The sequence below is a fragment of the Capra hircus genome, chromosome 7, assembly GCF_001704415.2.
Source record: "Capra hircus breed San Clemente chromosome 7, ASM170441v1, whole genome shotgun sequence".
NCBI classification, from domain to species: domain Eukaryota; kingdom Metazoa; phylum Chordata; class Mammalia; order Artiodactyla; family Bovidae; genus Capra; species Capra hircus.
The window spans coordinates 92,418,179-92,554,337 of NC_030814.1; the positions used below are offsets into that span (position 1 = coordinate 92,418,179).

Genomic DNA, 136,159 nt, shown 5'->3' on the forward strand with positions numbered 1-136,159 from the left:
AGGGCTGAAAAATGGTGACATTCCAATTCTGCCTTTAAAGGAAGAGGAATTTTTGTTTATATACTGTTTTTAAACACACAAACAAAGTACATAAACAGTTTATGGTGGTTGTGGTGGTTTAGTCGCCAAGTTGTGTCCGACTCTTGCGATCCCACGGACCTGTCAGGCTCTTCTGTCCATGGGATTCTCCAGGCAAGAATGCTGGAGTGGGTTGCCATTTCCTTCTCCAGGGGATCATCCCGACCCAGGAATCGAACCCGGGCCTCCTGCATTGCAGACAGATGATTTACCAACTGAGCTATCAGGGAAGGCCAACACAGTTTATATACTGTTTTAAACTGGAAGCCAGCCTGTTTGTATGAGGATGGGGGGTGGGGGGTGGGATTCGGGATGGGAGGCTCCTCGCCTTGACCTTTGACTGAAACCCGTAAGTCCACAAACCTGGTCCCACCCCATAACCACAGCCTTAATGTCACTCCCCTAACTCCTACAGCTCAGCTTGACTGGACTCTAACCTTAACTTCATAGCCTTGGCCCAGTCCTTCTCTCACCCTTGACCTCTGACCCCCGGGCCGACCTAGCCTTTGACACCACCGCTCCGCCCCGCCCTCTGGAAGACGGACCTGAGGCACAACTAGTAGTCTGAGTCTCTGTGGTCGAAAGGGCCCAATAGCGCCGGAGAGCAGGCAGATTCTGGGAAGAGCCAATAGCTTGAGAGGACGAGCCGAATAACAACCAGTAACCTTGAGCGAGAGGCGGGACTCTGAGGAAGGCCAATTGCTGGAGGGACTCAGTGCAGTCACAGCCAATGACCTTGGGGAGGGGGGCGTGGCCCTGACCCCCCCCCCTTCCAAGACCCGGCTCCGGGGCTATGGCCGGAGGTGGGCAGGTGGTACTGCGAACGGTCTCCCAGCAGGGCTGGGTGCGGGGCTCGGGCGCAGCCGTGCTGAGCCGCCTACAAGACGCGGCCGTGGTGAGGCCCGGCTTCCTGAGCGCGGCCGAGGAGGAGACACTGAGCCGCGAGCTGGAACCCGAGCTGCGCCGCCGCAGATACGAATACGACCACTGGGATGCGGTGAGGCTGGCAGCGCTGGGGGCGGAGCCACAGGGGCGTGGCTTGGGACGTTAGAGGCCGGGCGGGGTGGAGCGCCTGGTGGGCGGGGCTACATCTGGGGCGGGGCCTGGGAATGGGGGCGCTGTCTTGATGCTTCGGGTCTTGGGGTCTGGAAGAGCGCTTTGGAGATGTGGGCGGGGCCATAACGAGGCAGAACGAAGGGTGTTTGGGGGACAGGACCAAAGTTAGGGATGGAAACGGGTGTGGAGCGAGATGAGGGAGGGTCACGGGTTGAGGGGGGGAGTCAGGGGACCTGGTGAATCAAGTTGTGAATATGGGAACCAGGCCAACGTTAGGGACGCAATGTGGGACTGAACTGGACCCTGATGGTGGGTAGAAAGGACTAAGGCTAGACCCAGATCTGGCAGGGGTTGGGATTTGAGAAAACATCATGGGGTAGATAGGATCAAAGTTGAAAGTTGCGGGTGGGGTCAAGTGTCATGCTGGAAAAACCAGGCCTTTCCTTTGCACTTCCACCACCCTCCCCACCAATCCCTCCCCAGCGCTGGGCAATGCCTCAGTTTCCCTGTTCCCCACCCCTGGAAGCTTCCAGGCTTGACCTGAGCGCTCTGGGCAGGCCATCCACGGCTTCCGAGAGACAGAGAAGTCGCGCTGGTCAGAGGCAAGCCGGGCCATCCTGCGGCGTGTGCAGGCAGCCGCCTTTGGACCTGGCCAGACCCTCCTCTCCTCAGTGCACGTGCTGGACCTAGAACCTCAGGGCTACATCAAGCCACACGTGGACAGCATCAAGGTGGGCAGAGAGCAGTGGCTTGGAGCTCCCAGCTGGGGGAGAGCTGGCCAGGCCAAAACCCACCCTCTGCCATGTCCCCTCTTCCAGTTCTGCGGATCCACCATTGCCGGCCTGTCCCTGTTGTCTCCTAGCGTCATGCGACTGGTGCACACCCAGGAGCCAGGGGAGTGGCTGGAACTCTTGCTGGAGCCGGGCTCCCTCTACATCCTTAGGTATTGGCAGCCAAGGAGCCCGCACTGCACCAGTAACTCACAAGACACCCACTCAACGTTTGGAACACCTTCTGTCGTTCAGCCCTGACGGCAGACTCTACCCCTAGGGCTGGTCTGCCTGGAACTAGGGCCACCCTCACCAGCCACATCCTCTGTTTTCTCCTGCAGGGGCTCGGCTCGTTATGACTTCTCCCACGAGATCCTTCGGGATGAAGAGTCCTTTTTTGGGGAGCGTCGGATTCCCCGGGGCCGACGCATCTCGGTGATTTGCCGCTCCCTCCCTGAAGGGATGGGGCCGGGGGAGCCTGGGCAGCCGCCCCCAGCCTGCTGAGCTCCTGGACCATTACCCCAAGCTGTTCAGGACACCGTGTTTGTGAATAAAGTTGTGAATAATGCTGGAGAATGGACAAGCTGGCCTCCTGTTGCCAGCTGTTTCCAGGAAGGCCAGGATCTGCTTGGGAAGCCCAGGACCACACCTGCCTCCCCCCACCTCCCCCTCCCCCGACCAGGAGCATTCCCAGCTGAACACACAGTCACAAGGCTAGAGGAGCAGTTTCCTTTATTGAGCCCCTTGCTGGTGGCCCCAGCCCACCTTCCCCTCTCTTCGCCTCAGCCTCTGGGCCTCCAGTAAATAAGTCAGCTGAGCTCCTCCAGCGGCTGCAGGGCCCCGGGCCGGCCATCCTTAGCCACCGCAGCCACAGGCCGCCGCCGAGAGCTGGGGCAGCCGCTGCCAGCGGTGGCGGTCATCGAGAAAGGTCACGTCGGTGTAGCGGGTGGGCCGGCAGCAGGGTCCTCCATGGGCTCGGCCCTGGCCCCGCAGTCGGGCCAGCGTCAGGCCGTGTTGGGTGCGGGCTCCACGGGAACAACTGCCGGCGCAGTAGCGGAAGATGACCGTCTCCTCCGACGTGTAGCCCAGGCCCAGCTCGGCCACGGGCAAGGACAGGCTCCACAGCTGGCACGGGCTGGTCAGGGCTCGGCGCAGGCGGGCCCCTGTGGGGACAAGGGGCAGCTGACAGCAGGCAGAGTCTGGGCAGAAAGGAGTTGGGGAGCACGCAGGGTTCCAGGAGTCCTTACCCAGCTGTGGCCTCTGGGTCTCTCTGTCCACCGCTGGCTCGGATGAGAGCTCTCTCTCCGCCACCAGGGCCTCCCAGGCCCCCTGGCTCCCACCAAGGTCCAAGTGGAGGATCAGGAGAAGGAGAGAGCCTAGCAAGACTCTTCCTGTGGCCATGGTGACGGGCAGGTCCTGAGGATGCGGATGCCCGGCACCCTCAATTTATCCCCCCTCTGCCCGAGCTGGGGAATTAACCTCATCGCTTCCGGCCGCTGCTCGTTGCGATGGTTCCAACGTCGCACACCTCAGGCCCAGGCAGCCCCGCTCCTCTGCCCCACACCCCATCCTTCCAAGAGTTAAGGGCGCACACCCCCTCACACACGTATCCTATCCAGACATTCCACAGACCCATTTCCAACACCCCCTCCACCCCCTGATTTACGAGTGCTGTGTCGGCAGCCAGGGCCGAGCTCAGGGAGGGCAACTCGGGGTCCCCACCCCACCTGCTGTCTGGAGGGAGGGTTGGGGGGCCCCACGGGTCTCCCAGTGGGGGTCCTCCCCTCTCGGGCAGGGTGCTGGGGCCCAGTAGCCCCCACATTGTGCACCAGGTAGAGCGGATGTGCATGCAGGGAAGAGGTGGGTGAACTGACGGGGAATCCATCATGGCTCCTGCCTGGAGGATTAAGACATCATGCCCTGCCTCCGGGTCTGGCCCAGGCAGTATCAAAACAGGAAAAGGGAGAGGCCTGGGGACTGCCAAGAGCTGGGACACCAGGGGCAAGAAACACCCTGCAGGGACTCCTGTCTCTGGAAGGCCAACCTGAGTCCCCTGGGACCCCAGCCCTACCTGGGGTTGGAGGGCATCAAAGCAGGAGGGGAGGTTAAGCCCCGCCCTGGTTCCAGTAATCTCTCAGCCCTTCATCACCCTGGGGAAGCAAGCCTCCATCCTCAGCCATGAAATGGGGTAACAGAGTCCCTCCCACATGAGGTCCTGAGGACAGACAGAAGACATATTTAGTGTGTAGCAGGGTGGCTGGTACCGAGCAGTTAAGAGCCTCTTAGACGCTTCCCTGGTGGCTCAGATGGAAAAAAATTCACCTGCAATGGAGGAGACTCGGGTCTCAATCCCTGGGTTGGGAGGATCCCCTGGAGAAGGAAATGACAACCTACTCCAGTATTCTTGCCTGGAGAATCCCATGGACAGATGAGGCCGGTGGGCTATACAGTCCATGGGGTTGCAAAGAGTTGGACATGACTGAGAGACTAAGCACGCACAAAGTGCTCGAGGCAAAGGAAATGAGAGCATCTTTTTTATTTTCAATTAAAAAAATTTAGGCCATGTCCTATGTAATGCAAGATCCTGAACAAGGGATCCAACTTGTGTCTCTGCATTGTGAGTCCAGAGCCTTAACCACTGGACCACCAGGGAGGTCCTGAAATACAAGCAACTTGTGTAGGTTTGACACGGTGCCTGAACTCAATGCAGGCAAGACCAGATTAAAACTCAGGTGAAACTGCTTCTAAGATTGGCAAATGTCAGAGTCTGCTTACCCGTGGCTGGGGGCTTGTAATGGGCACGCCTGTTGGTAGCAGTATAAACCAGTGGCAGTTGAACACTGGCTACAGAAACTACCAATCCCATCCCTTTGATCCAGGACATGTGCTTCAGGAACTCATCCATTTCAGGTGAGCCAAGATGCAAGCTCAGGGCTTTTCACTGCCCTTTGTATCAAGAAGTAGGAAAGGACCGCAGCATCACCCACGGGGGACTGCTTCAGTGATTTTGGTGTGCTTTTTTCTTCTCAACTGCTTGAGACTACCTTCAGATGGGAGGTGTGGGTGGCAGGACTGTCACTTATACAAAGTCACCCAGAATTAAGAGACACAGATGGGGTTTGAACCCCAAGTCCTGCTGAATGCAAGGCTCCTGATCTGAACCACTGGGGCATGTAGACTGGTGTGGTGGGGCAGGCCTCAGACCTCAGTCCACGTGGCAGGCAGAGCAGGGGTGAAATTGTCAGGGTAAGGGGCAGGCACTTCCTTCACAAAAGTCCTGGCGGAAGGATGGGAAGGAGGTTGGAACGAAGTGGGACATTCCTGGGAATTAGCCGGACATCTCAGGCATTCTGACTTGGCAGCCAAGGGCCTGTAGAACTGGGTGGGGAGGTTTTCCACCTGCCATCTCCAGCATCCTGCCACCAGCCAGATCACTCAAACAGGGGTTTCAACGTTGTTCCTGCTGCCAAGTTCCATTTCCAGCAACGTGACTCTCCATGAACTCAAAGAACCCTCTTGCTTACAGAATGCCTAGCCATACTTGATAAAATAAACGCCTTACCAACTTGTGAGACTCTAAAGGGAAGCTCCAGAAACCCCACTGGGAAGTTGAAAAGTAGTGTCCAGATGCCAAGACCACTAACAGGGGATTGGGATTTTGTGGCCATTTGGGACAGAATCAAGAGCTGAGAATCTTAGAATGACACACCTGGGGCGTGTGTGCATGCTAAATTGCTTCAGTCATTTCCGACTCTTTGCAACCCTAGGGACTGTAGCCCGCCAAGCTCTTCTCTCCATGAGATTCTCTAAGCAAGAGTACTAGAGTGGGTTGCCGTGTCCTTGTCCAGGGGCCTTTCCAACCCAGGGATCAAACCCGGGTCTCTTATGTTTCCTGCATTGGCAGGCAGGTTCTGTACCACTAGCACCACCTAAAAACCACTTTTGGGGTACCTGGTGGCCACATGCAAAAACCCTCTGGAAGAACTTGCCTGGGACTTCCCTGGTGGTCCAGTGGCTAAGGCTCCATGCTCCCAATGCAGGGGGCCCAGGGTTCGATTCCTGGTCAGGGAACTAGTTCCCACATGCTGCAACTAAGACTCAGAACGGTCAAATAAATAAATAAAAACAAATATTATTAAAAAAAAAAAAAAAGAACTTGCCTCCAAAGCAGGCCTGCCAGGAGCCCCAGAGACAGAGCCTGGAACTAGGAACGAGTCCCCTATCCCAGGTCACAAACACGATCATAAAGAGGCGTCTGAAAACAACAGGATGCCCGTCTGCTTCAGGTACTAGGTGAGTGTGATGGAGACTGTAAGACAAGGATGTTTAAACTAACAATGGAAAAGAAGGCATCAAAAACAGAAGGGGCCATACACTCAAAATAGACCTACTGATCTGAAAGAGAAACATACTTTGCAGAACTGAAAGACAGTGACACTAAGTACTTATGGGTTTGTGCATGTGTGCTCAATCATGTCCGACTCTGCCACCCCATGGACTGTAGCCCCACCAGGCTCCTCTATTCATGGGATTTCCCAGACAAGAATACTGGAGTTGGGTGCTACTGCCTCCAGGGGAACTTCTTTACCCAGGGATTGAACCTGCTCCCCTGCACAGGCAGAGCAGATTCTTCACCGCTGAGCCACCTGAGAAGCCCTAATTTTAATGGGTTCAGGAGGTGGATAAGCCACAGCTGAAGAGAGAACCAGCCAAGTAAGTGAAAGACAGAGCTGAAAGAAATCAGCCAGCAGCTCCATGGAGGACGCTGAGGGGCTAAGGAGAGGGTTAAGTCCTAAGAGGTGTCTACAGGCGGCGGGACGAGAGGCAGCGAGTGTGGGTATGAAGACCCTGAGGATTGTGGAAAATAGAGCATGTTTATTGGGGGGAGCGTCACTCCTTGAGGGAGAAATGCATCTTGTCGTTGGTATGAAGACCCTGAGGATTGTGGAAAATAGAGCATGTTTATTGGGGGGGCGTCACTCTTTGAGGGAGAAATGCATCTTGTCGTTGATCATCTTGCGCTCAGGGTTCAGGCGCTTCAGGATCTGAGCCAGCACATTCACTGTCTGCTCGCTGCTCAGCCCCGTCTTCTTGGTCTGGAACTTCTTCAGCAGGTCCTTGGTGGTCATGGGCTTCCGTGTCAGGTAGCGGCGCACGGCATCTTCAGTCACTTGAACGTCACTGGAGGTGGGGAGCTGGGTGTCAGCGGGCGTCCTCTGTCCCTGAGCCCCCTGACCCCCACCCCCCACCGGCCCCTGATGTGCTCTCCCACTTACCCACTGCTGGGGGTTGACTTCCCAGACTGGGGCTGAGGAGTGGATTTCCCGGACAAGCTCTGGGGCCCGGTGTCCAGTCGCAGCCGCTTGGCTGCCGGCGTTTCGCTGGTGCGCTTCCCTGTGGGAGGTGGCGGTGGGACTGAGACCAGGTCTGGGAGGCTGGACCACTGGGTAGGGGGGTGGGAGGACAGTGCTGGGATCATGTGTGCAAGGGGCTCAGAGGATGCGGAACAGGAAGACCAGGATGGGGTCAACAGCGGGGTAGGGTAGGCAGGGTGGGATGGCGGGGTACTACTCACCCTGCTCCAGCTTGCTGGCGGCTGCCCGGAGGGTGGAAGAAGTACTGCCTGCCTCAGTGCTGGGCGTGCCTGGCCGGCTGTTACCCCTGGAACTGCCCCCTGATGGCTTCCGCTCCCTTTTGGGGGGCGTCTTCTTCTTCTGTGGAGATCGCAACTGAGAACATGTCAGGAGAGGGGCCCCCCACCGTCCTCCCTGGCCAGCCCTGCCTCGGCTGGGCCTTACCGCCATGAAGAGTGCTGAGGAGGCTTCACTGTCGATGTCACTCTCCTCCGAGCTGTCGGACTCCTCGCTGCTGTCTGCAAGGGACCAGAGGAGGGGACGTCAGGACCGGAGACCCCTGAGCCAGCTCTCAGCCCTGTCCCAGATCAGGGCCTCAGAGGGACCAACCCACCTTTCCTCCGCTTCTTCTCCTGCGGCGTGGGCGCCTTCTTCTCCTCCTCCTCCTCCTTGTCCTCCTCAGGCGGCTTTTCCTCCTCACTCTCTTCGCTGCTCTCACTCTGCTCATCCACGCCCTTGGGGCCCTCCTCCTGCTGCGTGGGCTTGGGCTTGCCTTCCAGCTCATCCTGGGAGCTGCTGTAAGACAGAGAGCGGGCAGAGGGTGAGTGAGCGCGTCTGCAGGCCGGCCCAGGGTCTCACACCCGCCTCCCGCCTGCCTCACCTGGAACCATCGGACATATAGTCCACCTCCTGGCCCTCGAAGTCCCCGTCATCACTGTCCTCAAAGGCCTCATCATCTGAGCCCTTCTTCTTCTTCTTCTTCCGGCCCCCCTTGCTGGGCAGTGCCTTCTTCTTGGCCTTGGGGGCTCTGCCACCTGGGGAGGGACAGACAAGGTGAGGGGCTCAGATGGGCATGCATCGTGTTGTGTGTATCTAATGATGCCTGGACATCTCAGGGGCTGTGGTGATGCCAGGAACGGCCCTAATTCCTCCAAGAGGCAGAGAGCTGGCCCAGGGTTGTACCAATCACCCACCACCAAGCAAGCAATCCCAACTTCACACCCCTAGACAACCCCTTTCTCTAACTCACACTCAGGGCCGCCATCGCTGCCCTAAATCACCTGGGCCAGCCAGCCACCGGGCAACCAGAGACCACCCCTTGGCCCAGAGGCTGCTGGCACGACTCAAACTGGCCAGTCTTAAGGCCATTCCCATGGAAATCCCAGGCGAGCCCATGGCTGAGAAAGACCTTCCCGGGGCCTCCTAACCAGCCCTGGTGCTTCCCCCAGCGGCCAAGCTCCTGGGGGGATCCAGGGGTCTGCAAGTAACCAAGCAATCCTTTCAGGGGCATTCACTTTTCTGAGTCATCACACAAGACCTGAATTAATTTCAACTGCGGCCCCAGCTGCCCAGGGCTGGCTACATCTGCCTCACCCTCCTCGCCACTGGCCTCGCTGTCATCCGACGACATCTCCAGGTCGTCCTCCAGGTCGTGGATGCGCAGCTCGCTGGCCTTCTTGCGGCTGCGCTTCTCCTTCTCCTCATCCTCCTCGTCCTGGTCCTGGTCTTTCAGCCGCCGCTGCTGCATGATGCTGAAGTGGTTCAGGACCTTGTTTCTCCTGTGGGGCGGGGGGCAGTGTTACAGCAGGGGCTGGCAGCGGGCCTGGCTCCGGGGACCCCCTCTGGGAGTGGGCCTCATCCACTGGTGCCTCCCTGCACTTCCACCAGGTGTGCCCCGAAGGGAGAGCCACTGACACAACTTAGGTGATGAGAGGGACGACCTGACCCCACACATGGGGACACAAGCACGTGGCAGAAAGACCCTGAGAGCACACAGGGAGAGCTGGCCCTCCTTTGGTTCCCTGTCTGCCCAGAGTCCCTCAGGAGAATGTCTCGTGTGATGCTGACGCCCTAGCACCGGATCCAACTCCCCACTTCTCCAGTCCCTCTCCCCGCTGTCTCCAGTCCATCTGCCCCCTGGACTGGGTGCTCCCGAGCAGTGGAGAGATCTGGCTTGCTCACCGCTGAGTCCCCAGCTCCCAGCCAGGCACAATGTCGGGGGGTTGCAGCCCTTTTCTAGGCGTGGCCCCATCACTCACCTCTCCCACTCCTCCTCAGCCTCCTCGGCCGTGAGCGTGCGGTGCTTGGCCAGCGGCGTGAAGTTATACCAGTTGTGGACAGGGAAGGCCTCGAAAGCCCCATCAGGGCACTGGGTGAAGATGTAGTAGGAGGTGTTTTCTGTCACGCCGCCCTTCTTTATGCCCTTGAACCTGCAGGGAGTTCAAGGTCACAGTCTGTGTGGGGAAGAAGGACCAGTGCCACCTCCAGACAACACCCCCTGCATCCCTCTCTCCAGGGCCACCTGGGTTCTCCCAGCAAAACCTGAGGCTGGAAGGCTGGCCCTGCCTGAGCCTGGATTCCCACATCTGGAAAAGGGGGGCTTCCTGCCCTCACAGAGCAGATTTAGGGCTCCTGTGCACTATACACGACATGGTCCTTTCTGGAAGGACCTGTTAGATGGGCCGTAAAGAGCACAGCGCTCTAGTGTCAGACCCCTCTGGATTCCCCTCCGGAATCTTCCTTGAACCACTGCCAGCCCAGCTCCCTCCGGGCCTCCATCCTTCCCCTTCTGCCCCACCATGTGCAGGCAGTCTTACAGAGTGCCCCTTCCCCACCTACAGCCTTCATGCTGCCCAGGGCCCCAGCCTACCCACAGTCCCGCTGTGCCCTGGCACTCTCAGCCCTCTCAGTCCACCCACTCTGCCACTGTCGTGTGCTGTGACAGTCCCTGGGGCTCGATGTTTCACGCCTTCGTGCTGGCTGCTCAACCGGAGTGCCCTTCATTTCCCTTAATCTCTGTCTCCCCCACGGTTCCCAACCCTCAGCTCTGGGCAGTCCTTGGCTGGGCGCAGGAGGACGGCAGGCCGGGATTCCTGCATCCCTAGCACACACTCGAGCATCCCCTTGGCTCATCTTCCCCAAGAAAACCCCTTCACGGGTGGATGAGCTGTCACCCCCAGCTGCAGGACCTAGAAGTTCGGCCGAGGGTACCGGGGAGTGGCGGGAGGGGCACTTACTTTCGGCCTGATTTACCGTTGACCCGCAGCAGCCACGGCTGGTCCTCCGGCCGGAACTCCTTGAGGACAATGCCGTACTTCTTCCTCCGCGCCTCCTCCCGGAGCTTGCGGTTGAACTCGCTGCCGGCGCCTGACTCCGGCATCTCCTCCTCTTGGTAAATCTTCTTGTTGCTCAGGTCTCGTTCCAGCCGGGCCTGGGAGACGGAAGGCGAGACTTCTCATCAGGCAGCCTGCTCCCCATCCAACAACACACCTTCCTCCCCGCAGGCTGAGCGGTGGACCCTCAGAGCCAACTTCCCGCTTGGCGAAAAGGGGCTCTGTGAATGTGGGCGAAGGGATCTGTCTAAAGCCCGCTGCGATGTCTGTTTTTGCAGCTTTTTGAAAGTTTGAAGTTATTTCCAAATGAAAAATTAAAAAAAAAAAAAAAAAGACACCCCAGAGTCCAATAACTTCTCGTAACCTGTTTGCTGCAAACCCCAACACAGGCTCACCTGGTCCAGAGCCTTCACCTCCGCCCTGTTCTCCCTTCACTTGCCCTCGACCCCACAGTGGACAAATCTCTTTACAGACTGTTTGTAACCCTTTAATAGCCTCTGCTATGGATGAATGTTTGCGTGCCTCCAAAATGCATTCTTTTTGGCTGTGATCTTGGACTTCTGGAATCTTAGTTCCCCTACCAGGGATGGAACCTAGGCCCCCCTCAGTGAATGGGCCAGAGTCCTAACCGCTGTATCTACAGGGAATTCGCCCCAAATGCATATAACCTAATTTCCGGTGTGATGGTATTTGGGGGCGGGGCCTCTGATAGATGATGATTAGGTTGTGAGGCTGCAGCCTATTAGGAGTGGGATAAGTGCCCTCTTTAACAAAGGATTCCAGAGTGCTGTGTACCCAGGTGAGAGTACAGTGCAAACGCACCAGCTATGAACCAGGACACCAGATCTGCTGGCGCCGTGATCTTGGACTTCCAGCCTCCAGAACTGTGGGAAATAAATGTCTGTTGTTTACAAACCACCCAGTCTCTGGAATTCTGCTAGAGCAGCCTGCAACTAAAACAGTTTCTAAAGACCGCTCTGGAGTCTCCAACAATAGGGGCTCTGAGTCACCTCTAGGAGGCAGCCCCCTCCTCTCTTGCCCAGATAGATCTCGACCAGGAATGCCCATCAGTGGGCACAAATTTCAGGAGAAAGCCTCCTGCAAGGCCACACATATCTTGTCCTCAGGGGTGCCCAGAGGCTCAGCCTGGGCCTTAGTTATCATTTATCTGCACGTGGAGAGAGGGGAGGATCCTAAGCCTCCGTTACTATCACAACCAAGCAACTATTACATCAAATCCAGGGTCAGGTTTTCTCACACCCTCAGAACTCGGACTTACCTGATTCCAAGTAGTGAGGTTGACTTTATCGGCTGCATTGAAAGCCATGATATTGTATTTTTTGGTGGTATTTCTGGTATGGGCAAAAAGAGGCAGTGCTCAGTTAATCATTCATTAATTCAGTAAACCCTCCCAGGCTCAGTTCTTTGTGCTGGGCAACACTGGGGACCCATGAAAAAAAACCCAGAGATCAGTTAGGGACAAATATTTCTGGGAACCCAAGATGGGATAATTGGGAACTCAGCCCTGGGCAGGGGGGTGGACAGGCAGGGACTGCCTCCTGAAGGAGGAAAATACTATAACGGAATTTCGCAGGATCAAAAAGAATCCACCCAGTAGAGTCACTGTTGCCATTCCTGGCTGAGGGAATCCTAGGCAGGCAGGCTGCGTGTTACTGTATATTAATGTACTTATTCATTCACTCTATTAAAAAAACAGTGATGCCCCAGAGGCCTCGGCTCAACCCCAGCCCTGGAAGAAGAATCAGACACTCCTGGAGCCTCGAGATTTTAATCCTTTTCTGGAGGGAGAGGGGGTTGGTAGGGTCAGGGACTTACTTGGGAACTCGGACGACATACTCAGTGACATTCTGGCTGCTGGGGCCCTGAGGGGAGAGAAAGCAGGACAGTGAGTGAGAGGCTACAGAGGCCACCTCCGGGACCGCAGCCGAACCGCCTGGCCGCACACTTACGAGGGCCGCCATGGGCGATGGGCGATTGACCCGGGTCCGATCAGAACCTTTCTTTACGCCTCCCTCCGGGTGCGCGTCCCTCGGAGGCCGCCCTCGAGGTGTCGGGTCTCCGGCCCGGGATACAACCGATCCTGGGGAAAGCTATCCGGAGGCGGCACTGGGTCGGCGATTGGCTTGAGACCGCTTGTGCCAAGTCTGCGCCTGCGCAGCCGCCTAAACCGGAATCGAAATCCTCCCTCAGGCCTAGGGGAAGCAACCTACTCCCAGCTGAAGGTAGCGCCTTCTGTATCTAGCGCTCTGGCGGCCCGCAGTTTGTATAGCACGATAATCCTATCAGGCCGATAACCTCATCACGCGGATAACCCAATCAGGTGACGTGGAGACGCCCCCAGTGACATTACATCTCAGGACCGCGGGGTATCTTGGGAAGGAAGGGAGGAAACCCGCCACCCTCGCGGCCTGTCGGGCCATTTGCGCATGCGCTACTTTACTGCGGAAGTGAGTCCGGGGAGGTCGCGTTACCACAGCAACCGAGGCCTCCATGGCAGCCGACTGCTGCGGCTCTACCTGAGCCTCTTTGGGGTTCATTTCTCCCCACAGCCCCAGGGGGTAGCCCTGTCATCTCGCCAAATAAACGGGCCAGGGGCCCTTGTGACGTTGAACCGAACCAGGAGAGGTCAGGGCCTGTGTAGGGGATGGAGCGCGCTCACCCCACGGGCCTCAGGCGGGTTGGGTTTGTGCAAGTCCAAACTGCCCCAAATAGGCAGGCCCCTGAGGCCCCAGAAGAAGGGAAACATCGCGGGGGTGGCTGGCTTACTCGGGAGAAGGGAAGGAGGTTATGGAGGGCGGGAGAATGCAGGTAACCCCTCCTCAAGTCCAGGTGTGCACATGCCCTTCCTCCCGCCCCCCTACCTTATTGTAGCACAACTGCGCATGCTCAGGGTCAGGTATTCAGTGATCCACGTTAGCACCTGCTGGGCTTCCCTTGTGGCTCAGCTGGTAAGGAATCCACCTGCAATGCGGGAGACCTGGGTTTGATCCTTGGGTTGGAAAGATCCCCTGGAGAAGTGAAAGGCTACCCACTCCAGTATTCTGGCCTGGAGAATTCCATGGGTCACAAAGAGTCGGACACGACTGACTGACTGACTGACTGACTTTCACTTTTAGCACCTGCTGCGCTGGATTCTGGGAAGTCCGTGGGGAATGTAGGAAGCCAGCACTATAAACTACAGGTCTCCATAGATGTGTCTGATAGTTATGGACATTTATCTATTCCTCACTTGCTACGATTATGTCAGAAGCTATGCCAAGTACTAGAAATACGGGGACAAGGAAGACAGACAGATTCTGTGCTCTTGTAGTACATAGTCTGACCGGGGAGACAAACAAGAACAAGTAAACGGGCAGATTCATTACTGATAGTGGCCATTCCTGGAGGAAATGGAATTCTTTTTGTGGGGTGGTGGGGAATTAGGGTTTTGAGACTGGGAACAATGGGGTGGGAGGCTCTTTAGACAGAGAGTAGCTGAAGGGTGAGCTGCAACCTGAAGGGACTGCAGTATGGACTTCCAGCAGGGGTGGGGGTGGGCGAGGAGCAACAGGGAGGTGATGAGTACAAGGGTCTGAAAGGAGGCCAACTGGGCTGAAACAGTAAAGAAAGGGGAGGATGGTATCGGATGAGACTGGAGGGGTGGACAAGTCCCTGTCCGTCTCGGAGCCTCAGTTTCCTCAACTGTAAAAAGGGGTGATTCTTCGAGGAGAGGCTGCGCACAAAGGGCCTGACCTGCTTGGGTTCACTCATCCACATGACCTATAGCAGTATTAATGGGTGCCGTGCCTGGATATATCACTGGGTGTGGACACACACCCCCAGATATCACCCTAGGGCAGAAATAGATCTGCCAGCAGACATGTGTCCAGCGTCACCCATTGTAACTGTGGACACAATCCCCTCAGCACCAACTGACCCCTACAGGCACCAACCGCTCTCCCCTGTCCCTCTTCCTCAGGCACGCAGACATCCTCAAGTCCCCCTGATCGTCTTTGTGATGGGCGGTCCAGGCTGCGGAAAAGGGACACAGTGCAAATACATGGCAACCAAGTATGGCTTCTGCCACATGGGGCTGGGCCAGCTGCTGCAGCAGGAGGCCCAATGGGGCACCCGGTGGGGCCGGAAGATCCATGACCTCATGCTGCAGGAGATCCTGGTGCCAACAGTGAGAGCTCCCAGGCACGGCAGCAGAGGGATGAGGGGGCCCATTGGGAGGGGCTTCCCAGGAGGATGTAGGAGCTGAGGGGCCTCTTGAGGGCAGGGGACACTGGCTACTGCTTTGTCAACTGAGCCTCTGTGTCCTCAACTGTAAAATGGGAGAGGAGCTGGACCCTCAACAGAAGGCTGGGGTGTGGGGTGAATGACTTCGTTCCTATAAAGGGCTTGGCAGAGTGCCTGGCCCTTAAAACACACTTAGTGAACTTTGTTTATTGTTTGTCATTAAGTTGTGTCAGACTCTTTAGGATTTTATCCTTTCAGGCTCCTCTGTCCTTGGGATTTACCAGGCAGCCCACCAGAGTGGGTTGCCATTTCCTCCTCCAGGGGATCTTCGTAACCCAGGGATCAAACCCACATTTCCTACATTGGCACTGGGATTCTTTACTGCTGAGCCACCTGGGAAGCTCTCAGTAAACTTAGCTAGTATTTATTCACTTTGTGACCTTGGGTATGTTGTCAGTGGCCCCTTCTGCCCCCAGTTCCTCACAATAAGATGGAGGTCATCCCAGTTCCTCATGATAGTCATGAGCAAAGGAGCCCAACAAGCCTGGCATGGGGCAGACGCTCCCCACCCCAGCAGATGGTAGCTGAGCCCCATTCTCAAAAGTGCCCCCAAAGACCCCAGCTCATCAGAGCTGACTCAGGATCCAGGGCACCCACCAAATGTTCCCCCGAATTCACCAGAACTTGCCTAGGTGACCTCATAAGTGAGAGGCCCCCAGGCACTGAATGCAGCCGCCCCTTCCCTCCCCAGAAAGTCATCCTTGATGTGATCAGCATCCACATGCTGTCCTGCCCAGAGAGCCAGGGCTTCCTCCTTGACAGCTTCCCCCAGGAGCTGAGGCAGGCCAAGGAGTTTGAGTGTTTTGTGAGTGACCCAAGAGGGTATGAAACCAGGCCTCATCCACACCTTGGATGGAGAAGCCAGGCGAGAGGAGCTGATGACAGGGAAATGGAGTTTTGTGTTAATTAGGGGATGGTAGGGAGGTGGTTGGAAGTGTCTAGACCCCCAGGTGAGCTCTTCAAGGGTGAGGACAAAGTCATTTTAACATCTTCCTACACAGTCAATCCTTTTCCTGGTGGTTCAGACAGTAAAGAATCTGCCTGCAGGAGACCTGGGTTCAATCCCTGGGGCAGGAAGATTCCCCTGGAGAAGGGAATGGCTACCCACTCCAGTATGTTTGCCTGGAGAATTCTATGGACAGAGGAGCCTGACAGGCTATAGTCCATGGGATGGCAGAGTCAGACACGACTGAGTGACTAACACTTGCACTTTCCATACAGTCCCTGGCGACTGGTAGACAAGCTATTTGCCCACTGAGTGGCAGGTGGGCTTAGCATCACCTCTGGGTCGTAAAGATGGACTGTAGCTCCCCACTTATCCATTTATTCAAACTCCTGTGCCCAAAATAGTTCTTGAGGACAAGCTAAGTCCTCTGGACTTCACCAGACACATGGGACAGGGACCAGCAGTATCTTCCATGCAAAATACAACAGAATTTCTGGTAGCGACAAGTGCAGTGAAGAACAGAAAACAGAATGACATCACGGAGAGGTTGTTGATCAGTCTCTAAGTCATATCCCACTGTTTGCGACCCCAGGGACCGCAGCACACCAGGCAGGAAAAGAGAAACTGTGGCAGGCTAGGGGCCTCCAGGCTTTCCTGGGACTTGCTGGGCTTGCTGAATGCGGTAGAAACGCATTCAGGTGCCAGGCGTGGGGAAGGAATCAGACAAAGGTCGCAGGGGGCTGGCCCTCACCCCCCGCTCCCCCATCCTGCCCTCTGTATGCACCTCTACTGAAGCAGTTTTGTCCGGATCGTTGTGATGAAGGTAAAAGGCAAATAGTGGGTCCCTCTCCAGGCCTGGGAGCTTGAAGGGCAAAGGCCGAGCTAATGAATGACTCTAGCCAGCACCTGGCTTAGGGTAGACGCCCAGTCACTCACGCCAGCTGGATGGTCTCCACAGGTGGTTGAAAAGCATCAGGACAGAGGCTGCAAAACCCCCAGGGCCTCGGGTCCCACGTGATCCACTGACATGTTCAGTTTGGACTATTCACCGTTTCACACATTTTTTTAAAATTCGTGGCCAACCTTCAAAAATCCAGAGATGCCACATGAAAACTCCCGGCTCCTCCTGAAAAAAACGCCTGACTTGGCAACACGGGAGCCTGCTGGTCCCCATGGCAACTGCAGCCTGAAGTCCTCCGAAGCTTTTCACCAGCCCAGCACTGTTCTCCACACTCTGCACAGATGAACTCTGATCTTCCGGAACGTTCCATGCACCCTGCTTTTTCACAGAGGGATCAGGGAGCTAGCCTGGGTCACACCATTCAGGCAGCCAAGGCAGGACCAGGGCTCCGGTTTTAACACGTGGACGGGATGTGCTCCCTCTGTTCCCTGCCAGCCCCCTACACCCACCAGCTCCCTCTTTTTTACGGAGGCCCCTTTAGCATCCTGCTCATGTGGTAGCTTCACGCTAAGAAGCACAGCACACGTGCTTTTCTCTGGTACCCGTGTGGCTCTAAGAAGTGAGAAAATGAAAATAAACAGGGTCTTAGCTCCCTGACCAGAGACTGAATCTGTGTCCTCAGCAGTGAAAGCTTGGAGTCCTAACCACTGGGCCACCGGGGAATTTCCAAGAGTGGGCTTTCTTTTTTTTGTTTTTAAACATATTTATTTATTTTGGCTGCACCAGGCCTTGGTTGTGGTATTCAGGATCTTTAGTTGTGGCATGTAGAACTCTGAGGTGTGGCATGTGGGATCTAGTTCCCTGACCAGGGATGGAACCTAGGTCCCCTGCATAGGGAGTGCTGAGGCTTAGCCGCTGGACCACCAGGGAAGTCCCAAGAGTGGGTTTTCTTTACAGAGAATTTTGATCTCTGTGAGCCATCTGACCCCTGCCTTAGGGTCTATCTAGGGTCTGCGTTAAAAGGCCACCCAGCTTAGACCTCCAGCCCTGATCCTACCGGGCTTTTGAACCTGTTCAGGCCACTCTGGCTGGTGTGAGTTGGAGCAGTGAGTCTGGCTTGAGGCTGAAGCTCCACAAGAACATGATGCCCAGGAATTCTTCCCTTTATTCTTCCTGCTTTGTGTGCTGTTGGGGGGACAAAGGTGCTGAAATTCACAGGAAGCCAGAGCTAGACACTGCCTCGGCATTCCTAGAAGACCAGAATCCCTATTTTACAGACAGGAAAACTGAGGCCCAAGCAGGGAACATTCTCTGAGGTTGGCCCCTACTCTGTGGGTAGCAGTGGGCTGGCCTGGTTCACGTGCTGGCCTTGGAGCCTTTGAGACCAGGGCTGAGGTCACACTCAGCTGCTGTCTCCACGTGTCCACTCTGGGTCAACACTCCCAGCCTGTTTCCTTGTCTGTGCACAGAAATACCACCAGCATCTCCTCACTGCTAGTGAGGCTGATGCAGGGAAACTGTCACGTCTGTTTCTGAGTTGACTGCAGTCATGTCTGCCCCCATCCTGAGAACACACGCTCTGGGGAACCGAGAGGTCCTTAGCCGTTTGTCTCGAACTTGGCCTGGCTCATGGCAAGAAGCAACTGTTTGCTATTGCGGTTGTTGCTTTTGTTGTTTTTTACTTTTTTGGCCACATTCTGTAGCATGTGGGATCTTAGTTCCCCCACAAGGGATTGAACCTGTGCCCCCTGGAGGTGGGAACGCAGAGTCTTAACTATTGGACCGCCAGAGAAGTCCCCAAGCAGCGTCTGTTGATGAGCACACAGGAAGCCCCCAGGAAGCACTAGGCTTGAGGGCCCGTGGGCCAGACCAGACCAGACACCAGCAGCCCTGACTATGCATCAGGTCAGGTTGTACAGGAGATCCATGAACAGTCTCCCCAAGATGCCCAGGGACAGAAGGCCCAGTTATGGAGCCTCATGTTTCTCCCTAAGGATCACCTATACTGTAAGACCAATGATTTGGGGAAGTTCACAAAAGAATGTTTCATTATTCATTTTTTGGCCTTGAGGCATGTGGAAATCTTAGTTCCCCAACCAGGGATCAAACCCATGCCCTCTCCATTGGAAGCACGGAGTCTTAACCACTGGACCACCAGGGAAGTTCCAGAAGTAGGTTTTATAATGATGACATGTGTTTTCAAACTTTTTCCTAAGTATAGCCTCACAGGAAGCTGCCGAGATGGTGGAGAGGTCCTGCCGGACCCTTCATCTGGCTCCGAGGAAGGGCCACATCTCCTGCAATGCGTGCCCAACATCAGAACCAGGCCGTCAGCCCTGGCTTGTATTTGTTTTCACAGTCGCCTCCATGGCAAGTGACATCCGCTTTCCATTTCCCAAACTGCTACCATTACCTTTCTTTTTTTTTTTTCAAAAAAAAAAAAAAAAAGGTAGAAAAGGGAAGTGGATAGAATTCAAAGTCTTCAATAATAGCACAGGCAGTGACACGTGGGCTCAAGTCAGTCAATGAACGTTTTTTGAAATGCATTTATTCATTTATGGCAGTGCTAGGTCTTCGTCGTGGCAAGCGGGCTTTTTCTCCAGCTGCAGACAGTGGGGGCTACTCTTTGTTGCGGTACTCGCTTTTATTGTTTCAGATCTCAGGTTCTAGGGCTTCAGTAGCTGCAGCTCCCAGGATTCATTGCTCCTCTGCATTTGAGATCTCCCTGCTCAGGGATGGAACTCATGCCCCTTGCATTGGCAGGCAGATTCTTTACTGTCTGAGCCACTAGGGAAGCTGGAGGACATCCTTCATTCTTGAAAATTAAAAAAAAAAAAAAAAATTTTTTTTTTTGTTTTGCTGTGCTGGGTCTTAGTGGCAGCACGTGGGATCTTCAATCTTCCTTGCAGGAGGCGGGATTTTTTGTTGTGGCTACAGAACTCTTAGTTGAAGCATGTGAGATCTAGTTCCCCAACCCAGGCCTCCTGCACTGAGAGTGGAGTTTTAGTCACTGGACCACTAGGCAAGTTCCTGTTCTTTTCTTTTTAATCCATGAATATTTTAGTACATATTTCCTAAAAAGTGAAAGCCTTTGTAAAATTGTATCATGCTTCCATTATTACACCTTAATATCCTCCCTGTCGTGAAATAACCAATCATTAGGGAAATTCCTGTGAACACTTCAAAATCTTTTTCTTTTCATGTCTTGTCTTAATCGGGATTGAAGTAAGGTTGGCCCACTGTGATCGGTTGCTTTGTCTCGGTCCTAACTCAATATGACCGGTGTCCTTTTAAAAAGAGGAGGTTTACACAGGCACAGAATGGCTACTGAGGACACAAGGAGAAAACAAGCCAAGGAGAGAGGCTTCCGAAGGACTCCATCCTGCCAGCACCTCAGTCTCAGATTTCTAGTCTCCAGGACTGTGAAGTGGAATTTCTTTTTTTAAAAAAATATTTTTGGCTGCTCTGGATCTTGGTTACTGTGAGTGTGTTTTTCTCTAGTTGTGGTGTGCAGGCTTCTCCTTGCTGTGCCTTCTCTTGTTGCAGAGCACCAGCTCTAGCAACTGAAGCATGCGGGCTTCAGTAGTTGAGTCGCCCAGGCTCTAGAGAACAAGCTCAGTCTTGGTGGTGAACAGGCTCAACTGTTCCGCAGCACGTGGATCTGAATTCCCGGACCAGGGATCGAACCCCTCGTCCCTTGCCTTGACAAACAGATTCTCAACCACTGGACCACCAGGGAAGTCTCTAAGAAATGGAATTTCTGTGGCTGGAGTCATCCAACTGTGGTACTTGCTGTGACAGCCCTCACAAATTTCAGATAGAGGGTCAATCAGGGGCTGCTGTAACACACCCCCGCCGGCCCCTTCTCTTACAGATTCATTCATTGCTGATCGGAATCAGTAACTTCATACTCCAAAAAGATGTGAAATGTGTAACTTTCATTTGTTTCCCCCACATCAATTAGCTGACATTCTTCCCTTAAAGAAGGAATGTCTTTCCTCAGCGAGGACTGTTTGAAATATATTGGTTCTTTGCCAGACAGGTGGGACACGAGCTCATCTTCTCCCTTCCAAGAGCCCATTTTCAGACTGAGGTGTTGAGGGTGTCCTAGCTGCCTCCAGTGGTGACAGTGAGGTTCATTATTTTGTCTTCCTGTGTTTTGTTCTCTTGCATCCTTACCATCTTAGTTGCTGCTGCTGCTAAGTTGTTTCAGTGTCTGACTGTGCGACCCCATAAGACGGCGGCCCACCAGGCTCCCCTGTCCCTGGGATTCTCCAGGCAAGGAACACTGGAGTGGGTTGTCATGTCCTTCTCCAATGCATGAAAGTGAAAAGCGAAAGTGAAGTCGCTCAGTCGTGTCCGACTCTTAGCGACCCCATGGACTGCAGCCTGCCCATGGGATTCTCCAGGCAACAGTACTGGAGTGGGTTGCCAGTGCCTTCTCCGGACCATCTCAGTAAAATAAGTGAATTTAAAGTATTTAAAGTAAGTCTTCTTTTATTTAAATTTATTGGCATCTAATTGATTTACAACATTGTGTTGGTTTCAGGTATACAGAAACATGATTTGCTTGTATATATACTCATTCTTTTTCAGATTCTTTTCTGACATACATAGATTATTAGAGAATATTGAGTAGAGTTCTCTTTGCTGTACTGTAGGTCCTTGTTGCTTATCTGTCTTGTATACAATACTGTGTATACGTTCATCCCAAGCTCCCGATTTATCCTTCCCCTCCTCCCCACATGTCCCCTTTGGAAACCATAAGTTTGTTTTCAATATCTGTAAGTCTGCTTCTGTTTTGTAAATATGTTCGTTTGTGCCATTTTGAAAACTAGGTTTCACATATGACTGATACCATATGACATTTGTCTTTGACTTACTTCACTCATATGATTATCTCTAGGTCCTTCTATGTCACTGCAAGTGGCATGATTTCATTCTTTTTCCAAATTTATTTTTTGGCCACACTGCATGGTATGTGTGATTTTAGTTCCCTAGCCAGGGATCTAACCTGGGTCCCCTGCATTGGGTGTGCAGAGTCTTAGCCACTGGACCACTAGGGAAGTCACTATTTCTTTCATTTTTTATGGCTGAGTAATATTCCATTGTGTATATGGACCATATCTTCTTTGTCCATTCATTTATAGATGGATATTTAGGTTGCTTCCTAAATATCCATGTCTTGGTTATTGTGAATAGGGCTGCTGTGAACACAGGGGTGTATGTATCTTTGAATCATGCTTTTCTCCAGATACATGCCCAGGAATGGGATTGCTGGGTCTTACGGTAGCTCTGTTTCTAGGTTTTTGAGGACCTACCTACCGTTCTCCATAGTAGCCTGCACCACACTCCCAACGACAGTGTAGCAGTTTCCATTTTCTCTCCAGCCTCTCCAGCATTTTCTGTCTGTGGACTTTTTGATGATGGCCGTAGTCGGTCTTCTTTTTTGTGATTCAGTGTGTCTCATTCGGGGCCTAGGAGTTCCCTCACGCTGCACAGTGTCCTCCAGGACATAGCTCCAGTTCACACTCATCTTCTCACTTTCTTTCTGTGCAAGACTTCCCACCCCCCAGCTTTCCCATTTCTGGCCCAGCCCTGGAATCAGCCATTTCTCCTGGAGGCCCCTGGGCAGTGGTGTTCCATCTGGGGCCCAGGGGCACTCGTTGCTACAGATGCTCATCGTTTCCAGGCCTCTCCAGCAGACAGGGCCAGGAAACACATACTTTTGATAGAAAAAAAATATATATATATATATATGTGTGTGTGTATATATATATATATATATGTGTGTGTATATATATATATATATATATCACAAGTTCATACTGTTGTTTCCAGCTCACACTTAACATCACAGTGTTTTACGTTTCTCTTTTCCCTAAAACATCTGCTTCCTAAAACCACTGATATTCTCATTTGCATTATTAAATTAGATGCAAAATAGTTTCCAAATAAGTAGCATACCAATGTTAACTACTGAGAATTAAACTGCCATAGAAAGTTTAAGACTTCTTTGCAGCTATGGCTTTCCTTGGGCTTTCTTGGTGGCTCAGATGGTAAAGAATCTGCCTGCCAATGCAAGAGACTGGGGTTCAATCCCTGGGTCAGGAAGATTCCCTAGAGAAGGCAATGCAAACCCACTCCAGTATGCAGTCCCTAGAGTCACAATAGTCAGACACAACTGAGCAACTAACACTTTCTGGTTTTCCTTATAATAGCTCTCCCTGTGGACGGACCACAAAAACACCGGGTCCCTAGCGATAATTATTTTCTCCCTGCATTTGCAGCATGATATTGACACAGGGTTCATTCATTTCAGCTTGGCTTTCAACATTCAGGGATTGCTTTTTTAAATTAAAATTTTGCATATGCAGCATACTTAATGATTCCAAAGTCACATAAAAAAGTAGAGTCACCCCTGCCCCCAACTATGCCCTCCCCTCCCTAGAGGCAACCATTTTCATGAAGTTTTGGATTGTCCTTTCTGATGTTTCTTTTTGCAAATATAATATAGGTGTGTGTGTGTGTGTCCCTCCTCATAAAAACTAGCATTCCATATACACCAGGCTTCATTTTTCATCTAACTTTACAGTATACTGAGATTTTATATCAGTGTCAAGAAGTCTTCCTCAGACTTCCCCACTGGTCCAGTGGCTAACACTGTGCTCAGGGGGCTCTGGAATGCACAATAGTTGTGGCTCAATAGTTGTGGCGCATGGGCTTAGCTGCTCTGAGACATGTGGGATCTTCTTGGACCAGGGATTGAACCCATGTCCCCTGCATTGGCAGGCAGGTTCTTATCCACTGTACCATCAGGGAAGTCCCTCTTAGTGGTTTTAAATGGGCATTTCTCTTACGATGGATGAAGCTGGGCATCTTTTCTAAAGTTTTGGGCCAGTTTCTTTCCTTCTTCAGTACAGCCTATATCTTTTGCTCATGTTTTCCCATCCTAGAGGACTGTTGGTCTGTTTTTCTTCTTGAATTCTGGGAACTCTTTATATATTAGCTGTTTGTAATATAGGTTGCAAAATTCCTCCCCGCCGCCTCTCCCCACCGTTTGTCAATTATTTTTTTACTTTATTGTGCCTTTGTTTTTTTTGGCTGTGCTGTGATGCCCAACCTGTAGGATCTTAGTTCTCTGACCAGTGATGCAACTGGGGCCCTGACAGTGAAAGCACTGAGCCCTAACCACTCAACTGCCAGGGTGTTCCTTATTGTGACTTTATACATTTATTTGGCTGTGCCTGGCTGCAGCATACAAACTCTTAGTTGTGACCTGTGGGATATCGTTCCCTGCCCAGGGATCGAACCTGGGCCCCCCTGCATTGGGAGGGTGGAGTCTTAGCCACCAGACCACCAGGGAAGTCCCAAGAGTGGGCAGTTTTATCTTATTTCCAACTTTACTCAGAATGAAAGTTTCCATTAAATAAGATGCTGGCTTAGGATGTTTAATCAATTCCTTTTTTTAAATTAAATCAGGAATGTGTGAATTTTGTCAATTAAATTGCTATTTCTCTGTTTAAAAGGATTCTCAGATGACTTTTTCTTTAGTTAAGATAGTAACACAATAAATTGTACTGAATCGTCCTTGCTTTCTTAGAATGAATCCCACTGGGCTGTGGAGTTTTTTTGTTGTTATTTTGTTTTTTAATGTGCTGACAGGTTCTATTTCAAAAGGAAATTCTGGAAGAACTAGGAGGTGGGGTTCAGGGATTGGACCAGAGATTGAACCCATGTCCCCTGCATTGGCAGGCAGGTTCTTCTCCATTATACCATCAGGGAAGTCCCTCTTAGTGATTCGAAATGGGCATTTCTGTTGCAATGAATGAAGCTGGATGGCCTTGGAGATCCTGGGAGGTCTCCCTGGAGTTAGGAGGGGACAACTCTTGTATTTTCCCCAGTCAAGTGGTTGCGTGAGAGGAAAGCAATGTAAAACTGCTTAAATCCATCTTAAAGGGAACATGTGTGTGTGCTTAGTTGCTCAGTCATGTTCAACTCTTTGCAACCCTATAGACTATAGCCCAACAGGCTCCTCTCTCTGTCCATAGGGTTCTCTAGGCAAGAATACTGGAGTGGGTTGCCATTCCCTTCCCCAGGAGATCTTCATGACCCAGGGATGGAACCCAGTTCTCCTGCATTGCAGGTGGATTGTTAACCATCTGAGCCACCAGGGAAGCCCTTTAAAAGGAATATTTCAATCCAAATACCCATCAACGAGGAACCAGGTAAGTAAACTGTGACACACATCCATACAACAGAATGGGCTTCCCTGGCAGCTTGGAGTTAAAAGAATCCGCCTGCAATGCAGGAGACTCAGGTTCCATCCCTGGCTGGGGAAGACCCCTTGGAGGAGGAAATGGCAACTCATTCCAGTATTCTTGCCTGGAGAATCCCATGAATAGACCGGGCTACAGTCCATGGGGTCGCCAGAGAGTTCGACACAACTGAGTGACTAAATGAAGCAACAATAGAACAGAATAATATCTAGTGATTAAATAATCAGTACCTTTCTTGTGTGTCAAATACACAACCATCTCCAGCTTACTAAGTGAATAAAATCAAGGGCAAATCAGTGTCTTTACCATGTATATAAAAAAGCAGGGAAAATAACATCAGAACCAAATTTGCTTGGTATATGCCCAAAGAGTTCCAGAAGGAGACACAAGAAACAGATTAACTTGATTGTGTCCAGGGAGGGTGAAACTGGGTGCTTGGGGGCAGCAAGGAGACTCTTCACCCTTTCCCACTGGTCTTGTTTGGCTTATGAGCTCTGCCAACGTCCTACCTGTCCAAAACACAAACACATAGAAGAAAAACTAGGAACGACAAGAGTGAAACAGACCCAGGGGGCCTGGTTTTTTACTGGGGCAGCACCACCCTTGATCCTTGATCTTGGGGCAGGGGTGGGTACAGGAGGCCACCTCACTCAGCCTCTTCCTTACCCAGCCCCCTTTCGGGGATGCCCAGGTGGGCTGGGCCCCCAACGTCAACGTCGTCATCGTTCGATGGTGACGATGATGCAGAGAGCCCTAAGCCAGGGCCAAGTGGAACGCTGAGCAGATGACTGTGAGGCAGCCTTCAGCCAGCACCTGGAGATGTACTACACCCTATATGAACCTGTCCTGACCTTCTACCCGAAGAACGTGCTCCCAGCCTAAGTACCATCCCCCCATCCCAATCCCAGGCCCCACCAGGGGACCAAGTCCAGCTGAAACAGAGCAGGGGTTGCACTGTTACCTGGGTCCCAGACTCCTCTGGGCCTGCCTGGGTCTCCCCGAGCACATACACTGGGGGGGTGGGGGTGGGGGTTCAATCTCTTCCATTAGGCAGAATGGGTGCAGCTGTGTGGATTACGAGATGCTGCTGCAGGTCTGAACAGAATGGCTCCAAAACCACATTAAGTATGTTTTAGAACATGGTGGAGGTAGTTTAGTTGCTCATTCACGTCCAGCTCTTTGCAACCCCATAGACTGTAGCCCACCAGGCTCCTCTGTCCATGGGGTTCTCTAGGCAAGAATACTGGAGTGGGTTGCCATTTTCTTCTCTGTGGGATGTTACAAAATTTAGGATCATGGCAAGCGGTCAAGCACAGCTCAGCTCCAGTGCAGCTGTGGGTCCTCAAGGTGTAGAAAGCAGGAATAGCTTTGTTTCCGTTTGGATTTTTGGCTGTGCTGGGTCTTCGCTGCGGTACACAGGCTTTCTCTACTTGTGGCACGTGGACTTCTCGTTGCAGAGCTCAGGCGGAGAGCGGACTCGGTAGTTGTGGCGTGTGGGCTTAGTTGCATTATGGTTTGTGAGATCTTAGTTCCCAGACCAGGGATCGAAACTGTGTCCCCTGCATTGGAAGCTGGATTCTTAACCACTGGATCATCAGGGATGTCCCCCAAAGTAGGGATCTCTTAACTCTTGAAGTGACCCATGCAGTTCCTATATACTGCTATGGAGGTAAGAGAACTTTGGTGTCATTCCTGGTCCCCTCCCACAACCAAAGGTAAAATCCAAAGTGAGAGGAAGGAGCCTGGAGCACCACGGGTGGGGTGGGAAGGCAGTGAGCCAGCCTGGCACAATCCCCATCCCGTGGGTTGTCCCAGGGGACAGCGCCCCCGTGCAGTCTGTGCGGCCGACTGAGTGCCCAGCGGTAATGCGTGGTCTATCTAACCCAGTTCCCCCTCCCCTCATCCGTGTGGCCCTGGGGCTGCATCGATCAGTCCTGCCCTAGCAACTGGAAGGGGAACCCGTTCTTCCCTGGTGGTGTGTGGGAGAAGAGGTGGGGAGGCCATGACCTCGCTCTACTCTGAACTGACCCCCTCTGCTACCCCTTGTCTACATCTTGGCCAAAGTTCCAGAAAACATTTTTGCCAAGTGCTCCTGTCATTGAAAGCCTGCAGCGAGTCGGGAGAGGGCCAGGAGCCCTGACATGCCCCTCACCCGAGGTCAGAGCAGGTGCACTGCCTGAGGTGAGATGCTGGTGAGGGGAGCCTTGGGTTCCAATCTAAACTGAGGCTGTAACCCCAGGGTGACAGCCTTCTCCCTTTCCTGGGCCCACAAATGTCTGACTGGGGGCCACTCCCACAGGGGTAGGTCCCTAAGGAGCCTCGCGTGGGAGGTCAACAGGGCCGCAAACAGCCCCACACCATGACACCTGTTTTCCCCTGCTGGAATTCGACCATACCTCCCAGAACTCTCCCATCAAAGTACGCCTCTAGATGACCCTGGGCCAGACAGCTCAAGGAGTCCTCCACAACCGCTCTCTCATCTCCCGTCCTCATCCTGAGGCTGCCAACCCCTGGGACAGATGTCCTTCCCTGGGACAGGCCAGGTTTCCACCTCAGGGCTCACCAGCCAAACAGGCCACAGCAAAGACCAGATCACACAAAGCCAGGTGTGGGTTTGCTCCAGCAGTGGCAGGCCGTATCCATGGGAACACCTGTCCCCAGGGACCCTCCTGAGTGCCCTGCTCCCCAAGTTCCCAGTGGGACAAATGCTGGGGATGAATGAGTGGGGGACTGCACTGCTGGGGCTCTGCCTGCTTCTCCCTTCCTTCAAGACCAGACTTCAGGCAAAGTTTTTTGGGGCCCCCATCCACCTCTCATTGGCCAAGCCTTATTCCTCTTCAATTTGTTTCCTCTAGAAACACAACTGCGGCCGGCACGCAGTTTTAGACAAAAAGCACTTTATTTAACCAAAAAATGGGGGGGGGGGGGTAGGGGTGGTGAGAGTTAGGAAAGCACAATGCGCCTGCAGAAAACTATCATCTCTTAGAATTGTTCTTTTTTTAAAATAAAAAAAAATAAAGGAAAAAACCCAATACAACACAAAGCTTATAATTTCCAATCACCATTATCAGGCTTTTACAACATCTATAAAGAACAAACATCTGCTTCAAAACTCTATGGGGGGGGGGCGGGGGGAGAGAGAGAGAGAGACAGAGAGAGAGAGACGGCACCCGGCAGACTTGGGGAGGTTTTGTTACCATTTATTTGTGAAGTTAAAAACGAGCGATAAAAAGTAAAAACTGCCATACAATTTTTTGTTTTGTTCAATTGTTTTCAGTTTCCATGTCCTCTTGAACAAATGAAACACAACAGACCAGTCCTGGGGGCAGGGGGCAGGGGGCAGGAGGGGCAGCGCAGCGGGTGAGGGGGAGCGGAGCTGGGTGGAAGAGGAGCGAGAGGAGGAGCAGACAGGCTGAGGGAGGGGCTGCCTGGCACAGGGTGGAGGATGGGCTTTCCTAAACATCAATACCTGGTCCAAGGAATGTTCCAGCTCTAACTAAAAAGAAATAGCAAGAGTGACTTTGTTTCCTTTTTTAAAAGTTTATTTTAAAAACATGAAAAGGGCCAAGGGTGGTCGCAGGGAGTGAATGAATTGCTTTCTCCTGAAAGAGGCAGTTTCAGGAAGGCTGGGGCAGGGTGGGGGACGATAGAGATTTTTATATATATATATATATAATTTTATAAGTTTTGTTTTGCTTTTTAGTTTTTAACTTTTTTTTTTGCAGAGATTTAGTTCTCGCTATCTTCTCTGGCTGGCTCAAGATGAAGGATCCCAATTTTGAAAGAAAAAAAGCATATGAGACACACAGAATGAGCAAGAGAGCGAGAGCCTGGCACTGCCTGTGCCATGACCCCCAAGCCACTCACAGGGAGGGCTCCCCTGGCACCCCCCTTGGCAGCCATCGCTCTCTCGACAAACAAACAGAAAAAAACAAACGAAAAAAAGCCCCCAAACAGAACAAAATGGAAAAAAAATAATAAAAGATTTTCACAGATGAAGAAGTTCACATTCATTCGATTCATTGAGCCTGCGGAGAGGGAAGAGATAGGAATTGGTCACTACGGGGCGGGGAGGGGGACGGGGCGCGGGAGACTGGGGGAAAGTGGCAAGGAGGGGGCCAGGAAGCCCCTCTCCCGAGCCTGTGGCAAGCGCAGGCTGGAAGGATGTGTTTGTAGCTGTCTAGTCAGTGCTCTAGGACTGGCTTCAGTCAGACTGGCTCTGAGATGGAGGAGAGTGACACAGGAAGAAGCAGGGGCCGCACAGAGAGAGCAAGAGAGCGAGAGAGAAGCACTGAGGGCTGGGGAGGGGGGAGGCGGGAGAGGGGTGCCCTGTGTCTTCAGAAGGCAGGCGGGCGGGCAGCTCCCGGCGCATCACGACATGACAACCAGAGATCACGGTGTCCCCACAACACCCCTGTGAGGTAGGTTGGAAGGTGGCAGCGATCGTCATGCCCACTTCACAGACAAGACTGGGACACGAGGCGGGCGCAGGCGCGAGAGCAGAGGCCGAGCCTGGGCGTGGCGGGCGGGCCCTGCGGCCGGGCCCCTTGGCGCCGCCCCCGGCCCCCAGAGCTGTGGCCGGGCCCCACGGGGCAGCTGGCAGCACACACAGTCACTTGGACACGCGGGGAGAGATCGTGGGTTTAAAAATAAAAGAATCAAAAGAACAAAAACCATGAGAGTAATGCAGAGAGGGGCAAAAATATCCGTTTTCTTCCCAAGTGGCCAGATTGTGAGTGAGCGAGTCAGCAGCCGGGACGGCGACCTCCGGCTGAGCGGATGGCCTACCCCCCACCCCCAGGACTACCCACCAGTTCAACAGTTCCTCCTTTTATCTGCTGCGCGCTCTCCCCCAGCATCACGACAGCGTTACACAGGAACAAGCAGGCCGGCGGAGAGGCCTCTTCTTTAACCTCTGGACCCAGCGCACACTTCCCCCAGCTCGTGGGGGCTCCCGGAGACCTCTGGCCACACGGCCCCCGCTGCAGGCATCAAGGACACACCCCGCAGGGGAAGGGGTTTCCGGCGCTACCCACTAAGGCAGGATGGACGGTGGCCGGGGGTTGGAAGGAGAAAGGAGGAGGAGGAGGGTGGCAATTCCCACTTGCCTGCTGCTGTCCCTGCTGTGTGGGCGGAGGCTGGGGGCCGCCGGGACCTGGAGTCTGTCCGTAGTAAGCGGCTTGCTGTCTGTAATATTCAGCCCAGGCAGCACTGTAGTCTGGCTGGGAACCCGGGGGTGCTCCTGGACCCCCTCCGGTGGCCACTTGAGCTGTGGGGGAGCAGAGGGTGGGTGAGCAGACCAGGAGGCCAGCACACCTGGTCCCACCCCTGTGGCCTGCCAGCTCACCCTGCTTCTTGTAGTACTCTTCCCAGGCCTTCGTGTAGTCCTGCTGCGGGGGGGCTCCAGGCTGCTGGGGCTGCTGGCCTGTGGGGGCAGGCCCTGAGGTCAGAGGACAGGCGGGGATGTGGCCACCCACTCGCCCACCCCTCCCTGGTTGACCGGAGCTCCTGTGGCGGCTCACGCACTCACCGATCTTTTTGTAATACTCTTCCCAGGCCTTAGTGTAGTCCGACTGACCAGCAGGTGGAGGCTGAGGGGGCTCACCCTGGGTGGGTGGGGCCGCGGGGGCTGGTGCCGGGCCGGGCACAGGGCCTGGGGGCTGCTGGTAGTAGTGTGAGTAGTAGGCGGCCCAGGCGGCGTTGGGGTCGGCTGCGGCGGCTGCGGCTTTATCTGTAGGCAGAGGGTGTGCAGGCTAAGCATTGGCCAGGAAACCGGCCCCTCCCCTCTACCCTGCTCAGATCCTTATACTCACTTGGGTCATGAGGAGCAGGCGGCTGCCACTGAGGGTAGGTGTTGCCCCAGCCCTGGGGTGGGTACTGGTGAGGAGGGGGGCCTCCAGCACTGAGGGTGAAAACAAGGGACACATGAGCCAGGTTACCCCAGGGTCCTTGCAGAGCACGGCCATAGCCTGGAAAGGGGCCCAGAGCACCCCTTACGTGCAACTGCAGATTCCTGGCCCAGGTAAAGGCGTTAGACAACTGATGCAAGGGATATAGGCCACGTGGACTCAAGGCTGTGACAATCCCCCACCACACCACACAGGATTACAGGATCTACACGTGGAGTGGAGACCTAGAGCAACACCCACAGCATCTTTTAAAAATGTCTCTAAAACAAGGGTTGGCCAGAGTTGTCTGGCACCTCTGCAAGGTGGAATGGCCTTCTCCGAGGTGAGGAACACGGACACAGGGCCTGCCGGCCTCCTTGCCAACACTGTGACCCCCACATCCCAGGAGTCCGCAGGAATACTCACTGAGGGGGAGCCCCCGGTGGGCCCTGATTGAAGGGCCCAGGGTTGAAGGGCCCCATGGGGCCGGCAGGGCCTGGTCCCCCAGGGCCTGGTCCGACTGGGCAGAGGGGACCCTGGAGGAATGAAAAGTGGACGAGATCAGTGGAATAGGAGGAGGAGCTGGGCCCAGGTACCCAGAACCCCCCTTGAGCTGAATCCACCTCGATCTTCTCTTCAATGAGCTGTTTGGCATGGTCGATCTGCTGGGGCGAGCCCCGGATGATGAACAGCTTGAAGTTGGGGTCTCCGTTGGGTGGCAGCTGCCGAGATATCTCTACAAAGGCGCCTGTCTGCTGGTTTATGGCTTTCACATTCTCACCACCTGCAGAAGCCATGGGCAGTGAGCTGAGGGCAGGAGGAAAGCAGGGGGACGGGTGGGGCCTGTGGAGGAGCCACTCACCTCGGCCGATGACCAGCCCGCACTTGTGGGTGGGGATGGAGAAGGTCATCTCCCCGCCTGGAGGGCCCCAGTTGCCTTGGCCCCTGCCTCGACCTCGGCCTCCTGGGGGCATGCCAGGACCCCCTGGAGGACCTGGGGGACCGCTCTGCAGGGCAGGGAAGAGATGGGACAGTTAATGCAGACAGCCAGCCTGCCCTCCCACTCGAGCCCACCCACTCAGCACACCTGACACCACCCACCCTGAGGCTCTGGAGGAGGTCGTTGATAATCCGCGCGGCGTGCTCACACCGGTCTGGGGGTCCCATGATGTGTGCTATCTTCTCAGGACCCGTCCCATCGTCTGAGCCAGCACAGGAGAACAAAAAACAGTTACAAGAGACGCACTATTCCGAACCAATGTTGCCTCTTCATGGCGGTCGCTGGCCCGAGCCATGCCTGGAACATGTCAAAGTGCTGCTGGCCGCCTTACATGTGTTCAGGAGCAGATGAGGATCCCTCCTGCACTTGGTGCCCCCAGAACTAACAGATGCACTTGGCAGAACCAAGAACTGACAACAAATCTCTCAAAAAGCACGGGGGAATCTGTCCTCCCCAAAAACCACTGGGACTGGGCAGAAGCCCACAGCTAGGGCCTCAAGAGCTAACCTCACCTAGGGGCCCAGGTGGCCTGTCAGGAGAGCCCTTGAGAGGGGAGAGGGAGAGACGGCTTGACAGGAGAGGAACACACACTCCTCTTCAACTTGGGAAGCCTGCCTGTCATTCACCTTCTTACAGGGCTGCTCCCGAGTGGGGACAAGGCATGTCCCGTTGGTCTAGGAGTAATGAGGCACCACAGACACTAACTCCATTGCCAAGCTGCCCGCCTTGGACCCCAAGAGTGAGTCTCAGCAGATCCCAGCTAGCCCCTGACCTTGTTTAAACTGTATCCGAACACCAGCGTCATTCTGGATCTTCTTGATCATCTCCCCACTCCGGCCGATGACCACACCCACAGAATGCCTGGGTACTGGCACCTGAGGGCGGGCGAGACGAAGGAGGATCAGCTGGGCTTTGTCACTGTCTGCAGTCCCCCTACTGACCACAAGCCAGCCGCCACCCCTGCCACTCCATCCACCCAAGAGGCCCGCACTCACATCGATGCCCCCGCCGATCCGGGACCCATACTCGTTCCGGTCTCCAAAGCCACCCTGGTCACGCTCCCGTAGAATGTCCATCACCATTTCGCAGGCTTGCTGTGAACATACAAAGTGTGGTGCTTGCACGAACACTGCTGCCCCACTGCACGCCCCAGGGTCACAGGCCAGAGCTAAGGACCAACACAAGGCTGCCAGGATCTCTACCCACTGCCCTAAGAGGCGGACATGGTGAGCACCCCGGCTTTCTGGACTGAGGCCAGTTGAGGCCACCTGCTCATATACAGACGGCTGGGAGTGAGCTCAACAGAGAATGAGTCCAGGACTGACCTCAGAGCCAGTGCTCTAGAAAATCTCTCTACTTGCATCCAAATCTCCAGCCTACCCGCTGCCCTCTCTCTGCTCCCCAGAACCACTCCCTCGGCCCTGGGGCACCCACCTGCACTTTGTAAGGGTCTCCGATGATCCGCAGCGGTTTATCCACATTCGTGTTCTGGGAGCCATCCTGGATTAAAATCATCTTCACTCCAGCCCGTTCCTGTACAACCAGAGTGGCGTTAGTGCTAAACTCTCCAAGGACTTCCTGGGGCATGGGGAGGCGGGTCACACCTGGTCCAAAAGGATGAAGGGCTCTGGCTCGGTGGCGGGGGGCAGTGGCGTGCACAGGCACAGCCACGGGAAGGAGGCTGTCCTGGGACGGGAGGAGCCTGCACCCTCACCTGCAGCTGCTTGATGGTCTCCCCGCCTTTGCCAATGACCAGGCCGGCCTTGCCCGCGGGGATCATGATCTCCTGCACTGTGCCGTTCTGGCCCCCGTTGGCGTTGTCGTGGAACTGGCCCGGGGGGCCCCCACGGCCCCGGGAGACAATGTCATCCAGCATCATCTTTGCTTTCCTGGAAAGGGAAAACACAGGTGTTCTCTGAATGCTTGCCTGGAGGCTCAGCCCTGCTCCCAGGAAAGGGGGTTCCAATCCCCTCTCTGGGTCTGACAGAGGGACCACCCCAGAGCTGGGGCTATTCTGGGCCAGGTTCCCCAGATCTCAGGAGGCTCACTATATCAGGCAGCCCCCCAGTGCAGGCAGGGCATGAGGAACATGGTGTGGGAGTCACCCTAAACTTCAAAGGGATCCAGAGGGCTTCGCCCACCCACTTTGTCATAAGAGGCCCAGCCAGAGACTTACTGCACAGACTCCGGAGCTCCTGTCAATGACACGCTGCGTTCAGGTAGGCCACCGCTGTCTGGAGAGAGGAGCGGAGAGAGGATCAGCACTTTTTTGAGTCAACGTCTTGGGCAGACAACCAGAAGGACCTTCCATGGAGATGAGATTTCCAGGAACAATCGACAGCTACTTCTGCCACTGTACAGCACCCTGACAAATCAATTTACCTCCCCAAACACTTGAGGGTGCTTTATGCACGGCCAAGATGAGGAAGCTTGACATCTAGCAAAGGAGGCAAACCTTTTAGTGTGATAACATGGAAGAAGAAGCAGATTCCAAAAGATCCCAACTGGGCCCCTTCCATCACCACCCACGTGAGCACCTTCCAGTCAATGTACTGCGTGTCAGGCAGGGCGAGCATTCAGAAACCCCTGCAAATCAGGTACCTGCCAAGGTGCAGGCGGGACTGGATTTAAGCAAAGGCCTGACCTCAAGCCGGTCCTTCCTAAGAGCTCCCCTGCCTCACACTTTCCCACAAGGTGTTGTAGCTCAGGTGGCAACACAGTCAGAGTGGGATGTGGGGTGCAGCTCCCTATACTGGATTCTAGCCTTCCCCGCTCATGGAAAGCGGAGGGAGACAAGACTTGCAGCTACACCTTGAGGCGCTGTGCAAAGGCGGCACACAGAACATGCTCAGTAACACCAGCCCGCTTCACCTCCATCCAATCGCAGCTTTCGGGATCATGAGAGAAAGCGCCAAGAGCCCCAGCACAGCCACCCATCCCCACCCAGCTCTAGCGCTCCTACCTGGAGAGATCTGGACTTTGCAGCCTGAGTCCTGCTGGATTTTGTTAATCTGTTCACCTCCTCTGCCTATGACTGGGTGGAGAAAAAGAAGAAGAGCAGAGATGGATGGGGGGAGGCTGGCGCTGAGAGCCCCCCTGCCCAGAGAATGGATGAGAGAGTAAGCACAAAACAGCTCCTTCAAAATAAAAGAAAAAAATAATAAAAACGAAAAACAAACAAAAATCGCACAACACATCAGGTTCCTTCGGTTCTCCTGTGGCCTCTGATTCTGCTCAGCCCCTTCTGGTGCCCCTCACCAGATCTCTGAGCTGGGTGGGGGGGCTGCCCAGGCAATCACTCCCCATTCCACTCACCCTTTCCTGCACCTGCCCTAGAGCCTGGGCCTGGGTCAGAGGAACAGGGAGAGGAGAAGGCATCAGAAGGAAAAAAAAATATGAACAGACTTATCTTTGGGATTTCCAACCACAAAAGAAACTACATATATAAATATGTATCTCCACCATATGTAATGAGGGGAAAAAACAATCACTGGCTCCTTCAGACCACAGGTCTCAGGGTTGGCAGGAGCTCTCCTGAGAGACTGCCCTGGAGGACACGGGGCAGGGGTTAATGGGCACCACGGGATCACAGCAGTTCACACTCACTTAGTCCCACCATGCCGTCTGGGACCCTGTATTCTTCTGTCATTGAAGTCCTACAAAGAGAAACAATGAGAGTCAGCCTCAAGTCACGAAGAAGCAGAGAGGATGGAAGAGCCAGAGAGCTTCCTGGAAAAAAACACCCTCAAAACCAGAAGCCCTGCCTCCTGCAACATGGGGACCAAGCCCCCACAGGCCTAAGCAGAGTCTGACAAGTGCATGGGGGCTCCCTCACCCCACAGCAGACCACCCAACCTCTCGGGGGCCCCGTTTCCCACTCTGGGCCACAAGAGGCTTAGCCTGGAGTAGCATGACCCACTGGACCAGTGCTGCCCACCGACTCAGGGCAAGAGAGCGAGAACCTGGGACACTTTCACAGCAATCTGACAGTGTCATCCAATACCTATAGATTCTAACTTAAAAAAATCAGTTTTGTATCTTTTTCACTTCATTCTTCTAGTGAGTGGTTTTTACTGCATTTCCCAAAATTTTAGCTAATAGTAAAAAAAAAAAAAAAAAAAAAAGAACATGGTCCTTCAGAAAGAATGCTCTAGGGTAAAAAGGTAGGCAAGGAACACACCCCCACCCCAGCTCTCAGGGAACAAGAATCCGCAGAAGCAGGTGAGAGGTCAGGGCCAGTCCCCAGGCTTTTCCAGGAGGAAGGATGGCAGGGCTTCCAAGAATCCCCATCCAACAAAGGGAACAAAGGTGCACAAAGAACCCCTTCCCCATTACAGCTAACAGCCACAGCCCTACGCTCCCTATGGCCCCACAGACAGCAAGCAGGAAAGACAAACGAAGCTCCTTCTGCCTTTCAGTCTTCTCCTTGGTTGACCAGAAAGTAAGACAAAGCCCTGTACAACCAGGCACCCAGACAAAGCCCTCCCTCCAGTTAGCAAGAAAGGCCAGAGACAACGAGGAAACAACTTGCTCTCCAACCCACCACTTACCTGGGGGGAGGATGAATGGGTCCGAGTTGAGAACTCATGGCTGAAAAGAGAAAACCCAAAGGACAGGTTGGCCCAGCTCCTCTCTAGGACCCCAAACACCACACCCTGGGCACACTTGCCATGCAAGGGACCACAAGCTACATCCCAGTGCCTCCGAGCCTCCCTGAGTGAGCACAACAGGGCCACCTCACAACAGCCATGCTCAGAGGTGGCTGCTTCACGATCCAGGCTCTGGGGTCTCATGGGCCCTGGAGGGACACCAAGAGCCTCCATAAAGGAGAGGTGCTGTCTGCTCAGTACTTCCAGCTCCCCTCTGGAGAGTACTTCCTGCTAAAATCTCTTAAGATCCTGAAGCAGCCTCTGCCAGTGTCACCCAGTGGACTTACAGTCTCCCTGGGAAGCCAGCTTCTTGCTCTCTGGTTGATCTGTGAAAAGAAAGAGGATGTCAGATGCAGTGCCTACCCACCCACAGCTGCCTCAAATCTGATGCTGGTGCCACATGTCCCGGCAAACAAGCCTCCTGCCCCCCACTCTCAACATCAGACGCAACACAGGAGAATAAGAGACCTCATCTTACTACCAGCACTCAGGGATAAAGAGCCCTTTATAACAGGGGGAAAATGATGGTGACCCCAGTCCTTCCAGCTTAGATCCAAATCAGCCTTGGGGAAGTTAGGCTGATCAGTGAGTTGATAGTTTAGGCTGCGTGCCTCCAGGTCAGCCACACTGCACTGACATGGGGCCTTAAGAGAAGCCTAGCTTAGCAGAAGGGGAGGAACAATCTTGAAAACTTATGACCGGGACCTGGTCACAATCAATCTGCCCTCCTCTCAGCCACCTGATACTTCAGGACAGCAGCCCAGACAAAAAGAACGAACAAAGCTGGAATTGCTGAGGTTTTAAAACACCAAATGGCAGCGGGCTCCCCCCACTTAGAACCACATTCCAACAAAGGCACTTCACTCTCTGCCCCCAGCCCTTCCAGCAAGGCAGGTAGTTACCTCCATCTTCTAACTGCCTCTTTTGGCCCCCAAAACCAAAATCAGGAGTGCTGTTATTCACTGTGGTAGCTGCGTCGCCTCCAATCTTGGCTGCGATCTAGAAGTGAAGTTGCAAGCAGAGAAGAATTACCACCCAAAGCCAGCCTCTGTGGTGCTCAGGTCAACCTTTCACCTCTTTGGTTCATGAATCCCCAACAGGTCTTGCTGTCTGGCCTGGGAGTGGCATTCCCTGGATTTAGGGACGAGCCTGTTGGTTAAGGCTTCCCTGATGGCTCAGCTGGTAAAGAATCTGCCTGCAATGTGGGAGACCTGGGTTCGATTCCGGGGTTGGGAAGATCCCCTGGAAAAGGGAATGGCTACCCACTCCAGTATTCTGGCCTGAACAACTTCATGGACTCTACAGCCCATGGGGTCGCAAAGAGTAGGACACTATTGGGCGACTTTCACTGTTGGTTAAGACATTTCTAGGAGTTCCAGGAATTTCAAAGCAGCTCCCTTTCTCTATCAAATTTGTGCCTAAACTGTTCATGGCCAGAGAATAACCCACACTGACTTGTTCTAGGGATGAAAGGAGCAAAGTTCAGGTGCCCTCTACCAGGGAGAACTTCCAGACACTTCCTTGCCCAAACACCTGGGCCTCTGGGATGCTCAAGAGCACACCCTCAAAAATTTTTCCATTTGTTGAACAAATCTTCGGGAAGTTTGCTTTAAGGCACCTGAAACCCTCATCTAGACCAAAACAAAAGGCCCTTTTCCGAACACGTGTTACATTTTGGACACACAAACACTGAATAAACCCCAACCCAATAAATTTAAAACCAGATTATGCTGGTAGGATTACTACAAGTTTTCCAAAGAGATACAAACCATGAGCTGAGGATCTATATTTTAACCTAAAACTTAAAAAAAAAACTTGAAGCCTAAGCTCTTGGGATGCCCAGATGGGGTCTTATCCAATCAAACAGAGAGCACCACCTCCCCTTGTTTTAGCTGCCTCTCAATTAAGCCAGTAAAGGTGGAGAAGTGAGGGGTCAATCATATCAACTGCACCTAAGAACTCTATCGCATGCCTAGGGTGAAAGCCACAGACCACACTGGGAGGGGATCAGGGCGTTCCCCTAATGGGACCTCCCTGTGCTGGAGGCTTTGGGGGCAATTCTGACTGAGAAAGCACTCGATGGCCTGAGCCCGGTCAGTTTCCTTTTGAAAGGGCGGCAAAGTCCTTGCTTTCTGTGGGCCTCTTCCCCTCAGGCCGTGGGGCGCCAGGGTGGTCACACATCAGCATGTGAAACCTCCATGCAGTCATCACGCCCCAGAACACAGCGGTGGGACCCTTCCCTTCTTTCCCCAAAAGAGAAATAGGGTGCTTGCAAATGACCTGAAGCATCAGAGTCAGTCCCTAGGCCTACCCTCCCCATTTCAACGAAACGCTCGGCCACCGCCTGGCAGCCACAGGGTCCCCTTTCTACTTTCCAGGTTCAAGAGGAAGAACTTTTCTAATCCCCTAAAGTCCCTTCTTCCTGGGGACCAGGCAGAAAAGGGACTAAGTTGGGAGCAAAGAAGGCTCTTTGCCCTGATGGGGAGATGGGAGCAGAGAAAGACCTTCCCGGGAAGGCGGAACCCCTGCTTCTACGAGTAGAGTGTCCTAAAGGGTGGGAACCCCAAAGTGAGCCCCCGCGCTGCAGGGGACCCTGCACACTCTGGGGCCGCTTTTGGGTGACCCCTCCCAGACGACCCTTCACCCCTGTAGGGGGTCACTCCCGGGGGGAGTGCCCCACTCCAGGCTTCTGGGGAGGCCCAGGCCCCCGCCTACCGCGCCACGTGACCCCGTGGCGGCCCCGGCCCCCCCTTGCGACCCCGCGCGCGCGCACGTGACCCCGCCCCCTCCCCCGCCCGCCCGCGCGCCCCTCGGGCCCGCGGCCTCCTCACCTGGCGGGCCCGCTGCACGGCGTCTGCGAAGGCGTCCTTGCGGATACCCGGGCCGCCCCCGCCGGGTGGCTGCGAGGGGCCACCGGCCGACCCTCCGCCCGGGCCGCCGCCGCCGGGACCGCCGCCGCCCCGGTCCCCCGCGCCCGGCGGGCCCGGTGGCGGGCCTCCCCCGGCGCCCCCGGCTCCTCCGGACCCCCCACCCCCGCCGGCGGGTGGCGGCGGCCCGGGCGGGGGTCCTCCCGTGCTGTAGTCCGACATGGCGCGGCGGGGCCGGGCCTGACGCGGAGGCTGAAGCTGAGGAGGAGGCGGCGGCAGCGGCGGCTCAACGCGGGAACAAGGCCTCGCTCCACACGGCCGCGGAGCACTCTGGGAAGCCAGCGGCTGGGAAGACGATGCGGGGGGGGGGAGGGGGGCGGAGAGGGACGCCCCCTCCGGTCGCCGGCTTGACGGACGGCGCCGCCAGGCCAATGGGAGGTGGTCGCCCCTCCCGGGACACCAATCACAGGCTGTGGAGGCGAGCGGCCAATCGGAGTGCCGCGAGAGGCAGTGGGCGGGAGGTACCGCGAGATCGACAGCTCTGGGAGGCAATGGGCTGCAGGCTGACGGCTTTGGGCGGGCAAATTGAGGTGACGGGGGCGGCCGAAGGCCCAATGAAGCGGGAGTTCCAGAATCGCGGGGCGGCTTCTGAACCGGATTGACGGCTCCTAAGAGTCAAGCGGACAGGAAGGAGGAGTCTGGCGAAAGACTTCTTTGAACGGGCTGGGTGGGCGTCCAGTGAGATCGTCGTGTACGCAAGCCAATGGGTACACACGGAAGGCGGTCTTTACAGAGATTGGCAATTAATTTATGCCAATCTCTGGCGAGGTCGGTGTGATGCGCTTGCGTTAGGACTGAGTTACTTTAGCGTTAACCAGAATCCTTTTCTAGTCCCGTCATCTAAGCCAATGGCTGAGTGGCGGGGGAGGGTGTAAGGTGACTGACCTCACCCTAGGCAAATGACAGTGAAGGAAATGGAGGTGCCCCGTTTTGGTGGGAGCTAGTGGAAGCGCCGCTGCATTGGGGCGGGGTCAGCCACCAGAAGCCGGGAGGGGATTAGCCGGAACCGGATTGAATGGCAGCCGACGTGGGCATTGGCCACCGGCTGCAGGAATTCAGGCCTGACGTCTGGGTTAGAGTCCCCGGACGCCGGCCGGGTAAGCCAGGCACGTGGCCTGCTTGAGGCCTTGGAGACGGGTGCTTCCGGGGGTGGGGTGGCCTCAAAGCAAGAGGAAACTCAGGGATCCTCTCATACCCTCTCCTCTTTCCATCCAGGGATCTAGAGTGCTTACTTCTCTTTCAGAAATGGAACCAGCTCTCCTGCCAACTCAAGGGTCTAGATTTCCTCCCAGCACCGAGGGATCCTAGACTCTTAATTCGACACCCTACACCAGCTTCACATAAGGTCCTTGGATCCGAGCTCCAAGCTCTGATCTAGGCCCTCAGTTTATCTTCTGGACCCAGGCGTCTTCCAGGCTTCCAATTCCCGTTCAAGACTAAGAGGCCCAAGGTACTCCCGCCCTCCCTACCTCCTCCCCCCGCCCTCCACAGGACCCAGGTATCCAGATCCCCAGCTGCCCTCCTGAACCCAGATATTCCAGACATGGCCAGCAGAAACCATCTGTTTATTCCTCATTGTCTCCACGTTCACCCTTTTGCCCTGGAACCAGGACAAGTCGTAGCAAGCCAAACTGGAGTCCAGACTAGTCCCAGGCTGCACCCAGGGGAGGAGGCACCAGGAATCTTCTGACCCAGGCAACCAGCCTGCTTCTCCTGAAAAGTCTGCCTTCGGTCCCGAGCCTGGAAGGCCCTTTGGGGCCAGGAGACACTGGATCTTCCCCTCCATTTCTGCCCAGGGTATGTCACCTAGTTCACTGCTTATACTCCCAGGGTCTTCTTCATGGCTTCATACACCACGTAGCTGATGCCGCCTGCAGGCAACACCTTCAGTAATGTGGGGGTCATGCCTCGGTACAGCCCTGGCCAGCCCTGCTGGGCCAGGATCCTCCGGAAGACTCCACACATGGTGGGGTTTGAACCCTCCACAGTGTCTGTGGGGACAGAGGCAAGCTCAGGACCTGGGCCAGAGATGACTTGGCATCAAAGGGCGGGGGTGGAGGGTCGGGCGCTGGAATGTTGGGAGATGGGGACTGAAGCCAGGAGCAGAGGGTCTGGGGTGTTAGTTGAAAAGAAGCTTGGAAGCCTTTTAGAGGAAATTGGTCAGTTTACGGAGAGTGAGGAATTTTCAGGATTTGTTTTAGGGAACATCTTAGAAAACATTGCAACTTCAATATTCACTGGAAGGACTGATGCTAAAGCTGAAGCTCCAGTACTTTGACCAGCTCATTGGAAAAGACCCTGATGCTGGGAAAGATTGAGGGTGGGAGGAGGAGGAGGCAACAGAGGCTGAGATGGTTGGATGGCATCACCGACTCAATAGACATGAGTTTGAGCAAACTCCAGGAGACAGTGAAGGACACGGAAGCCTGGCAGGCTGCAGTCCATGGGATCACAAAGAGTCAGGCACAACTTAGCAACTGAACAACAAAGATCTGCTAGAGCTTTGCAGTGTGCTAAGGGGTAGTTTGGGGACATTTTCAAGCTCAGGGTGGTAAGCTAAGAACCTCTTTGGGTATTTGAGGAATTTTTTAGGGGTTTGAGAGCCCATTTGTGGGAGGCACATTTGGGGAGTTCCCAGGATATTGGGGGAGGTGGTAATGAGTTTGGGAATGTCTAAGTGTCAGTTTTTGAATATTTAGGAATGATTTGCCTTTTGGTGCCAGATGCGGCCTGAGTCTGATTTGGACAAGTTGGGGGTCATTTGGGAACTATTTGTCTTGAGATCAGTATGGGGGCCTGAGTCATATTCAGGGTTTGTGGGAGTCCTTTGGGAGCTGGGTGTTCATTTTAGTGATATGTAGGGTTAATTGAAGGGACTGGGATCAGGTTTGGGGGTGAGTGTAAGTTTGGGTGGGTTCAGGGGTCAGCAGAGATGGCCAGGATCAGATATGGAGTGTCTGGGAGTCAGTTTGGGTGTGTTTTTGGGGGGTGATGAGAAAGTTTAGAGAGTAGACGCAAGGGGTGGTGGTATGCGAGGTTGCTAAAAGGGCCAAGCTGACCTTGGGCTTGCATCCTGGTGCGCACCAAAGTCAGCGGGTAACTCGCCATCTGTCCACAGGTGGTGGACAGTGTCACAGACGACAGACTGACCAAGCCACTAGGGTCCTTCATGTCCCTGCCTGATTTCAGCCAGAGACACTTGAGCATCTAGGAGAGAAGAAGGCCAGGAGGAAGCTCTCCATGGGCCTGGGTTCACACCACCCCTGCCAACCCCTCTGCAGGACCCACACCTCGTAGACGGCCAGGTCGGTGCAGGCATACGGGATGATGCCAAGCATGTTGGGGAGGTACCCACGGTAAAGGGCACGGGTGCCCTCCTGTTCCAGGATCTGCCTGGCGCAGTCCAGCAGCCCCTTGTACTGGCCAGTCCGGCGCAGGGTCAGCCGCGTCTTCAGCACCTGGGGAGGATGAGGAGTAAGACAGCTTATTTGAGCTAATCGCCTCAATGACTCCCCAGCACAGGAGGCAACTGCTGAAGAATGCACATGGCTGGGTTTCAAACCCAGCTGCCTTGGCCTATAAGTACTCTCAACCCAAAGGGTGAGGGAGGGACTTCCTCAGCAGTTCAGTGGTTAAGACTCCATGCTTCCACTGCAGTGGGCACAGGTTTGATTCCTGGTTGGGGAACTAAGGGGGCTACCCAGGTGGCGCTAGTGGTAAAGAACCCGGCTGTCAACACAGGAGACATAACAGATGCAGGTTCAGTCCCTGGGTCAGGAAGATCCCCTGGAGAAGGAAATGGCAACCTGCTTCAGTATTCTTGCCTGGAGAATCCCAAGGACAGAAGAGCCGGGTGGACTACAATCCATGGGGTCGCACAGAGTCAGACACAACTGAAGCGACTTAACATGCACGCATGGGGAACTAAGATCCTGCGTGATGTGAGGTACAGCCAAGAAAATAAATAAAACTAAAAAAGAGGATGAGAGAAGTGATTTGAGCTGGGTGGGGTCTGCAGCGGCCCTAACCCAGCCAAACTCGCCCTACCTGGACCCCAGGTAGGCAGGTCTGCCAGTTTTCCCAAAGAAGCCGGAAACTGGAGTTTTTATGAAATGCCCAACATTTCATAAAATGAAAATGTTGGCAACTCAACAGTTGCGCAAAAGACAGCACACTGTGTGCGCTAGGCAAAATTCTCAGGTGGTCCCCGTGGTTCCTGTCCCCCTATACACATGCTCTGTTTAATGGCCTCCCTTTGCCCTTGAAAATGGTCTATACCTGTGAGCCTGATGGACTGTGACTCTTGGTTCAGGGTACACAAAGGACAAAGGCAGAGGGATTTTGCAGATATAATAAAGCCCCTAACCAGTTAACTTTATTTATTTTTTAGGCTTTTTAAATTGGCATATAATTGCTTTACAATGTTGCCTTAGTTTCTGTTGCACAATGAAGTGAATCAGCTTTACATGTGCATATATTCCCTCCCTCTTGGATCTCCCTCCCACCTGCCCCCCATCTGACCCATCTCGGTTATCACAGAGGTGAGCTTCCTGTGTCACCAGTTGACTTAAGTTAATCAAGAGAAATCATCCTGAGTGGGCCTGACTCAATCAGGTGAGCCCTTTAAAAGAGGCTGAAGAAGAGATTGAAGGATCGGAAACACTCTTGGATTGGTTTTTTATATGTTGGCCATGCTTCTCTCTCAGGATCTTAGTTCCCCAACCAGAGACTAAACTCAGGCCCATGGCAGTGGAAAAAAGTGTGGAATCCTAACCATTAGACTGTCAGGGAGTTCCCTAGGGTTGGTCTCAAACAAACTGTTATGGAGAGGACCACAGGGCAGGGAACACAGGGTGCGAGTTAAGGACTCTCAGTCCTACAACCATAAGAACCTGAATGCTGGTAACAACCAGGGAGTTTGGCAGAGGACACCCAAGCCTCAGGTGGGTTCATTGGTTGCCCAACTGACTGACACCTTGATTTCCACCTGATCAAATCCTGAACTGAGGACCCGACTAGCCAGTGCCCAGACATGACCCAGGGAAACAATGAGATAATAAATCTGTATCATTTTAAAAGCTCTTAAGTGTGGTGATTTGTTATGTAGCTATCAAAATAAAAACACTTCACAGATGCAAACTATTATATATAGAATGGTAAAGAAGGTTCTACTTCTGTATAGCACAGGGAACTATATTCAATATCCTTTAATAAATCCTAATGGAAAAGATATATTTTTTCATTAATATATTTATTAAAGATTGTATATGTATGACTGAATCACCTTGCCATACAGGAGAAATTAACACAACACTATAAATCAACTATACTTCAAAAATAAAAATACGAAGAAACTCAACCAGACAAGGGCAAGAATTATATGAAGAAAGCTTTAAAAGACTGTTTAGGGGACGACAAAGGAGACTTGACCAAATGGATATGTAGACCCAATATTGTATAGAAAGTGAAAATGAAAATGTTAGTCGCTCAGTCATGTCTGACTCTTTGCAACCCCATGGACTGTAGTCTGCCAGGCTCTTCTGTCCATGAAATTCTCCAGGCAAGAATATCGGAGTGGGTTGCCGTTGCTTCCTCCAGGGGATCTTCCCGACCCAGGGATCAAACTTGGATCTCCTGCATTGCAGGGAGATTCTTGACTATCTGAGCCACCAGATGGCAATAATCTCTAAACTCATTTGAGTTTAGAGTCAATGAGTAAAAAACAAATACCAGTGTGTGGTTTTGTTTCCTGAACAAGGCAGATTACTTCTAACATTTTAAAAGGAAAAAAAAAAAAAGAGAATAGCCTGAAAAACTAATAAGGAATGGAGAATAATAAGACATAATATCAAGCCTGGGACTTCCCTGGGTGTCCAGTGGTTAAGACCCTGAATCCAATGCAGGGGGTGAGGGTTTAAATATCTTGTTGAACATATGCCATGGGGTGCCGCCAAAAGAAAACAAGGGGGCAAAACTACATAGGCCGTAACATGATCAGTGGGTGTTAGGGGCTGGAGGAAGGAGGGAGAGGTGAACACGTGTAGTACAATGACTTATTAGGGCAGTGGAATTTTTCTGCGTGACGCTGTTGTGGTGGCTGCATGTCATACGTTTGTCAAAACCCGTAGCGAGTCACAACGCCAAGGGTGAACCCTGATGTCAACCATGGGCTTTAGTTAATAATAATGTATCAATATTGGCTCATCAGTTGTAACCAATGTACCACCCAGATTCAAGTTGTTACTGATAGCGGAAACTTCGTATGTAAGCCAAGATATATAGGAATGCTCTTGCCCTTTTTACCTAATTTTTCTGTAAACCCAAAACTGCTACAAAATAAAGTCTGCTCATTAAAAAAAAGTCAGATCATTTAAAATTGAAGAGAATTAGAAGTGCATGAAGAGAACCCAAGTGATAAGAAGAGAAAAAGTGAAAGTGTTAGTTGCTCAGTCATGTCCCACTCTCTGCGACCTCATGGGCTGTAGCCCACCAGGCTTCTCTGTCCATGGGGATTCTTCAGGCAAGAATGCTGGAGTGGGTTGCCATTCCCTTCTCCAGGGGATCTTCCTGACTCAGGGATTGAACCCAAGAAGAGAAAGGTCAGAAGTAAACCCAGGGACCTCCCTGGTGGTCCAGTGGTCCAGCTTCCACTGCAGGGGGCACAGGTTCCATCTCTGGTGGGGAAACTAAAGATCCCATGTGTCAGGTGAAACGGCAACAGAACAGAACAAACAAACCCCACCAAAACAAACGTGCCAAGACATCTAGGAATTTGGGGCTTCCCCAGTGGCTCAGCAGCAAAGAGTCCACCTGCAGTGCAGGAGCTGCAGGTTCGGTCCCTGGGTCGGGAAGATCCCTTGGAGGGGTATCTCTCCCCGCCAAGTATTCCTGCCTGGAGAATCCCCACGGACATAGGATCCTGGCAGGCTACAGTCCTTGGGGTCGCAAGGAGTCGGACACGACTGAAGCAACTGAGCATGCGTGCATATAAGAATTTAGTAAATGACAGAAGTGGCATCTTTTGTCATTGGTGATGGAGAGGAGAGGACCCATTCAGTAAATAGTGTTGAGATGACTGTGTAAGCCATCTGGAATACAACTTTGATATATATCTTACATAAAGAGGAGGAGGGGGCAGGAAAGGAGGAAGCCTTAGCAGCTGCCATCATCTGACTTCATCTTCTATAGGGCAGATACTCTTACCTCCATGGGGTTGATGAGCGTCTGGGAAGTGGCCACAGCCAGAGAGCCAGCGAGGAGACGTTCCTGAAAGGGTGGGGACTCGTGCACTCCACAGAAGTAGTTTTTACACTGGGATGGGAGAGAGGAATGTGAGAACTAGCCTCCTTTCCTTCCTGAAACTCACCCAGGGGAAGAGGTGTGGGACCCGGAGAACTAAAATATGTCTTGGGGGCTTCTCTGGTGGCTCAGTGGTAAAGAATTTGCCTGCCAGGGCAGGAGACGTGGGTTGATCCCTGATGCGGGAAGATCCCACGTGCCTCGGGGCAACTAAGCCCAGGCACCGCAACTACTGAAGCCCCGTGCCCTAGATGGGGCTTACTCTGCAACAAGAGCCCTATAGCCCTTACTCTGCAGTAAGAGAAGCCACCGAAATGAGCAGTCTGCACACCACAACTAGAGAAAGCAAAGAGGAGCCTCCACTCGCCGCTACTAGAGAAAGCCCAGGCACAGCAACGAAGACCCAGCACCACCAAAAATAAATAAGTAAAAAAAAAATTTTTAAGTATGTTTTGGATAAAAATCTGAGCTTTAGGGGGTCGTGGGTACCAGAGAGGTGACGGCTTGAGGTTGGGGCTGGGGAAAGCAGGTTATCCCCTCCCCCCTACCTGTTCGAAGACAGAGAACTTGATGGCGTACTCCGGGGCAATCTTGAGCACGTTGATACCGTTGCCCCTCCAGAGTGAACGGATGCCCCCTTCCTGGATCAGGCTCCGGAGACCTCCCAGCAGATTCATGAAATTCTTCTTGGAGGAGTAGACCTGGAAATATGGACCCCGCGTCAGCCCTCTGAGGAGCCCTTCACCTCATCTCCATTCAGCCCCCATCTTTTGGTATGTGGGACATTTGTTCCCTGCTAAGTTGATTCAGTCATGTCTGACACTTTGCAACCCTATGGATTATAGCCCACCAGCTGTCCATGGGATTCTCCAGGCAAGAATACTGAAGCAGGTTGCCATTTCTTTCTCCAGGGGATCTTCCCAACCCAGGGATTGAACCCACGTCTCTTATGTCTCCTGCATTGGCAGGTGGGTTCTTTACCACTAGCGCCACCTAGCAAGCCCTGACCAGGGATCAAACCCGTGCCTCCTACAGTGGGAGCGCGGAGTCCTAACCGCTGTCGGACTGCTGGGGAAGTCCTGCCCCTTCTAACTCCAACTCCACTCCCAACCCCACCCTTGTCCCTCTTTCTGATTTACATACTCACCCCCTCCCTGAACTCCATCAGCTCCACTTCCATCCATCCCCAGCCCAATGGCCCCAGCGCCAGAGTCCCCACACACCTGCATGTACACCTTGGCACGGTCCAGAGGGGCCGTGCCCGTGCGAGACACTGCCCCAGCCATGGCTCCCGAGAGGAGGAACTTCCACAAGGCTCCCTCGTTATCCACTTCCAGGACATCCACGGGGACCATGAGCTGCTCCCCTGTGTCCAGCACCTGCAGGACAGACCCAGCTCCTACCCACACTCATTCAGGCTGGAGGTCCTTTTCCTGACACATCTCTAGAACCTCCCCCCCCCCACCTTGGCTCCAGTCCAAGGCTTGCCCTGGTCCCCACAGCTTCCAGGTGGCATTCCACCCAGGCTGGCCTGGAGCGGAGTGGGGCATCCAGAGCGGGCCGGTAGGGTAACCTTCTCCCTCTACAGTTCCAGCTGCAGGTTCTTCAGGGCCTGTGGTTGCCAAGCTCACCTGCTGCGATGGGGGATGCTCTGGTTCTCTCTCCCCCAGGTGCCCAAACACGTACCCGTACACGTGGGTACAGCCCAGGTTCCGGGAGGGGGCTGGGGGTGGGGGTGGGGGACCGGTTTTGGTGAAGAAGGCCTTGACCCTCTTAAACAGGGTCTGGACCCGTGAGCTGGGCTTCTGAGCTTGCTCTGGTTGGGCTCCCATCATAGCTGGAGGGTCAGAACACTCAGGTTCAAATCTCTGGCCAGAGGTTGGCCCATCCAGCAACTGTGTGGGAGGGGTGCTTTGTAAATTTGGGTCCCAGGGGATGATGAGGTCACAGTGGTCCTTGTGACCTCACTGCATATGGCAGACAGAGTGTCTCCCTACCCCACCAGAGGTCCAGATCCCAATCGCTCTAAACCCATGAATGTGTTATGTTACATGGCAATATAAGGGAGAGAGAGTGGGTTAGATTTGCAGGTAGAATTCAGATTATTAATCAGCTGATGAGGAGATGGAAAGATGACTCTGGATTCACCATAGGGGCTCAATGTAATCTTGCAAGTTCTTCAACAGGGAAAAGGGACCGTTAGAGGGATTGGAGGTGAGAAAGACTCCACAGGCTGTTGCTGACTTTGAGGATGCGAGGAAGAAGGCCACGAGCCATGGAATGCAGGTGGTCTTTTTAGAAGCTGGAAAAGGCCGGTCAGCTGATTCTCCCCTGGAGCTTCCAGAAGGGGCCAGTCTTGCTGACAGCTTAATTTTAGCCCAGTGAGCTCCATGTCAGGCTTCTGACCTCCAAAACAATGTGTTGTTTTAAGCCACTGAGTTCGTGGTCTTTTGCTACAGCAGCCACAGGAAACTGACACACTGCCTTTCATTGTCACGTCAACAGGAGATGGAAGTGGGGGAGAAGGGGAAGCCTTTAGAGTTCTGAGAGAGAGACACACCGTCAGTCCCTGAAGTGACACGGGCATAGGTTTGGAGTCAGATGGCCCTGAGTTTGGATTCCATCTCAGACTCTTCTTGCTGTGTGCCCTTGGGGTACCTGCTTTACTTCTCGGAGCGGCAGTTTCCCCATCTGGAGATCGGAAGTCATGACTGACTCTACCACACAGCGTTGTCAATAGGGTCCAGTGAGGGTCTTCGTTGGGAGCATCTCCATTGTCCAAATTGTCTGATCAAAACCCACGATGTCATCCTTGATTCCTCCTTTTCTCTCTTGCGCAGTCTGTCACTACATCCCGTGGGCTTAATCTTCAAAGTATATCGAGAATCTGACTGCTTCTTATCATGTACATGGCTACCACCTTGGTCCAGCCCCTTGTCACTTACCTGGACCAGCGCAGTGGCCTGCACCCCTGTTCCCCCAGCTCCAGACTTAACGGTTTAGTCTGTCTTCCCTGCAGCAGCCACCAGAGGGCGCGCATGAGTACCTGAGTCAGGGCCCACCCCTCCTCTGCGCACAGCCCTCCAGGGCTTCCACCTATCCGCCCAAGTCCTCCTCGCAGCCCACAAAGTCCTGCTCTACTTGCCCCATCCCCTCCCAACCCTCCCCTTCTCCCTCTCTCCTACTTGCTCACTCTGCTGCAAATAGGCCTCCTCGCTGTTCCTCCAACACACCAGGCATGATGCTGCCCGGGGACCTTTGCACCTGCTGTGCCCTCTGCCTGAGATGCTGTTTCCCTAGGCGTCCCCATGGCTCCCTCCCTCACCATTTAAAACTCTTTATTCAAACATTACCTTCTCCTCGACCACCCTTGCTGTTGTCGTTGTTTAGTCGCTAAGTCGTGCCCCACACTTTTGCCACCCCGTGGACTGTAGCCGGCCAGGCTCCTCTGTCCGTGGGATTTCCCAGGCAAGAATACTAGAGTGGGCTTTGCCATTTCCTTCTTCAGGGGATCTTCCCGACCCAGGGATCGAACCTGCGTCTCCTGCAGGTTCCTGCTGGGATCGAACCTGCATCTCCTGACAGGTGGATTCTTTACCACTGAGCCACTAGGGAAGCGCTAAAATAGAATATTACTCAGCCTTCAGAAGGAAGGAGATTCTAACACCTGCTACAACATGGATGAACCTTGAGGACAAGATGCCCAGTGAAATAAACCAGACAGAAAAGGGCAAATAATTACATGATTCCAGTTCTAGGAGGTCCCAGAGGAGTCAAATCTGGAGACAGGAAGTAGATGGTGGGCCCAGAGGCTGGGGTAGGGGATGGGGAGTTGAGTGTTTAATGGGGACAGAGTTTCAGTTTGGGAAGATGAGAAAGTCCTCGAGATGGATGGTGGGGATGGTTGCGTGATGATATAATGTACTTAATGTCATAGAACTGAACACTTAAAATTGGTTAAAAGGGTAAATTTTATGTAACGTGTATTGTACCACAATAGAAAAATATTTAATTTTCATGTTGTTTTAAGCCCCTTGTTTTTGATAACTTTTTACAGCAGCCTAAGGAAAAGGACACACTTGTGTAATTAGAAAAACATACAGGACAAATTAGGAGGGCTCTTGAATGTGGACTTGCCCCTGCACCCACTTTACAGATGTGGAAACTGAGGCTCATGGAGTCATTTCCTGGTCTCCGTGAATGATGGTTGACAACCCATGTGTCTTCCCTGTGAGTAGTTAGAGGTGCTCCCACATCCACCCACCCCCTTTCAGTAAAAACCACAATGAAAGAGCTTAGAAAATGTATTCCTTTGTTCTTTTCTTTCGAAATAACACACACAGGCAGGGCACAGGCAGGGAGGTGGGGCGCAGTGTAGGTGGAGGAGGTGGAAGCATTAGGGGAGTGGGTCCTCCCATCCCCCAAACATCCCAGTTCCTCTTTCACAGTCCTTGAATGGGGTTCCCCAAGGACTTGGAAGGAATGGAGAGAGGGGTTCCCCAATGATACTAAGCTCAGCATCCAAATATAAAGTGCAGAATGTACAGGGTGGGGGGCTGGGATAAGTAGGGGGGATGGGTTGTCAACTCCTCTCTGGTAGAAAAATAGACCTGGAGTGAATTTGGGGGCTTAGGGGGTTGGGGTTTGTTTTGCATCCTTGGTTTCCAACTCTGAAGCCTGGGGAGGGGCTGGCAGTGCTGGGGTGTGTGTGCGTGTGGGGTCCCCTTCATGTGTTCCCAGCTTCAGACTGCCTGCTTGCCGGCCCTAAGAGAGTGGGAGCCAGGCTCTGGGGATTGTGATCAGCCTATAGGTGGGAAGAGGGTGTGAGACCAACAGAGTGCTGGAGGAGCATTTGAGCACGCCCTTCCCCCCACCCCGGCCCTGCCCCAGGCCTAGGGGCATGTCCATGCTAGGGAGCTGGGGGTCCAGCGTCTCTGCAGGGCCTGGGAGGGATGTCTCCTCCCCTTGCCAGGGTCAGCTGTGTCAGGACTGTGGGCACATCCTGTAGGTTTTCAAGCTGGGAGCCTGGGACCTGGGCTTCCTGCAGGCTCCATAGACTATGGGGTTTGTGCCATGGGGGAAGGTCTCTGGTATGTGTCTGGAACAGGGGTGTGTGGAATCCAGGGTGCTGACTGGCCTAGTGGGAGCTAGCTGGGGGCTCTGAGTTTTCAAGGTCCAGTGCCTGGGAGGGTTCAGGTTAGAGATCAGGGGTTAAGGGGTTGGCACCCAGTGCCTAGAGGTGGCAGGGTCTGCCTCTTATGGGTGAAGTTTCAATGTCCAGTGCCTGCAATGCAGAGATCTGGGGTCCTACAGTTGTAGTCGCCTGGAACCGCTCCTCTGCCATCGGGTTCTCGAGAACGTGATTTGAGGAGTGAGGATCTGACAGATGAGGGCTTGGGAATCTGGAGTCCATGGTTGGGGGTGTTGAGGGAATGATGCTTGAAATGTGGGGATTGGGGAGCTGAAGCAGCAGGATCTGGGACCCTGTGTTGAGGTAAAGGGATTCAGGAATCCAGTGATTAGAGGGAGAGGATTCAGGATCCAGTGGATGGGGTCCCAGGATCTAAGCCTCGCATTGTCAGGATACCGTGGCTGAGGTTTCTTGAGATCCAGAGTCCAGTGGTTGAGCTTGGAGATCCAGGACTCAAAGCAGAGGATCTAGGATCCGCCAGTTTAGGGCTGGGGATCTAGGATCCAGCACTGCCTGAGGACACTGGATCCGGTGCCTGAGGCAGCTGGTGGAGGGGGCGGTTAGCTACTGGGTAGGTGCTGCTGTGGTTGGGGTGTTGGGATCCATTAGCTGGCTTGTGGGGGATCCAGTGGTTAAGACATGGAGGTCCAGCACTCAGTACGGGGGTGAGGGGACAGGGAAACGTGGGATCCAGTGGCTGCAGTATGGGGATCTGTGGTTTGAATGGTAGGGTGGGGGGAGGACCTGGGATCCGCTGGCTGTCTTGTCGGTCTCCAGTGGCCCAGGTGTGGGGGGACATCATGCTCGGTGAGGGGTCTGGGGGTGTGGGGGTGGGTTCCGGGCCCCTCACCTGGACGTGACCCCCAGGGCCTGCTTCATGTTCTCGTAGACCACATAGGAGATGCTCACAGCAGGGATGACCTTCATGGAGTTGGGGGCAATGCCCCGGTAGAGGCCCCGCACGCCCTCCTGGGATAAGATGTGACGGAGGAGACCCAGCATGGAGAGCTGGGGGGCTCCCTCAGTGGAGGCTGGGGAGGGGCGGGGAGTCAGGTAAGGCCAGAGGTCCCCCTCTCACTTCCCCCTCTTTCCCCACCACCCCCACCAGGGCTGGGCCAGGTGGTCATTGCAGCAAGAGGGACTAACAGTGGAACCTATGACTCCAAGCTGGGGCTTCTACTGGCCTTGGACTTGGCTGCTCAACTTTTCACCCCAATCTGGAGGGCCCCATTTGGGGATGATGAGAAGCAGAGCAGGTATGTGTGGAGGGGGAGGTGGGAGAGGACACAGAAGTGTCCTCTTCCTGGAGCTCCATCCCTTCCTTCTCTCAGCTAAACTCTGACTCATCCTTCCATGTTCCATCCCAAACCAGCTCTTCAGGGGAGCCCTCCTTGGTGCCCCAAGTCTGAGTCTGGCTTTTTTCCCCTCCCCTTCATTCAACCCTAAATCCATACTTAATTTTGGGATGATTTATTCAGCACCTTCCTCTCCAGCCTGGAAGCCCTTTGAGGGTTGGGAGACTATATATGTGTTACGCGCAGATAACCCCTGGCAAAAATCCCAACACACAAATGCTAAAATCCCCGTAGAAATTCTCAAAAAAAATAAATAAATAAATAAATAAAATAAAAAAAATTGAGGGATAGTAGGGGGGGAGAAAAAAGAAAAATAACCTCAAAAGCCAATCCAGAGAAACACAATAGAACAACTGTAGCCTGTAGCCTGGCCCTGTTGCTCCCTGGCCTGGCTATAACCCAGCCTTGCAAATGAGAACTCAAAGAACCAGCCCAGAAAGCTTGCCTCCCAACTGAGATCGCTAGGATGCTCACCCAGTACTGACTGTGTCTGTTCTCCTGCTTAGGATAAAGGGCTCCCATTCCAGTGTCACAAAAGGGTAAACTGAGGCCCAGAGAAAAGTCAGGGCTTGAGTCATGGCCAATCCAAATTCCAGGAGGATCCCAGCCTGGGACTCTGCCTTCTCAGGAGGAAGAGCTGGGGGATGGGGAGATGGGCCCGAGTTGTGAGACCTTCCCTGTCTCCTTGTCCCACCCAGGCCTCACCTTGGGCCTGCATGCGGGTCCGGACCAGGGCCAGTGGGTAGCTGGCTATCTGGCCGCACGTGCTGGAGATGGTGCCACAGGCCAGGAGGACGAGGATGCCCGGGTCAGCTGAGTCATGGCTATACTGCTGGAGCCACTGGTTCTTCAGGGTCTGGGAGGGGTGGAGAAGGAAGGAGGGTGGGTTGGAGCTAGGTGACACCAGGACCCTGCTGGCTGGCTTCTGTATCCTGTGATAGTTGGTCTTAGCCAAGCAGGCTTTTGCTTAGACCTCACCTAAAGGGGACTTCCCTGGTGGTCTGGTCGTTAAGATTGAGCACTTCTAATGTAGGGGGCCTGGATTCCATCCCTAGTCGGGGAACTAAGATCCCACATGCCTGCTGCACCATGGGGCCAGAAAACAACAAAAAAACCTCACCTAGACTTTTTCTGGGCTTCCCTGATGACTCAGATGGTAAAGGATTTGCCTGCAATATTGGAGACTTGAGTTTGATCCCTGGGTGGGGAAGATTCCGGGGAGAAGGAAATGGCTACCCATTCCAGTACTCTTGCCTGGAAAATCCCATGGACAGAGGAGCCTGGTGGGCTACAGTCCATGGGATTGCCAAGAGTCAGATGCAACTGTGCGCACTCACACAGACCCTCTCTGGTATGTGGAATAATGGCCCCCCTATTGTTCCTGCCCTAATCCCTGGAATCTGTGAATAGGATACCTTCCTTGGCAAAAGGGACTTTGCAAATAGGATTAAGTTAAAGATCCGGAGGTGGGAGATTATGCTAGAGCTTTCAAGTGGGCCTGATGTCATCACATGTTGCCTTCTAAAAGTCAGAGAAGGAGATGTGATGACAGAAACAGACACGAGAGAGACATGAGGTGGGGGAAGAGGCTATGTTGCTGACCTTAAAGATGGAGAAGGGGGCCACGAGCCAATGAACGTGGGCCATCAGAAACTGGAAAATCTAAGGAAACGGATTCTCTCCTAAGAGCCTCCTAAAGGAAAGAAGCCTTGCCGACACCTTGATTTTAGCCCAATTAGACCTATTTTAATGGAGAAGTCAATGGCACCCCACTCCAGTACTCTTGCCTGGAAAATCCCATGGACAGAGAAGCCTGGTGGGCTGCAGTCCGTGGGGTCGCTAAGAGTCGGACACGACTGAGCGACTTCACTTTCACTTTCATGCATTGGAGAAGGAAATGGCAACCCACTCCAGTGTTCTTGCCTAGAGAATCCCAGGGACGGGGGAGCCTGGTGGGCTGCCGTCTCTGGGGTCGCACAGAGTTGGACACGACTTAAGTGACTTAGCAGCAGCAGCAGACCTATTTTATGGGTTTCTCTGGTGGCTCAGTAAAGAATCCCCCTGCCAATCAGGAAACGTGGGTTTGATCCCTGGGTCGGGAAGGCCCCCTGGAAAAGGAAATGGCAATCCACTCCAGTATTCTTGCCTGGAAAATTCCATGGACAGAGAACCTGGCAGGCTACAGTCCGTAGAGTTGCAAAGAGTCAGACATGACTGATACGACTAAATAACAATTACTATCCCCATTTCACTGATGAGAAACTGAGGCCCAAGGGAAGTTACTTGCCCAAAGCCACAAGATAAAGGTGACAGCATTCAGAGTCACCCCCAAGTCCAGAGCTATGCTCTCGGTCAATCCCTTCCGAAGCCTTCTGTGAGGTCTCGGAAAAAAAAAAAAAAGTCCAGGATCTTTTTTCTGACCTTGGGACTGGAAAGGCTCATAGGTTGCATTTCCTGAGTCAATCTTAATCCATTGCTAATGGCTTCCCAGAACTGTGCTGAGAGAGACTCAAGTGTGGTAATGGATTGGTGATGTCTGGTCTGGGTGTGGAAGGGGCAAATTAGAAGTGTTTACTATACTGACTTTGGGGCTAGAGCTGCATTAGCCAACTAGGTGTTCAATGAGTTTTTAAGAACAGTCATGTTAAAAAGAGGTTTTGATATTTGGATAAGTATGGCCAACACTGCACTTAAAAAAGAGTAAATCATGTTTCTGCAGGACTTCTCAGAGTCTTTAAGAGACTAATTAAGATCTTGAAATGTCAAGAGGGCTTCTCAAACTACTTAGACCTCTGAAATCCCTTTTAGGGTGAAGAATGAATGAAATAAGGTTGTGTCTTATTTCTGCTCAGGAGTCTTAATGGCTTCCTATCACCTTTGGGAGAAACCCAAACTCGTGATCTTTGAGTCCTTGCTATGTCAGCTCCGTCGGCCACTTAGGACTTCCACTCTTCAACAGCAAAACAACCAACCAATCTAATCAAAAAATGGGCAGAAGACCTAAAAAGACATTTCTCCAAAGAAGACATTTAGATGGCCCATGAGAATGTGAAAAGATGCTCAATGTTGCTAATTACTGGAGAAATGTAAATCAAAACTACCATGAGGTATCACCTCACACTGGTCAGACTGGCCATCATTAAAGAGTCTACAAATAGTAAATGCTGGAGAGGGTGTCGAGAAAAGGGAACCCTCCTACACTTTTGGAGGGAATATAAATTGGTACAGCTACTGTGGAATACAGTATGGAGGTTCCTTAAAAAATAGAGCTGCCATTTGATCCAGCAATCCCACTCCTGGGCATATATCTGGACAAAACTATAATTTGAAAAGATACATGTACCACTATTCACAATAGTTGAGACAGGGCAACAACTTAAATGTCCACTGACCATATAAGTACTTACTTAAATAAGTACCATATAAGATGGTACAATGGACTAATAGTCAGCCATAAAAAAGGATGAAATAATGCCATTTCCAGCAACATGGATGGAACTAGAGATGATCCTACTAACTGAAGTAAGTCAGACAGGGAAAGACAAATACCATATGATATCACTTGTATGTGGAATCTAAAATACTATACAAATGAACTTATCTACGAAACAGAAACAAGACTCCAGATGCAGAAAAAAAACTCATGGTTACCAAAAGGGAAAAGTGAAGGGGGAGGGATAATTTTGGAGTTTGGGATTAGCAGATACAAACTGTGTGTGTCAGTAGCTCAGTCGTTTCTGACTTTTTGCGACCCCATGGACTGTAGCCCACCAGGCTCCTCTGTCTGTGGAATTCTCCACAAGAGAATTCCGGAGCGAGTTGCCATTTCCTTCTCCAAGGGATCTTCCTGATCCAGGGATCGGACACAGGTCTCCTGCACTGCAGGCAGATTCTTTACCATCTGAGTTACGGGGAAGTCCCATAGATACAAACTACAGTATATAAAATAAACAACAAGGTTCTACTGTATAGCACAGGGAACTACATTCTACATATTGTAATAAGCTGTAATAGAAAAAAAAGAGACTTTCACTTCTTCAAGAGACCAAATTCATTCCTGTGTCTGGCCCTTGGCATTGGCTGTGCCCTCTGCTTTGTTCACACTCTCCTTTGATATATATTCAGCACATCACTCCATCACCAGCTCTCAGAGGCATTCCCAGCAATGCCCCACTCCTGCCCACAGCTACTTTTGATTACACATTCTCTTTGTTGTCTTCTGAGAACTTTTCACGATCTGAAACTATTTATTTGCTGGTTTACTGCCTTCTTTGTTCACTGGAGGGGCATCCCAGGAGGACAAGAATTACGTTGTACTCTTTGAACGCATGCATTGGAAGGACTGATGCTGAAGCTCCCATACTTTGGCCACCTGATGCAAAGAGCTGATTCACTGGAAAAGACCCTGATGCTGGGAAAGATGGAGGGCAAGAGGAGAAGGGGGTGACAGAGGATGAGATGGTTGGATGGTATCACTGACTCAATGGACGTGAGTTTGAGCAAACTCAGGGAGATAGTGAAGGACAGGGAAGCCTGGTGTGCTGCAGTCCATGGGGTCACAGAGAGTCGATTCGGCAACTGAACAACCTTGGATGCAGCAGCCAGCACAGTGCCAGGCACTGATGGATGCTTAGGAAACAGTTGCTAAACCAACAAACGAATGAGCGAATGAATGAAGCTTTATCTCATTTGGCTATGTAGACGCTGGGTGCTGGCAGGGCAGGTAGGGTTGGCATGTATGGGGGATCTCAGATCAGGACCAGCTATGTCATTTGTGGGACCCAGTGGGAAGTAAAAATAAGGGAGGTCCCCTGTTCAAAGATTACTGAAAATTTTAAGATGGGACTTTCCTGGTGGTCCAGAGGTTAAGAACCCACCTGCCAGTGCAAAGGACATGAGTTTGATCCCTGGTCCGGGAAGATCCCACATGTCACAGGGCAACTAAGCCCGTGAGCCACAACTACTGATCCTGAGATCTAGAGCCCAAGTGCCATAACCCCTGAAGCCCACGCACCCTAGAGCCTGTGCTCTGCAACAAGAGAAGCCACCGCAGTGAGAAACTTGTGCGCCGCAACTAGACAGTAGCCCTGGCATGCCACAGCTAGAGAAGGCCTGAGTGCAGCAATGAAGACCCAGTGCAGCCAAAAAGAAAGAAAGAAAGAAAAAGAAAACAAATTCAAGATGGCAACAGCAAAGCATTCAGCCAAGCCCAGGGCCCTTTTGAGTTGGCAACTGGACAGGTTGCCCACCCAGGGAGCTGGGCTGGATACAAACATTGGGGCAGGGATGCCTGGGGACTTCTGTGGTAATTGGGAGAACCTGGTGATCCTGCCAGGAGAAGGGAGAAGCAATGGATGAGGCCCCTGGAAGAGAAACGGCAAAAACTCCCAGCTCCTTCCTCTCCTGATAAAGGTCCCAAGATGCTGACCATGGGGTGTGGATTTTATCGTGACGATGGACACCGAAATGGGCAGGCCTTAAAGAAAACATTAGCTTGGAGGTAGAGGCGTGTTTGACCCACATTTTGGGAGGAGATGGGCATCTTTGAAGTTCATCTTTGCCTGCTCCCTTGATTTTCTGAGCTGGAGTGGTCCCCAACTTTCACGTGTCCTGAGACCTGGGAAGACCAAACTACAGATGGAAGGTTCTTGTGGTAGGAAGTGGAAGAGTCGCAAGGGGTGGGGATGCAATGCCTGGAAAGGTTCCCCAGGATCCCATGGCCCATGGTGCTTTGCTTCTCCACCTGTAGCTATGGAGGTCAACTGATTCAGACCCCAGGGGGAGTAGACCCCAGAGAAGGCAGTGCCACAGACCTCATAGACGGCCAGGTCGATGCCCGCATAGGGGATGATACCCAGAACGTTGGGCAGGTAGCCACGGTAGAAGGCACGGGGCCCTTCTCTCTCCAGGATCTGCCACGCACAGTCCAGCAGCCCCTTGTACTGGCCCGTCCGGCGAAGGGTCAGCCGTGTCTTCAGCACCTGGGGAGAACCTGATTATCCCTGGAAAAGCTGCCTTTGGAATCACAACATCCAGGAATGAAGACAGCTGGGTGGAGACACCCTGAGAATAACTGAATTAAAAGAATCACTTGCTCTAGAATCTATCTTCTGCCTCCAAACTCTATACCGACAAACTGTTAAGGTTGCATGTGGCACCCACTGCTAACCGTCTCCCAATATCTTGTTATCTTCACCCTTAGCAATAGAATCTGTTATTTTCAGCAAGCACACAGCCTCTAGAAATAAAGACTACATTTCTCAGCTTCCCTAGGTGTGTGGCCATGTGACTGAGTCCTAGCCGATGAAGGTGAAGAAGGATGCAAGGCTGTCAGAAAGCATCCTTAAGGTCAGGGAGCTGTGCCTTCCTTTGTTTTTCCTTCTTGGCTGGAATGTGGATGTTGTAACTGGAGCACAAGCAGCCATTTTGGTCCATAAGGAGGGTGCCACATGCTGAGGTGGTAGAACAAGATAGAGTCTTGTTCTCCAACATTCTGAAGCCACTATACCATCCCTGGACTGCTCACCTCTGGACTTCATTTATGTGATTTAGGTTTTCTATCACTCACAATCCTAACTGATGCCTGGTACAACCTGAAACTTGAAATGATTTCTCCAAAAACGGTTTCACTTGGAAATGATTCCCTTGGGGACAAGCATCCTGGAAACCAGGATCCTTAGAAGAGGCATATCCATCAATGGCTGGCCCCCACAACTGTTATCTAAACAGTTAAACCAACACTGATCAAACCAGCCAATCCTGGAGGAAATCAACCCTGATTATTCATTGCAAGGACTGATGCTGAAGCTCCAGTACTTTGGCCACCTGATGTGAAGAATTGACTCACTGGAAAAGACCCTGATGCTGGGAATGACTGAGGGCAGGAGGAGAAGGGGTCCCTTCTCATCCAGAGCATGAGATGGTTGGATGGCATCATTGACTCAATGGACATGAGTTTGAGCAAACTGGAGATAGTGAAGGACAGGGAAGCCTGGTGTGCTTCAGTGCGCAGGGTCGCAGAGTCAGATATGGCTGAGCTGAGCGACTGAACAACAAACCAACAAACCACTACTGTCCCCAGAAATCACATGTCAAACTGTGATGTCCAGACCAGCTACACAAGAAACAGCACTGCTGTAATGAGTCTGAATCAGGAAGAGACAAAGTGATCACCCAATGCTTAGTGGATCAACGTGAAGTGGATCATCCCACTTCACACCTTGGAGTGAAATGGTGATTGCAGACCTCCCACAGTGCCACGAGGTCTCTGCCAGGGCTGCTCCTCACCTCCATGGGGTAGATGATGGTCTGGGCTGTGGCGCCAGCCAGGGAGCCAGCCACAAAGCGCTCCTGCACATGCAGGGTCTCCTGTTGCCCCCGGATGGCCCGCTTGATCTGAGGAGACACAGAGGTGGCGGGACCTCAGGGCTTAGCCTTCCGTGGCCTTGGACTTCCCCTCTGCTGCCCTGCTGGGGGCGACCCGTAGAGGGGCAGATGCCCACTCCCAGGGACCCGCAGACATTCCCCCACTCCCAGGCCAATCCTGCAGACCCCATGTCTACAGTCCACGCCTCCCCACGCCTGCCCCCACCTGCTCATAGGCCATGAACTTGATTGCCGACTCAGGTGCAATCTTGAGCACATTAATCCCGTTGCCACGCCACAGGGAGCGCACACCCCCCTCTTGGATCATGCTCCAAAGGCCCCCCAGGATGTTCAGCCGGTTGGTCTTGGAGGCGTGGACCTGGGTGGGGGGAGACAGGTGGCTTTGGGGTCCCTTCCAGAGGTCCAGGCCTGGGAAAGGAGTGGGTGGGTCTCTCGGGGGCCTCTCACCTGCATGAAGACCTTGAGGCGGTCCAGAGGGGCTGTGCCTGTCCGGGACACAGCCCCCGCCACTGCGCCCGCCACCAGCTGCTTCCACCACATGCCAGTCAGTTTCTCCTGCTCCGAGAACTCATCTGGGACAGTGAGGCACTCGCCAATATCCAGGACCTGGGGATGCAGAGGCTGGGGGTGTCATGACCCACTGAGGCTGGGGAGAGGTGACTCTGCTCTAAACTGGGGTGTCTCCGCCATGAATTCCAGGATACCCAGAGAGTCCACCAATCCAAGAGATCTCTCTCGGATCCCTACCTGACCTAGCCCTGCAGTCTCCATGAGAGGTAATGTCCTTCCTGGGGACCTCCACCAAATCCCATCAAAGCCTCCTATTCAAGCCTCTGCTCCATAAAGATCCCTCCAGGGCTAATGAAATCCCTAGGCAGGATTCCACCCAAGGGTCTCTCACATAAGGATTCCAGAAGATTCCTCCAGGGCCACACAAGATCCTACCAGGGGCTTCCCATATCAGGAGCCCAGTGGCTCTCTCCTGGGGTCTCTCCCTGATCCCCAGGGGTCTCTCCCACAGAGATCATCTGTCTTCTAGCATCTTCACTTGTGGACTTCTTAACCAAGACCCTCATAGGTCTCCCAGGGTGGGAATCTCTGGATCTCTCAAGAGATTCTCAGCAGATCCCAAGGATGGATCCCCTCCAGATGCCATCAGATCCTATCAGAAGCATCACTCAGGGATTCCCACCCCAGAAATGACAATCCAGAGCACTTCTTCCCTCAATTTCTAATAGATCTCATCAGACCCTCCAAAAACAGTGGCTTCCTAACTTGTCTTTTCAGCAGCAGAATTCTTTATTGGGCAGAACTAGAAACCAGCAGAAGGAGAGCTGCGTGGGTAGAGGGTGGGAGACCAGAGGCTCCGTCTGGTGAGCCCTCTCTTGCCTACCTCCCCAAAGCCCTGCAGTAAGTCTAAAGGGCTCCCATCAGCTCCCATCAGTCCCAGAGCCCCAGATGAAGGAAGCGGAGAGCAGAACCTCACACTCAGGCTGCTCCCAGTGGCTCCTCCCACTAGAGTGCTGATCCAGCTCCTGCCCCTATGCCATGGGGAAGAGAGGTCCCAACCATCAGGCTGGGATCGTCACCCCCACCTCACCGTGGAATGCTTCCAGAAATACAGCACATCTTCCACGTTCTCCAGCGAATGCAACAGGAAGTGGTCACGCCACTCCTGCCAGTCAATGGTCATGGTGCCATCACGGTCCATGCTAGTGGGGGGAGGGGCACAGGTGGGACAGAATCAGTGCCTGGGGCAGGGAGGTGAGTTGAGGGAGGTGAGAGATTCTGGTTGGTTTGGGGAGGAGACAGAGCTCCTTGGCACTGCGAGGCCCCCCCGTTTTACAGAGGGGCACACTGAGGCTACGAGCGGGAAAGCAAATGGCCCAAGATCTCAGCTCCACTCCCTCCCTGGGATTGGGTCCAGGGTTCAGAGGCTCGAGGTGGCTAAGGGGGTCTTGGAGATCTGAGTTACCTGGGATTGTGGACCCAGCCACTCACCTGTGCAGGATTTTCTCTGCCTGTTCCAGCGAAATGGAAATGCCCAGGGCTCGGAAACTCTGTTGGATCTCAGAGACGTCAATCTGACCTGGGGAGGGGGCCCGAGGAGGGGACCTCGAGTCAGAGGACCAGAATAGCTTGGACTGGGGATGTCTAACAAGACCAGGGCACGCAGAAACCCAAGGTGAAGTGTGTGGCAGGGTTGCGGGGAGGGGCCCTTGACCCACTGGGATCAGAGAGGTGGAATTGGTTCATATTGAGAGGGACTTGCATTTGCTGAATGAATGAAGGATTAAGTCCAGGGGTAATTATTGGGGTCCCCATGCCACAGGGAGTTGAGGCCACATTGGACATCCAGAAAATGCGATGGGGGTGGCTCTGTCTCACAGGGAATCCAGGAGCAATGCGGGGAGGGGAATCTTTGCGCCACAAATAATAAGACTTATAAATAATAGGGTCCCACCCTGTTAGGAAAAGGAGGTGGGATAGGCCAGCTGGGCCCAGAACCACCTAGCTGAGGGTGAGGAGAGCTCCCGAAATAGCCTGTGAGTCATCACGGAGAAGCGGCCCTCCCCGCTTCCTCCTGGCACTGCCAGTTCCAACCCCATTGGGGTCTCCAAGGGCCCCACAGCCCCATCCCTGGGCCTTACCATCTTGATTCCGGTCCAGACTGTGGAACAGAAGTAGAAGGCGCTGTTCCCGCTCCTGCAGGTAGAGGATAAACTCCTCCAGGTCAAGGCCGCCATCTGGGTCAGTGCCACCCTCAGGGGTGATGCCCTGGCAGGGAGAAAGGTCAAAGGGAGCTCCTCTAAGCTGCTCCCACAATGTAGGGCATAACAAGCTTATGTCCCAGGAGCCTGGGCCCATCAGTCTGCCATCGGCTCTCCCCTCAACAAGATGCCCAAGGCCATGGTAGGTCTGTGAGGTGGACAGCAGTCGTCCAACTTTCTTGGCGAGCAAAATGAGGCTCGTCAAGGTCAAGTAACTTGCCCAACGTTACAGAGCTGGGAAGTAGATAGGTGGACTTGGGCTCTTGTTTCTGCAAGCCTGTCCTTCCAGCTGTCTCTTCTAAAAACTTGTCTGCATGGCAGTTTCAAGAGCTCTCACTGGAGACAGCACTGGGCAATGTGGTAGCAGGGACACAACCACATTGAGCATCCACTGGGCCTCTGTTTGCCCATCTGTAGAGTGGGAGGGTGATTGGAGGTTTCAGGGTGCTGTGGAGACAGTCCAGTGGTATCTGAGTCTTCAGATGTAGACGGATTGGGGTCAAGTTCCTGCTTGGATAGGAGCATCCCCAGCGGAGGGCAGCCTCAGATAGGATTGGGTCCTTGGCTGGGAAAACTTGGGGCATTGAGCCAAGTCTTAGACAGGACAGGGGAGGGAATGTAAACAGAGAGTCTGGGGCAGCTGCCTGGGAGAGTAGCGGGTGCCCAGAGCCGGGTCGGAGGGAAGGGAGGTCATGTTTCCTGTAGGTGGGTGCAGGCCATGTCTCTGGGTTGTGCAAAGAGTTCAGAGGAGGGTGTGTCCCGGGCAGTGGGCAGTAAAGCGCACGTGGCCCCATTCCCTGGCAGACATCCTCCACCCAGAGGGAGGAGGGGGCTGGGTTTGGCAGCCTGAACTGCAGGCCTGGGGCCTCGGTGGTCCTGTCTTGAGCGATCCCGTCAGGCCCGAACACGGGCGGGCACGGGCAAAGAGACAGGGACGCTCAAGCTAGGCACGGGTCCTGGAGTCCAGCACAGGCTGTCACGGGGCGACTCCTGGCGCTCCATTCAGGGGCTCAGATTACCAGGCGCCAACTGGGCCCAGCGCAGCGCATCAGGAGGGGTATCCCAGCGGGGGTACCTGTTGGGCGCCGCGGTCCGGATCGCCCCCGCCCAGCCGGGCCAGTCCCTGGCGCAACTCGCGGATGTCCACGCGACCATCCTTGTTACTGTCCAGCTCTTCGAAGAGGCGACCCCAGCGCTGACGCCGCTCGGCCTCGCCCGGGCCCCCCCGCATGGCGCCAGCCCGGGGGGGAGGGGAGGCCCGGCAGCGGCGGCCTCAGCGGGGGCTTGACGGCTCCCCCTCCCCCCCCGGGGCCCTGCAGGGCCAGCTCCGCGGCCACTGCCACCGCAGCCTCTGCGCTGCCTGCCGGGCTCCGGCACTTGTAGGAGGCGGTGACTGCTAGCCGTCGCCGCCCGCGCCAGAACTTGCTTCTCCTCCCCCGACCCGCTTTGGGGGGGAGGGGGCTGAGGGCGGAGCTGGCGGGGGGCGGTCAGGGATGTCCCGGTATCAGCACAACCTAGGGAGCACCACATTCATTCTGGAAATGGAGTGGCTGGAGAGAGCAATATCTCAGGTCTGGTTTCGTAGCTCCTTTCTACGTGCCTCAGTTTACCCTCTGCCCAAGGAGGCGAGGTAAGGAGATCTCCAGGATTGGGTTACGTAATCCCTTTCCACTTGACCTCCTGCCTCTACTAATTTTCATCAGGAACTAAAGTTCTCTTTTTTCCTAGACGTTCTCACGGACCAACTCCGCGCCATCTAGGCCTGCAACAGCACGCCCTTTCCAATTACATTCCCTACGCGGCCACTGAAGCACAATATCTAGCCGTGCTGTCATCCCGCCCGTGCGCCTCCTTTCTCGGTTCCACTCAGCCTGGGAAACGGAAGATCAATGCGCCAGGCGGCTGCAAAGTCGGTTTCCTATTGGCCAGAGCCGCAAAAGCTGCGCCCGCCCGTCCCGCCTCTCCCAACCACCTAGGCGGGGCCTCCCCTCTGACCCAGGGCAGCCTTCGGCCCCGCGGCTCCGGGCTCTCCAGGAAGTCTTAAAGGGGCCCCGACCTGATCCGGACACCGAGAAAATTGCTCTCTCCGGACTTGCCTGGGGAGGAGTCCCAGGCACGGTTGGGGATAAGGACCGCGTAACTGAAGGCGGGCCCCCAGTCTGTCGCGCTCTGTGAACCTGCCGAAGGTCCCTCCCACTAGTTTTGGGCGCAGTTTCTCGATTCACCATTAGGGGGAGGGGCCCCCAGGCCTTTTGACAGCGAATAATAATAATAGCTAACGTTGATTCATTGCGTTGCACAAGCCTGGTCTTTTACTCACCTCTCGCGTCGTCTTCTCTAAAACCCTAAAACGTAGGTGGGACTGGCTTTCGCACTTCACGGATGAGGAAATAGGAGGTTAAGCCGCTCACCCCAGTTCATATGCCCAGGAAGGGGCAAAGCAGAGATTTCACTAGACCTGGGATTCTTACCCATCGTTGATCTATGACCTGGAAGGGATTAATTTTCCCTTAACCGTAACACTTCACTCTAGAGTCCGCAGGATGGGGTAGCTTATTACCATCGTCCTTTATCCAAAGGTACAGCCGATAGGGCAATATGGTTCCCTGGCAATATGCCCAGATAGGTGTGCCCTAACAGGTGTGTTCCAGACAAAGCCTCTTATAGAGGGTCTCCTCATAGACGTTTTCATTCACAGATGGCCCTCGCAGGTGCCCTACAGCACAGGGGGATACAGGTATTTTCGCACGGAAATGTCCCAAACAAACGGTTTCTCACAGGTGCATCCTTGACAGGTGGACCTCAGCACACACGAGCCCCCCTCAGATGTGCTTCTATGTTAGTGTGCCCCACGCAGGCGTGCTCAGGTCTCCCTCTCACGTGAGCTCAATTCTATGCAGCTGTCCCTCCTGCAAGGTTGTTTCCTCCACCTCATAGGTATGTGTCTCAACGGGGATTCCTCCACCCAGGAATGCGTTACACAGCCTCCCCACCACAGGTGTATTCCATTTAAATATCAATCCATATGGGGCTTTTTCATATAACTGGGTCCCCTACAGGCGCACTTCAATGCAGGTGTGTCTTGTACAGGTGTTTCTAATGTCTTTCCACACGGCAATTCCTCCTGCAAGTCTTGTTCATTTCATAAGTGAGTCATGCAGATGCATTCCCAAAACAGATGTGCCCCGCGCCACAGTGCCTCAGCCAGGTGGTTAACATGCAGGTGTGTTCTCTACAGCTGTTTTTCCCCCAGGCAGGCTTCCATTCAGCTATACTCCAAATAGATGTGTTTCAGGGCAGATGTGTCCCATCGGCGTTCTTACACTTCCGTGCAGATGTCTTCTTTACACGTTAGCTCTCATGCAGGTGTGTGCCACATAGGTGCGTTTTCCTTAGAGGCTCCCCATCCCGGTCTGCCCAAGACAGGAGTGCTTCACACACCGATGTTTCCATGCCCTGTGTGTTTCCACACCTGGACAATTCTACAGGTGTACCTGCAGTGCAGGTGAGAGGCCCCTTTTACACCTGCGCGCTTACACTTCTTTTTATGCCTTCGGATTGTAGGATTGGGTTCCCGTTACAGGTGCGTCCGCGGCGCGGCCCCGCCCCCTCTAGGCCCCTCCCTCTCATCTAGGCTCAGGTGCAGAAGCCGGAAGTGCGCTGCCCTCCCAGGTGAGTGACTAAACTTTCCGGGTCACGTGAGCGGGCGGAGCTGGAACAGTGCGACCCAGCCACTGACCGACGTACCGAGGGTTCGAGCGAAGGACCGGCATCCAGACTCAGAGCGAGGTCGAAGACGCCCAGATCAGGTAAGGAGGCAGGTCGTGCGGCTGGGCCTGCCGCCCCCTCCCCCCTTCCCTCCTCTTCCTCTTTCCCTAGCCCAGGAACGCGCCGCCCAGAGTTAATCTTTAATCTCTGACCTCTGGCGGTGGGGCGGGGCGGGACTCGCGGGTGGCCGGCAAGGGTCGCCCCTCCCAGGGGCCAGTGCCTGGATCCGGCCCCCTCCCCCACGCCCTGGCCTTTCTCCTTCACCTCCCAGGTGCGGGGTCGAAGGTACCCCCGGCCGGAGATGCGGTAGGAGCGGCCCCTGCGACAAGCCCCTTCCCTGTGCCACCAGCCTGTCACCCGGCCCATGGCGAGCCGGAGCCTGGAGCCGCTCCTGGCGCTCGGCCTGCCACTGCTGCTGGCCCGCTGGGGCCGGGTCGGGGGGCAAGGTAGGTACCGGTCCGGGGCGCTGGGGGTCTGGGCTATGAAGAGCTATGTCCCTGCAACACTGAGAGGTCAAGAACCCAGAAGCGGGCATGTGATGCCTTGGGAGACGGAGTCGATAGAGTCAGAGCTGGAGGGTTAGAATTTCTGTGTCCTTCCTTGGAAGGTTGGAGTTGGTCTAGGAGAATTCCTGAGTTGGGTGGAATTGTGAGCTGCTGGGAGAGGAGGCCTGGGGGCCGGAGTCTCAGTAAGGTTGAGAACTCTGGGAAATACGAATCAGGAGGAAGCCTGCCTGGGGCTTTAGGCCCAGGTTGAGCAGACTGGCCTACAGTGTGGACCCTGCCTTTCTGCCCTCTATTCTAGTTTCGGGTGCCTGGGGGGAGGTGTGTGAGTCAGACACTCCGGGGAAATACAGGATCCGCCCAGCTCCTTAAGGGCTGAGGGAGGGCCGGGGAGGTGGGTGGTAGGGGGGAAGGGTTGGGTTTCCGGACACTATCCATTATAATAGCCCCCAACTCAGTGCAAACTGCAAACTGCTGTTGGTTGATTACTCGCTGCTGGGCTACCAGGGGTGGGGGTCCCCAGAAAAGCAAAATCAATGAGGCCATCCCCTTCATGGAGGGTACCCACAGAATGAAAGTCTCAGAAGGGCAGAGTTCTAGTGAGGGGAAATGCCCAAGGATGATGAAGATGTTTCTAGATGGGGGTTCATTTATCTTCTCTGGAGCTTCCCAGATGGCTCAGCAGGTAAAGAATCCACCTGCCATGGAGGAGCTGGGTTCGCTAGTATTCTTGCCTAAAAAATCCGGTGGACAGAGGAGCCTGGCAGGCTATACAGTCCATGGGGTCGCAAAGAGTTGAACATGACTGAGCAACTTGGCCTTGTCTTCTCTACCACTCCCCAGCACCTTCTACGACCTCTACAAGTGTGAACACCACCACTACACCCTCTGGCCCCAGCCCTGGTTCCAATGGAGCCCTGGTGAGTTGAGTGGAGAGGGTGGTGTATAGGGGAGGAGGGCAGAAGGGATTTTATCGAAGAGTCCCTCAGGTAGCAGATGGGAGGGCCTACACTTTCAGGGGTGACTGTTGGGTTTGGTGGGGGGAGGCATTGGAGAACGCTATGGGAGAGATCAGAAGGCCAACTTGGCAAATGGGGAGACCAAGAATGCCTGGAAGGGAGTGAGCAAGAATACCCAGCCTGGCAAGGTCAGGAGCCCCCTGTGCCTCTCAGGAAGGGGGAAGGGGGAGCTAGAAGCTTAGGTGTGGCAGCACTTGGAAGGAGGACCCCAGACACAGCAGGTGGAAGAGCCCAGGAGCCCAGGTGTGATAGAAGGGGATCAGGAACCCTGGGGGAAGGAACCCAGTCACCCAAGGCAGCAGGTGTTAGGGAGAGCGGATTACCATCCCCAGAGGCTTCTCCGGGTTGGGGGGGTGGACAGGATGTCCAGATTCAGGGGTAACTCACACCCATCCCCCCTCCCACGCAGTCACAGGAGGCCATCACCGCCATCATCGTGGTTTTCTCTCTCCTGGCTGCCCTGCTCCTGGCTGTGGGTCTGGCCCTGCTGGTGCGGAAGCTACGGGAGAAGAGGCAAACAGAGGGCACCTACCGGCCCAGCAGTGAGGAGCAGGTGGGTGCCCGAGCTCCACCGCCCCCCAACCTCAAGCTACCGCCTGAGGAACGGCTCATCTGAAGGCTGGGGCTGGCCACAGCCACCACCACTGCTCAGGACTGCCCGGCACTTGCTCTCTCCCAGCCACTGAGATACCAGCCTCTGATGGTTCCGGAGGACTTGGGGGGCCGCGGGGCACCTGCCGGGCGGGCTCTGCGAAGCATGCCGCCTCTGCTTGACTCTGCCTGCAGTTGGGGTGCCAGGGCTGGGGACCCACCTCCTCGCTTGCTGCACCATCGGTTATCTGTCCCGCTGCCGCACAGGCCCGACACTCCCCCCCTCTCCTTTCCTTTCAGTTCTCCCACGCAGCTGAGGCCCGGGCTCCCCAGGACTCCAAGGAGACGGTGCGGGGCTGCCTGCCCATCTAGGTCCCCTTGCTCTACCCATTACCCTTCCTGGTTGTGTGACCTTGGGGGAAGGCAGAGCCCTCTGGGCAATCAAACCCATCCAGTGCTTAACAATAGAAGGGAATAAGGTGCTTCTAAGACTGTGCCCTTGAGGGCAGGGGACACTGAGGCTACTCACTTTACACATATATCTATATAGTGGGTGGTGAGATATTATAAGATCTTCCTGTGGGCTGGTAGGAGTAGGAATTAGCCTAGATGAAGGAGACTCCTACAGGGCACATAGGCTGTTGGGTGAGGAATTCTAAGTTCTCGAGGGCCCTAGGGGCTGGGAGGGCTTCCTGGAAGGGAGGGGCTTTTAGCTGGACCTCAGAGCCAGCCTGAGGTTGCCTCAGGAGGGGAGGTGGTGAGTGGTGTGGGTTCCTGAGCACAAGAGGGCTCCCAGATAAACTCAACAGGAAAATCCAGCTTTGGGCTCTTGAGGCTTTATTAACAAGGGGCCAGAGTCTCTCCCAGATCCTTGGTCCTTAACCTTCAAAACACTTTTTAAGCTCAGCGACTCTGGGCCCGCTCCTGGCCTGGGGCTCCTGCCAGTTGCTTGCAGGTGCAGCTGAGGACCTGGGGGCTTCTGGCTCCTCGAGGGGCTGGAGGTGAACTGCGGGCAGGCCCTCTGAAGGCAGGGCTCCGGGGTTCTCTGAGGAACCCAGATCCAAGAAAGAATCAAGGGCTTGGGATGTCCAGGTAACACCCAAGTTGGGCTCAGGTCGGGGGCTTTCTGGAGGGCTGGGCTGGCTGGGTGCTGCCAAGAGCTGGGAGCAGGGCTCCTCCTGGGCTGTGGGATCTTCAGTTGCTTCATGGGGAGGGGAGAAGCGGAGAGGCTGGGGCTCGGTGGGAGAGGATCCAGGGTCCCCTTTGCTGCTGGGGTCTGCAGAAGCTGTCAAAGACTGGGATGGAGACTCAATTTCTGGGCTGGCCTCTGAAGGCAGTTGGCAAGTGGGGTGCTTCCCAGAGCTTGTGGCATCCGAAGGCTGAGGGGTGTGCAGAGGCAGCAGGGACAGGGGCTGGGGCTCTGGAGGTTTGTCGTCATCTGCTTGCCAACTCGATCTTCCGGGTATGTCAGGCTGGGTGGGGGTGGGAGATGGCAGATTGCTGGCCTTTGGATGAAGCAGGCGCTGGCAGGTTGGATGGACAAATGGGGAGGGACTAGGGGGCCGGGGAGTGGGGCTCTCACCAGGCTGAGGCAGCTGTCCAAGTCCTCTCTGTGGCAGCAGTCTAAACTCTGGCTGGGCCGAAGGCTACCTGTCCGCGTGGCTCTTGTGCTCAGGCTATCCAATATCTCACTTAGCAAATCCAGTTCTTCTCCAGACCCCAGGAAGCTGCCGTCCAGCGCTTCCTCTGCCCACGGGTCCTGAGCATCCTCTGGGCTCAGGGAGGGTGTCCTGGGTGATGATGGGCAGCCTCAGGTTTCTGCCCCAGACCAGCTGCCCTAAGTGTCTGGAGTCTGGGGACCCACTTCCAACACTACCCTCCCTCCAGTCCCCTGCCTTGGAGTCTTACCTCTCTTCCAGGGACTCAGAGGGCTTCTCTTCCAGCCTGAGTCTCCTGCTGGGGCGACTCCTAGGGCGAAGGGGCCGGTTCTGCAAAGGACACATTTGGGGGCTGGGGGCAGGGCCTCAGGAGCTACAGAATCAGGGGGCTCTGTGAATGGGGGATGGTGTGGGCACCCCATTTGGGGGTAGTTGATGTCTGGTTGGAGGCAGAGAAGGAGAGAAGGACTTGGTGATAATTCCAGGTGTGTGCATTGGCACTAAGTGGAAGGGGGCTTACCTGCCCAAAGTGCTGGGTGATAGGCAGGCGCTGCTGCAGACGATCTGAGCGGCTGGTGAGGGAAGGGGCCCTCAAGGAGCCCCCCCTCTGCAGGCCAGAGTCCCCTTCCTAGGAAGAGGGTGGGTAAGCCAGGAACTGCTTCCCCCCACTGTCCCCTGGCATTGGCCACTGACTTTACCTTGTACATGAGAAGACTCTGCACACCCTTCAAGCCGCTCTTTGCCTATGGAGGAACCGAAAGTGATTTGACAAGGGTATTTGAGAACCAGGCCCTCAACCCCCGAGGACAGATTCATCTTGCCATCTGCTCATGGGTGACTCAAAATACATTCAGAATCCCCCTGTACTAAGGAGCTAAGGAGTCAATACAAACATGCCTCTTTGACTAATATAAAAGGAATATTCCTCGAGGAGATAACCCCCAAATGAAACAGGGAGTGGCAACGCTGGAATGCTGTAAAAAATCAGTGTTCAAAAGCAGAGCAAAGAATAAAAATTCAACAGACGGTTCCGAGCTGCAGGAGCCGGTCCCAGGAAACTTTTGGATTTGGGAGAAAAACGAAACACTAAGCATGCAAGCAGGAATGTTAGTGTCTCAGAAGGAATACCCCGAGACGTTTGCCAAAGAATCCTGGTGATCATTTTTAAATAGGAAAGACGTGATCTGACAAACGGGAAAGAACACAGTCAATGGAACATAAAAGTAGGAAACATTGCAACTGGTTTAACTGCTGGTTCAGTTTGATAAACTGTCCTCTAAACAGAAGGTTAAAACATCCTCTGGCTTGGTCACCCTGGTAACTGGTCTGTCCACCCCAGCCTCACCGAGCGGTACATGTTCCTGACAGCTGGTTGGGTCTTGGCCTTGACGGAGTGCAGAAGGGCACCACCACCTTTCTGTGGAGAGAAAGCCAAGGCAGAGAGGCATAGGCATATCCCAGACCCCACCTGCCCAACTGGGTTGTGTGTCGCTGGAAAAACCCTTCTCCCTCTCTGAATTTTCTTTTTTTAAATTAAAAAACTGAGTTATAATTTACATACCATACAAGTCACTTGCCTTACTTGCACAACTCAATGACTTTTGGTAGGTTTACAGTAGTTGCATAACTCACCATAGGCATAGAGGTTTTTTGTTGTGTGTTTTTTTTGTGTGTGTGTGGTATGTGGGATTTTAGTTCTCTGACCAGGGATCAAACTCCCCTGCCCTCTGCATTGGAAGCGCAGAGTCCTAACTGCTGGACTGCCAGGAAAGTCCCTCTCCCTGAGTCTTGATTTTTTTTTCACCTCTTTCTATACGTGGGCATATTGAGGATGGCTATGGGTTTAATTTAATCCTGCGATAAACACTAAAAGTGGTATTACTACCTTCAGGTTGTCTGCCCAAAGCTGGTAGGATCGGAGTGTCCCTGCAGAGAAGAGAACAGAGAGCATTGCATTTTCAGGGTGGGTGGGCTTAGGTGGGGGTGCTGGTGAGGTGGGGCCTCTGAGGCCAGGTGCAGAGCTTACCTGAGGAGGCCCCACTACAAGTGATCTCCTGCTCAAAGAGGTCTGAGAAGCCTTCACCCATGTTTAGCTTCTCCAGTCGGCCTTCGATGAACTGGGCGTGTGGGAGAAACAGGAAATCAGGGTGCCCCAAACATTAGAATGCGAGGTCTAGGGATCTACTCCCAACAAGACATAGAAGACATCCTTGGCCCCACCCTTCCCCAACATGAGGCCCCAGGAGTCTGGAGCCCAACTCAGCAAGTCAGAGGTCCGCCCCTCTCCACCCCAAGTCAGGATCTGTCTTCAGGGACCAGACTCTCGCTCACAGGGTCGGAGAAGTAAGACTGCCACTCCACACATGCCTGCCTCCTCTCAATGACCCTGGGAAGAGGTCGACTCCACCTCCAGGGACCCTAGAAGCCAGTTCACCCTGAAGGACACTGAAGTTCATCCAACTTTCTTCCCAGAACCCAAAAGTCCGGTTCCCCCTCCCCTTCCCCCCATCCCTGGGGTCCAAAAGGCCGGCCTGCCTCCCCTCCCCGCAAAGGGAGTCTGACATGAACCTCCATCCTCGATCCAGGAGGCCCCCGCGCTAGGACTCAATAATTTGGTTCCAGCCCAATCTCCTCAGGGACCTAGAAGTAAAGCTTATCCCTAGGAACTCAGGTCAGGGGCTTCCATTTTCAGAGACCCAAGAATTCATGTCTCTCCCACCCCGGAGACCCTGGAGTGGGGGATCCGGCAGGGCCAACTCTCGCCCCGCCCAGTGAACCCAGGCGTCCATCCCTCCAGCCCCGGCTCCGCCCTCTGGGGTGCGCGCATCAGCGCCCCTAACCCCGCCCCTTCGGCCTCAGCCCCGCCCCCAAGGCTCTGGCCCACCTGTTTGAACAGCTGCAGGTGCACAGCCCGCCGGTGGAAGGCCTGCAGCGGCGCCCCGGGTTTCTGGGCCAAGAAGGCTTCTTCACTGAAGGTGACAGGCTGGCCCTGGAAGAAGGACTCGAATTCTAAGTTCCTCGCGGCTCTCTTGGATCCCTTATTCTGCCTTCCTTATTCTACTGTCCATCTGTGTAGCGAACATTGATGGAGTGCCTCTGTGTGCTTGAACTCCAGCAGGACTTCATGGGCAGCAGGGAGGACCTGGGCTTTTACCCGGAGCGGGGTGGCAGATGGGACCTGACTCATACTCCTAAGTGACCTCTGGCGGTTGCGAGGAGGTCAGACTATGGAGCGCGGGGGTGAGAATCCGGAGAGGGAACTTAGAGTGACTCGATGAGAGCGCTGATTCAGGCAACAAACAAACAAGGGAGGCCAGAATGGAGCGGAGACAGAGGAGGAGGAGAACTGGACAGTTTCCGGCAGAGCTGACTAGAACATCAGATTCTCAAATGATCGAATTCTCCGACAACCTTTTTATAGAACAGTTGTGAGAAACTGGGGGTAGGGGTGGGGAGGGTGTCAGGGTTGAAAGTCAGCAGATCAAAGCCCTGGCTTCAACACCCACCTGCTGTGGGTTTTCTCCAAGTCTTGGTTTTTTCATATGTAAACTGGGACCATAATAGTATCCCTCTCATTGTATTGTTATGAGCACTGAGATAATAACAGGAACTGTAAACCTAGCGTTTATCTATTGCAATGTGCCAAGCACTGTCCGAGCATTTCAGACACATATGACCTTTTTGGGTGGGTACTGTTGTGGTCCCATTTTACAGATGAGCAAACAGAAGCGCTAGAGAAGGAAATGGCAACCCACTCCAGTATTCTTGCCTGGAGAATCCCATGGACAGAGGAGCCTGGAGGGCTATTGTCCATGGGGTTGCAAAGAGTCGGACACGACTGAAGCGACTTAGCACGCAAACGGAAGCTCAAAGTAAGTACTCCATTACAAACTGGGTATTATTATTCCGAATCCTGCTGGCACCCGCGGGGCTGCTCCCTTCTCGTTCCTGCTGCTTACCGGGCTGCAGACGAGCGCATCGCGGTACCCTCCGAAGAGCAGGGCCTGAGCTTTGAGGAAGAGACGGGACACCCCTTCCCCAGGGGCCAGCGCGACCTTCCTTAGCCGCAGCCTCAGTAGAGACACCTGGGGGACAAGCGGGCAGCGCTGAGCGGACCGGCGCTGAGCCTCGCCTACCGGATGAGGCAGGAGGCTGGGGAGCGGGCGACACTGACCACGTCTGGGGGCAGCGCCTGCACGTCGTCGAAGGGTGTCTCCAAGGTATTGGAGTCCACGTTCATCATCACGACGTCCTCCAGGGCTTTCTCCCGCACTCTCTGCATTGGGGAGTCGGAGGGGGTGGCCGCTCAGGGCCCGAGTATCTCGGGTGGGGAAGGGTACACACTCCGCCCGCCCGTGCCATCCAGGCCAGCTCCCGCTTACCTCAGCGAGACTGGCGTGCACTCCGATGAGGTAAGGCATAGGCGCGCTGCGGACGACCGAGGGGGCCCGGTCATGCAGGCGCCGCCCCCGGGTCCCCAGGACCCCAGGCTTCTTCCCCAAGCCCTCCCTCCCCAGGCCCCGCCCCTCACCAGCAGTAGTCCAGTAAATGCGGCGGCAGCGTGGGGATCAGCACGTGCTCCCAGCGCATGGGATACAGGAGAGCACAGGTCGCGTGGACACAGGAGGTCAGCTGGGGACGGGTGGAGGGGACCTTGGAGTCAGAGCCTGGACTCCCAGCTTCAAGGATTCCTCTCTGGGACGGTGGCTCCCCCGACTTCATTTCTCATGTCCTCAGTCTCCTGTCCCCCTCCACCCCCTTCCTCAGCGAATACTGGGTAAGAAGTGAAAACTCAAACACTTTCACGTGAAGGCCAATAATTCTGCAAATTACACTGCTGGGGGCTGGTGGTGCCAGGACTCGGCACGTGCTAGTCTCTTCCTCTCTAGGGGGAGAAGCCAATATTCAACTCTCCGGATCACTCTCTTTAGAGGTAGGACAGCGACCCAGCCCACCAACCCCATCCGGAAAGAGGCAGAACTAGGATTGAGCCGGACCTGGTCCCGCCTCTAGAGGTGGAGCAACGGTTAGCCTCATTGACCCCACCCCTAAAGAGGTGGAGCTAGAATTCAGTCCCTCCCTGGTCCCACCTCTAGGGGTGGAGCAAAGGTTCAGCCCCATTGACCTCACCCCTAAAGAAGTGGAGCTCGAATTCAGTCCCTTCCTAGTCCCGCCCTTAGGGGTGGGGCCAGCATGCAGCCTCCATTTCCCCCGTCCTTCCTCCTGGTGGTAGGGGCGGATGCCTGGCAAATCCCATGGGAAGAGGAGCCTGGTAGGCTGCAGTCCATGGGGTCACTAGGAGTCGGACACGACTGAGCGACTTCACTTTCCCTTTTCACTTTCATGCATTGGAGAGGGAAATGGCAACCCACTCCAGTGTTCTTGCCTGGAGAATCCCAGGGACGGGGGAGCCTGGTGGGCTGCCGTGTCTGGGTTCGCACAGAGTCAGACACGACTGAAGCGACTTAGCAGCAGCAGCAGCAGCGCTCACCCTTTGCGGGGTGGAGCTAGTCTTGTTCCGGCCCGTAGTGGGTGGAGCCTGGACTCAGCGCACCAAAGCCAGACTACACAGCATCCCCCTCGGATTTCCCCCAAGAAGGTGGAACCAGGGTTCAACGCAACCATGACCTTCAAAGGCGCAGAGCCAGGACTTTGTCCTCTGGTCTCGCCTAGTGGGGTTAGAGCTAGGAATCCGCCCCGGTTGTCCCGCCTCTAGAGGCTAAGCGAAGCCTCTGTCCCTCCCCGGCCCTGCGACCCCCGCCTCACTGTGCTCAGTTTGCTGGACGTGAGCAGGACCCTTCGCTCTGCCAGGAGGGCGGCGAACAGTCCCAGGATGTTCTCGTCGGTCACCGCCACCACCAGCTCCGTTAGGTTCCTCTGAAGAACAGAGAGAGACGCTGGACACAAGGGACCATAGGATCTCACAGCCCCCTCCTGGTTTCTGGACCTCTACCCTCCCCCAGAGCTCCCTCCCGGGGTCTCCACTCACGTTCTCAGGAATGGATGGCAGGCGGCCAGAGTCGGGAGCCACGAAGCAGGAAAGCTGGCGGGGGATTGGGGGAATGGGGGGAGGGAGAGGACCGATCAGTCAGTGGATTGTCGTCACGTGGATCCCAACCTTCCAGGGTTCCCCATCTCTGCTCACCGACGTGTTCTTCCCAGGGACAGGGGACTGCAGGCCTTGTGCACTGGCAATCCTCACTCCACTGCCCTGGGGGAGAGATGTACGGCGTACTCCTCAGGGCCTGGGTGCAGCCTCTCCTGCCACCGGTGGTCCGCCACCGCCCAGGGGTGAGGAGTACTCACCAGGTCCAGACCTACTGAGGCCTGGGTCCCAGGAAGGGGCTGCTGCAGCAGATTAAGAAGAAGTTCGTCCACCTCTGAGACCTGGGTGGGGGTGGGATATCTGAGCCACGACGTGGGTTGGGGACTCTGAGGGTCTTGACTCAAGCTGGGTGGTCTGGGAGGAGTCAAGGGGCCCAGGTCAGGCCTGGGAGGCTGAGGGCTTGGGTGGTGGGGGGTGGGGCGCGGCTGGGACTCCTGCAGAAATGACAGGGAGGGTTGGTCTCACTTGGTCTTGAGCCAGGAGGTCCCCCACTGTGTTCAGCAGCTTGTAGAATACCTCAAACCAAGGCAGGTGGCTGTGGAGAGTGGACACAGTTTCCATGGAGTGCCCCTGGGTAGAGGCCCCAACCCCCACCCCAGACCCCCATCTCCCACACCTGAGTATGCAGAGACAGCTGAGAGCACCAGCCCGCAGGCGGCAGAAACCAAACCTGCGGGTGCCGGCCAGATCCGTGAGCGCGAAGGTGAAATGCTGTACAGCGGTGCTGGGGGGCTCCCTGGGAGCAGGAAAGGCTCTCAGAGACCTGGGCATCCCACCCGTGTGAACGCCTCTCCCCTCCATGCCCTGTCAGTGCTCCTCATACTGTGTCCATCAGTCTGGGGCCCTGGGCACATAGGTCCCTAGTTGACAGGGCCCCTGGTTCTCTGAGTCCCTGGGTCCCTCTGTCCCTGATTCTCTGAGTCCCTGGATCCCTCAAGTTCCTGGTTCTCTGAGTCCCTGGATCCCAAAGCCTCTGAATCTCCAAGCCTCTGGGTCCCTCAGTCCCTGGAGCCCCTCAGTCCTTAGATCCCTAAGGCCCTGGGTCCCTGAATCTCTGAGCCCATGGTTCCCTGAGTCCCTGGGTCCCTGAGGCCCTGGGTCCCTGGACCCCTGGATCCCTGGGCCCCTGAATCCCTGGGCCTTTGGAACCCTGAGTCCCTGGGTAAATGAGTCCCTTTGTGTATAAGTCACTATTTGTCAGATTCCCTGGGTGTCTGAGTCCCTAGGCCCCTGAATCTCAGATTCCTGGGCATAGGAGCTCTGCTGTCTGAGTCTCTGGATGTTTGAGTACTGAGGGTCCATGAGAGGTCTGGATCCCTGCGTCCTCAGGTGTCTGCTTCCTTCCATACCTTTCCACATCAAAAGGGAAGCAGAATTTAGGCACCATCTGCATAGACTCCTGGGGATGGAGAGAAGCACACACTGCTTGGCCACTCAGGTTGGGCCCCACCACAGAGCTCCCGGGGGTGGTCCGTGGTCCGAGACATTGGGTCCCCTCCCCCAGGGGAACAGGCCCTGGCCCCGGGGGAAGAAAGGAGCCAGCCTGCATACCTGGTCCTGGAAGTCTGGGGGGAACTGCCGCAGGATGGGGGGATCTGCACGGAAAATGAGCCACTAAGTTCAGGGTCCCAGGCCCACCCTCATCTCCCCCTCCCCCCCGTGTCCCCCCCCCCCCCCGGAGCGATGGCCCCTGACTCACCTTCCTGCAGGGAGGCAGGGTAGGCTGCTTCGAAGAACCAATCAAACAGGGCAGGGGGACCCCCTCTGTGGGACAGAAAAGGGTTTATTGGGTCCAGGGACTTGCTTCTGTGTGTGTCTGCACACGTGCGTGATTATATGTGTGTGTGTATGTGTGTGTGTGCACGATTCTATACAGTGTCTGACTGAAAAGATCGGACTTTCCAGGTAAGACTATGTGTGTGTAGCCGAGCCAGTACAACCCCTCTTTTCTTGGATAGCCGGTCGGGTCACTGGGTATATGTGCGAGGCCCTGCACCAAGACTTCATGGGGCCCTGGTGACTGACCCCAGGTTTCCTATCCAAGGATAGAGGGCAGTGTGCCCTGATCCTCCTGGAAAGGCTGGAATCTCTGCCTTCCTCCCCTGGCCCTCTCCCCCCAGCCACCGTGCAGAGGCTTCGGGGACTGGGCTCAGAGAGAGAGAGACAGAGAGAAAGGATGGAGGGGGAGTGCAGACACACTGCCCCAGACATGGGGACCTCCTCACGCTGAGCTTCATCCTCACACTGACATAAATCCCACACAATCAATCACACACACACATGGACACACAGAGTCCCCCTTCCCCCACTGCTGACCCCGGAAGCCAGACTCCCCATCACTGAGATGTATCAAAAGGCACACACTCAGAGCAACAAACTTAATCATAGAGAGGGAGAGGGAGAGAGAGACTGGGGAAAGTCCCAGAGTGGCCTGAGTGTGCCTGAGAGCAGAGTCCATACTGTAGGCCAGCTGAGTCCTGCTCTGATTCCAGCCACCTGCCCCTGTGCCTCACAGTCCCTCCCCGGCCTGCCCCAGCCTTGCTCCCCTCAGCCCCAGCCCAGGCCTGGTCTGGGAATCTTGGTCCAGAGGATGGGAGAGGGGGCAGCTCTTACTCGGCTGTGGATCCCATGGTCCCTGAAGGCCTGGCCCAGAGGGACCCTTTCCCCAGGGGTCCTGGGGGCCTGTGCTTTCTCAGGGCTGGGCCCTGAGCCGTCTCAGCTTCCTGTGTGGCTGAGAGAGGAAGTTTAACGGGTGACGTCCCCAGAGGAAGGCTCCTGCCCCCACCCACTGTGAGAGACCCAGGCGTCTTGCCTTCTAGCCTTCCGCAGGTTGGGTGGGCAAGAGGTCTGCAGGCTGAGAGGCCAGATCCGCCCCCAGGTCTGCCAGGCTGGGCCATGTGTGGACCCCACCATTACACCCAAGCCTTCCCTTCTGTGTAGCAGCTCAGGACTCACAGTTTGCCTAAAATGCTTCCTCTTCCCTTAACTCTTTTCCCTTTGGTCCATCCGCAATGGCCATTCCTCATGGGACCGCCAGAGGGAGCCAGGATGGAGAGTGGACACAGGAGGGGCACCAGGAAGGTGGATGGACAGGACAGGACACAGGCAACACACAAGGGCCAGGAAGTGACCAGCACACACAGGCCAGAGCAGTCACAGACCACAGACAGACACAGGGAGCCAGCCAGTTGTAAAGGCAGCACATAGTCACAGACACGAAGTGACAAGTACAGAGGGACAACACATACATAAAGAAGTCCTTGTCCATCCAGATGACAGGTGCAGGGGGATAACACACAGGCTGCAGCCAGCAAACAGTTCCAGACAGAGACAACAGACACACACACAGTGACCACAGTTGTCAATACAAATGGAATATCAGAGAAACAGAGGCAGACAAGGGACCAAAATGCAGAGGGCACAGATGTAGAGCAGAAACAAAGGGACAGACACAATCAGGGCTCAACCTCAAGTCAGATTCATAGCCGGACATAGTCACACACACACGCAGATACGCAGCAGTGTTGTGTGTCACAGACACACAGTGTCAGAGACACACGCAAGCAGTGTTGCAGACTCAGAAACAGACAGACACCTGGGTGGACAGATGTCATGTTGAAAAACAGAGATCTGCAGACACACTTGAAAGCACCAAGGCAGGAGACATTTATGGTCATGCACATACATGCAAAATCCCACAGACAGGGACTTCCCTGGTGATCCAGTGGCTAAGAGTCCACCCTCCCAAATGCAGAAGGCTTGGGTTCAATCCCTGGTCAAGGAACTAGATCCCGCATACCACAGCTAAGAGTTTGCATGCCACAGTTAAGACCCAGTGCAGCCAAATGAAATGAATAAATATTTTTTTCAAAATTCCACAAAGCCAAAATGCTGCAGAGTTTTCAAGAGTCTTCGGCTCCCTGCAAGATATTGAGAATGTCTGTGTGGACAGAGGCGTGCATTTCCACAAGTCCACATGTGACCTGGTATGGCCTGGGGTATCTGGGGATGAACACGGTGTCCGTGTGCTTGTAGAATTTGTGTCTGCTCCATCAGGCTGCGTGAGAATGTGGATGACTGGGGATTTTCCTTCTGTGCCTGTCCACATGACTGTGGGTACAAGGGTATTTCCACTCTGGGTGGTGGGGGTAAGTTACTGCATAAGCGTATGAACACACACACAGATATATACATACAGACACAGCCCTCCAAGGCCTCCAGCCAAGATGCACATGGATGAGGCTGATCACATATTGGTCCCCCCTTTCTCTCCAAGGGGAGCTGGATCTAAGCCAGGGCTGGGGATCAGGGGTACAAAATACTCGGGCCATACTTCTCTGCTTCACCCTTTGAGGCCTTGCTATAGAGTGCATATTTGTGGGGCCCCTTGAATTTATATGCTGAATCTCTCTCTCTTTTTTTGATGTGAGGAGCCAGGCTTGATGGATCCTAGTTTCCTGACCAGGCATTGAACCCAGGGTCATGGCAGTGAAAGCTCAGAGTCTTGACCACTGGACAACCAGGGAACTCCCAATGCTAAATCTTAACCCTTAAGGTGATGGTATTAGGAGGTAGGGAGTGGGTCTTTGGAAAAATGATTACATCATGAGGGTGAATCCTATGAATTGGATTAGTCTCCTCTTAACCCTGAATATTCATTAGAAAGACTGAAGCTGAAAGCTCCAATACTTTGGCCACCAGATGTGAAAAGCCGACTTGCTGGAAAAGACCCTGATGCAGGGAAAGGTTGAGGGTAGGAGGAGAAGGGGGCAACAGAGGATGAGTTGGATAGCATCACTGACTCGATGGACATGAGTTTGCCCAAACTCTGGGAGATAGTGAAGGACAGAGAAGCCTGGTGCGCTGCAGTTCATGGGGTTGCAAAGAATCAGAAACAACTTAGCGGCTGAACAACACCACCACCAACAGCAAACTCATAAAGGAGATGCCAGAGAGATCCGTCACCCCTGCCATCATGTCAGGACATGGCAAGAAGACTGCCATCAGTGAACCAGGAGGCATGCTCTCATCATAACTTCCAGTTTCCAGAACTGCGAGAAAGAAATGTTTGTTATTGATAAGCCACCCAGTCCATGGTGTTCTGTTAACGGCTGGAATGAACTAAGGCATAGCCTTTGCAGAGATATTTCAAATCTTTCTTCATTTCTGGAATTCAGTTCAGTGCAATCCAATGGCAGACCCATGGGGTGGGAATGAGAGAGGAGCTCATGCCCCTTTGTGAAAGTGGGACCCCATCTGTTCTTGTTTCTGCATCTTTTTTTGGCTGCGCTGTGCAGCATGCGTTATCTTAGTTCCCCACCAGGGACTGAACCCGTGCCCTGTGCAGTGGAAGCATGGAGTTTAACCTCTGAACCACCAGAGAGTTCCCCTGAATATGCATTTGTATCATAAATGAATATGGTGCTTGTTTCAGAGATCCCACGAAGGTTTAGTGAGAGATTTCATGTGATATATTTAGTACAAAGTCAAGCCTGAATCAAGCTTTTGGTATGTTCTGTCCATGATTAGGGGAGATGGGTCGGGAAATTGATTAAGAGAATAATTTTGGAGTCAGAGATACTTGGGTTCAAGACCTGACTTAGGTCTTTAGCATCATTTAGACCTTAGGCCGGTCATTTGACCTCTCTGTATTAGTTTTGTCTGGCTATGTAATCTATCACCCTATAGTTTGTGGCTTAAAAGAACACACATTTACGGACTTCCCTGGTGGTCCAGTGGCTAAGACTTTGCACTCACAATGCAGGGGGCCTGGGTTCAATCCCTGGTCGGGGAACTAGATCCTGAATACTGCAACTAAGCATTCCCATGCCACTGCTGAAGATCCCACGTGCCACAGTGAATGTGCTACAAAGATCCTGACCTGACACAGCCAAATCAATAACAAATATTTTAAAAGCACACATTTATCTGAAAATTTCTATGGGGGCCAGGGCTCTGGACACAGCTGAGTTGGGTCCTGTACTGTGGGCTCTCTATGCTGTAATAAGGTGTCATTTGGGCTGTGGTCCCGATGCCTCAGACCAAAAAAGGATCTGCCTCCAAGCTCACGGTGGCTGTTGGTAGGAGTCAGTTTATTGTGGACGGAGCACCCCAGTTCCTTGCTTGGCTGTCGACCAGAGGTTACACTCAGGTTTTTTTTTTTTGCCATGGGGACCTTCCCAACCTGCTTCTTGCTTCCCGACAACAAGCAAGCTGAAAAGGCAATAGAGAACTCATCAAGGCAGAAATCACAGGCTTTCGTAAGCCAGTTTCAGAAGGAGCATCCCATCGCCTTTGTCATATCCTGTTGAGCAGAAGAAATTTCCGGGTCCAGCCTGTGCTCAATGGGAGGGGAGAACACAAGGGCGTGAACAGGGAGACAGGCATTATTGAGGGTCATCTTAGAAGCCACCTTCCGCCTTCCCTGTGTCTTTGTTTTCTTGCTTAATCTTTAAAATTAAAAAGAAAAATTAGGGACTTCCCTGGTGGTCCAGTGGTTAAGAATCCATTTTGCAATGCAGGGGATGAAGGTTTGATCCTTGGTCTGGAACCAAGATCCCACCTGCCTCAGAGCAACTAAGTCCCCACACCACAACTACTGAGCCTAAGAGCTACATCTAGAGAGTCTATGCACCGCAGTGAAAATCCCACGTGCCTCAAATAAGATTCAACACAACCAAATAAATATTTTAAAAATTAAAAAAAATTTTTTTTTTGGTTACCACGTCGTTAGTGGGATTTTAGTTTCCTGATCAGGGATTAAATTTCTGCCCAGGCGGTGAAGTTCAGGCCCAGGAACGGAACCTCACTCCTGCAGTAAAATCAGAGTCCCAGTGACTGGACCATCAGGGACATCCCTGTCTCCTTCCTTTGAAAGTGAGAAAACATGGGAATTCTCTGGCATTCCAGTGGTTAGAGCTCTGTGCTCTCACTGTGGAGGGCAGCAGTGCAAACCCTGGTCGGGGACCAAGATCCCACAAGCCACATGGTGCAGCCAATAAATAAAGGAATACACTTCATACATCTTTATTTTTCGCTGTGCTGGGTCTTTGTTGCTGCGGCAAGCAGGAGCTACTGTCTAGTTGCTGTAGTTGTGGCTCCTGGGATCTAGAGCACAGGCTCAGTAGTTGTGGCTTTTGGGCTTAGGTGCTCTGTGGGATGTGGGATCGTCTCGGACCAGGGATCGAACCCCTGTCTCCTGCATTGGCAAGCAGATTCTTTACCATTAAGCCACCAGGGAAGCCCCGTACATCTTTATTTAATTTTTTTTTAAAGGAGGAAAAGAATACACCTCACACTGTGTTGTGAAGTCTCATTGATTTGCTTGCTCCTTCATTCAGCAAATAATTACTGAATGTCTGAGTTGCATAAACTGGTCTACACATGTGGTGAGCAAGGCAGACAAGGTTCCTTGAAGCTTACCTTTCAGTGGGGAGGGAAGGGGGACAGACAAAAGAAACTAGAAATAGACAAGATAATTTGCGTTAGTGATAGGTGCTATCAGGGAAACACCTGATAGGAGAAAATGGAGGGAAAGCGACTAGGTATAATTTAGAGTCGCCAGGGCAAGGCTGTTCTGAGGAGGTGTCCTTTGACCTGAAACCTGTGGAGAAGGAGGAGCCAGCCATGTGCACACCTGAGGGAAGAAGGAGCAGGAACTGCTCGTGAAAAGGCGCTGAAGCTGCACTGAGCTGAGCACAGAAAGGCCACTGTAGTTTCAGCTTCAGGAGGGAGGGGGAAGGTGATGAAGTTGTCATCATCAGAGTAGAGGCCAAGGTGAGAAGACTGGGTTTCAGTCTGAGTAAGACGGGAGTTGTGGGTGGGAGGGTTATTATTTGCATACAAAGGCTGCTCTGACTGCTGTGGGAGGAGGTTGCACGCTGGGGGAGGGGGCGGGGGTGGGGGTGGGGGTGGGGGTGGGGTGGCAGGCAGCAGCAAGCCCAGGGAAGTGATGAAGGGGATTGACTGGGTGAGCAACAATGGCGGCTTAGACCAGAGTGTAGATGGGAGGAGTAAACTTGCTCAGTCGTGTCTGACTCTTTGTGACCCCGTGGAGCCTGCCAGGCTCCTCCATCCATGGGATTCTCCAGGCAAGAATACTGGAATTGGTTGGGGAGGAGAGGAGGGGTCAAATTCAGGACACATTTTGGAGACAGAGACAACTGGATTCAGCAAAAGAGCTGAAGAATGTTTTGGGTCTAGAAAACAATGAATCAAGGCTAACTTCTTTTTTTAATCTTTTACTTTTTAAAAATTTATTTTTAATTGGAAAATAATTGCTTTACAAGAGCTTCCCCAGTGGCTCAATGGTAACGAATCCACCTGCAGTGCGGGAGACTTGGGAGGTGTGGGTTTGATCCATGGGTCGGGAAGATCCGCTGGAGGAGGGCACAACAACCCACTCCAGTATTCTTGCCTGGGAAATGCTATGGACGGAGGAGCCTGGTGGGCTACAGTCCATGAGGTTGCAAAGAGTTGGACATGACTTGGTGCCTAGACAACAACAATAAGGAGTTTTTCTGTGGCCACGTTATATTTAGGATAATAAAGACAGCCAAGCTTGCTGCCTAGTTCATCTTTCTGCTCCACCATCCAGTGATGTGCTGAGCCTGCTGAGATGGGGGTGGCTGCAGGCTGGATTTCCCAGGCTGCCTTCCTCCTGGCTGTAGTGGGACCCAGGGACAGGGCTGGGGCCCCATCTGGAGCTGGTGGTCTGGTGGAAGAGCTGGGTGGGAAAAGTTGGTTGGGTTTCAGCATCCCTCGCTTTCCTTCTGTCTCTCTCCCTCGTGGTTTGCCTTCCTGTGTACCAGAAGTTGGGGGAAAAACTACATTGCCCAGAATACTCTGCAGCTCTGGCTCTGGATGCTGATTAGGTTCTACCCATGAGCAATGCTCCTGAGAGATCTGGAATGTAGAAGTGAGACAGAACAGTGTGTGTGTGTTTAATTATTTTAAAATTGTTTTAAGTTCATTTTAATTAATTTTGTTCAGTGTCCTAGTGGACCTGTCTCTGGGGCTTTGTGGGTGTTAGGTGGTGTTTTTTTAACTCAGTTATTTCCGGTGGCAGCCCTCTGATTCTCCAGTCTGCAGAGGAAGCAGCTCCCAGGGTGGTGTTCCAACCTATTCTAGGGCTACACCGAAGAGGGCCTCATAGGCAGCAATATCAGCATCACTTGGGAGCTTGTTAAAAATGCAGCTTTTCCCCTTCCCCCTGCCCCTTACTGAATCAGAGATTATAAGGTGGAACACAGGAAGCTGTGTTCATGCAAAACTTTCCTGGTGACTCTGTGCTATACTGTGCTGAGTCACTCAGTCATGTCCGACTCTATACGATCTTGTGGACTGTAGCCGGCCAGGCTCCTCTGTCCATGGAATTCCAGGTAAGAATACTGGAGTGAGTTGCCATTGCCCTCCTCCAGAGGATCTTCCGGACCCAGGCATCGAACCCACTTCTTTTATGTCTCCTGCAGGTTCTTTACCACTAGTGCCACCTGGGAAGTCCTCTGGTGACTCTGCTGCCCATCAAATTTCAGCAGCACTGGCTTACAGCTGTCTCCCTCAGCCCCTCCAGAGATGCTGTAAGCCCCTAAATCCTCACTCTAAATGACTCATACAGGTGCCAAGTGGATGCCTGGGGGCTCAGCAGGGCCCTCCTGCTGAGTATCCAATCCCTTTCTGCTTAATATGCCTAGAGTCTCCCACACTGAACACTGGCTGATAAAGTGCAATCAGAGTTCTTGACCTAAACTATCAGTTTGAATCCCAGGTCACTGCTTCATAACCAAGGGATCGTGGGCAAGAAACTGTGCTGCAAATTGTACTTTCTAAAGATGGTCATAGTTGTAGCTTCTGTTTCACATGCTCTTCTAGAATCCTGCTACTCAACCCTCAAGAGTTGGAGTCTACAACCTACCCTCTGGAATCTGGACAGGCCTTTGTGAACACTTCAATTAGAGTCCTCAGGACAGCAAGTGACCTCTAAAGCTGTTAGAAAACTGCAATGGGATGTTTGCTGTTGGAGGAACCCAGCCTGGGCAGATCATGGAGAGGTCCAGACACCCTCCTGAGCCCCCAGGAATCCACTTGGTGGCTAGGTGAGTGAGTCAGTCACCTTGAAAGGAGACCTCTCAGCCTCAAAGAAGATCCTGTAGCTGATGCCACAGGGAGCACCAATAAGCTACCTTTCCAAGCCCTGCCCAAACTGTAGATTTGGGAGCAAAATAAAAAATTGCTGTTGCTTTAAGCCCCTAAATTTTTTGGGGGGGTTAGTTTGTATGCAGCAAAAGCTAATTGATACACTGTCTAAAAGCTCAGATCTTTTTTTTTTTTTTTTTTGGCCATGCCACGCAGCTTGTGGGATTTTAGTTCCCCAGCCAGGGATTGAACCTGTGCCCTGTGCAGTGAAAGCAAGGAGTCCTAACCTCTGGATCACCCAGAGGTGATTAGGTTCATTATCTATCTGTGCTTAGTCGCTTAGTCATGTCCGACTCTTTGCAACCCCGTGGACTGTAGCCCACCAGGCTGTTTTGTCCACGAGGAGTTTCCAGGCAAGAATACTGGAGTGGGTTGCCATGCCCTCCTCCAGAGGATCTTCCTGACCCAGGAATTGAAGCAGGGTCTCCTGCATAGCAGGCAGATTTTTTTTACCAGCTGAGCTACCAGGGAAGCCTGCTTAGGTTCATTGGCAGAAACTGCATCCAGAAGCAGGGAATTTTCTAAAAGCTCAGATCTTACAGGGTTGGTGTGAGGGTTGTAAGACATGTATGTATCAGGCCCATCAAAGTGCTTCAGTGTTGTGACTATTACCCTGGCAGGACTGCCCCTGAGGCACTACCCACGGCTGCCATCTCCCCGGCACCCTTTCCTAGAGGTTCCCCCTTCAATGTTCCATACTTGCAAGATGCCCCAGGGAGTGGTGGCACCTCCATCACTAAGCACCCACCCAGTACCAGGTACTGTGCCCTGAGTCCTTACAAAAATCCTTGAGGTGTGGCATGGGGGGAAAACATGAGCCCATTTTATAGGTGAAGCAATCAAGGCTTAGAGTGGGCAAGCATCTTGCTCAACACTGGAGAGTGAGTTGGTAGCATAACCCGGTCTGACTCTGAAATCACTGTCCACCCTCAGATTAAAGTCCCTTCAGCTCCCAACTCCATCCCACAGGGAGAGGAGGGGCGATGAGAAATACACTTGGCAGAAACATGGCAGGACAATTAATTTATTGAGAGTGAGGCAGTGGGGAAGGTCAGGGAACAGCCTCTCTTGTCCACATGCTCCAAGGCTTCTTTCTCCCCAGCAGCACCCTTGAAAAGCCAAGGTTGGCAGGAGCTGAGGGGAGTCAATTTAGAGAAGTGAGGCTCAGGGGATCCAGAGAGAAGCAGGGATTAGAGGGTGGGTGGGGCTTGTGGGATAAAAGGTGAGGCGCATGGGAGAAGAGAGGAGAGGCTCAGAGGGAGGGGGCAAATAAATCAGGGTTTATAGGTCTGTGGGTGTAAAGGGGGCTGGAGGGGCTTAAGGGGAGGTCAAAGATAGAGAGGTCAGGGGTGAAGGAGGGATCACGGAATTAAAGGTGGGACTTGCGGGGTTGGAGGTGAAGCAGGACTCATGGGGGGGGTGTTCAACGTGGGAGAGCTCAAGGGCAGGGATAAAGTGGGGCTCAAGGGTCAACAGTTGGCCAGGGGAAGAGGTGCAAGGTTGTAGGGTCAAAGGTGAGTCAGGCTGGGAGGTGAAGCGGGGATTCTTGGCAGTCAAAGGTTAGCCTCCTAGTAGGGTGCAGAGGTGAAGTGATAGAGGCGCCCTAAGCTACCTCCTCCTCAGCCTCCTCCTCAAACTCGCCCTCCTCGGCCGTTGCGTCCTGGTACTGCTGGTACTCGGACACCAGGTCGTTCATGTTACTCTCGGCCTCAGTGAACTCCATCTCGTCCATGCCCTCGCCCGTGTACCAGTGCAGGAAGGCCTTGCGCCGGAACATGGCAGTGAACTGCTCCGAGATGCGCTTGAACAGCTCCTGGATGGCCGTGCTGTTGCCGATGAAGGTGGCAGCCATCTTCAGCCCGCGGGGCGGGATGTCGCACACGGCCGTCTTCACGTTGTTGGGGATCCACTCCACGAAGTAGCTGCTGTTCTTGCTCTGCACGCTCAGCATCTGCTCATCCACCTCCTTCATGGACATGCGGCCCCGGAAGACGGCGGCCACGGTCAGGTAGCGGCCGTGGCGTGGGTCGCACGCGGCCATCATGTTCTTGGCATCGAACATCTGCTGGGTCAGCTCAGGGACGGTCAGTGCCCTGTACTGCTGGCTGCCCCGGCTGGTCAGTGGGGCGAAGCCAGGCATGAAGAAGTGCAGGCGTGGGAAGGGCACCATGTTCACGGCCAGCTTGCGCAGGTCGGCGTTGAGCTGGCCCGGAAAGCGCAGGCAGGTGGTGACCCCGCTCATGGTGGCCGACACCAGGTGGTTGAGGTCCCCGTAGGTGGGGGTGGTCAGTTTCAGGGTGCGGAAGCAGATGTCATACAGCGCTTCATTGTCGATGCAGTAGGTCTCGTCCGTGTTCTCCACCAGCTGGTGCACAGACAGGGTGGCGTTGTAGGGCTCCACCACCGTGTCCGACACCTTGGGTGAGGGCACCACGCTGAAGGTGTTCATGATGCGGTCGGGGAACTCTTCGCGGATCTTGCTGATGAGGAGGGTCCCCATTCCAGACCCTGTACCCCCACCCAGCGAGTGGGTCAGCTGGAAGCCCTGCAGACAGTCACAGCTCTCAGCCTCCTTCCGAACCACATCCAGGACGGCGTCCACCAGTTCAGCACCCTCTGTGTAGTGGCCTTTGGCCCAGTTGTTGCCGGCTCCAGACTGGCCTGAAGAAGGAAAAGGAGGGGACACCCAGGCTGATACGGGGAAATCCCACGCTCCACCCCACCCACAGTCATCCAGTAGTTAAATCATAATAAGAAAATGATTATTATTACTATTCATTATGAATTGTTCTTTGGGGTTCCATCCTTGCTTCCCTTCACCCAGCAGCTAGAAGGACATTTTTTTGGAAAGAATTAGTCCCACAAGGTCCTGTATGACCTCTGTGGTCCACTGCCTCCCCCCAATATCCTTCCCTCCTCCCTCTCTCCCCCTCGCTCATTCCGCTCTAGACACACAGGCTTCCTGGCTGTTCCTCCAGCACACCGAGCCTGGTCCTGCCAAGGGCCTTGGCATGGCTGTACTCTGCCTGGAGTGCTGTTCCCGCAGATACATACATGGCTCCTCCCCCTTTCCCTCCTTTAGGACTTAGAGGCTCTGCCTGACCAATCTATACAACTGCAAATCCTCCCCATTTCTAATTCCTCCTCCATACTTGATTTTTCTCCACAGGGCTGATAAACTCGTTTTTAAATTATTAATTATGCGTATTTCTGTACTCTTGCAGGGGAATGCAAGCTCCAGAGGACAAGGATTAGGATTAGACTATCAGCTGTTATTTCTGTGAACCGGTACTATTTCTTCTTGCCCCCTTCTCTGCTTCCAACCTGGCCCGGCCCGCTTATCACCCATCCGGATCAGAACAGTGCCTTCTGCACTGACTGGTTCCCCCAGCAGCAGCTTACAGCCTCTCCACAATCTGTTCTCCCTGAAGCCACTAGAGGGCGCCTGTGAAAACCCGCGTCAGGTGCCACCCCTCCTCTGCCCGCTGCCCTTCTCCCTGCTCCCATCTCCCTGGGATAAAAACCAGTCTCCCCAGCAACGCACAAGGTCCTACACAACCTGCGCCATCCCCTCCCTGTCCTCCCCTCCTCCCTGCTCCAGTCACATGGGCCTCCTCACTGTTGCTGCCCCAGGGCCACTGCACGTGCTGCCGCTGTTGCCGCTGCCTGGAATGCTCTCCCTCTCAGGTATTCCCCTGACTGAAACGCTCTTCAGGTCTCTGTCCAAAGTCACCTCCTCCAAAAGAAAAGGGTCTGAAGTGGTGGTCTGGCTCCTGCGTCCACACTTTTACCACCACCTCCCCCTACCTTATCTCTCAGAGGCCACAGAATCTTTTGGCCTGACTGGAGCCACCCTTGCTCACCCAAGAATCCCTCACAGCCTTTGGCCAATCTCATGGAGTCTCTCCATAGCCATTTCCTGAGGACTTATTGTGAGCCCTACCCACACAGAATCATCTTTATCTTCCTGAATCTTTCTCAAATCAGAGAGGGGAAGTCACTTGTCCAAGGTCACACAGCTTGTCCTGTCAATCCCAAGCCTCCAGATTAAACTACTGTGTACTGAGGAGGAGAGGTGCTGGGGGAGGGAGAGCCCGGGCTCTGAAGTCATGTGGGCGTGTGCAGTTAGCTTGACCTAGTGCATGTGCTAAATTGCCTTAGTCGTGTCTGACTCTTTGCAACCCTATGGACTGTAGCCTGCCGGGCTCCTCTGTCCATAGGATTCTCCAGGCAAGAATACTGGAGTGGGTTGCCATGCCCTCTTCCAGGGGATCTTTTCGACCCAGGGATTGAACCCAGGTCTCTCATGTCTCCTGCACTGGCAGATGGGTTCTTTACCCCTAGGGCCACTTGGGAAGTCCCTGGGAAGCTTGACTGAGAAGTATGAGGAAAGCTTTCCTAGAAGGTTGTTCAGTGTGTGCATGCCCTTGAACTTGAGGGCTGCAAATGTGTCCACTGTCTTCGCCTATGCTGTTCCCTCTGTCTTGCACACCTTTCCTCTTTTCACTGCCCTTTGGTCAGCCCAAGTCCCACTTATCTTTTAGGCTGAAGACATCATTAAGAATGATACTGATAACAAAACCTACAACAAAACATCAAATGCTTATGTATTTTTTCCTCTGTGCTAGGCATTGTTCTGAGTTCCTTATTAGTGGCTTTAAGCCTCACAGTCTTGAAAAGTAAGTCTCTGTATTAACCCTGTTCTAAAGATCAAGAGACTGAGGCACAGGAAGATTGTAGGGCCTGTCCAAAATCAGCCAGTAGATCCAATCAGTGATTGAGTTTGACTTTTTTTCCCTTCTCTTCCCATTTATTTATCTTTCCAGCTCCCTCCAGCAGGATGTCAGCTGCAGGGGTGGACAGAGCTTTGTTTGTTTTGTTCTTGGCTATATTCCCAGGGTGGGTACAGTAGGGCCTGGGGTATGCAGTAGGTGCTTAATAAGTATTTGTCGACTGCATGAAGTGGCAGAGCTGGGATCTGAACACTGCAGCCTGGCTCAGGTCCATCGGTTAAATTAAAATGCCACCTCCTCTGGGAAGCCTTCTCTACCCTGCACTTCGCCTGTTGTGTCAGAGGCCTCCCCTGGATTCCCACAGTGGCCTGTGTATCCGCTTTGGCTCTGAGTTCCTCAGTCTAGATGCTAGGTGGAGAATTTTCACCAAGCATGTGGAAGTGAAAGAATTGGGGGGAGGGGGGTGCTTCCCTGCCTGTGCCTCATGGTGACTCACCAAACACAAAATTGTCAGGACGAAAGATCTGGCCGAAGGGCCCAGAGCGGACAGAATCCATGGTGCCTGGCTCAAGGTCCACCAGGACAGCTCTGGGCACGTAATTTCCTCCTGCAGGGAAGCAGATGGACAGCAGCTTGGTCAACTCCAGAAACCAGCACCCAGTCCCCTCCCAGGCCCTCTCCACCCCCACTCTGGCCAGGTGCCTCTGCCCCCTTACCAGTGGCCTCATTGTAGTACACGTTGATTCTCTCCAGCTGGAGGTCACTGTCCCCGTGGTATGTGCCCGTGGGATCAATGCCATGCTCATCACTGATCACCTCCCAAAACTAGAGAGGGGGAGGTGGAAAGGACCAAGAAGGGGGAGTCAATGGCCAGGCCTTCCCCCACCTCCGTCTTCTGAGCTCAGGATCCCCAATCACCTCCCTGGCTGCCACCTGTCCCCCAGCAAGGTGAGTGGGGGACCGGGTCGCAGGGTGGGCAGGCGAGGATGAGGCAGCAAGTAGGGAGAGGTGGGGGCGGGGTGAAGCAGATTCAACACCCCAGCCAAGACGGCCAGTGGGGGCAGCTCTCCCTGGCTGCTGCCGTGGGCAAGGGCGGGGTCTCTTTGTGCCTGTGGAGGGGCCAGCGGGCCAGCTGTGAAGCCAGCTGTGGCGAGCGGACAGAAGGCCGGGCCCCACCCCCATCAGTTCTTTGTTTCCCAGCTTGGCCCTGCCCTTCGCGCCCCTCCCCCACCGTCCCTGGGGTGCTAGCTTCCTGGGGGACCTGGCCCCCGCACAGTGGAGGAGCGCTGCGGGGCTCAGTGGACGGCGCTCGGCATCCTCCCAGGGCCCGGTCCCCCCGCGCACCTTGGCTCCGATCTGGTTGCCGCACTGGCCGGCCTGCAGGTGCACAATTTCCCGCATGGCTGTGGCGCTGATGCTGGACTCGGCGGCGCTGGTGCTGATGCTGCGAACTGCGGCGGCGAAGGCGGCGGCGAAGCACGGTTCCTGCGCCCCCGGGGCGCCTCTATATGAGCAGGCGGGGCTCGCGTCACGGCCCGGTCACCGGCCCGCTCCGCCCCCTGGTCCCGCCCCGGGACGGAGGGTGCAGGGAGGGAAGGCTATCCCTCCCCTGCCTCCTCGAGACCTCCCGGGAATGGGGATGCGCTGGACCTCCTTTTACCCCCAACTCCGGGCAGTGGGGGCGAGGCCTCTCGGGCGCCCTCGGTACCCTCTCCGTCCGTCCCACCCCTCCCGCCGCCAGCCCGGCCTGGCAACCTGGGATTTGCCGGGATTGGGTGGGGAGGCGGGTGGGGTGGCCGAGAGGCAGGGAGAGAGCCGGGTAAACATGCAGCGGGGAGATTCAGCCTCTCCCCGCTCCCGCCCCCGCCGCGAACGACGCTGCCTCAGTTTCTCCTGCTCAAGCCTCCCTTCCCATTCCGTTTCGTTGTCATTCTGCAGAAACGCTCACCTTAACCACGAGGGCTCATGGTAGGGGCCGAACTGGCCGCTCCAGAGGAGCCGTCTGTTTGGGGAGGTGGGAGGCGGTCGGTTCCAGCTGGACTTCTATTGAAGCTGCGTAGTAAGTAAAACCACGATTTGCCTTCCATGTTCGACTGCGGATGCTTCTGGAAGCCGACGGAGGTGTGTGTGTGTGTTGGGGTGCGGGGGGGGGGACTGTGCACTCCTCCCGGACACCTCTGTTGGGCTCTGAGTCTGTCGCAGGTGGGGTCACCCTCAGTGTTGCCTGGAGTCGAACATCAGTGATAAAGACATAGCTGTGGAGAAGGAAATGGCAACCCACTCCAGTATTCTTGCCTGGAAAATCCCATGGATGGTGGAACCTGGTAGGCTACAGTCCATGGGGTCGCAAAGAGTTGGACACGACTGAGCGACTTCATTTTCTATCAAAAATTTAAAAAGTTAAAAAAAAAAAGACATAGCTGGATTACAGATTGCAGGGGAATAGAGGGCCCCTCCGAGGTGGGGGGCTGCCTTGCTCCCCCCAGCTCGGCACCTTCCTGTTCCACTGTTACAATTTATTACAAGTCATCGCCCTGCCTTTGCATTTGTAATTAGTACATGACCTTGCACAGGTCACTTGGCCTCCCCCTGCTGAATTTCTTGTAAGATGGAGCCATCAAGAATGCCTGCCCTCTAGGCAGTTGGGAGGTCCCGAAAGCCCGCCCCAGGGTCCCCCGGGAGAGTGAACAGTAAGTTGTAGCTATTGGTATTGCAATTATTATTGTGACACTGGGCTAGACTGCCTGTGCTGCCCCTGTTGGGGCCGGCTTCTGCTGGCAGCCTCCTGCTCTGACATCCCAGGAAGCCTCCACATCCTCTGTGGCTTCTGGCTACTTCGGGGTAGGGGTGGATTTGGCCAGGCCCTTGGAAGGGCTGGGACCTCACAGTTCTCACCAGTGGCTTCCGATTTTGTGGTTCTCCACAGGGCAGGGACACTTGGCAATGTCCTGGGACGTTTTTAGTTATGCCTAAATGGTTTGCGTGCGTGTGTGCGCATGTGTGTGTATGTGGGTGTGCTACTGGCACCTGGTAAGTCGGTGTTGCTGAGCATTCTAGGGTGCACAGGCAGGACGGTCGCCCTCTTCTATAAGAATTATCTGGTTCAAATATCAATAGGGCTCAAGGCCAGGGATCAGTCCCCAACCCCCAGGGTCTATGCCTGATGATCTTAGGTGGAGCTGATGTAATAGTAATAGAAATAAAGTGCACAAGAAATGTAAGGTGCTTGAATCGTCCCCAGACCTTCCCCCGACCTGCCCTGGTCCATGGAAAAATTGTCTTCTACGAAACCAGTCCCTGGTGCCAAAAAGGTTGGGGACTGCTGTTCAAGGCTAAGAAATCCTGTGTTAATTATTTGAGAAAAAAAAAACAAAATTGAGTTGGACCTTTCGGTTCACACTAGACACCAGAGCACTGCAGGGGTTTGATCTCTGGTTAGGGAAGATCCCCTGGAGAAGGAAAGGACAAGCCATTCCAGTATTCTTGCCTGGAAAATTCCAGGCAAGGAATTTTCAAAGGAGCAGAGGAGCCTGTCAGGCTACGGTACATGGGGTCGCAAAGAGTCGGTCATGACTGAATGACTAACACAACAACAAGAAGACATCAAAATAAATTCCTGATGGATCAGATCATACAAATAAGGTGACCCCCGCCCCTACCCCAGGATCAGTGAATTACTTCTTCTGTTATTTAAATATGTGTAGCATCCTGGGACTTCAGTAGGTCAGATAATTATGGAGCGCGGTCTCTTGAGGGAGCTCCACAGAATCCCCTAACCCAGAAATTCTCAGCTGGGACTGACTCCCCCTCCACTACAACTTGGGGTTGTGATTGGCACCCGGTGGGTGGAGTCTGTGGAGGCTGCTCACTGGCCTACAGTGCACTGATAATGGCCCCTGCAGCAAAGAATTATCTGGCCCTGAAAACTAACAGCAATAACCAAAGTCGAGAAACCTGACTGAGACTTTCGAGATTTTCAGACGTTACAATTGATCCCTGGGACATGGTTCCCGGATTGATATACAAAGTCTATCAATCCATGTTAATATCTCTCAAGAATTCATAAAGCCGGTATTGGCATTTCATTCTTTAATATAGCAAGAAAACATAAAAACATGAAGTGGAAGTGGCCCTGCTGGGAAGGGCTAATTTGGGGTTCAGCCCCAGGAAAATGGGGCTTCCTGTGTCACCCCTCCAGGGCAGGGCTGATCTGGGGTCAGGACTGAGCTCCAAACAGGTGGGGCTTCCTGGACTAGCCCCCCTGGGGAGCACAGGCCCTGGAAAGCAGAGGGTGCCCTCTGTCTTTCTCTGCATCAGGGCATGCCTTGGGTTCCCTGAGGGTCCGCGGGGGAGGAATACAGAGAGGGGAAGTGGGGAGGAACGTGGCACACAGAGCATAGGTGGTTCTGGGACTTGGCATTGCCTGAGATGTAGAAAACCTGCAGGGATGAAGCCGAGAGAGGTTGTGGTGGGCTGACGTCACCTTCATTCCATGGCCACTCCCCCGCTCCAGTCTGGCCTCTCCTGCACTCCCTTCCTGGGAGATGAGGAGTGCCAGGCATACCCAAGGGCTCCCAGACAAGCAGACCCTCCCTGTACCCAGGTGTCCCATGGCATCACTTACTACCCAGAAAGCCATCAAAGCTCCCTGAAAGAAGCCGAAGAAAGCATCGCAGGGGTGGTGCCAGTGGTCCAAGACCCGGATGTAGCCAGTCAGCAGAGCCAGGGACAAGAAAAGGAGCTGGATGGTGGGCCGTAAGAGCCAGATTTTCTGTCCCCAGGAACCGGCCTGTATGTAGAGCTGGAAGGCGGGTGGCAGTGCCTTGAAACCCTGGGAGAGGGTAATCAGAGGGACTCCACCCCGGGGCTGCATTTTTGTGCCCACCCGTGTTTTCTATCTGAACCTGCCAGTTTTGTATGGAAATGTATTTCAGCTTCTAAAGAGGGTAGGGGCTGTGTCCATCACTGTAAGAGAACTGTGTGCTCTTAACTACATGCTAGCGTTGGGAGAATTGTTAGGTGGTGAATGATTTCCTAAGAGTCAGGTGAGACCCTCCGGGTAGGCTCAAGCTGTGAGTGGGCACTGCCACTTCCTGCGTCAGGTCTCCAATCGAAGCAGAGTGGCCTCATCGGCGAACCCTCAAGGAGCAGAGTTTGGGCTCTTGATTTTGAAATGGAAAACAGAAAACAAAAAATCCCATCAGGTGAAATTTACTTCCTAGAGATGAGCAAGAAGAACGGGACAGTGGTGCTTGTGTGTTTCAGGGAAAGATCAACTGTGGGCACTTGAGGGACACTTAAGAGGTGGGGGAATTCCTCGAGATCCAGAATATTCTGTTCATGAAATTGTCCACTCCGTACAAAAATCAGACCAAGGCCGGCCTCTGAGCTGTGTGTGGTCTGTCTGTGCACGTTGGCATGTTGGCGTGCACCCAGTCCCCCAACCACCGCCCCATCCCGGGGACGAAGGGAGTCTGTTTTGCTTGTTATTAATGATTAATAGTGACCTTTAGGCCAGATCCTGTTCTCAGTCCTTTGAGGGTATCAGTTCATCTATGTGTTAACTCATGAAACCACACCTCTAGGAGGCAAGTGCTATTTCCAAACATATGAGGAAACTGAGGTTCAAGGTCTCACCTAGTGTCACACAAAGTTGAGGCTGGGAATAGAGCATGTACATCCACCTCCAAAACCCTGCGCTTTTATCACTACAGGAAGCTGTAATTACTTTGTCTTAAAATGCAAAGGGGCAGGGATGGTTTGGGGGAGCTGGCAGCTGAATCTGCTTCCAGGGAGAAAACATTGCTGGTGTAAAGGCAGTTGTGTGACCGTCACGTGCCCCGGTGGCTGGAGCCTCTGTGTCGTTCTGTCTGCCCACCACTGAGCTTGGGTGCTTTGGGCTGGCTCTAATCTGCTTCTGCCACCCAAATCTATGCTCCTGGGTTGTTGGCTCCTTCCCAGAGGCAACTCCCTCTGCCCCACTCCCACCCCCCCTTCCCTTCCTACCATTTTATTACCTAAATATTAGATCTTCACCTCAGCTGGGTCTTGGGTGATTTCCCTTCCTGCGGTCCTTGGTGGAGCCCAGTCCTGGGCACAGACCCAGCCTGGCATGAGCCCTCTCCAGCTGCAAGGGCAGGGGCCGGTCGGGGGGGACAGAGGGTTCTGCAAGTTGCTATTCTGGGACCAGGACACTGAATGAATCTTAAGCGGAGATGGGCCCACCCCACTCTTGCCCTTCTGACTCGGGGAACACACAAGCTCTGTGGGAGCTGTGCCTGGCACTGTGGGCACTGACCATGGGATGGTGGGGGTGGGGGGAACAATGGAGCATTTTCTGGCCTTGCTGGGTGTGCAGCTCACCTCCCACCAACACTCACCACCAGATACACCATGCAGTACATCCCCAAGGAGGCGTTCTCAGAATAGAAGGACATCCTAGGGGATGCGCAGGGGGAGCATGGATATCAGCTGGGGGTGGAGTGGGGTGGGGTGGGGACACCTCCTGGGTTCTCCTCCCCCCACCCACACGCCTGGCATCGAGGACATCTTCAGGATGCCCTGTGCAGCTGTAGTTGGTGATGTAGCCGTTCTCACAGTCGAAGGAGGTTGGATCAGGCAGGCACGTGGCCAGGAAGTGGGGCCGCAGTTGACCTGTGGTTATCTTGGTGATACTGGTCAGGGAGAAGCTGGCCAGGCCACCAAAGATGAAGGCGCCCAGCTGCTTGTAGATCATGGCCGTGTAAGCACTGCTCATGAAGGCTGGCGAGCTCAGCTGCAGGCCCCTGACCCGAATCAGCTCTCCCAGGCTGATCTGTGGAGCCGAAGTGGATGGGTGAGGGGGTCACTACTGAGGGCAGAGGGTGCAAGGAGGGAGGTAAATCCTCCACGCTTTATCGCATATAGAAGGGAGGTTGTTGTTTCCCACTAAACCAGCCAAAAGTGTGGGTCTTCTCATTCCATCACACACACACAAATGGGTGACTTCTCCCACCCCTGTGTCTGAAATGGGCAAGACTCCTAAGCCAAGGAATATGGCTTCCCATTATCACCAGGGAAAGGTGGGGGGGGGCCATATTTGAAAGGGGTAGGATTTCAATATACCAGGAAAAGAGGCAGGGCGTGGCTCTAGCTTATGTCAGACATAGGTTGGATTTCCTGTCCTATATCTGAAAGGAGTGGGACTTCCTGTTACACCAGGAGAAGAGGTGGGACATTATCTCCCTAGTTTATGTCAGCCATAGGCAGGATTTCCTGTCCCATATGTACAAAGGGCAGGACTTCCTGTCATACCAGGAAAAGAGGTGGGACATCTCCCTAATTTATGTCATATATAGGCAGGATTTCCTGTCTCATATCTGAAAACGGCAGGACTTCCTATTATACCAGGTAAAGAGGATGGGCTTCCACCCAAATGCTGGAAAATTGTGGAACATCCCCTGTCACCAGGAGGAAGAAGCAGGATGTTCCATGTTTGAAAGGAGGAGGTTTCCCACCTTCCCAGGGGGCAGGGCTGCTTCCTGCCTTCTGCATAAAGGATTGGGGCTTCCCAGTCTACTGGGGGGAGGTGGGGCTGAACTTCCTGTTCTATGCCTAAGGCAGAGAGGGGGTTCTTTCCCCTATACGAAGTCAAAAGTGGGGGCTTACGTTGTCCTCAAGGAAAGGGGTTTTATGCCACTGAGCAGTGAAATGTCCCATTTCAGTAGGAAAAAGAGGTTGTATTTACTCCTGCTTTAGATCTATAATCCGTGGGGGTTCCCACTGTGCCAGAAAAAGGGGTGAACTCGCTCATAGCCTGTCACCACAGCTTGAGGTGAAAGTGGCCAGCCTCTTACCGTGAAGATGGAGATGAAGAAGCTCATCTTCATGAGTGCCGAGTCTTCGATGATGTAATGGGCCATCCGGGGGTATTGGATGGTGGTGTCATTGCAAAAGAAGCCCTGGATGTGGGGTTCCAGCAAACCGGTCTCACTCAGCACAATGGGGAGGCTGACTGCAGGGGGTGGAGATGACCCCACTCATGGACGGGTCACCTGAGGTTGACTCGCCTTAGGCCTTCTGGCCAGTCTGTCCTCCCAGCATCTCCACAGCCTGGACATGGGGACATGGGCAGGGAGGACAGTCTGGCCAGGAGGCCAGAGGAGGCCAGAGCCCCAGGGACCCATTCAACAGGTGGGGTCTTGGGAATGAGGTGGGTAAGGGGCAAGGATAATGATGGAAGGGATAAGGGTGGAAGGGCTCACTCTTTCCGTATGTGTGTGTGTCTTCACGGATGCATGTACATGTGTATGACTGGCTCTGTGTGTCTTTGTGTGTGAATGTGTATGTGTGCTGATGGATAGCTATGTCTGTGTTATGTGTATGTGGTGTGAATAGGTGTTTGTGGTGTGAATAGGTGTTTGTGGTGCTCATGAGTACATGTCTGTGTGTGTGTATGAGAGAGACAGAAAAAAAAGATTATACATCGTATCCACGGATGTGTGGGTTGCGCTGGTGTGTGTGGTTGTGTCTGGTATCTGTGTGTGTTTCATGCCTATGTGGATGGTTCTGTGGCTGACTGAGCTGGGAGAAAACGGTAGCAAAGTTGTGTGTGAGCCGCATCTGGGGCCCCTCACCTGACACTACTATCCTGAAGTCGGGCAGACCAGGGGGCCTGTCTCCAGCCGGTGTAGGCCTGCTCATTCTACAAGCCTATACCAGGCTTCCCTCCCTGTCTTGACTCTGTCATCCACTGAAGCCTAGTGGAGTCAGGCAGCTGGAACCCGACCTCTCACCATCCCCAGCTCCCTCTCTGGGCTGGAAGGGCCAAACTAGTGTCCCAGCCTGGCCTCCGCATCCCAGCAAAGGAGCTCTGGTCACTAGTTCTACCCACTGGGGAGTTGAGGGTACACTGGTCTATGCCAGCCACACATCTGGACCCCAAGCAAGCCCAGGCCACATGGGTACCCACACACCCAGAATCCGACACACACAATTATACAACCACACAGTCTGACCCAGACACCCAGATTCAGATGTACACACACAGACATATAACAGTATACCCACAATACACATAGGCCCATATAGACCCAGACACAAAGCTGGCTACACAAATACCATTGGATGGACCACCAGATGCATAGTCACAGGCTCCCATAGATCAAGTGCATGCATAGGAGTCACCCACAGTGAACCGCGCCCCCCCACCAAGCCAATACAGCAGGCAACACTGCAATACAATATGCAACTCAGGGATCCAAACGGACACACGCATACATGCACACATGTGCATACACACACAGAATTATGCATTCACATGGATGTGAGTGCAGCACGGACCAGCCCCAGACATACAGATAGACCCAGGGACTTGCACACAACATGCACATAGTCAAAACGTACACAGAGATATATATAGTACAAACACAACCTCCCACCACAGACACATAGACAGACTCAGATACACGACTCAAGGAGACTTACAGCACGTAAAGTCATACACAAGACTGAAAAAAAAAAGATGAGCAGCTGGATGCTGGCCAGCATCCAGCTCCAGGATGACAGGTAAGCACACAAAATCCATTCTTGTGGAGAGTCCCTTTCTGCTCCCTTCGCGCAGAGTCTCATTGACCCAGACATCCCAGAAATATGCTGATGACACGAATGTCCCAAGTACATACATTAGGGCAGGCAGCCAGCCCCAGGCCTAGCAAACCTCAGATAAAGACACACAGGAAGACAAATTCCCTCCAAGGCTTCTTGGGTGTCCACACGGGGCAGGGGCTCAAGGATGGTAGGGAGGGGGCTCACCCAGCATAAGACAGAATAAGTCCAAAGCCACCAACAGCTTGGCAGTCCAGGAGTGTGGCAGCGGATGGAACAGGGGTGTCCTGCGCGGGTCTCCAGGCCACAGGCACTGGTATCGGACCACCAACTCAGGCAAGGCCAAGATGGTATATGGTAAGTTGATTGCCTGTGGGGAACCAAGGGGTTGGCATGCCCACCCGGATTGGGATTAGAACTCAAGAGGCGATCTGGTGACAGCGGGGGAGAGGCTGGTTTGAATGGTAAAGATCAAGGTGGGCAGGGAGGGGTCCCATTGCAGGCGAGTAATTAGATGGCCAAGGGGGCAGGGCAACCCCGAGAATGGCCAAGGGGGTGGGACCTTCCTGAGGATGGCCTAAGGGTTGGAGGAAACTGAGGCCTCCCTGACTCCATTAGTTGGGAGTCCTATTCCATTCAGGGACTTGACTGATTTGGGGGTAAGGTCTTGAAAGTTTGAGTGGGGTCTGGAAGAAGGTGGAGAGGAACAAAGTGGGTGGGGACTAAGTGCTCAGACAAAATGCTCCGAGACCAGAGGACTCCAGGAAAGTCAGAGTAGGAGTGGGGATGGTTCAAAGACTTGGAATGGGGCAGAGAGCTGGAAAAGTGTAACCCAGGACAAAATACTCAAGAGACCGGAGTCTCCAGGAAAGTCAGACTAGGGAGACAATAAAAGGGCGGAGCCTGGGGAGAGGGCAGTGCTAGCCCGAGAAAAGTAGAAAAGTGAGTGGGCCAGGAGAATGGGCAAGGCCTCAGAAGTTGGTCTGAGAAGTGGGTGGAGCTTACGGGAAAGTGGGCAGACTGGAGGGTGGGCAGGGCTTGGGACAATGGTGGCTAGGAAGTGGGCGGGGCCTAGGGAGAATGACAAGGGAGTGGGAGGGGCCGATGAGTGGGCAGGGCTTGGGATACCGAGGGCGGGAGAGTGGGCGGGGCCTGGGAGAAAAGGAAGTGGAAAGGGCTTACGGAGTTTGACGGGGAAGTGGTGGGGCTTGGGAGTGGGCAGGGCTTGGGAGACTGGGGCAGCACTGCGACAGCCCACCTTTCTCAGGGTCCCGCGGGTCAAAGTCATATCGGAGTTGACGAGAGTCCTCCTGGGAGAGACGTCTCCGTGCTGGCGATTGCAGACCTTGGGCGATTCCCTGGTGGTCATTCTCCGGCTGAGAGCCTGGTTGGGCAGGTGGGACCCTTCCATCTCCATCAACGGCTGCCCTGTCCCTCTCCGCCACGCCGGGAGTCCTCGCCGCTCCTCATTGGTCCGCCGCGGGCCAATGGGAATTCGCCTCCAGGCTTACCCTGTCTTTACTGTCCCTGGAGCACCGTCCCCGCGGGGACCCGGGGTTGCACCGAGTGGGGATGGGTGAAGGTCTTCAGTCCCACTCCTGCTTCCTACGCCCTGTTCCCGCGTCCAAGACCCTGTCTGGTCCCGTTCCAGCCGGGCTCCGGTGTCTCCCTTTCCCTGTTGCCACGCTCCTTTCTCTAAGTTTTTCAGTAAACGCCGAAGCATCTTTTCATCCTTTCAGCCTAGACACCCTCCTCCCACCCGCCCATTCCGTGAAGCCCTGGACCGAGGCGCCGGGTCCACCAGGGGTCGCCCGCGGCCCACACTGCCAAGGAAAGGGACCCAGCGTTTCCTTGAGGGAGGGAGGGAGGGATAGGCCCCAGAAGGAGAGCCTGGCGGGGTGGATCTTTAGTGGCTCAAAGACCCTGGATCTTCCCTGGGGGCGGGACCTGGGTTTCCTTGGTTGTGCTCCCTTGTATTTGTGTTCTTTTCCAGTCTTTCCAGGTCAACCTGTGTCAGTCACTTAAGTGCCTTTGGTGGTCTTTGGGCATCTGATACTGTGTGTCTTTGAATGCATATCCCAGAGCCTTCAAGACTCTTTCAGGCTATATGTTAGTGGGTGTGTGTGACTCTGGGCATGAATCTGTCCTTTTGCGCTCCTGTGGCTAGCTTGGGCAGCTGTGTGTCTAGTATCGCATCTCTGGGCATGTCTTAGTGTGTGACTGTGTGTATGCCTGTATGGTGTATCCCCACCACTGTTTTGGTATGCATATGATTGTGGGTCTGCTATTGTGTGTACTTATATTCTTGGGTGTATATGCTCCGAATATGTATCTGTTGTGTCTCTGTGTGTGTCTGTGGCTAGCTTTGGTGGTTACTCTTGTGTATCTGTGATTATGTGTCTCAGTGTTTGTATGTGTGGTGTGTTTGTGTGTCTGTCTTTGTTTGTGTACTTGTGTACTGCCTGAATCGGGATGTCTTGTACACAAGTGTCTGCCTGGTGGCTGCCTTTCTGGGCCAGTTGGAGAGTCCCTTCCAGGTGTTAGCCGTGCTGGGGCCTCCTTCCTGGGACAGGCTGGCTTGCTTCCCAGCAGAGTGAGCTGGCTTCTCAGGGACCGGGCCCTCTGAGGGGTACCCCGGGCCTGCCCTGGTATGCTTGGGCCTTCCCCATCCCTGTGTTCATCCACTGCCATTAGCAGGGAAACACCATTTCCTACCTTTGATGTCACTGGTGTGAAAATTTTCCCTTCCTCCAAATAGCTCGGGTCTTTCTCTTTTTTATTTTATCTCTTAAAATTTGTGTGTGTGTGGCCTGTGTGTGGCCACTGGTTTCTTTCTCTATGTACTCATACTTGACCACGATTCTGTATGTAACACACACACAAACCAAGACAAAGCAAATGTGGAAAATGTAAGTGGGCAGAAGCTTATACAGTGGAAGGTTCATGATCTCTTTTGCAGATAATTCTCCTCTAGCTTCCTTCCCTTTTTTTTTTTTTTTTAAATTTACTTATTTATTGGGCAGCCCTGGGTCTTAGTTGCAGCATGTGGGATCTAGTTCCCTGATCAGGGATCGAATCCAGGCCCCCTGCATTAGGAGTGCAGAGTCTTAACAGGGAAGCCCCCCCCCCCACTAAGCTTCTTATAAACCTTCTAGATATGTGCTATGCAAATGTGTCTTTGCTCTGAAACCAAATCCGCATTCTTTGTTTTCTTAGCCCTTAGAGATCTCTATCGAGCCCCAAATAGATGACTCAACCTCCCCCATGGCTTGATTACTGGACTGATTCTATGAGTGATAATCTGACCATTTCTCTTTAGATGACACTTTTGACTATTTCCATTCTGAATTCTTCCTGCCTCTCTTTTGGCCCAGACATACACACTCGTTTCTGGACTCTGCTGCTTCACCTACAGGATCAAATCCCCGCCTACAAGTCACACAGAGGCCCCAGACCATCAGCCTCAACCGTGCCGGAGAGCACTTGGTGTATGCCAGGTGCCATTCTGGCTTCCGATTCGGGACAGTAATCCTAGGAGGTGGTCCCTGTATTAGCTATACTTCCCCGATGGGAACCTCGAGGCAGAGAGGTGAAGGCATTTGCTTTGAGACAGAATTGGGATTTAAAGCTAGCTATGCACCAAGACCTTCTCTTCGCTCAGTCGTGTCCGACTCTTTGCGACACCATGGACTGCAGCACACCAGTCTCCCTGTCCATCACCAACTCCTGGAGCTGGTGTGAAAAGCAAGGCTCAGAGATGGGATCATGTGCCATTGTTGTTCCTCAACTAGAAACACTCTTGTAGGCACATCCCCTCACTCCCACTTTCCTTATCCTGAACACTCATTACATTGGAAACACACAGTTCAACAGTAGCTGGGTGAGCACCCTACCTCCAAGAAGTCTAAAAGCACCATCGTGCCTTGCCATGTTTACACAATATGGCAAGGGCATTCACATGCCAGGTCTATGTTTCCCTGGCCTCCCCAGGACAAAGGAGACTCGGACCCAGCTTTTCTAGAGACCTAACCTGGAGAACGTGATTCCTCTCTCAGTTTCAATTTCCTCCTTCAACACGTGTGGACACTCCCTCAGCTCAAAACCAATCTCACTCAGTTCTTTTCTTCTCATTTTTCTTCTTTTCTTGGTTTACAGCCCCCTACTGGGTCCCATGCTCTCTCACTGTGCACTTACCCAGTAATCACTAAAGATTTCTTTCAGGCTTTGCCTGTGGGGACTCGAAGGATCCAGGCCAATGGACTTCATACAGGGTGGCAAGCAGTCAGGAACTCAGAAGGAGGTGAGTTTGGCTAGGAAAAATCAAGGCATACTTCCTGGAGGAGGTGCCTGTTTGCTGGGCCTCTGAAAAGGGAGAAGGATTCTCCCCCCTCCAACTACTTCCTGCCCAATCCCTCCCTTGAGCCCTGGAATGACAATGGTGAGAGAATTCAGGTCCTTCCCCCAGAGGGGAGGGAAACCAGGGCCCACTCTCCCCTGGGGAGACAGCTGAACACAGAGGTGCGACTACTGAACCATGTGGTGCGAGGCAACTGATGCTGAGAGCTCCATGGTGGGCGGGGCTGTCTATGTCAGATGTGCCGACCACAACAATGCGTCATGGTGCTCCCTGGCTGCGGCCTGTGCCTTCCCCAGGCTGCCAGGCCTTGTTCCCCTACCCTAGAGGGGGTGTACAGAATTCTGCTAAGTCCCTTGGCATCTAGAATTCAGAAGTCACTGGAAGTCCTTGACTGTGACTTTGACTTTTGGAGTTTCAGTTTTTTTTTACTCCTCCAGCCATTGGAATTGTAGAAAACTCAGTGATCCAGCTCACCTGGAATGAGCCTTTGCCATGGGCCTGTCACTGCTCACAGCAAGTTCTCAGCTACCCTTTGAGGTTTACTCTTATTCCCATTTAGCAGATGTGAAAAGTGAGGCTCAGAGAGCTGAAGCAGCTTGCCCTAGACCACACAGCAAGAAACTGGAGGGCTGAAATGCAAGACTGTTAGAGTGGGGGCAGCAAACTTTCCACTGAGAGACCAGAGAGAGTAAACATTTGGGGCTTTGTGGGCCAAACAATCTCTGTTGTAACTACCCCATTTGGCTGGAACATTGCAAAAATCACCATAGACTGTATGGAAACGAATGAGCGTGGCTGTGTGCTGATACAATTTTATTTGTGGACACTGAAATTTGAATTTCACACATGATTTGTACCTGTCAGGAGTCTTATTTTGAATTTTCCCAGCTGCCTCAAAATGAAAACACACAGAATGTCAGTGGACTGAGGTTTTTCCACCTCTAGAATCCATGCTGGTAACTATTATACTTTATTCATTCCTTTATTCAGTAAATACTATCAAGGCCTATAATTTTCTACGTACTGGAGGTAGCATGGAAACCAGGCAGGCGAAGATACTCCTCTTTGGGACTTAACAGTTTCTTGGGGGAAAACAACCACGAGCAAGTAAACAAACGAACAAGAGTATCTCACGTGGTGGAAACTGCTAGTAAGGAAATTTCAAGGGGTGATGTAACTGGGGCCTGAGAGAGAGAGACTTTCATTTGGGTTGTCCGAAACGGTGCCTGGGAGTTCTCTGAATTCCTCTTTTTCGTCAGCTTAGGCAAACCTTGTCTGTGAGCTGCCTTGGGGTGGGGTTTAATAATAAATAGAATGGCCCGTGGCCTGTGAGTTTCTTGGACGGCCCGTGGCCTGTGAGCTTCTTGGCAGAGCGATAGTATCTGGTGAAACCTCTTTGTCCTCAGAACCTTTGTATCTATCTTCCTGGCTGGTCAGATTCCTCAGAGAAAAGATCCCACCATCCCCATCTTTCAGGTCCTGGCTGCTGGGTTGAGGGGGCGAGGGTTAAGGTGGGACAGTTTCAACTCTTGCATTCAAGTTCACACATTTGATTCACGCATGATCCTATCATGATTCTTCTATTGTCAACTGCATTCCTCCCACCAGAAATGTTGAGATTTCCGTGGTCTGGAGGGGAAAAAAAAGCAACCGAGAAATGGCTGTGTTTCCACCCTACTGGGGAGCAGAGCTGGTATCTCTTTTGGGAATTTACTTTCAACCAACGCTTCTACTTTAGCTGCCACCCACCACATCTCTTTTGGAGTTGGCAGGAGGTCACCAATAACTGAGGCGTGAGACACGGTGGTTGATGGTGGTATTTTGCTAGGGAATGTGTATTTGGCATTCCACCCCATGGCTGACAAGTTTTGGTTTAGGTTTTAAAACAGTCCCTTAACTATGGCTGCAGTGAGATTTTGGGAGACAGTAAAAGTAGGCGCTGGACCTTAATTCTTCCTCTTTACTCAGAAGGACAGCTGACCGCACTTCTGGGGGGAAAGAACATTCCAGGTGTAGGGGACAGCAGGTGCGAAGGAACAACCTTGGTACAACGCAGTGGGGTCTTCAACTTGGGCAAGTGTCAGAATGTTCTTGAAGGCTCCTTCAGACACTGACTGCAGGGCTTCAGTTCCCAGAATGTCAATAGGTCTGGCTGAGGTGCTAGAATCTGCAGAGCTAGCAAGTCCCCAGGTGATGCTGGTTTGGGCACGGCGCTTTTTTATAAACCGCTAGTATTAACGGAAGCGTTTTACACCTAGGTGTCAACAAGAGCCAGTATCATTAGTGTTTTCTCCTTTTAATTCCTCAGAGAGGCTTAATACAAGGTTGAATACAGGGCCGGTATCCGATCTTTGTTCCGTTTAACCAAAACACCCCTCCCCCCATTTCCTGGGCCGCTGGTGGACGGGTGAGATCAATTCCCGGGTCCATTCTCCCTTGCGCTATAGGGGAAGTGAGACCTGAAGGATGGCGAGGTCCACCCCGCTGGTCTGGGGTGAGCAGGGCTTCTCTGGGAGCCCAGGGCTTTTCTAGGGCTGGCCATCTGTCAATCCACGGTTGCTTCCTCTTTTGAGGCAGAGTTCTGGCCGCATCTCCGCTCCTCCTCCCGCCCCCGCGGACACCACGGGAGCGCGAACGGGAAATTTGAGTTTCCTCCGCCTCACTCAAGGTTGTCCCTTTCCTACAAGGGGAATTTCTCCACCTGGACTCTCCAGCCTTTTGCTTGTGGGGTCCAGGGAGTCCCTGACGGGAAGCGTCTAGGTGGGTGGGTGGGGGCAGGCCAGGGAAGGTCCGGGGTCCCGGGAAAAGAGAGGGAAGTAGAGAGAGGACTGAGCAGGGCACTCGGGGTTCCGTTGGGAGGACTTATCCTCCAGAGGACAAGCGGGCTGAGGCCTGGCTGTTCTTTTGACTCCTCCGAAGAAGTGCTGATTTTAGGGGAGCCCTGGAGGAGCCCCAATGCTGGGGGTGGGGGGCGCTAGGGAGGGATAAGGAATCAGGGAAAGAGACAAGAGAGAGAAGTAGAGAGGCGAAGAGATGACCAGGGAGATGCAAGAGAGATAACTGGGGGTCAGGAGGATTTGATGGAGCAGAGCGTGGAGAGCTAGAGAGAAAAGGAGACAGAGACATTCAGGGAAGAGAAAGTTGGGGAAAGTTTGGACAGAAGGTGGAGAGGGCGGGGCGGGGCCGCAAGGGGCGGGGCGGGCGGGAACCAACCTACCCAGCGCGTCGCTGGGATCCCCACCGGCCACTCCCCGGAAAGCCGGTCTTAGCTATAAAGGGCGGTGCGCAGGACCCGACTCGCAGCCGCCCGCAGCTGGCCATGCACTCCAGCACCCTCGCCACCCCGGACCCTGAGGCCCAGCGGTCGCCAGCGCCCCCGGGTCGCGTCTGCAACCCGCTGCCCTGGGCTCTGAGCGCCGCGCTGCTGCTGCTTGCCGCTGCCTGCGCCACCTGCGTGGTGCGGGTCTGGGGCATCCCCGGGACTCCTGCCCCGCCGGTTTCCAGTCCCGCGCCCAGCTCGATTCTCCCCGTGGGCCTGGAGCAGACTTCCGACCCCCACGCCAGCCTCCCCAACTCTCCGCAGGTGAGATACTGCCCGATCTAGACCCCGAGAGAGACCCGTACCCAGCCCCGGGACCCCTTCTCCATCCGCGTCCCCGCCTCCCGCAAGGTCTTTTCTGCGTCCCAGGCCGAGGGTGGAGAGACCTACCTCCCCGTCCTTCTTGGATTTCTGAGGTCACCAGTTCCTTATCCAGGTCTCCAGGGGGGCACCATTCTAATCCTAACCCCCCGTGAGACGCCATCTGCACCCCGGGCTTCAGATGGGGACCGTTTCACCAATGCGCACCCTGAGGGACACTGTCTGCAACCATCGCGGGGTTTCCCTTTTCTTTCGTAACTCGCAAAGAACCTCGGTTTTCTCCCGGACCCTTAGGGTACCTTCCTTTCCTTCTCAAGACTCTGCAGTATCAAGCCCCCTGGAGGGACTGTCTCCTCATTTCCCTCCTAAGCCCTCGGGGTCCTCTCCTTGCAGACAGCCAGGGCTGGGGCAGCGCGTGTGTGTACGCGCGCGCGCGGGGTGGTTCTTTTGGAACGCGAAGGGAAGGGACCATAAAGACTGTAGGCTCAAGGCTTGCGCACATCCCGGGGACCCCACTTTCCAAGGAGCTGCGTGTTGCGAGTAGAAGGACCTTTATTCACTTTGCGTTTGTCCTTTCTCTCAGCAGGGCGTGTTCGCGCAGCTGGTGGTGGCCGATGGAGGTGAGTGACTCCCTAAAGACCCGGGGGAGCGGGAGGAGGGTGCACTAAGTGGGAGAACTCCGGGAGAGGGAAGCCCCCTGCTCTGACCCAATCTGACCCTCTTTCCCTCCCTTCTCTGAAAAGCTCCCCCTACCCTCTTAGAACCTCGGCTCTCCCTCTCCGGGTCTCCTCCTTCTCTGACCTCCATCTGTGCCCACCTCAGACCCCCGGCCCCTTAAGGCTGGGCCTGGATCCGCGCAAATCTCAGCGGGGTCGGCTCCCTCTACTGGACTCTGGGAGATCCGGACCCCTCCTCCCCAGCCGTTTCCCCTCCCTCAATTCTGGAAGCCCCGTTTCCTATTCACTTCCCTTCCCCCCTTCCGGAGACCCGCCTTCTCCCTCTTAGGGAGACTCTTGCCCTGTTCCCTCTGACCCTCCCTCTCCCAGACTCTCCTCCTCATCCTCCCTCTACAGACCGTCCCCCTTTCCTCTCCGTCTTCTGGGGACTCTTCCCCCCAGCCCTTTCCCTACCCCTTCCGGACTCTCCTGCAACCTCCTCGCGTCTCTTTTAAGGAGACCTTCACCCCATCCTCTCCTCTGTTTGAAATTCCCTCCTTCTTCACCCTCCACCCCTTTCTGTCTCCCGTTAGCTTTCCTCTAGGGTCTTTGCTCCTTCCTGGCAAGCTTCCCTTCCCGGCCCTCTCCCTCTCGTCCCGCCTCCTTCTCGGAGTCCCTCCATTCTATCCCCTTTCTGCCTGTCCCCTCTCTTTCCAAAACCCTTCCTCCCATCCCTAGGAGCCCCCTTTCCCCTCCATCATCCTTTCTGGCATTACATGTCCTCCTCCTCCTGGTTCCTGGAAGTCTCTCTCCCTCCACCAACACCCCCTCTCTCCCCTCCGCTTCCTCAATCTCCAGCTTTCTGAGTCTCTCCCCCCTCCCCCCCCAATCCTTTCCTCCCTTCTTAGCCCCTCTTTCCCCTCCTCAAGCCCCACTTCCTTCCCTGAGCTCCCTTATCTTTCTCACACACTCCTCCCCACTTTTGCGTCTCCCTTAGAGCCGCTCCCCTCCTTTCCCAGGGCTATGCTCCCCGCTCACCAGCTATACACACCTGCTCAGTGTACCCCACCTTCCCCTCCCACAGCACAACTGACCGAAGGGCCGGTGCAGTGGTGTAGCGAGCCGGGGTTGACAGGCGTGACTCTGGCGCCAGGCATGCGCTACGACAAGCACACCCAAGAGCTGGTGGTCCCCGAGGCCGGAGTCTACTATATTTTCTTGCACTTGACTCTGAAGCGTGTGATGGCCGGCAACCTCAACAGCTCCGACTCCGTCTCCGTGGCCCTGGACCTGCAGCCTCACCAAGCCGGGGCCGCCCTAACCCTCACCTTGGACTTGCCACCCCCACCCTCGGGGAACTCAGCAGCTGGTTTCCGGAGCAGCTTGCTGCACCTGGATGCGGGGCAGCGCTTGAGCGTCCACCTGCGCCCCACGATCCAGGAGCCTCTCTCCTGGCAGCTCTCAGCAGAATCCACGGTCTGGGGCCTCTTCCGCGTGGCCGCCCAAGTTCCCAGTGGACTCCCCTTGTCAAAGCTCACGTGACCCGAGGCCTAGGTGTCACCTCTTCGAACAAGACTGCATCTTCCCTTCCTTCTTTGGGGCCCCAGGTGATGGGACCCAGCTCCTCTACCTCACTGGGCTGGCCAGGGGTCAGTGCTGCTGACCCTCTTCCTCCAGGATCCTCTGGGTCCCTCGGTATTTATTCTGAGCTGAGCTCAGACACTGTACATTATATTAATCCATTCAACTGATATTTATTGAGCTTCTGCTCCATGCCAGGCACTGTACAGGGCTAGAGAAATAGGAGCAAATAAAATAGACCCTCTCCCCATCCTTATTTATGTTAATATGTGCGAAATAGAGACTCATTTCCAACCCCTCTCCTCCCCACTCCATGGGACTCATGGGGCTAACTTGTGGGAGGGGGTCCAAGTATCTATGCTGTGTGAGCTTTATTCACTCATGCAAAATTTATCAGGCACTGTTTTAGGTGTTGGGGATCCAGCCAGGAACAAGACAAGACAAAACCTCCAGCTTTTGCCAAGCTGATAATCTAATATGCTGGCTTTACACTATGACTTTGTGTGACCCCATGTAACAGGGTCACACAAAGGGAGGGTGTGAAGTGGTACCTGATGCTGGATAATAAAATATTTTTATATATTATGACTGCTATGTACTGTACATTTACTAGACAATGTGAGTTATCTTGAGGCTTCAAACTGCCCCGTGCCTTAGGCATGGGATTTTTGTTATTCTCATGATATTATTTCTATGCCCTTGAGATAGTTCACCTCTACTGTATCTGGTAGTGGAAATACTGTGTAATTCTGTCGCAGGACATTGCTTGCCAGCTCTGTGTTCAGTGTCACCACACTAGAAATTTAAAATGGACCATGGTGATAGTATTTACACTAGGGGAAGCAACAAAGCTTACAAGTCCGATTTGATGTATTTGTTGATTGCCTACACTCAAAAGTGCTGGGAAAACAGATGTTCACCATGTAGATGACATTTATGTGGGTTTTGCCTGTAACTGTTATATTGTGACTAGCACACAAAAAAATCGAGGAAGTCTTTCTATAGTGCTGTCAAACCATTATCTGATTTAGCAAAGAAGTTCCAAGCATCATCAAAAAGCAAGTGAAGTGTGAACACACATCTTGATTGTTTCGTTCCATCTCCGTGTCTAGAGGAAAATATCAACCTCCATTTGCTTGTTTCTCACCTGCAAGCATAGATTGGCTTTGGGTTACAAAAGTGGAAAAAAAAAAAATGAGAAAGGAGTTCTGTGACACTCAGTTTTGGCTGTATGGAATTTGCAGTGGGGAGTATCTTATTTTATCGCTGGAGGTTGCCTGCTAAACATTTATGCCAATAAAATTTATAATAAATACAGATTCAATTCTCTCCTTTAAAAAATTTTTAATTTCGTTTTATTCATTTTGCTGCATTGAGACTTAATTGCAGCACTTGAAGATCTTTTGGTCTTTCTTTGAGCACGAGAGATCTTCATTTGTGGCATGTGGAATCTAGTTTCTTGACCGGGATTGAACCCAGGCCCCCTGCATTAGGAGCGTGGAGTTTTAGCCACTGGACCACTAGGGAAGTTCCTCAATTTTTCTACTTCATGAGAGCTGGTTGTTAAACATTTGCCAGCACACTACTGTCCTGACCAGTTCTCCCAACCCCCCCTAATTTTCCCATCATGAAAATCTGCCCCTTGGCCCTTGGCTCCTGGGGCTGGGGTGGACAGGAAGGTTTCCATAGAGCAGGTGACCTTAATGGGGACTTAAAAGGAGGGGTGGAGGAAAGGAGGAAGGGGAAGAGCTTTGCCTGTGCTAGACAGCCAGGAGGGTGTGTGATGGGCAGTGAAGATGAATTTCATTGCCTGACCCATCTCTACTCCTCAAAGAGTTCCTTCCATTCCCCACATCCCTTCTGAGTGAGCAGAACTGACATTGAACTGACAACCGTGAATATGGGCATGAAAGTGAAAATGTTAGCTGCTCAGTCATGCTCAACTCTTTGTGACCTCATGGACTGCAGCCTCTGTCCATGGAATTCTCCAGGCAAGAATTCTAGAGTGGTTTGCCATTCCCTTCTCCAGGAGATCTTCCCAACCCAGGAACTGAACCCAGGTCTCTCACATTATAGGCAGATTCTTTACCTTCTGAGCCATCAAAGTGAAGTGAAGTCGCTCAATTGTGTCCGACTCTTTGCGACCCCGTGGACTGCAGCCTACCAGGCTCCTCCATCCATGGGATTTTCCAGGCAAGAGTACTGGAGTGGGGTGCCATTTCCTTCTCCAGAGGATCTTCCCAACCCAGGGATCGAACCTGGGTCTCCCACATTGTAGGCAGACGCTTTACCTTCTGAGCCATCTGAGCCATCAGGGAAGTCTCAAATATTTGTAGCTCAGTTGGTAAAGAATCTGCCTGCAGTGCAGGAGACCCGGGTTCGATCCCTGGGTTGGGAAGATCCCCTGGAGAAGGAAATGGCAACCCACTCCAGTATCCTTGCCTGGAAAATTTCATGGACAGAGGAGCCTGGTGGGCTGCAGTCCATGGGGTCACAAAGAGTCGGACAGGACTGAGTGACTAACACACACCCACACACACACACATCATTAAATTAGTAGTGAAAGTGAAAGTAGTGAAGTTGCTCAGTCGTGTCCGACTCTTTGTGACCCCATGGACTGTAGCTTACCAGGCTCCTCAGCCCATGGAATTTTCCAGGCAAGAGTACTGGAGTGGGTTGCCATTTCCTTTTCCAGGGGATCTTCCCGACCCAGGGATCGAACCCAGGTCTCCCACACTGCAGGCAGGCGATTTAGTCTGAGCCACCAGGGAAGCCTAGCTTCCTGGAAACTAGCTCTATGCTAATTGGCAAATACCTATTACTCCCTGGTGGCTCAGAGGTTAAAGCGTCTGCCTGGAATGCAGGAGACCCGGGTTTGATCCCTGGATCGGGAATATCCCCTGGAGAAGGAAATGGCAACCCACTCCAGTACTCTTGCCTGGAAAATCCCATGGATGGAGGAGCCTGGTAGGCTGCAGTCCACGGGGTTGCAAAGAATCGGACATGACTGAGCGACAGCTACTACTAACTACCCCTTTGTTGGAAGCTTCCTCTGGACCTTAGGATGGCCCTGATAACCCAGGATCCAAAGTGTTAACACCGAGTGCACCCCTGGGATTTGTGGGGGAAGGGTGTAGTTCAGGGGCCAACTTCAAATCTGATTGGTCAGTCTCTGGCTACACTGAGTGAAGTGAGTGAGTGAAGTCTCAGTCGCGTCTGACTCTTTGCCACCCCTTGGACTGTGGCCTATCAGGCTCCTCTGTCCATGGGATTTTCCAGGCAAGAGTACTGGAGTGGGTTGCCATTTCCTTCTCCTGGCTACACTGGCTGTTTCCAATTTCAGCGATCATCTCTGGTGCCATGTGGTGCCACTTCTCTGGCACAGTTGATTGGTCAGTGTGGATACATGACTCAAGGCAGGCCAATCAGATCTCCTTGGCAGGAATGCAGCGTGCCTGGCCCCCTGCTGCTCTTATTAGTCATGAACTGGAAGCTGTATGAGAGAGAGAGGCATGGAAGGGCCCACGGGCAGAGAGAGATGGGTGGGGATGTGTGGACGAGAGCACAAAACCCTGGTGTCACAGAGGAGCCGCCTTGGTTTCTGTTTGTGCCTGCTCAGTTCCTCAGTCTTGTCTGACTCTTTTGTGACCTCATGGACTATAGCCCACCAGGCTCCTCAGTCCATAGAATTTTCTAGGCAAGAATACCGGAGTGGGTAGCCATTCCCTTCTCCAGGGGATCTTCCCTATCCAGGGATTGAACCCATGTCTCCTGCATTGAAGGTGGATTTTTTACCAACTGAGCTTGATATCAGGGAAGGCACTGAGTCGGTGATGGCATCCAACTGAGAGAGTTAATTCTCAGGTAGGTTGATAAGAAGTCTGGGGTCCCCGAGGAGGAGGAAGGGGTCTGGGGCTCTTGAGGAGAAAAGGACAAATTTTTTTCCCCCTACATTTCTTTGTCACATAAGATGTTATTTTCTTTAAGCCTAAAGCTGATGATTACACAAGAAACAACTCATCTTAAGCTCCATACTAAGGATTATATAACAACAATATATCTTGCTCAGGGACATGTTTGTCCTTTTTAACAAGAACCTTTTGGCTAATCTTGTTATTTTACATGGGAGTGGTTCTGGTAAGACCTTTCTATTGTTAATTCTAATCTTTTAAATTTAAGATGTATGTTGTGGGAGTTGGTCTGGTAAAAATATATAAGGCCTTGATAAGACTAGCAAGGGGGCACTCTCCATCCCTCTCCTGATGTCAATGTCAGAAGCTTCCTCTGTCCTTTTCATACTTTAATACAACTCTTCTACACAAAAGCTTTTGAGTGATCAAGCCTGGTCCCTGATCCCAAAGCTAAATCTTTTTCTTTGGAGATCACGAATCTAACATTGTTCACCATAAGCCATCTCATCCTCTGTTGCCCTCTTCTCCTTTTGCCTTCTCCCAGCATCAGGGTCTTTTCCTTGCCTTGCAGCTAGGCTACTCACAGGAAGCACATGAATTTGGGGGGGACACTATTCAACGTCTAGTGTGTTCTCTTGTGGGTGGGACAGGAGAAACTTGAGTGTGCTCCCAGGAATTTCCTTCTGGGGTGTGTTCTGTTCTGCCAAATGACCTCGAAGACAGTGTCTCCAAGGATGCAGTCCCCCAAGGCTCTCTCTGTCTTTCCTAGTGGCTTTGGGATTCCAGTGTTATATTGTTATGTTGAGGATGAGTCTGAGATCCCTAAGTAGAGACCCATAGCCCCTCCCACCAAAGCAGGAGGGAGGAGACATGTCCTGGTGGGACATGGAGAAGGCAGAGTGGAGAAGCCCAATGCCTTGCATCAACTTCGCGCGTTGAGTGTATGTGTTTTGGGAGAACTACAGTGAGGCAGGAGCAGGGATGGGTCTGCAGAGCATGTTTTATTTTTTATTACTTAAACATTTTTTTTTGGCTGTGCCACTCAGCCTGTGGGATCCTATTTCCCCATCCAGAGGTTGAACTCATGGCTTCTGCAGTAGAAGGAGGATTCTTAACCACTGGAACCACCAGGGAAGTTCCAAGCATTCTTAAAAAAAAAAAAAAGAAAGAAATTGTGTTAAGATTATAGCATAAGATCTACCCTCAACAAAAATTTAAGTGCACTACAGAGTATGATTAACTATAGTGGTAATACTGTACAGCAGATCTCCAAAACAAATTCAATTTGCGTAACTGAAACTTAATACCCATTGAACAACAACACCCCATTTCCCCCTCTTGCTGGTCTCTGGCAACCATCATTCTACTTTCTGTTTCTATAAATTGACTCTTAGATTTCTCATAGAAGTGGAATCAGGCAGCACGTGTCCCCTCTTGGTCTGACTTATTTCACTGAGCAGAAGGTCTTTTGGGTTCAAACATACTGTGACATACAGTGGAATTTCCTTTCTTTTTAAGGCTGAATTATCAGCCATTGTATGAATGGGCCTCATTTTCTTTATCCTTCTGACCATGAACACTTAGGTTGCTTCCCTTTTCTGGCTATTGTGAATAATGCTACAGTGAGACTGAAAGTACAAATTATTTCTTTGGGATTCTGATTTCAATCTTTTTGGATCTGTAGCCAGAAGAGGGATTGAGTGTCACACAGAGCTGAGTTCAAGCAGTGCTAGCTAAGCTGTGCATCCTTGGGCAAGTTCCTTCACCTCTCTGGGCTCAGTGTCTTCATGGAAAAAGTTTTGTATCTCATGGGCTCCTAGGAGTATTAAGTCAGTTAATGGGTTTAATGGCACGGTGCCTGGTATTTGACTTAATATGTAGAAGCTGTTGTGATTATCACATCAGTTGGGTCATGGAGAGATGGTAACTAAGGTTCAAAGTGTCTCAGGTGAAGTGAATTCCTGGTAGGAAGAACAGCACGTATAAAAGGTCAGAAGTAGGAGACTGAGGGGTCAGATCATCCAAGATTGCGGATGACAACAGCCCAAAGCTTTATCCTGTGGGCAAAGGATTATGAAGACAGAGGTCAGACCCTGGAAAAGACCCTGATACTGGGTAAGATCGAGGGCAGGAGGAGGAGAAGGAGGAAAGAGAGCACGAAATGGTTGGATGGCCTCAAATTCAGTGGCCATGAATTTGAGCAAACTCCAGGAGACAGTGAAGGAAAGGGAAGCCTGTTGTGCTGCAGTCCACGTGATGGCAAAGAGTTGGACATGACTTAGCAACTGAACAACAGCAACAACATTTCAGATTAGCTGGTTAGATCCTGGAACCAAGCAGGACTATGTGGGGCTCCTGGGCACAGAAGCCCTTCTGTGTCCCCCATGTCTTTCTTTTTTAATTTAAAAGTTTTCTTGATTTTTGACTGCATGGGGTCTTTGTTGCTACGCACGGGCTTTCTCTAGTTGTGAGGAGTGAGGGCTACACTTTGGTGTGGTACACAGGCTTCTCATTGCAGTGACTTCTCTTGTGGAGGAGCACGGGCTCTTTCAGAAAGAAAAGTAAAGACGTGGCAGGGAAGAAGGTCTAAGATTGAGGGCTGAGACTTCCCTGGTGGTCCAGTGGTTAAGAATCCACCTTGCAATGCTGGAGATGTGGGTTTAATCCCCTGGTTGGACTGCAAAGAGATCCAACCAGTCCATCCTAAAGGAAATCAGTTCTGAATATTCACTGGAAGGACTGATGCTGACGCTGAAACTCCAATACTTTGGCCACCTGATGCGAAGAACTGACTCATTGGGAAAGACCTGATTCTGGGAAAGATTGAAGACAGGAGGAGAAGGGGACAACAGAGGATGAGATGGTTGGATGGCATCACCTACTTGATGGACATGAGTTTGAGCAAGCTTCGGGAGTTGGTGATGGACATGGAAGCCTGGCGCGCTGCAGTCCATGGGGTCGCAAAGAGTCAGACAAGACTGAGTGAGTGAACTGAACTGAACTCAACTGGGGAACTAAGATCCCACATGGCCACAAGACAGCAGAGTCCATGTACCACAGCTACTGAGCCCGCTCAAAGTGAGGAAAGATCCCTTATGACACAACTAAGACACAGTGTAGCCAAGTAAATAAGTAAACAAACAAATATTTAAGATCAAGGGCTGAGGAACCCTATTATCCAACAGATAATCTGCTTCAGTGGGAAGCCAGGTTGCACAGAAGTCTGAAAAGGAGCAGCCAAAGAGGAGAGAGGAAAATGAGGATTCCAAGGAATCTCTTTCTAGAAGGAAGTAGTGGTCAGTGGTGTTTGATACTGCTGTCAGTTAAGATGAGAACTGAAAATGTTTACCAGCTTTTGAATCATCAGATTCACTGGTGGCTATATTTTGGGGTGTGATCGAATCAAGTTGCATCAGAGTGGCTTGAAATTAGTAACAAGTTAAGAATTTGGGATTGTCTCAAGAGATACTGTCCTGAAAAAATTTAGTATTTGGAAATAATTTCAGATTTAAAGAAAATAACAAAAGGACCAACATTACCTTTACCCAGATTCACTCACTGTTCATATTTGGCCCCTATTGCTTTGTCATTTGCTTTCTCTCCTTGCTTCCCCCTGCCATATTGTGAATGTAAGTTGGATGTATTCATTTAAGGATGAGTCAGAGGAGATCAGGATTATTAAGAAACAGAACAGGTGGTGGAAACCGCATCCTCAGAGGTTGGGACATTTCTAGAAATTTCCCAAGGTAGTGTGTGTGGATTTAAGAAATGGGAGGAAGTTTGGGGGCATTTATCAAGGTGATCACAGAGAAAGAAACATGGGTAAAGCTACATTAGCTGTACTCATTCTTTGGCCCATGTTCTAAGTGTGCTTCCCAGGTGGTTCAATGGTAAAGAATCCGCCAGCCAATGCGGGAGATGTGTGTTTAATCCCTGGATTGAGAAGATCCCCTAGAGAAGGAAATGACAACCCACTCCAGTATTCTTACCTGTAGAACCCCATAGACAGAGGACCCTGGAGGGCTACAGTCCATAGGGCTGCAAAGAGTCGAACTAGACAACAGCAACATGTTCTAAGCAGATCCAGCTGATATAATTTACCCCTTGGCCAAATCAGTGAATAAAATATATCCAATATGTTACAACTTGACTCCTTTTCTGAGTCACGTTATAACAAATAGAACAGGCAGTGGAACATTCTTCTTCTTCTTTTTTTAAAAAATTACTTAATAAAAAAAACATTTTGTTGTTGTTGAGTCGATAAGTCATGTCTGACTTTTTGTGACCCCACGGACTGCAGCATGCCAGGCTCCTCTTTCTTCTACTGTCTCCCAGAGGTTGCTCAAATTCATGGCCGTTGAGTCGGTGATGTTATCTCATCCTTGCCATTCCCCTCTCCCTTTGCCTTCCCAGCATTGTATTCATTTCTTTTTTTTTTTTTTTTTTAAATTTTAAAATCTTTAATTCTTACATGCATTCTTTTTTAGTTTTGGCTGTGCTTGGTCTTTGTTGCTGCACTCGGGCTTTGTCTAGTGGCCGTGAGTAGGGGCCACTCTGTTGTGGGGTGCTGGCTTCTCATTGCGGTGTCTTTTCCTGTTGTGGAGCATGGGCTCTAGATGCATATGAGATTCAGTAGCTGCAGCATGTGGAATCTTCCCAGACCAGAGATCAAACCCATGTCCCCTGTATTGGCAGGTGGATTCTTTACTACTGGACCACCAGGGAAGTCCCTGAAATTGTCAAACAAAAGATGAGCAGAGAACTAAGAATCGCCAGGCATATGACCAAGGTCAACATTGTGAAAGAAACATTTTAAACTCTGCACATCAGAAAAGAATCGGCACCTGAAGAAATAGAGCTAATAGAACAACTAAGACTCTAGACAAGCTAAAGTCATTTCCCTAGAAATGTTTTTTCAGATTAAATGACATTTAAATTCTCCAATATTAAAATCTATAAGAATATGCCCTCGAATTTGAGTCAAGCTTCCAGAGAGATGAAAGTTTAAAGATTAAATGCCATTGTCTTTGAAGTTCAAAGATACTAAAGTGCAAAGGGATTGACCTACCGAAGTGAGATTAAAGAATACTTTTTCATTCTCTCATTTGGTTGTTGAACAAATATTTACTGAAAGTTTTAAATGTACTAGGTGCTAGGGATTCCTGGGGAAAGAAAACAGACATGGGTTCTCTCTCAGGTAGCTTATGTTCTAATTAACAGTTAATATGTTCATTAACTGTTTTTGTAAGTGAAGTTTCCTTTTTTGCAATATATATATATATATATATATAATTCAAAGTGAATCGGCAAGAATACACCATAAATTATTATTTTGATACTCATCAAAATAGTCACCTGGAAAACCTGCCTTTTGTTTCAAAATGCAGAAGGTTTGATTACATTTAAATCACTGAGAACTTGAGAGAAATATATCACAAACCATATTGCATCCATAAAGATTTTCTCAGCCCTTACCATAATATTGCACAGTGCAGTTGTGACATGGCAAACTAGCACAGCACAGAAGCAAAAGCAAAAACAAACAAACCAAAGAAAGAAAGCCACAAGTCTAAAATTGTTAAACAGTGAACAGATCAAACTTAGTAATCAAATCTCTATCACTGGATGCTTTAAAACAAGTCTTCCTACACCTTGCAGTGTATGATTTAATTTTTACTTAAATCAACTTTAAAATTAGTAGTAGAGATTTTTTAAATGAAGTTTTGCTACTGCAGTAATATAGTTAAACACCCTGAAGGAAAAGAAACGACATATCAGGATATTTGATTGAAAAACAATTTGTAAATTAAAGTAGTATGCAATTTTTCTTTCATTAAAAATTTTTTTAAATTTATTTTTCAAAAAAGAAACATGAATATTTTTAGTGATAAAAGATACAATTCACAAAGAAGATAGGCACCTTAGAAACGAAGATACATAAAGCAAAAATCAGAATAAATATAAAGGAAAAGAAAAAAGTGTATAATCATAGTGAGACATATTAACATTTCTCAGAATATTTTATCAAGTACAGAAAAAAAACAATAGGAGCATCTTGAATGGTGTCATTAATAATTTAAATATAATAGATTTCTATTTATATTAATTTACATTAATCGTATATCCTACACAAATATATTGAAATTTTTGTATCTCATACATGCAAATTTTCAGCTTGGAAGTCATGCAGTGGTTTATTTTCAAAAAAATTAAAATGAAAGGAAACTGGTGAAAATGGTTATAAAGAGGTTATAAATCCAGATTCTTTTGACAATAGGCTAAATTTAGACTTCTGCAGATTCTTGGATTTTTTTTCCTCTTTAAAAAGCCCATGATTAGAATCAGTTAATAGCAGTGTGCTTAACTCAGGTACACCTTTATAAAAAAGGACTGTTATATTATGAAAACATTGAATTCTATCATTCACTGCCAATTTAACAAGACATCTCAGTCTTGGAACTGAAATACAGAAAATATGATGTTCCAGGGTAGTAGACACAGCCCTGAACAAAAAGAAAACTGTACCGGTTTTGTACCTGGTACAAACATCAGTCAATCTTTTGCACTTGGGATTTCTGAAACATCCACTGCCAGCCCTGATTCTTCTGCAACAAGTGAGCAGATAACAGTAAACTGCTGGACCAGATAAATAAAATTAGAAAGCTGTGCAGGGCAGTAAGTTTACTTAAATAGTTACTCAATCACTTTTCCACCTGTAAATAATCTTTTAAGTTAATCTTAGGCAACTCTTCTTACGTGTGAAAGTGTTAGCCACTTGGTCATAGCCAACTCTTTGCAACCCCAGCCTGCCAGGCTCCTCTGTCCATGAGGATTCTCCAGGTGAGAATACTGGAATGGGTTGCCATGACCTCCTCCAGGGGATCTACCCGACCTAGAGACCAAACTCACGTCTCCTGCATCTCCTGCATTGCAGGAAGATTCTTTACCCACTGAACCACCTGAGAAGCTTTTTTTATGTGTAATATATATATATGTATTTCTATTTATATAAAATGCATAGAATTGACTACTGAAAACACTGAAACTTGTGTGGAAAATTAAGTCCTTCACTAAAAATTGTACTGCTGGTTTTTATTTTATAATTTATCACTGTAATTATTTAAATGAATATCAGGCACATTTATTTCATTGATGATTATTAAATAAACCACTGCTTGTATTAATGGAATAAAGAAAAGTTTATCCACGATTAACTTATTGTCAGAGCTATACTAAATCTGTACTAGTGGTATGCAGTTCATTTATCAAAGAAATGGTATAAATCCAAAACAGTGGGAGAGCTTTACACTCAAATGTTTTGTCCTGTTTATTCCAGTAAATGATATAAGATTATATTCCAGATTTTTAAGGAAAAAAATAAATCAAGCCTGTAAGAAACAGCTTTCTTAAGTGTCTACAATGCCAGTATAAAAATAAAAATGTGTTTCATCAATACATCCAAGTTTTTTTATATGCAGTGATGAGCACTAACATTCAGTTCAGTTCAGTTCAGTCGCTCAGTCGTGTCCAACTCTTTGCAACCCCATGAACCGCAGCATGCCACGCCTCCCTGTCCATCACCAACTCCCGGAGTTCACTCAAACTCACGTCCATTGAGTTGGTGATGCCATCCAGCCATCTCATCCTCTGTCGTCCCCTTCTCCTCCTGCCCCCAATTCCTCCCAGCATCAGAGTCTTTTCCAATGAGTCAACTCTGCCTGAGGTGGCCAAAGTATTGTAGTTTCAGCTTTAGCATCAGTCCTTCCAAAGAACACCCAGGACCGATCTCCTTTAGAATGGACTGGTTGGATCTCCTTGCGGTCCAAGGGACTCTCAAGAGTCTTCTCCAACACCACAGTTCAAAAGAATCAATTCTTCGGCATTCAGCTTTCTTCACATTCCAAATCTCACATCCATACATGACCACAGGAAAAACCATAACCTTGACTAGATGGACTTTTGTTGGCAAAATAATGTCTCTGCTTTTGAATATGCTATCTAGGTTGGTCATAACTTTCCTTCCAAGGAGTAAGCGTCTTTTAATTTCATGGCTGCAGTCACCATCTGCAGTAATTTTGGAGCCCAGAAAAATAAAGTCTGACACTGTTTCCACTGTTTCCCCATCTATTTCCCATGAAGTGATGGGACCAGATGCCATGATCTTCATTTTCTGAATGTTGAGCTTTAAGCCAACTTTTTCACTCTCCTCTTTCACTTTCATCAAGAGGCTCTTTAGTTCCTCTTCACTTTCTGCCATAAGGGTAGTGTCATTTTCATATCTGAGGTTATTGATATTTCTCCTGGCAATCTGGATTCCAGCTTGTGCTTCTTCCAGCCCAGTGTTTCTCATGATGTACTCTGCATAGAAGTTAAATAAGCAGGGTGACAATATACAGCCTTGACATACTCCTTTTCCTATTTGGAACCAGTCTGTTGTTCCATGTCCAGTTCTAACTGTTGCTTCCTGACCTGCATATAGGTTTCTCAAGAGGCAGGTCAGGTGCTCTGGTATTCCCATCTCTTTCAGAATTTTCCACAGTTTATTGTGATCCACACAGTCAAAGGGTTCAGCATAGTCAATAAAGCAGAAACAGATGTTTTTCTGGAACTCTCTTGCTTTTTTGATGATCCAGAAGATGTTGGCAATTTGATCTCTGGTTCCTCTGCCTTTTCTAAAGCTTGAACATCTGAAAGTTTACAGTTCACGTATTGCTGAAGCCTGGCTTGGAGAATTTTGAGCATTACTTTACTAGCATGTGAGATGAGTGCAATTGTGAGGTAGTTTGAGCATTCTTTGGGATTGGAATGAAAACTAGCATTAATAGAGATAAAACACTGATGCAAATAACACACCCCAAAATAACATATGCAACTATTTCCCATCACTTACAATTCAGTAGTTACAGTAACACTCCAAACAGAAAAGCAAAGTAAAAAAATCAGAACCCCAGTGAAGTTTTTTTAAATTAATTAATTTGTTTGGCAGCACCAGGTCTTAGTTGTGACATGTGGAATCTAGTTACTTGACCAGAAATCGAACCTGGGACCCTTGCATTCGGAGCATGGAGTCTTAGCCACTGGACCACCAGGCAAGTGAAATTTTTATTGGAATGTGGCCATGATCCTTTTTTATGTTTTTTTTTTAGTTGATTTCATGCTTCAAAGTAGAGTTGAGTAGCTGTGACAGAAATTGTATGGTCTGTGAAGCCTAAAATACTTAGTAAGGAAGCGTTAGTCAATCGTGTCTCATTCTTTGTGACCCCATGGACTGTAAACCTCCAGGCTCCTCTGTTCATGCAATTCTTTAGGCAAGAATACTGGAGTGAATTGCCATTCCCTTCTCCTGGGGATCTTCCTGATCCAGGGATTGAATCCAGGCCTCTTGCATCGCAGGCAGATTCTTTACCATCTGAACTATCAGGGAGCTGGACCTTTACAGAAAAGGTTGCTGATCTGTGTTCTAGATAACCCCCAGTACAATAATTTTATATTGTATGAATGCATATTAATGAGTTCTCCAGAACCAGCAAGATATGTATGAATATAGAGATTTATTTTAAGGAACTGACTTATACTACTATATAAGAATTCAGAATTTTGCAAGTCTTAAATTTAAAGGGCAAGCCAGCAGGGTGGAGAGCCAGGGAAGAACTGAGGTAGTCTCAAATCCAAGGGAAGTCTGGAGGCAGAATTACTTCTTCCTTTGGGGGAACCTCAGTCTGGTTCTCTTAAGGCTTTCAACTGATTGAACAAGGCCCACCTACATTATGGACAGTAATCTGCTTTATTCAAAGTTTAATTATTTAAATATTAATTGCATATAAAAAACACCTTCCCAGAAACATTTAGATTGATATTTGACCAAGTATCTGCATACTGTGGCCTAGCCAAGTTGACATAAAATTAGCTAACACAAATGTTATGAAAAAACATATATAGGGGATGTTTCAGAGAATGAAACTTTGATGATGATGATGCAAATAACACACCCCAAAATAACATATGCAACTATTTCCCATCACTTACAATTCAGTAGTTACAGTGACACTCCAAACAGAAAAGCAAAGTGAAAAAATCAGAACCCCAACGAAGTTTTTTTAAATTAATTAATTTGTTTGGCAGCACCAAACAAATGATGATGATGATGGCCAGGGCTATTTTTAAAAAATGTTATTTATTTAATTGGCTGCACCGGGTCTCAGTTGCAGCAAGTGGGATCTTCGATCTTCATTGCAGGCATTAGTTAGCTTAGTGCTCAGTCATGTCCAACTCTTTGCAGCTCCATGGACTGTAGTCCCCCAGGCCCTTCTGCCCATGGAATTTTCCAGAAAGAATACTGCAGTGGGGTGCCACGTCCTACTCTAGGGGATCTTCCCTACCCAAGGATTGAATCCACATCTCTTGCCTCTCTGCGTTGGGAGGCAATTCTTTACTACTAGCGCCACCTGGGCAGCCCTCATTGCGGCATGTGGTTTCTTTAACTGTGGGATGTGTGATCTTTAGTTGCAGCATGCAGGATTAGTTGCAGCATGTCAGATCTTTTAGGGGCAACATGTGAATTTTTAGTTTCAGCATGTGGGATCTAGTTCCCTGACTAAGGATCAATCCCAGGCCCCCTACATCCAGAGCACGGAGTCAACCACTGGACCACCAGGGCCTCTAGAAGATAACAGAGGAGCTGGGGTTCAAGTGATAGGAATTCAAGACATGGGAATATCTGAGGAAGAACATTCCAGGTAGAGGAGACAGCAAGTGCATACATCCTAGAAACAAGTCAGGTATATTTGAGGTCCAGAAAGACCAGTGTCGTGGGCAGCAGTGGGGAGTGATGATGTTGGTGATATTACAAGGGCCTCATGTGGGCTGCCGTCTGTGGGGTCGCACAGAGTCGGACATGACTGAAGCGACTTAGCAGCAGCAGCAGCAGCATGTGTAGCTTTAAGGGTTTGGCACAAAACAGCAAGCATTTTCTTATGCTCATGAATTCAGTGGGTCAGGAATCAGGGCAGGGTACACTGGGAACAACTTATTTTCTTCTCTACAATGTCTAGTGTCCAGCTGGGAAAACTCAAAGGGTTGGAGGTGGAGGTGACTTGAATGACTAGGAGTTGGAACCATCTGGAAGCTTGTTCCCTCATAGGTGCTTCACCTGAGATGGATGGTGGGAAGGCTCAGCTCAGATAGCACTATCAAATGATGTACCTGCCCTTGTCTTCTCTGTCTTCTCATGGCATGGCAGGCTCACAGATGGATGCCAAGAGGCAGGAAGTAGAGGCTTCCAGGATAGTTCAACACTACACCTGAGAGTCACTTTGTCACCTGCCATTGGGCTAATCTTCCTGAGGGTCCACCCACGTCCAAAGAGGTAGAGAAACTGACTTTGGAGGGGCAAGTTCCACTTGCAGAAAGGCCCACTGGTATGGGAGTTGCTATGGCAGTCATCTTTGAGGCATACCATCTGCCATTCTACCTTGAGGGTTTGTGGGGAGGATTTAATAATATGAAGCATCTTCAGTACCTAGAGAAGACTTCTAGCTCCAGGGGAGGGGGACAATGAAGTATGTAGGACGAAGTACAGACTAGAAGGACCCACTTAAAAAAAAAAAATTTCATTATTATGTTTTTAAATTTATTTGGCTGCCTCAGATCTTATTTGTGGTGCTTGGGGTCTTAGCTGTGGCAGGCAGGATCTAGTTCCCTAACCAGGGGTTGAACCAGGTCTCCTGTATTGGGAGCGTGGAGTTTTAACTGCTGGATCACCAGGGAAGTCCCAAGACCAACTCTTATTAAATTTACTTATATATTTAATTTTAAATGAAACAAAGATGAATGTTTTTCATGATAAAAGGTACTATTCACAAAGAAGACAGACATCATAAGCCATGGGATGCCTAACAACAAAGAAACAAAGATACATAAAGCAAAAATCAAAAGAAATATAAGGGAAAAGAAGAAATATATAATCATAGTAAGACATGTTAACATTTTTCTGAGAATATTTTATCAAGGGCAGGAAAAGTAAGAATAGGAGCGTCTTGAATGATGTCAACAATAATTTAAATATAATAGATTTCTATTTATATTAATCTTTATACTCCACAAATATATTTAAAATTTTGTATCTCATACATTCTTATTACATGTCTATAGGGCATTTAGAAAAATTGGCAAAAAAAAAAACATTACTAAATTTCAAAAAGTAGAATTCTCTTTTTATAATTCAGTTATACATACATGCATACATTACTTTTGAAATTATTTTCCATTATAGAAAATTACAAGATATTGACTATAGCTCCCTGGACTATACAATAACCTTTGTTGCGTATCTATTTCTTTTAAATTAGAAATCTAGCATTCTGTTTATACTAAGCCAAACAAGTGGAATCAAAATGCCAAGACTGACTCTTGACCTGCTAGATGCTAAGCTCCATGAAGGCAAGAGTTTCTGTTCACTGAAGTTCACTGATGAATCCCAGGCCTCAACGACAGTGCTCAATATTGAGTAGGTTTTCAATAAATATGGGGAGTAAGGAGAAAGCACATAAACTCAGGCAGTTCAGGAACCACTCTAGGGCTTCCCAGGGGGAGCTAGTGGTAAGGAACCTGCCTGCCAATGTAGGAGATGTAAGAGATCCGGGTTCAGTTTCTGGGTTAGAAAGATCCCCTGGAGGAGAGCATGGCAACTCACTCCAGTATTCTTGCCTGGGGAACCCCATGGACAGAGAAGCCTGGCGGACCACAGTCCATGGGGTAGCAAATAGCTGGACACCTCTTAGCCTCTTAGTACACATACACCTGAGGGAAAGCAAATGAGAGGCTTTCAGTTCTTAGCTTAGCTTTGCAGGATTAAGAGAAGATATCCAGTCCTTGGAAGGAAAGCTACGACCAACCTATAGGTCATATTACAAAGCATATTAAAAAAGAGAGACATCACTTTGCCAATAAAGGTCCATCTATTCAAAACTATGGTTTTTCCAGTAGGCATGTACGGATGTGAGAGTTGGACCATAAGGAAGGCTTAACAGCGAAGAACTGATGCTTTTGAACTGTGCTGGAGAGGACACTTGAGAGTCCCTTGGACTGCAAGGAAATCAAACCTGTCAATCCTAAAGGAAACCAACCCTGAATATTCATTGGAAGGACTGACCCTGAAGGTGAAAAACTCCAATATTTTGGCTACCTAATGTGAAGAGCTGACTCATTGGAAAAGACCCTGATGCTGAGAAAGATTGAGGGCAGGAGGAGCAGGGGACAACAGAAGACTAGATGATTAAATAGCATCACTGACTCAATGGACATGAGCAAACTCCGGAAAATAGTGGTGGACAGAGGAGCCTGGAGTGCTGCAGTTCGGGGGGTGGCAAAGAATCGGACACGACTTAGCGACTGAACGACAAACAATCCAATCTTAAGAATCCCCCACAAGAGGGAACAGGAAGTGTGAAGTGAGTGCATTCATGGAAAAGGTCTGAGACAGCTCCAGAATCCTGACTGGGCTGGCTGGTGAAGGTTTTTCTTTCTCAATAGCGTGTGTTAAGGTGCTTGAGTCATGTCCAATTCTTTTGGACCCAGTGGACTGTATCCTGCCATGCTCCTCCGTCCATGGGATTCTTCAGGCAAGAATACTGGAGAGGGTTGCCATTTCCTTTCCCAGGGGGTCTTCCCGACCCACGGATCAAACCTGCATCTTTACATCTCCTGCATTGGCAGGCAGGTTCTTTACCACTAGCACCACCTGTGAAGCCCTTTCCCTCCCAAAGCCAGGGAGTAAAGACTGGAGGAAGTGACTTCTTCAAATGTGAACAGCAAAGCAAGATTTCAAGGAACATGAAAACTGAAGACAACTAAGCACCACTAAGCTGGAGAAGGGCATGGCAGCCCACTCCAGTATTCATGCCTGGGAAATCCCACGGACAGAGGAGCCTGGAGGGCTACAGTCCATGGGGTCGCATAGAGATGGACACAACTGAGAGACTAACCCACAGACACCACTAAAGGGATACAATAATTTTTCAGCAATTGACCTGAGGGAGATCTACAAATTGCCTAGCAAATACTTTTTTAGTAACATTTATTTTTGTCTGTTCTGGGTCTTTGTTGCTGCTCATAGTTGTTCTCCAGTTGTGGTGAGAGGGAGATACTCTCTATTATGGTGCACAGGTTTCTCATTGAAGTAGCTTCTTTTGTTGTGGAGCGTGGCTCTAGAGCATGTGGGGTGAGTTGTTGTAGCTCCTGGGTTTTGCACAGGCAAAATAGTTGTGTTGAACCCGCTTAATTGCTCCACAGTATGTGGGATCTTTGTGGAGCAGGGATTGAACCTGTGTCTCCTGCATTGGCAGGTGGATTCTTTACCACTGAGCCACCAGGGAAGCCCCCACATTCCTTTCGTTATTGAATTGGTTGCTGGGACCAGTGCCGGGTCTTAGCCTGAATTCCTTCTCGGTCCTCATATGGGCTTTTCAGATTGTCATGCAATTGTCAGTTGTCATAATTCTAGTGAGTGTGTCATTTGCATGCTAATGTGTTACAATGAGTGTATAGTGAGGCTCAAGTTCTACTGGAAGTCAAATCTTTTTTAAAAAAATAATTTTATTGGAGTATAATTGCTTTACAATTTTGTGTTGGTTTCTGCTGTACAACGAAGTGAATCAGCTATACATATACTTATACCCCTCCCTCTTGGACAATCCTCCACCCCACCCTCCATCCCATTCATCTAGGTCATCACAGAGCCCCAAGCTGAGCTCCCTGTGCTAAACGGCAAGTTACCACTCGCTATCTATTACAATTCATATAAATTACATATCGTAATTTATAGCAAGCCTAATTTCCCAATTCATCCCAGCCCCCCTTTCCTCTCTTGTGTCCATAGGTCTGTTCTCTATGTCTGTGTCTCTATTTCTGACCTGAAACTAGATTCATCAGTACCATTTTTCTAGATTCCATATACATGCATTAATACATGACATTCATTTTTCTCTTTCTAACTTATTTCACTCTGTATGACAGACTCTAGTCCATCCACATTGCTACAAATGACCCAGTTTCATTTCTTTTTATGCCTGAGCAGTATTTCATTGCAGAGAAGGCAATGGCACCCCATTCCTGTACTCTTGCCTGGAAAATCCCATGGACGGAGGAGCTTGGTAGGCTGCAGTCCATGGGGTCACTAAGAGTTGGACACGACAGAGCAACTTCACTTTCACTTTTCACTTTCATGCATTGGAGAAGGAAATGGCAACCCACTCCAGTGTTCTCGCATGGAGAATCCCAGGGACAGGGGAGCCTGGTGGGCTGCCGTCTCTGGGGTCGCACCGAGTCGGACACGACTGAAGCGACTTAGCAGCAGCAGCGGTATTCCATTGTATATGTGTACCACATCTTTATCCATTTATCTGTTGTTGGACACTTAAGTTGTTTCCATATCCTGGTTATGGTAAATAGTGCTGCAATGAACATAGGGGTACACGTGTCTTTTTGAATTATGGTTTTCTCAGGGTATAAGCCCAGTAGTTGAATTGCTAGGTGAGATGTTAGCTCTATTTCTAGTGTTTGAAGGAACCTCCACATTGTTCTCCATGCTGGCTGTATCAATTTACACTCCCACCAACAGAACAAGAGGGTTCCTTTACTCCACATCCTCTCTATCATTTATTGTTTGTAGATTTTTTGGTGACGGCCATTCTGAACCTTGTGAGGTGATACCTCATTGTAGTTTTGCATTTCTCCAGTAATTAGTGCTTCATGTATCTCTGTGTGTCTTCTTTGGAGAAATGTCTGTTTAGTTCTTCTGCCCGTTTTCAGATTGGGCTGTTTAATTTTTGATATTAAGCTACATGAGCTGCTTGTATATTTTGGAGATTAACCCTTTGTCTGTTGCATCAGTTGCAAATATTTTCTCCCATTCGGAGTGTTGTCTTTTCATTTTTGTTATGGTTTCCTTTGCTGTGCAAAAGCTTTTAAGTTTAATTAGGTCTCTTTTTTTTTTTCATTACTCCAGGAGGTGGGTCATAAAAGATCTTGTTGTGATTTTTGTCAGAGAATGTTCTGCCTATGTTTTCCTTAAGAGCTTTATAGTGTCTAGTCTTACATTTAGGTCTCTAATCCATTTTTGTTTATTTTTGTGTATGGTATGAAGAGGCATTAAAGAGCCTCTTGATGAAAGTGTAAGAGGAGAGTGGAAAAGCTGGCTTAAAACTCAACATTCAAAAACCTAAGATCATGGCCTTCATTCCCACCACTTCATGGCAAAGAGATGGGGAGAAAATGGAAACAGTGATAAGCTTTATTTTCTTAGGCTCCAAAATTACTGTGGACAGTGACTGCAGCCATGAAATTAAAAGACTCTTAATCCTTGGAAGAAAAGCTATAACAAAGCTGCTGCTGCTAAGTCACTTCAGTTGTGTCCGACTTTGTGCGATCCCATAGATGGCAGTCCACCAGGCTCCACTGTCCCTGGGATTTTCCAGGCAAGAACAATGGAGTGGGTTGCCATTTCCTTCTCCAATGCATGAAAGTGAAAAGTGAAAGCGAAGTCGCTCAGTCGTGTCCGACTCTTAGAGATCCTGTGGACTGCAGCCTACCAGGCTTCTCCGTCCATGGGATTTTCCAGGCAAGAGTACTGGAGTGGGTAGCCATCGCCTTCTCCGATAACAAAGCTAGATAGCATATTAAAAAGCAGAGACATCATTTTTGTTGACAACAGTCCATATAGTCAAGGCTATGGTTTTTCCAGTAGTATGGATGTGAGAGTTGGACCATAAAGAAGGTTGAGCTCCAAAGAATTGATGCTTTTGAACTGTGGTGCTGGAGAAGACTCTCGAGAGTCTCGTAGACAGCAAGGAGCTCAAACAAGTCAATCTTAAAGGAAATCAACCCTGAATATTCATGGGAAGGACTGATGATGAAGTGGCCACCTGGTACGAAGAGCCGACTCACTGGAAAAGACTCTGACGGTGGGAAAGATTGAGTGCAGGAGGAGAAGGGAGTGACAGAGGATGGGATGGTTGCATGGCATCACTGACTCAATGGACATGAGTTTGAGCAAACTCCAGGAGATAGTAAAGGACAGGGCAGCCTGGCATGCTGCAGTCCATGGGGTCACAAAGAGTCAGACATAACTGAGTGACTGAATAACAGCAACATGGTGTTAAATCGTGCCCTAGTTTCATTCTTTTACATGTAGTTGTCCAGTTTTTCTAGCACCATTTATTGAAGAGACTGTCTTTTCTTCATTGTATAATCTTGCCTCCTTTGTCATAGATAGGTAAACCTAGGTACATGGTTTTACCTCTGGGCTTCCTGTCCTGTAGCATCCTGACATCTTGGGCCTAGCTGGTTCTAACTAGTTGTTGGTTTTCTCTTTGTGGCTGCCTCCTGAAACCCAGGTAAGAGCAACTGGTTTCTGTTGGAGAAGGGGCAGGTGTATAATTCTGGGTCACCATTCTGAGTCACTTTCACCATTTTGATTATTTTCATCAGCCCCGAAATTCCATTATGTGCCTCTCCCAAGTCAATATTGCCAGTTGTAATCAATATTCTAACATCTATTACAATTCATTGTTGTTGTTGTTTAGTCAATAAGTCATGTCCAGCTCTTTTGTGATCCCATGAACTATATGGCCTGCCAGGCTCCTCTCTCCATGGGATTTCCCAGGCAAGAATACTGGAATGGGTTGCCGTTTCCTCCTCTAGGGGATTTTCCTAACCCAGGGATCGAACCCCTGGGTCTCTGGCATCCCTGCATTGCAGGAGGATCCTTTACCACTGAGTCACCTGGGAAGCTATTACAATCCATAACAATTGTTTATTCTTTTTGGGGGGATGGAAATCTTAGTTCCCCAACCAGTGATTAAACCTGGGCTGTCTGCAGTGGAAGCATAGAGTCCTAACCACCAAGGAAGTCCCAATATCGTCTATTCTTGAACTTCTGATATGTGGAGGTATATAATATGCATTCTTTTTTTTTGTCTGGCATATGCCACTGAAAATTATGTTTCTGAGGTTTATCCAAGTTCTGTGTAGCTATAGTTCATTCTTTCTTGTTATTGTCAAATTGCATCTCATTATACGAATGGAGCACAGCTTGTTTATCCATCCGCCAGCTGATGGACATTTGGGTTGTTTCCCATGTTTGCATTTTATGAATAAAGCTGCTACAAAAATTGTTGAGCAAATGTGTGCGAATATGTGTGCATTTCTTTCAGGGAAATACCTAGAAGTGGAATGAGCTGTTATAGGGTTAAGGCAAGTTAATGTTATGAGACCAAAATAGAAACAGAAACTTGAAAGCGCAGACATACATTTACCCATAAGTTAAAAAAAAAAAATGTAGCGCCCGTATAGCACCAGTTCTAGACAACCTCGTGATAATTTGTGACATTGCTTCTCATTTAATAAAAAAAAGTTCTATTCCAGTAAAATACACATAAGATTTACTGTCTTAAACCTTTTCAAGTGTATAGTTAGTGGTGTTAATTCATCTTGCTGTATGACCATCGTTATTGCTGTTTAGTCGGAAGCTGTGTCCCTCTCTTTGAAATCCCATGGACTGTATAGCTGCCAGGCTTTTCTGTCCATGGGATTTTCCAGGCAAGGATACCGGAGTGGGAGGGATCTTCCCAACCGAGGGATTGAACCCACATCTCCTTCATTGGCAGGTGGATTCTTTGTCGTGGAGTCACCTGGGAAGCCCCTACCATCACTCATCTCAAGGACTGTTTTCATTTCCTATCCTTCCTGTTTTGCACTCACGTTTCCTCTTTTCCCAGGTAGCCTGAACTTTCTGGGGTTGACTTAGAAACTTTGAAAGTGTAAAAATTCCTTGCAACTACCGTTTTTCTTTTTTGAGTATATTCGTGCAACTCTCTTTTCTTCCTTTCAAGTGTTTTTTTTTTTAGTAACTCTCTCTCATAATATATTCTGTTTCTTTTTCTCTTATTACCTTTTGCTCCATCCCCTGATTCAGATCTTCAGCTAAAAATTGAACACATGTGATAACTATTCCAGGTTTAGGAGTTATAAACATGAGGGAGTTTCTATGCCTGGCTACCTGCAAAAATAATCTGGAGAGTTTTGTTTTATTTTACTTTAAAAATATTTATTTATTTATTTGGCTGTGCTGGGTCTTAGTTGCAGCACATGGGATCTTTGATCTTTCTTGTAGCACGTAGAATCTTTAGTTGAGGGATGCAAACACTTTGTTGCAGCATATGGGATTTTGTTCCCTGACCAAGGATAGAAAACAGGCCCCCTGCATCGGGCGCACGAATCTTAGCCATTGTACCAACTGGGAAGAGCTTTAAATAATACAGAGACTTGGGGGCCACCAGAGACCTGACCTACTGATTTGGCATTTCTGGGTGACAGAACCTGGGAACATGTATTTCAATAATTTACTGAATGTGATGGGCAGAAATTAAAGACCACCCTAAAGGACTCCGGCTTTTGTATGATTCCCTCTCCTGTGATATGTTGGGATAGTGCTCCCAACATAATAATATAATTATTATGGGGTAAAAGGGACTGCAGATTTTGTTTCATTGACTTGAGTTAATCAAAAGAGAGATCATCTAAGAGGGCCTGAACTCATTACCCAAACTCTCTCTCTTTTTAAAAACTTTTATTTTGTATTGTGGTATAGCTGATGAATACAAACTTGGGCAAACTCCTGGAGATGGTGAGGGATAGGGAGGCCTGGCGTGCTGCAGTCCCTGGGGTCACAAAGAGTCGGGCACGACTGGGCAACTGAACAACGATAGCTGATTAACAAACAATCTTATGATAGTTTCAGATGAACAGTGAAGAGACTCAGCCATGCATATACCCATATCCATTCTCCCCCAAACCCTGCTCCCATCCAGGCTTCCACATAACATTGAGCAGAGTTCCATGTACTATACAATAGGTCTTTGTTGGTTATCCATTTTAAGTATAGCAATGTGTACTTGCCTATCCCCAAATACCTAACTATCCTTTTCTCCCATCTTCTCCCTCTCCCCTTAGCAACCATAAAAATAAGAATATTTGTTTTTATTTATTTACTGTTTATTTGGCTGTGTCGGGTCATCGAGGCACTTGGGATTTTTATCTGCAGCATATGAGCTCTTAGCTGTGGCATGTGGGATCCAGTTTCCTGATCAGGAATTGAACCCAGCTCCCCTGCATCGGGAGTGTGGAGTCTTAGCCACTGAATTACTAGGGAAGTCCCTGTGCAAGCACTGTAAGCCTAGATTTAGAAGTTAGAAATGGAGAAAGTCAAAAGCCAGGGAGGCTCAGCACTTGAGAGGGATCCAGTCTGTCCTGGTTGGCTTTGAGGATGAAGGGGATCACGTGGACAAAACCTGAGAACATCTTCAAGCTGAGAGTGAC

General features: G+C 51.9%; 11 protein-coding genes and 3 long non-coding RNA genes across 22 annotated transcripts; 7 read left to right on the forward strand and 7 right to left on the reverse strand.

The window, feature by feature from the left end:
- Window positions 829-2,477, forward strand: ALKBH7 (alkB homolog 7). Its single transcript, XM_018050928.1, has 4 exons — window positions 829-1,075; window positions 1,692-1,865; window positions 1,953-2,077; window positions 2,246-2,477. The coding sequence occupies exons 1-4, from the start codon at window positions 872-874 to the stop codon at window positions 2,406-2,408; spliced, it is 666 nt and encodes a 221-aa protein (XP_017906417.1). The 5' UTR covers window positions 829-871; the 3' UTR covers window positions 2,409-2,477.
- PSPN (persephin) lies at window positions 2,574-3,585 on the reverse strand. Its single transcript, XM_013965231.2, has one exon. It carries the CDS (start codon window positions 3,303-3,305, stop codon window positions 2,760-2,762), a length of 546 nt encoding a protein of 181 aa, XP_013820685.2. The 5' UTR covers window positions 3,306-3,585; the 3' UTR covers window positions 2,574-2,759.
- GTF2F1 (general transcription factor IIF subunit 1) lies at window positions 6,760-13,016 on the reverse strand. The gene is made up of 12 exons (XM_018050929.1): window positions 12,561-13,016; window positions 12,427-12,473; window positions 11,870-11,942; window positions 10,495-10,688; window positions 9,517-9,687; window positions 8,852-9,036; window positions 8,139-8,292; window positions 7,872-8,053; window positions 7,703-7,776; window positions 7,480-7,618; window positions 7,181-7,298; window positions 6,760-7,085 (listed from the first exon to the last, which is right to left on the reverse strand). The coding sequence occupies exons 1-12, from the start codon at window positions 12,570-12,572 to the stop codon at window positions 6,881-6,883; spliced, it is 1,554 nt and encodes a 517-aa protein (XP_017906418.1). The 5' UTR covers window positions 12,573-13,016; the 3' UTR covers window positions 6,760-6,880.
- LOC108636437 (adenylate kinase isoenzyme 1) lies at window positions 14,609-25,900 on the forward strand. Its single transcript, XM_018051669.1, is given in 3 exon segments — window positions 14,609-14,776; window positions 25,710-25,740; window positions 25,743-25,900. Coding segments are annotated over 3 exon segments (357 nt in total).
- Window positions 28,198-39,755, reverse strand: KHSRP (KH-type splicing regulatory protein). Of its 6 annotated transcripts, none has more exons than XM_018050932.1 (20): window positions 39,387-39,755; window positions 37,458-37,554; window positions 36,843-36,881; window positions 36,457-36,496; window positions 35,513-35,562; window positions 34,869-34,940; window positions 34,083-34,140; window positions 33,621-33,795; window positions 33,341-33,439; window positions 32,902-33,000; window positions 32,679-32,781; window positions 32,008-32,108; window positions 31,769-31,913; window positions 31,530-31,690; window positions 31,333-31,442; window positions 30,832-30,920; window positions 30,549-30,749; window positions 30,366-30,458; window positions 30,127-30,287; window positions 28,198-29,046 (listed from the first exon to the last, which is right to left on the reverse strand). In XM_018050932.1, exons 1-20 carry the CDS (start codon window positions 39,642-39,644, stop codon window positions 29,038-29,040), a joined length of 2,160 nt encoding a protein of 719 aa, XP_017906421.1. In that variant the 5' UTR covers window positions 39,645-39,755; the 3' UTR covers window positions 28,198-29,037. The 6 variants fall into 6 exon arrangements, with proteins under 6 accessions (XP_017906421.1, XP_017906423.1, XP_017906425.1 ...); XM_018050934.1 differs by having other exon boundaries at window positions 28,198-30,287; window positions 39,387-39,490; window positions 39,632-39,753; XM_018050936.1 differs by having other exon boundaries at window positions 28,198-30,287; window positions 39,387-39,487; window positions 39,629-39,753.
- LOC102178619 lies at window positions 39,798-42,905 on the forward strand. Of its 2 annotated transcripts, XR_001295871.2 has the most exons (4): window positions 39,798-40,579; window positions 40,698-40,932; window positions 41,093-41,279; window positions 42,601-42,905. It is a non-coding gene; the product is annotated as an uncharacterized LOC102178619 (long non-coding RNA). The 2 variants fall into 2 exon arrangements; XR_001295872.2 differs by lacking the exon at window positions 42,601-42,905 and having other exon boundaries at window positions 40,366-40,579; window positions 40,726-40,932; window positions 41,093-41,784.
- Window positions 41,265-50,203, reverse strand: SLC25A41 (solute carrier family 25 member 41). The gene is made up of 7 exons (XM_005682498.3): window positions 48,413-50,203; window positions 48,005-48,160; window positions 47,330-47,482; window positions 46,686-46,793; window positions 42,773-42,940; window positions 42,542-42,689; window positions 41,265-41,473 (listed from the first exon to the last, which is right to left on the reverse strand). The coding sequence occupies exons 1-7, from the start codon at window positions 48,614-48,616 to the stop codon at window positions 41,301-41,303; spliced, it is 1,110 nt and encodes a 369-aa protein (XP_005682555.2). The 5' UTR covers window positions 48,617-50,203; the 3' UTR covers window positions 41,265-41,300.
- Window positions 51,070-64,876, reverse strand: SLC25A23 (solute carrier family 25 member 23). 2 transcript variants are annotated; one of them, XM_013965239.2, is made up of 10 exons: window positions 64,560-64,876; window positions 63,365-63,491; window positions 62,715-62,802; window positions 62,314-62,425; window positions 61,161-61,319; window positions 60,919-61,071; window positions 60,615-60,722; window positions 59,141-59,308; window positions 54,033-54,183; window positions 51,070-53,003 (listed from the first exon to the last, which is right to left on the reverse strand). In XM_013965239.2, the coding sequence occupies exons 1-10, from the start codon at window positions 64,713-64,715 to the stop codon at window positions 52,819-52,821; spliced, it is 1,407 nt and encodes a 468-aa protein (XP_013820693.2). In that variant the 5' UTR covers window positions 64,716-64,876; the 3' UTR covers window positions 51,070-52,818. The 2 variants fall into 2 exon arrangements, with proteins under 2 accessions (XP_013820693.2, XP_017906426.1); XM_018050937.1 differs by lacking the exons at window positions 51,070-53,003; window positions 54,033-54,183 and adding an exon at window positions 58,447-58,944.
- On the forward strand, window positions 65,001-65,773 carry LOC108636393. Its single transcript, XR_001918341.1, has 2 exons — window positions 65,001-65,114; window positions 65,213-65,773. It is a non-coding gene; the product is annotated as an uncharacterized LOC108636393 (long non-coding RNA).
- Window positions 67,158-70,183, forward strand: CRB3 (crumbs 3, cell polarity complex component). The gene is made up of 5 exons (XM_018050938.1): window positions 67,158-67,293; window positions 67,524-67,698; window positions 68,599-68,675; window positions 69,184-69,327; window positions 69,666-70,183. The coding sequence occupies exons 2-5, from the start codon at window positions 67,617-67,619 to the stop codon at window positions 69,735-69,737; spliced, it is 375 nt and encodes a 124-aa protein (XP_017906427.1). The 5' UTR covers window positions 67,158-67,293; window positions 67,524-67,616; the 3' UTR covers window positions 69,738-70,183.
- DENND1C (DENN domain containing 1C) lies at window positions 70,172-79,847 on the reverse strand. Its single transcript, XM_018050939.1, has 23 exons — window positions 79,743-79,847; window positions 78,829-78,893; window positions 78,681-78,724; window positions 78,479-78,528; window positions 77,746-77,865; window positions 77,595-77,664; window positions 77,330-77,410; window positions 77,169-77,234; window positions 77,013-77,066; window positions 76,790-76,900; window positions 75,555-75,655; window positions 75,406-75,451; window positions 75,198-75,299; window positions 74,983-75,108; window positions 73,908-74,012; window positions 73,050-73,140; window positions 72,909-72,949; window positions 72,369-72,440; window positions 71,722-71,766; window positions 71,544-71,651; window positions 71,274-71,353; window positions 70,948-71,155; window positions 70,172-70,837 (listed from the first exon to the last, which is right to left on the reverse strand). The coding sequence occupies exons 1-23, from the start codon at window positions 79,757-79,759 to the stop codon at window positions 70,244-70,246; spliced, it is 2,397 nt and encodes a 798-aa protein (XP_017906428.1). The 5' UTR covers window positions 79,760-79,847; the 3' UTR covers window positions 70,172-70,243.
- LOC108636394 lies at window positions 84,501-87,372 on the forward strand. Its single transcript, XR_001918342.1, has 2 exons — window positions 84,501-84,905; window positions 87,000-87,372. It is a non-coding gene; the product is annotated as an uncharacterized LOC108636394 (long non-coding RNA).
- On the reverse strand, window positions 88,330-94,142 carry TUBB4A (tubulin beta 4A class IVa). Its single transcript, XM_018050940.1, has 5 exons — window positions 94,005-94,142; window positions 93,401-93,560; window positions 92,773-92,881; window positions 92,553-92,663; window positions 88,330-89,984 (listed from the first exon to the last, which is right to left on the reverse strand). Exons 2-5 carry the CDS (start codon window positions 93,455-93,457, stop codon window positions 88,927-88,929), a joined length of 1,335 nt encoding a protein of 444 aa, XP_017906429.1. The 5' UTR covers window positions 93,458-93,560; window positions 94,005-94,142; the 3' UTR covers window positions 88,330-88,926.
- TNFSF9 (tumor necrosis factor superfamily member 9) lies at window positions 109,172-113,192 on the forward strand. 2 transcript variants are annotated; one of them, XM_018050942.1, is made up of 3 exons: window positions 109,172-109,581; window positions 110,225-110,258; window positions 111,379-113,192. In XM_018050942.1, the coding sequence occupies exons 1-3, from the start codon at window positions 109,318-109,320 to the stop codon at window positions 111,834-111,836; spliced, it is 756 nt and encodes a 251-aa protein (XP_017906431.1). In that variant the 5' UTR covers window positions 109,172-109,317; the 3' UTR covers window positions 111,837-113,192. The 2 variants fall into 2 exon arrangements, with proteins under 2 accessions (XP_017906431.1, XP_017906430.1); XM_018050941.1 differs by having other exon boundaries at window positions 109,174-109,581; window positions 110,222-110,258.

Excerpts from the sequence above, each read along its gene's own strand:
- SLC25A41 (XM_005682498.3), bottom strand. The coding sequence starts at position 48,616 with ATGATGGGAGCCCAACCAGAGCAAGCTCAGAAGCCCAGCTCACGGGTC. Across the intron at positions 46,794-47,329 it reads AGTTCTCTGTCTTCGAACAG|TGTAAAAACTACTTCTGTGG; the intron begins GTAGGGGGGAGG and ends CTCCCATCCCAG. Across the intron at positions 42,941-46,685 it reads CGCTCATCAACCCCATGGAG|GTGCTGAAGACGCGGCTGAC; the intron begins GTAAGAGTATCT and ends CATCCTCCCCAG.
- SLC25A23 (XM_013965239.2), bottom strand. The coding sequence starts at position 64,715 with ATGCGGGGGGGCCCGGGCGAGGCCGAGCGGCGTCAGCGCTGGGGTCGC. Across the intron at positions 59,309-60,614 it reads CCATCATCTACCCCATGGAG|GTGCTGAAGACACGGCTGAC; the intron begins GTGAGGAGCAGC and ends GGTTCTCCCCAG. Across the intron at positions 53,004-54,032 it reads GACCCGCATGCAGGCCCAAG|CCTCCACTGAGGGAGCCCCC; the intron begins GTGAGGCCTGGG and ends GCCCCTCCCCAG.
- PSPN (XM_013965231.2), bottom strand. The coding sequence starts at position 3,305 with ATGGCCACAGGAAGAGTCTTGCTAGGCTCTCTCCTTCTCCTGATCCTC.
- DENND1C (XM_018050939.1), bottom strand. Across the intron at positions 75,656-76,789 it reads CGTCCAGCAAACTGAGCACA|CTGACCTCCTGTGTCCACGC; the intron begins GTGAGGCGGGGG and ends ACCCGTCCCCAG. Across the intron at positions 71,354-71,543 it reads TCACCCAGCACTTTGGGCAG|AACCGGCCCCTTCGCCCTAG; the intron begins GTAAGCCCCCTT and ends TGTCCTTTGCAG.
- TNFSF9 (XM_018050941.1), top strand. The coding sequence starts at position 109,318 with ATGCACTCCAGCACCCTCGCCACCCCGGACCCTGAGGCCCAGCGGTCG. Across the intron at positions 109,582-110,221 it reads GCCTCCCCAACTCTCCGCAG|CAGGGCGTGTTCGCGCAGCT; the intron begins GTGAGATACTGC and ends CCTTTCTCTCAG. Across the intron at positions 110,259-111,378 it reads GCTGGTGGTGGCCGATGGAG|CACAACTGACCGAAGGGCCG; the intron begins GTGAGTGACTCC and ends CCCCTCCCACAG.
- KHSRP (XM_018050930.1), bottom strand. The coding sequence starts at position 39,644 with ATGTCGGACTACAGCACGGGAGGACCCCCGCCCGGGCCGCCGCCACCC. Across the intron at positions 34,141-34,868 it reads CAAAGTCCAGATCTCTCCAG|ACAGCGGTGGCCTACCTGAA; the intron begins GTAGGAGCGCTA and ends TCCTCTCTCCAG. Across the intron at positions 31,443-31,529 it reads TCATTGAAGAGAAGATCGAG|GGTCCCCTCTGCCCAGTCGG; the intron begins GTGGATTCAGCT and ends TCATTCCTCCAG.
- ALKBH7 (XM_018050928.1), top strand. The coding sequence starts at position 872 with ATGGCCGGAGGTGGGCAGGTGGTACTGCGAACGGTCTCCCAGCAGGGC. Across the intron at positions 1,076-1,691 it reads AATACGACCACTGGGATGCG|GCCATCCACGGCTTCCGAGA; the intron begins GTGAGGCTGGCA and ends CGCTCTGGGCAG. Across the intron at positions 1,866-1,952 it reads CACACGTGGACAGCATCAAG|TTCTGCGGATCCACCATTGC; the intron begins GTGGGCAGAGAG and ends CCCCTCTTCCAG.
- TUBB4A (XM_018050940.1), bottom strand. The coding sequence starts at position 93,457 with ATGCGGGAAATTGTGCACCTGCAGGCCGGCCAGTGCGGCAACCAGATC. Across the intron at positions 92,882-93,400 it reads GCAACCAGATCGGAGCCAAG|TTTTGGGAGGTGATCAGTGA; the intron begins GTGCGCGGGGGG and ends CCCCCTCTCTAG. Across the intron at positions 92,664-92,772 it reads GTACTACAATGAGGCCACTG|GAGGAAATTACGTGCCCAGA; the intron begins GTAAGGGGGCAG and ends GCTTCCCTGCAG.
- CRB3 (XM_018050938.1), top strand. The coding sequence starts at position 67,617 with ATGGCGAGCCGGAGCCTGGAGCCGCTCCTGGCGCTCGGCCTGCCACTG. Across the intron at positions 67,699-68,598 it reads GGGCCGGGTCGGGGGGCAAG|CACCTTCTACGACCTCTACA; the intron begins GTAGGTACCGGT and ends ACCACTCCCCAG. Across the intron at positions 68,676-69,183 it reads CTGGTTCCAATGGAGCCCTG|TCACAGGAGGCCATCACCGC; the intron begins GTGAGTTGAGTG and ends CCTCCCACGCAG.
- GTF2F1 (XM_018050929.1), bottom strand. Across the intron at positions 9,037-9,516 it reads GCTGAGGAGGAGTGGGAGAG|GAGAAACAAGGTCCTGAACC; the intron begins GTGAGTGATGGG and ends CCCGCCCCACAG. Across the intron at positions 7,777-7,871 it reads GGAGAAGAAGCGGAGGAAAG|ACAGCAGCGAGGAGTCCGAC; the intron begins GTGGGTTGGTCC and ends GGTCCCTTGCAG.